We start from the raw sequence: 140,574 nt of genomic DNA on the forward strand, positions 1-140,574 counted from the left end.
AGGCAATCTGCTCTGTGCAGGACAGAAATCTTCTCATATCCGAAGTCCAGAGTACTAGATATGGAGTTATGTTTTCTGGGGAGAAATGCTTCCACGAGCTTTCAAAGTTTGAAATTTGCACTGAAACTGTTTCACGTGAAAATCATGCAAAAAATATTATCATCCGTGTTTATAGGCTAAAGTTTAAATTTTTAATCTTAAATTTAGAGTTAATTTTAGGATTTTTAATCGTAATTTATTTTTCAGCATTGAAGAACACATATATTATTTCTCAATTGTAAATTTACCATTTGACTTTTTCTAAGAAAAAAGGCCAAACCATCACTCCCTAGTCCCTACGCTACGAAGAATAGTACTTTCAAAAATATTGTTCAAATCCTTTTATAAAAAAAAAATCCAAACTGAAGGCCCCGAAGGTCCGTTCGGCAGGAGAGTATTGGCCGAGTTACTTTCATTTTTTACACTATAAATTACTAAATGTTTGCTTTTATAAAACATATGTAAAGATTTATTAAAAAATACGAACAAATATATTTTTTAAGTTTGTAATGACTACCTAATACATAATTAAGCATGTTCCGAGGATTTGTCTCATTTTACGTGCCACTAAAGTAGCTTCGGCCTATCTGTTGTGCCACTAAATAAACTGCTCGTGACTTGTTTACAGGTATAAAGTATCAGTAAAGTAAAATTCGTTTACAGTTTCAACGGTATCGCTCTTATGATACTGTCACAACTACACAATTAAGTTATTTAAAAATTATTGCTAGGAAAAAGCTGGCATGTCAAAGCCAAAAATGATACCTGGTCTTGTTTGAGAGAGCTTATAGATTTTAAAAATAACTGTTTGGTATGGTAGTTAGCTTCTGAGAATTTGGAAAAACTCTGAAACCCAACTTCTCCAGATTCTGGATTCTTAGTTTATTTTTCAAAATCGATAACTACGTGTTCTCAGAAACCGTGGACTGCTTTTTTTCCTCTGTCTTTCCTGAAATCATTCCCCCCCCCCCCCCCCCCCACAATAAACCCTTGGACAAAACCAGTATGATACTCTATCTTGGAATGCTTTTAAACAACCTTTCCAACTGATCCTTGATTGCTACCACGTGTTATAGCAAAGCATGAACCATAAACTTTGCGGGCCACCCATGTCACTTTCTACACAAGAAAATAGTCCACTACATTTTTCATGGCTCATTCCATGTCTGCTTGGCATATGTAGCTTTAGATCAATCCAAAGCTAATTTTAATCTGTAAGAATGAATTTAGGTATAATTTAGCTTGTTTTCATACCAATCACGAAAAAAAGCGGTGTTAAAAGCAATGTAAGACCTTTAAATTGATCCTTAAAACCAAATTCTACGAAATTTTATTTTTTTTGTGACAAAATGTGAGATACCAAAATATCACATAATCTTCCAAGACATAAGAAAGAGACACAAGTAAAATTAGCGGAGGACAGTAGCTGGAAGGGGGCTCCATTTGAGAGATATTTAACCCACCACCTACCAGCCCTACTGTCACTAATAAATCGTTGTTTATTACTTAATCACTCGACATCAACTTCATTGTCTCCTAACAGCAACATCCCAATCCATGCACCACGACGATTATTAACTACTGAAAGATGATGAGCAGAGCAGAGAGAGAAGATTATACTACTAATACAACAGGCACAGACACATCCAAATCCATTCTTTCTCCACCACCAACCTGAATTTCATCATCTTATTACAAAGTTCTCTCTTTTTTTGTGTGAATATCATCTTTTGCTTGAATTTCCCTTCTTCTCCTTTGGCATGATGCTGTAGGTCCCCTACAAAGGTCAAGAGAGGTCACTGGTGCTCCTACAAAAGGTTGTACCACCACCAGCCTCATTGCTCACATTGCATTGTCTCCTCCTGCTCTTTCTCTCTCTCTAGGCTGCTTGCCCCTCTCTCTCTCCCTCTCTACAATGTTCTCTTCTTTTGAGAGAAGAGAAGAATAGCTGCAACACAAAGGAAGGCACTGCACTGTGCACAGCGGCAGCTGCACAAGTTTTCAAAAGAACCCGCCACCTCCTCTCTCTTTCTCTCTCTACTGTCCTGCCAATTCTCTCTCTCTCTATATATATCTCGTATTAAATTTCTTTGCCTTGCTCCCATCCTCCATTTTCTTGGGCACCGTTCCGAGCTGAGCTGCTGCACTGTTTTGCTTCTCTGCTGCTTGGTTGCTTCTTTCTTGCTCCCTCTCTGCTTCAACGGTTGGTCGTCTTCAATGCAAGAAAGCATCGGCTGCAATTGCTCCCGTTGAGTTTTCGTCGTCGTTTGAAAGCGAAGGAAGGAGACAGCGGCGACGAGGAGGAAGGAGGAGGATTAATGTCGTCCATGGCCTCCAAGGAAGGTATTCTTCACTCTGAAATATTCTGGTGTTCAGATACAAGTTTGCTCCTTTTTTTTGCCCCCTTCTCTCTTCTGCTGTTCGTCTTGGACTCTTGGGGAAGAGAGACAAAAAAATTCAGAGGAGCTTCTTGGTGATGACAAAACTGAAGGCGTATTTGCTGCTTGAATCTGCAGAGGCCAGTGAAGATGGGAGACAAGAAGATCTGCTTGTTAAGGAAGGTAAGCTGTGGTGATTTGCTGCTTCCTTCATCTCTGCATGTGTGGCGCAATTAGTGTCAGTCCATATCTTTTCTTTCTTGCTTTAGTCTAAGTGCTCCATTAGTCCTGGAAAATCATCCAGGCATGCCAAGAGAGTAAGAGCATCACAGCTTTGAAATTCTAACATGTCATTTTCAAGAGAGCAACAAGGCAAAAAAAAAAAAAGAGATGTCAGCTACTGGATTCTGGTCTTCTTTGTAACTTTTTAATATACTATTAGGTTGGGCAGGCTTCCATTCCCCTGTCATATAGAAGATAGGTAGATTGTCAAGTTCTTCCAATTTTCCACCAAACGATAATCTGTGAAATCGACATTCATGTTGATTTAAGCGCCCTCTTAATCTTTTTGCAAGCAAGAAATCCCAAAGAGATTCATGAGTTATTTTCAGACTTAGTTGTCATAGGCAGAAAGAAAGCATCAATTTTGGAAGGGTGCAGGGGGTGGTGGTGCGCATGTCAATTCTCTGGGTCTGGGTTCATATCTCTGAAGTATAGAAATTCCTCAGATACTGTCGACGGGCAGCATGTGCTTTTCATGGGAAATGGGACAAGCACAAGCCTCTCCCCCCTTATCATGAACCGTCATGGGATCTGAGTCTGTGTGTGATGATGATGTGTTTCTTGCCTTGACACATCTCCTTTGCTGTCTTGGTGTTGGTAGCAGGTAGTTAATTTATCATTTTGATAGGGTTCAGTTTTTGTAGCATAACATCTCCTTTGCTGTGTTTCAGGGCCAGGGGAGAACCAAGAAAACACCATGAGAGATTCCGACGAAGCGGGAAATGAGAATTGCAGCAAGAGCGGATCTGGAACCGAAGCCGTCTTACCAAGTGAAGAACCCAGTGACAGTTGCAGTACTGAAGAGCCCAGTGACAGTAGTAGTGGTGGTGACAGTAACAGCCAATCTGCCGATTCTGATGGAGGTAGCAAAGAGACGCCTAAAATGGACCCCAAGGGCAGCAACGACGACAGCAGCGAGTGCACCGATCAGAGCTCTCCTCGTGCAGTGCTAGATATCTCAGTGTCTGGTAGTGTGGACTCTGACGAGAGCTCCTCTGTTGAGCAGCCAGCAGAGTCGAATCACAATGTGCAGTGGAGGAACCTGATCAGTGGACTGATACTCAGGAGAAGGAAGTCGATGGGGCGGGCAGTGACATTCCCTCAGAGATCCAAGAGCACAGGGCTTAAAAGGTACCTGGAGAGGATGCGGAGCAGTAAGAACCAGATAGATTGCGGTGCCATTGCTCCTGAGATCCTTCCTGAGATCAGCAAGTGGAGGCCATCATGGAGAAGCTTCGACTACAGTGAGCTTTGTGCTGCAACTGACAAATTCAGTTCAGGTGATATGCACACTTACTTCTATGTTGCTGTAATGCTGTCACTTAATTATTAGGCCATGTTACTATCATTGCAGAACTTGTGGGATGTGGCTTTAGCACTAAGCTAGGAGTTTATAATTGCAGCAGTATAATTTTGCTATGGGAACATAGGGTTTGAGGTTCAAATCATGAACTGTTATTTAGTATAATGATGAGCTGTTATTGATTAGAGGTTGGAAAAGTGGAGTGCTAACTCTAGTATAATATGGAAATCTAAGCTGTTATGCCTCTGCTTGTATGTCATAGCTGCAAGGATCATGTGATACAAAGTACAGTTTTTGGCAAAAATAGATTATCTGTATCTATGTTAAATATTCTCTGAACCTTTTGCTTTATGCTTGATATTACTAGAAAATTTGATTGGGAAGGGCGGACATGCTGAGGTGTACAAAGGACATCTTGCTGATGGACAGTTTGTGGCAGTGAAGAGGCTAACAAAAGGTGGTAACAAAGAGGACAGGATTAGTGATTTCTTATCTGAGCTTGGGATAATAGCCCACGTTAACCATCCAAACGCGGCACAGCTCTTGGGGTTCAGTGTGGAAGGGGGCTTGCATTTGGTACTTCAGTTCTCACCTCATGGAAGCCTGGCTTCTGTTCTCCATGGTATGGTCTCCTCTAAGCACTTCTTAGTTAATGAATTGGATTGTTGTGAGATATGCTGCATTGCTGCTATGTGGTGGCATATATTACAACATTTATATATTTTTTTAGAAAAGTAGGAATTTTATATGTACCTACTATTAGTAATCAACCACAGAACAGAGATCTCTTGACATCCATGCAAGTACAACCTAGTAGTTCAAGTAGTATCTGAACTGTGAAATGTACTTCTCCAATAAGTACATGTGAAATATCATGGATGTTTGTGATTTCCATTTTGGCATGCTACATGCAAATTTCACATTACCTCTTCTTGTAGTAGTCCTCATTTCAATTGCCTCTTAAATGCATATACGGTAGATGCATCACATATATGAACTCAAGCATCACATTTTTTCTTAAAAAAAATCGATATAAGAGAGTACTTAGAATACCCTTAGTCTGGCGATAAAATGGAGTTCAGCTGAACAGGCGCAAAGGGAGCCCTCAAGTGGAAGGTCAGGTTCAATATCGCGCTTGGAATTGCTGAAGGGCTGCTTTATCTACATGAAGGCTGCCATCGACGCATCATTCACAGAGATATCAAAGCATCAAATATCCTTCTAACTGAAGATTACCAACCTCAGGTATGCATTCTGCTGCCAGAATTCTACAGTGTATCTGTTATATGACTCATAGGGTTCTTTTGAGGGCAACAAGTTTTACTCCCTACTTGCACAGATATCAGATTTTGGACTTGCAAAATGGCTTCCTGATAAATGGACTCATCATGTTGTATTCCCCATCGAAGGCACGTTTGGGTGAGTCTGATAAGTTTTCTCATTCCATCATCATGATTTCATATTTCCTAGAAATGAAACAATGACATTGCTGTTTTAACTTCAACTTTACACACTTTGTCAGGTATATGGCTCCAGAGTATTTCATGCATGGGATCATAAATGAGAAGACTGATGTGTTTGCATATGGAGTCTTGCTGCTTGAACTAGTGACAGGACGAAAAGCGGTGGATTCCTCCAGACAAAGCCTAGTGATATGGGTAATAAAATCAAATCTCTCTGATATACTCCTACTTTATACATAAACTCCAATCAGTTCATTTGATCTCATAATTTGACTGTATTAAGAAAGGCAATTGATGATGAAGAGTTAATTCTATAATACTTGAATGGATAACACGAACTGGCATAGTTACATACTTCTAAAAGACTGAAACCCTTGAATTCACGAGCTCCTCTTTGTCATGTGCAAAGGCTAAACCATTGCTCGACTCAAACAACATGAAAGAACTAGTGGATCCTTCTCTTGATGTTGGATATGATCCAGAAGAGATGGCTCACATCCTAGCAGTGGCATCCATGTGCATTCACCACAGCTCAAGCTCGCGGCCTGCCATGAAATCGGTGAGTGTCAATGCATTAGCTTCACGATCATTGTAAAGGCTAAATTCAAACAATGAGTATTGTAAATTGACCTGTTGATTTGATGCCTGTAGGTGGTCCGTTTCTTGAAGGGGGATAGGGAGTCACTCGAAATGATGCAGATGCAAAGACCAAAACTCACGAAACCCCCTATGTTTGACTCCTGTGATTCAGAGGATTATACTCGCTCAAGTTACCTCAACGATCTCGACCGGCACAAGAAGCTCGCATTGGAGCAGTGACATTTGAGATGATTTTGACTGCCATCTTTTGTACATCAGCATCATTATCAACATTGTGATCCTCCTGCTTTCCAAAGATGTATGCAGGCTGTATGGATGGATGTGAGGGTTCAGTTATCAGTTAATCCCTTGTTGCTGATCCAAGGTGTCACTTTGGCTAATGCATGCTGTGAATTTGCGATGCCATTGTTTGACTGGCCATTTCGAACTCTCGCATGTGTCCCATTTCTCCATGAATCTTGTGTACCATTTTGTCCATAATGGCAAAAAGAAAAAACCTGAATCCTGAAATGGTCGAACAAGATCCAACCAACCCATTCCGATGTATGCTCTCATTACCAGTTCTTGCAGCTGAGATTGAGAGCAGCTATGGTTCAGGCCGAGAAGGCTCTTCAGAGTTCAGATTGTCAGTCAAGATGAACACTTGCAGATAACAGGTAACATCAACTCACTAAATGGCTAATCAATCAGCCATGATTATCATGGGCAAAACACCACTTCCACTGAATGATCTGAAAACCCTAAATTTGCGCGGCACTCCCCCATGTTCAGCGCTGCCGTACTACGCAAAGCACGCAGCGCGTCGGGTCCCCCAGCGGACTCCGGCGGCGGTCCTCCGGCCCTTCACCTCTCGCGAGTGGCCACTGATGGACGAGCCACGAGCGCGCGCGCCGGCGCGGCGGAGCTCGCCGGAGCTCCGGCGCCACGTGGAGTCGTGGGTCATGGAGGAGAGACGGGAAGGAGGCTAGAAGAGGATCGAAATAAAAAATTCAATTTAGCCCCTACTTAGGATCGCCAAATTTTGCAATTCGGCCCGCGTTTTGGACCGTTACCGGCCCAATCGGCCCAGTTAAAGCCCATCGTTACATCGCCCAGATGCACTTCCACAATCAAACCCATTTTGATGCAAGGCTTTGGTTACCAGTTCTAGCTACAGAATTATATCTGCCCTTGTTGCCCTGTAATATTGATTGTTCTGTTAATCCCCGTGCCTGAGAAAAGGATTTTTCTTCTTCCAAATATTCATTTTTTGTCACATTTTTTAAGAAACATATTGTATTCGTTCCATATTATAAGACTTTCTGAGATTACCTACATTCATTCATGTATCAATGCATATGTTTTGTATATTTGTCTAGATTCATTAAGACACATGAATCCATGTGAGATCAGAAAGTATTATAACGTGGAACAAAGAAAGTATTATTTCGTAGAAACATTTCAAATATATATGCGTGTAGCCACTGCTAGTGGCAACACGTGAATATTTGGAATTTAACAAAAAAAGGTATATTCATAAAAAATCATGAGAAAAAAGGTATATTTTGAAATTTAATTCCTGAGAAAGCTCTTCAGGCTGTCAGTTAATAACTTAATACTATAACGGTTCCCGATGAACCAGCAATAAAAAAAGCACTATGACTACAGAGGTTGCCCTCATAGGTGACACCAACACCAGTTCAATGGAAGGTTAATCACCTTGGTTTTTAGAATGTTGCAGGGGTCATAAAATGGTAAGAAAGAGCTTTCCAAAGTTGCAGGGGTCATGTTGCCCTTCCATTTATTACCAGGAGAAGTACAACCAAAATTACCAGTTTCGAATACAAAAACAGAGTTCTTCCCTAGGTTGATACATGTGATAAAAGGCAGAAAATCAGACAAGTAGAAACATCAGTTTTGAAAATACAGATATCTTCCGTAGGTACATGTGCTATCTTTTCATATGCTACATGTCTTCAGATTGCATTATCTAAAAACATATCTTCAGGCCTCATTATCTAAAAGCATATGTTCAAACCTCATATCCAGGATTAACCTTCTGTTGGACATCACCATAGCTTTCCAACTCGACCATGTCCTCCATGCTTCCCAGGAACAATGGCAGCCTCTGGTGCAGTTTCACAGGTTGAATTGAGAGGATCCTGCTCTTGCCATCTGAGCCTCTGCCCCCTGCCTGCTCTGCAAGGAAACTCAGAGGATTCGCCTCATAGACCAGCCTAAGGTGATCCCTTGGGTTCATGGCAACTCCACCATATATTAGTGTCCGGTGGAAATCAGCAACCAGGGAGCACACATACCGTGCCGAGTACTTCTTCGGATGCTGTCCCTTGCCTTGTCTGATTGTATCAATGTACTTTCTTAGTCCCTCAGGCCAGTCAAAATATCGCGCATCATTCACTGAGTATATCTGACCTGGAATAGCACAAGATTACAGCTTTTCAGCAAAGAAAAAAGGATCTGCTAAAAGATGCATTTCTAACTCATAGTGATAGTTCAGACTTAAATTTGTGTGTATGGAATGGAGAGCAGTGTAAGTGTTGCAAAAGTATTATGGATTGTGGAGTTCATATTTCAGTGTCCAGGTTATGATAATTTTTTCTACAATATCTTCTCAAATGCAAAAGGCAGCGCTCCTGCTCTGTTTGTCTGAAAAAGAAACCTTATTAAACTAATCATGTTGATAAGATGAATACCCTCGAGCCCAATAAACTCAGATACCAGATTTGAGAAAATTTGCACTCCTTGTAACTTAAGTTATGTAACAAACATTCAATATTTAATTAAGGCTAGAGAAATTATCAGATTAAGTATTGCATTACAGCTAAATCACCTCTAGGGGGTATTTGGATGGAAGGATGGGTTAGAACAAATTCTCCAGTTGAGTGATCCAATGTGAAACCATGGGTACCTGCACCAAAGCTGATACAGAATATGGTGGCAGATGAATACAGGACATACCCTGAAGCAACAAGGTGAGTTCCACTTTGCAATGAATTGAGCTGAGCTCTCTCCTCTTCGGGTAGATGGTCAAGCTCTACCAGCCTATTGTATATCCCAAATATTGTTCCAGTGGGGATGGAGACCTCAATGTTGCGAGAACCATCAAGCGGATCCGTAACAACAACATACGGCCCTTCATTGGAAACCAAAATGGGGAGATCATTTTCTTCAGACGCCATCACTGCAACCTTTCCAGATCTTTGGAGCGAAGACAAGATGATCTCATTCTAAATTGAAGATAGATGGTGTTAGTATCCAAGCTTTTGGAAGCTGCGACACATATCACATGCATCAGACAAACGATAACTATGTATGCAAATAACAAGTGTTGTTTGTTGATGGCACACGACAAATGCAAGTAATATTTTTTACAGTACAAGTGTGCAATGGTGAGCATATGAACATGTGACACTTCAAAGGATTGCTAGGAACTTGAGGAGTAGTGAGAATAATCTTGCAGAAGTGATCTTTACACAAAGAAAAGTCTCAATAAGTGCAAGAACCAGATTACAATGGAAACATGGACGGACCGACAATTCGTCGAGCGGCTTGGGCGCATCGCGGCCGGCCGCCACCGCACCGCCCCCCGCCTTCGCCCGCGACAGCTCCGCGTTCCCGGGCGACGCCACGAGGGCGGCGATGCGCTTGCACGCGCTCTGGATGTGGGCCACGAGGACGACGAGGTCGTCGGCCGTGCCGGCCTGGCCCATGTACTCGAGCAGCGTGGGTGCCGGCGCCGCCATTCCGGTTTCGGCCGCTACGGCACGCGGCCGGGAGCCGGAGGCGCGCTTGGCGCCGCGGCGCTTGGGCGGCGGCGGGAGGAGGATGCGAGAGCGACGCGGCGGCGGTGGTGGCGGGTAATTTGAAGTTGGCGGGAGCGGGAGCGGGAGAGGAGCGCGGCGGAGCGGGAGGAGGGAGAGGGAGGAGGATAACGGCATAGTTAGTTAGCCACTGGTAGCGGTCGTTGCTTGGCTCGTGTGGATATTGTTCCACGTTTCATTGCAGCTTCCAAAAGTACTTTTTTTTATTATCCCAGTTTCACAATATAAAATATTCGATTCTCTGTAAACTCGTATAAATACAAATATATACTACTACCTTCATTTTATATTATAAGTCTTTTTAGGCTTCTCTAAATTCATTTATTGATAAAGGTATATAATTTATATACGTGTTTAAATTTATTAGCATCTATATGAATCTAGACAATGCTAAAAAGACTTACATTACGAAACCGAGGAAGCAGCAAAATACCCATGGTTTGCTATGAAAATATATTATAAAATGTTATAGTATTTTTTCTCAATTATTCTAATATCATTTGAACCAAATATAAAATATTCCATAATATCAGGAATAGTATGGACTAATTTGTAGAAGAAATACAGAAAACAATGAGGTGGCAGATTAAGTGCCACCACCACTAGAGACATTTAAAGCAGTATAGATATAAAACATATTTATTGATATATAAATAAATTGTCAAACATCTTCGAATGGAGAACAACTTTAGATTATTGCCAAAAAAATCTTAATACCAGGATACACATGCATATACTCGTCTTTATATGCTTTATCTCTACGAGCATCTCTAAGAAATCGAATAAGGTTTTTCATGAAAAGCTAAAGTTTTTCAAATGTAACGCGTGCGTGTATATGACTGAGGTGGGCATTCGGTTTGTGACGAAATTCAATTAGTGGAAACTCAAGGCATTTTGGTCTCGGTTATAACCGAATATTGACATCTTCTTATGACAACAAATCACAACAGAATTTTAAAAGCACATACCCACTTTTGGGGAAATTTTAAACAATTTAGTGGCACAATATAATAGCGAAAGTGCATATAGTCGTTTATATTAACTTGGGTAGCACCTCAAGATCGAGTTTGAATATAGGAACGAATTTCAGATTGTTGTTTTTGAAGTTCCCAATTTAAAAATACTGCTTTGGTCCAATTGCAGACATAGAGTCTAAAAAATAATAAAAGATCTTCAATAAGCTGTCAATTAGGGCTTGTATAATTTCCATTTCTTCAATAAACTGATTGTAGTAATCAAATTAAATGAAACTCTTTCGGTTACAAAATTATGGCTAGGCAATGGAAGTGGCCAAGAAAATCCCACAAAATTTAATTTTAAAATCAAATCATGAAATTTAGAATGAGACCGTCTTTTTTTTAAAAAAAATCGATGTCCAAGCGGCTTGAGTTTGAGAACATGCTTAGAATTCAAATTGGAGACAGTACGAATGAAGCAAATATTGAAATAGATTTCTCTCTAATACTCCCATTACTATATTACTGTGTCTATGTTTTTTTATGAAGATAAAAGATTATTTGATTTTTTATAGCTAGTTCATGGAATTAACTAAAAAAATTAAAAATCTACTTTTAAAATATGCTATGATTAATTTCTATAGAAACTTTTTACAGAAAATACATCTTTTAGCATTTCAGAAAATATACGGGTAAAATTAAATGGATAATTGCACGGTTCCGGTTCAAATAAACTCAGCCTATGGCTGCGTTCCATTTGGCAAGTTAAACTAAACTTCTCCTTATTTTCCGTTAGCATGTTTTTCAAACTACTAAATGATATATTTCGTGCAAAAATTTTCTATATAGAAATTGTTCTTAAAAAAATCAAATAATTCCATATTTCAAATTTTTAATAAGTAATATTTAATTAATCATATGCTAATTATATTTATCGTTTTCCTAGCTGTTATTTAGCTTTTGCAGCCCTCCAGTTCAAAAGCAGCCTATCTGTAATCTGTCATTCTTTTCTTTTCTTTTCTTTTTCTCTCTCTTTTTTTTTTGGCCAGAGTTGGTCAGTCTCGATTATGGTCTCTGGACTCTAGCCTGCGGTGCTTCCCCCGGTTGCAGTAATAATAAGAGGAGACCAACGGATCAAGACTGAGCCAACCAACGCCCTTGGATTTTCGCCTTTTCTCATGCTCACGGAATTTTAAATTTTTAACGCTATATTTGGATTTTTTTTTATCAAAGTTCACTCTTTATTATTTGCTCTTAGATTGCTAAAAACATGTATATAAAATTTTTATTCATAAATTATTTTTTGTTTGTAGATACCGATTAAAAAGTCAAAACAATAAAGCCAAAAATTAATAACCAAAACAAAATTTCCTTCCCTTGTAAAAAAGAAAATTTTCATTCTCTCTATTTTTAAGTCTGAAGACATAGAGGGTGATTGTTTAGCTTTTTTTTTGAAAAAAGTTAAACCGCATATTTGTAAAAAAATAATTTATAAGTAAACTTTTATAATTTATACAGTAACCCACGTATGCTAATGACAGATTAATTAGTTTCAAAAAATTCATCTCATGGTTTTTCGGTGAGCTGTTAAATTCATTTTTTTATTCGTATCAAAAATCTTTTTCGACTTTTAGTGAAACATCCGATATGATACCTAAATTTTTTCTTTTTCACAGCTAAACACCTAATGTGTGGAGTCATACATCCATAGTACCACGTCCCGGTGCTACCAAAAATCACATTTTTCATCTGCTATGCTGACAACATCCACACAACTATAATATGTTATTACTATATATGTCCATCCAAAAGGACAGACTATAGGAACTGTTATTATCTTTCTTAGGGGTGTTTGGATATTGCTGGCTTTTTTTAAGTCACTGTCACATCGAATATTTTAACACTAATTAGAAGTATTAAATATAGACTATTAATAAAACTCACCTCATATTCTGAACAATTTCATGAGATGAATCTATTGAACCTAATTAGTCCATGATTAACGAATGTGATGCTACAGTAAACATTTGCTAATCGTGGATTAATTAGGCTTAAAAATTTGTCTAATGAAATAGCCTTTATTTATGCAATTAGTTTTGTTATAAGTCTAAATTTAATACTCCTAATTGACGTCCAAACATACAATGTGACAAGTGACTATAAAAAAATCCCTAGATCTAAACAGTCCCTCAGGGATCTCCTCAAGAAATTGAAAACCTAGAGATGAATTTAGTTGGGCATGACATGTCCATTAAGGTAAGCGATCACCGCATAACCCCACAAACAATAGTTTCAGAACAAGTGCAGTGTTACATCTGAAAATATCATACCAATGGGCATAGATTCCATAAGGAAAAAAAATGAATTGTGAAACATCAGAAATGCAGTATTATTTTGCTTAATTCTTGGTTTTGCTGTGATTACCAGCATTCTTTACTTATGCTTATAAACCAACATTTGAATTTTCAATTTTAAATTTAGAGTTAATTTTAGGCTTTTTATGAAAGTTTATTTTCTGGTCCTGACTTTCGGATCACTAAGAATAGTTATGTAAAAATTTTATTCACATATTATTTTTCTCGTACAGATATGTCGTTTTAAAGAAAACAAACAATCACATCCAGTCCATGGCGTGTAATAGCAGTTATGAAAGATACCAACGACCTCGAGGAACTGTTTAATGTTTTCTTTAGTAAGAGAACAGGTCAGGGTCATGTTGACCTGAAACTTTAAAAGCACTGAAACATAAACGCCAAATATTACCGACTATGAATTTCAAATGAATATCATTTCAACGAGCTCAATTCATCAATATATACTGCACTATTTTTACGAGGCTATTCGCAGTGGTGACCGGTGAGCAGTGAATCTTGCTCGCCACCGTCAACTCCCAACTTCTTATCGCAAAAAAATAAAAATAAAACAATAACAGTATAAGATTAAAGGATCCACGCATAAACCAAATCACCATTTTTTTTCCAAAAAAAAAGGACATCATGAGCCAAAGGACCCATATATCAGTATCATATATACGAAGAGAAAATAAGAGATAATATATGCATCGAGTGATGGCTATAATGAATTATCATAAATTTTAGTTAAAGAGTAAGAGATAATATATGCATAAAGTGATTATTATAATGGATTAATTATATATATTTTTAATTAAAATCCTGTAATAATATATGGGTAATACGCTAGTTTATGAAAAAAATCGTCGCTTTCGCGCTCCTACTCTATATACCTCCTCATCTGCTAGTAGTTGGATGCTTCCTCACACACACACCTTCCTCCTCTCCTCTCCCTGTCATCTTCTCTTCTACGTCACAAAAGTTGACACCTTTGCCCCTAAACTAAACAGATTTCAGTACAACCCAAGCAATCCGGCCTCTTCTCTCGATCGTCACCTCACCTCGTCTCAAAAAAATCACATTTTTTTTCTCCTCCTCCTCTCGGTGTCAGTTGTCGTCCATCTATTTCCCCTTGCACGGTTGATGAGCTCATCTTGCAGTTGTTAGTAGCAACAGCTCGGCGACAAGAACACATTTTTTTCTTTTAGTTTCTGTTTAATTTCTACTTGCGAGAGCCACCTAATCTTGGTGCGCCCACCAAGCGGAGGCCATAAGCATCTTCTTCTTTGAAGCCGTCTTCCCTCCTCTCGTCGCCTCTGGTTCAGAGAGAGAGAGAGAGAGGGAGGAGGGAGAGGTGATCGATTGGTCGTGCAGCAATGGCGAGGAGCGTGCCATGGCTTGCCGGCGTCGGCGTAGTCGTCGTCGTCATGGTGGCGGTGGCCGCCGTGCCGGCGATGGGGAGGTTCGTGGTGGAGAAGAGCAGCGTGAGGGTCCTCGCGCCGGAGCATATCCGGGGGCACCACGACGCCGCCATCGGCAACTTCGGCGTGCCCGACTACGGCGGCACGCTCACCGGCGTCGTCGTCTACCCCGACAAGAAGGCCACCGGCTGCGTCGACTTCGGCACCAAGTTCAAGTCCAAGTCTCGCCGGCCGGTCATCCTCCTGCTTGACCGTGGAGGTAGGCTTCCCTGAATTAATGGTTTCAATTACAACTTAATCTGTAGCTTGTTCTGATCTGCATGAGTAATTTGGAGAAATCTTAAGAAATATATTGGCAGTTTTAGTGATGATTTGGTTTTTGAGAGTTTGGTTTGCTGATGGTTTGGTTCCAATGTCCTAATTCATGGCAATTTTTGTTCTGTTAATGAGTTGTGTCAACCAGCTGTCTTCTCTATTCACCCAACCCAATGGTTGGTTGTGTGCTCTGAAAAAACAAAAAAATGGTTAGCAAGAGAGTATCAAGGTAGGCATGATAGTTAAGTTGTGTAATATTTTAATTCTTTGATGTGGATTGTTGTCCAACTTAGAAGTCTCAAAGATTGCAATCAGGTAATTGTATATACTTTTCATTGTGGTGAGGGAAGGGAATGTATAATTCAGTTCAGAAGGTAGAGTGGAAGGTGGAACAATGGAAGATCAAAAAAATTAACTTGGTTTTCAAATGATTTGAGATCATATCCTTCAAATGAACGAATTTAGTTCGTTCAATTAAAAAAACATTCTAATAATGAAGTACCTACCATAATCTCAATGACTAGAACAGAATCTTAGTTCAGAGCCATTATTGAAGACATGCTAACCTCTTCTTACACATTAGTTGAGAGTCAAACACACCTGGTTAATTCCATTGAGCTCAACTTTAAGCATTTTCTAAAAATATGTATTTTTGACGAGTTTGTTCCTTTCTTTTCGTCAGAGTTTCAGATAACTATGAACCAAAGGAAAGCGAGAATAGATTCAGGTTCTTCATACATGAGCATTTTTTTCATTCTGGATTAGGTATCATAAAGTATCACTATTTTTTACGTAAAATTTGATATTTTCTAGTATCTAAAATACCAAGAGATACCAAATTTTATATAGAAAACAGTGGTACCTCATAGTACCTTCTGGATAATGATAAAATTGCTCTTCATACATAGACCGTACACTTATCCATTTGCAACTCTGAATTCTGATTCTCATACCTAATCTGGCCATTTGATCGAACCATTGGAACACACTTGATCACAAATCCTCCGCTACCAATCAGTAGGTGTCACAATTTCTTTAAGCCAAAGGCAGAACTGAACAACCTGTTCATCCTTCGTTTCCAAGCAACTCTCCATCAGATTCTGAACTCTGAAGCCTGAGCTCTGCACCAATACACTTTCTCGATTACGAAATAGGAATTGCAAAATGCCCCATTTATCCTGTAATAATATCTGAAATTCTCACTCAATTCAGCACATCTTAATTGCAAAAAGAAAAAAACTTTTTTAAAAAAACTCAGAGTTCTCCTGAATTTTTTACTAACACTTCATTAGGAATTGCAGCTTATCCCATTTATCTTGTACTAATATTCTGAAATCTGAAATTCTCACTCAATTCAGGGCAATTCCATTGTAGAAATAGAATCAAAATTTGTACATTTTAAGTGCAGATTTTACCAGTAAATTAAGAATGTGATTACACTTACGTGTGCAGAGTGCTACTTCGCGCTCAAGTCGTGGAACGCGCAGCAGGCGGGGGCGGCGGCGGTGCTGATCGCGGACAACGTGGACGAGCAGCTGCTGACGATGGACACGCCGGAGGAGTCGCCGGAGACGGAGTACATCGACAAGATCAGCATCCCGTCGGCGCTGGTGAACCGCGCGTTCGGCGAGTCGCTGAAGAAGATGGCCGGGAAGGACGGCGGCGGCGGGGAGGAGGTGGTGGTGAAGCTGGACTGGCGCGAGTCGATGCCCCACCCCGACGAGCGCGTGGAGTACGAGTTCTGGACGAACAGCAACGACGAGTGCGGGCCGCGCTGCGACGAGCAGATGGAGTTCGTCCGGAGCTTCCGCGGCCACGCCCAGATCCTCGAGCGCGGCGGCTACGCCCTCTTCACCCCTCACTACATCACCTGGTACTGCCCGGAGGCCTTCAAGCTCACCCAGCAGTGCAAGTCCCAGTGCATCAACCATGGCAGGTGATGGATACATACACGCGTCGTCTCTCTCGTCTCCGGCGAGCCATGGCTGAACTCGATTCGTGCAGGTACTGCGCGCCGGACCCGGAGCAGGACTTCGGGGAGGGGTACGAGGGGAAGGACGTGGTGGTGGAGAACCTGCGGCAGCTGTGCGTGCACCGGGTGGCGAACGAGAGCGGCCGGCCATGGGCGTGGTGGGACTACGTCATGGACTACAAGATCCGGTGCTCCATGAAGGAGAAGAAGTACAGCAAGGGCTGCGCCGAGGACGTCGTCAAAGCCCTAGGTCAGAAATTCTCAACCTGCATGCCCATCAATCAATGTAACTTTCTATTTTAGTTAACTTAGATTAATGTTGAGGATTAGAGTGAAATGTTAGGTAGAGATAAAATGGAAAAAAAATTGAATGAAAAACTATTGATGAAACTGGATTGAAATGCTTATATCTTAATACACGATTTAAACCCTATAAATGCTAAAAAAACATTTTTTTCTCGAAAAGACAAAAGATTTGCACGTAAATATATTAGCTAAAAAAAAATGAACAAAGCTTTTGGTCCTTTATTTTTCTTTTAGTCCGATTAACTACAATCACATGTGCACCCACCACTGCACACATACCTAGCACTTAGCGATTTAAAGCCAAAACTAAAAAATAAACTTTGGTAAAAAAAACAACACAATCAAATTTAAATTTAAGATTAAAAATTTAAATTTTAGCCTATAAATATAAACACAAGATAAGAACGTTATCCACATGCCTAATAGACAGAGATCACCTACAAATTTTTTATCTTACTAGATTCAGGTTGGAGCTACACATGTGTATGTGTAATATTTAAAGGCATTGGGATTTAATCAACATTATAAACTCTAGCTCTTTCCTGATGCAATGTTGTTTAGTTTTCCAGTCATTCAAATGTATGTATTTTCATGCCAGGTCTGTCGCTGGACAAGGTGCTGGAGTGCATGGGCAATCCGGAGGCCGACACCGACAACGCCGTCTTGGCCAAGGAGCAGGAAGATCAGGTATACTCAAACTACTGTTCATCGTGAATTTTTTTTTTCAGCACTGAATGTTCAGGTGTGAGGATGTTGGTGAGTCGCAGTCCTGCAGATCTCTTGGGCATGATGCGAGCCATTTTTTCAAAAACATTTCATCGAATTTTTAGACATTTAAATGAACATTAAATATAGATGAACCAAAAGAAATCGTCCACAGTTAGTCATAAGTGCTACAGTAACAAATATATGCTAATGACGGCATAATTAGGCTGAAAAGATTCGTCTCGTGGTTTCTAGACGAGCTGTGAAATTCGTTTTTTCATTCGTGTCTAAAAACCCCTTTCGACATCCGATCAAACGTTCGACGTGACATTTTTACCAAAAATTTTTATCATCTAAACACCCCCTCTTAACGTCGGTGGTTTTGGTGCTTTTCAGATCGGCCGTGGCTCGCGAGGGGATGTGACCATCTTGCCTACTCTCGTCATCAACAACGTTCAGTACAGAGGTTGGTTGGAGCATCTCTTTCGTCACAATAACAATTAAGAAATGGGGGTGATTGCTTGATTTTACGGAAAAAAAACTAAACGATATAATTTATAAAAAATAGTTTATGTATATAATTTTTATATGTGTATTCTTAGTGATTTAAAAGCTAATGTTGAAAAGTGCACTTTAGTAAAAAAAACCCTTAAAATCAACTCTAAATTTAAGGTTGAAAATTTTAAATTTTGGTTTATAAACATGAATATAAGCGAAAATATGGGGTGCACAAGGTGACCACTCTCTGTTAGGCATCTTTGTAAAGATAATAAGCACTAGAGATCCCTGACACCGAAGAACAAATTTGGGTGTGAAAATGAAGGGAAACTGGAGAGGACGGCCGTGCTGAAAGCTGTCTGCGCCGGCTTCAAGGAGGGCACTGAACCTCGCGTCTGCTTGAGCAACGGTACGTACAAAATCACAGAAAATATGCCTGTTTTCGCGGAGTTCTGATGGGCTCTAAAACTCTGAAACGAAATTCCGATGAACTTTGTTTCGTCATTTCTTCAAATTGTAGATATCGAGACGAACGAGTGCCTGCACAGGAACGGCGGCTGCTGGAGAGACGAGAAAACGAACGTGACGGCTTGCAAGGTAGGTAATCTATCAGGACATAATTAAATGACGTTTCGGACGACCAATAAATTATGGAAGAAAACAAACTGGTGGGGTCGGCAAACGGCATATTTGCGAATAAAAATAATTTATAAATAAATTATATATATATATATATAACGATTTAAAGTTAAAAGACAAAATGGTTAAAATATATTTTAAAATTAACTCTAAATTTATGGTTGAAAATTTAAATTTTGGCTAATAAGTATAAATTGAGGCCCCGAACTTTTGTCTGAAACTACAAATAAAGATTATTTCATGCTACAAGACGCGTTCATGCACATATTTTGCGATCACTCAAAAGATTTTTGGATGCGCAGGACACGTACAGGGGCAGGGTGTGCGAGTGCCCAGTAGTGAATGGGGTACAGTACGAGGGCGATGGCTACATCGGTTGCAAAGGTATGATCGACTGATGGCCGTGAAAATCCTGTAAAATTCGTGCGTTCCACGGCGTCACTTCTGACTGATTTGTTGTTCTCCGTGTCAGCTGTTGGGCCAGGAAGGTGCACGGTGGACAATGGAGGCTGCTGGTCAGAGACCAGGGGTCACCAGACGTTCTCTGCTTGCTCTGTAACTCTCTTAAGCCTTCTTCACTCGCAAAATCTCTCGTCGTTTCATCATCTCTGCTAACCCCTCTCTGCATCATTTCATTTCAAAGGACACTGCATTGACTGGATGTCGATGCCCCCCGGGGTTCCAAGGTGATGGCCACAAATGTGAAGGTAAACAAACCTCTTTCTGAAACTGACACACAGTTTACTACTGACTGATGGGTTTATAGGTGTGAAGTAACAGAGCTGTGTTTTACTGAACAACAAAATTCTGTGCTCAATGTGGTACGGTTTCAGATTTGGATGAATGCAAGGAAAAGCTTGCGTGCACTTGCCCTGACTGCCACTGCAAGAACACCTGGGGCAACTATGAGTGCAAGTGCAAGGGCAACCAGGTCTACATAAGAGGAGAGGACATCTGCATAGGTGAGATACATCACACAGAAAAATTGTACACTTGTGCCAGTTTCATCTGAAGATGATGGCACTGAAACTCTTTGGCTTTTGACATGAAACAAAGCTAAAATTTTGGATTCGTGATGCAGCCAACAGCATGTCAAGGTTTGGCTGGTTCATCACCATCTTGGTCGTGTCGTGCGTAGCCGGTGTGGGGATCGCCGGCTACGTGTTCTACAAGTACAGGCTCAGGGTATGTTTTTCTAACACAGAAAAGAAGAGAGTTAAACTGAAAATGTTGCAAGAATGTGATGCTGAAAGATGCTTGGTATGATTGTGCAGTCATACATGGACTCGGAGATCATGGCCATCATGTCCCAGTACATGCCACTTGACAGTCAGCACAACGAGAACCAGCCCCTTCGACATGATTCAGATGCTTAAGGTAACTTCAGTACTTAACATCCCAGGGGATACAATTACACAAATGTGCCCTAAGTTAATACCAGATGAACTAATAAGTGATCTCTTCAAATATTTGTGTGATCTAGTGACCTTGAGATTTGATGGAGGAGAATTTGGACAGCTATACAAAACAAAAATGGGCTACAGATTCAAGGCATCAGGTAGTTCTGATGATTCCAGACCATAAATTCAGAAGATACTTCAGTGTGCTTCCGATGATTTTAGCTTCATTTTTGTATAGTAAAAGAAATGGTTTGTACCGAGCCACAGTGATTGAGCGATAGAGGAGTAGCTAGGTAGGCATTTCTGCTCTCATGTGGAACAACAGACGATACACAGAATATTTAGAAAAGAAAAATACAGGTGGCAATGTATCATAGATAACCATACCAAGAAAAAAAAAGATAACGATGTATCATATATAACCATAAGGTGTTTTCATGGTTGTGAAGTTATTTGGCATGCTTTCCTGAAAACGCCAGGTGATTTGAGAAACTCAACTATGAGATGTACCCACACAATTATAGGTGCTCTTGTTTTCAGAAATCCATGATAAGACGGTTGATCACTTGCTAGTTTTCTTATGGGCTACAGTGAAGGCAATGAACTGTCCTTGCAAGGCTCCAATACCCACTATAACATTGACTGAGTATATAAATGATACTGGATCACAGCCATGTGGAGTAAAGATCATATAATCTCCTTCCCCAGTGTAATTTATTGGGCAACACAACATTATTATCAGGTTAGGTTTTGTTGGAACCGTATTTCCATTACCTGCTACACTGTAAGGACCACTCCCTGCAGAGAGCTGCACTTGGGCACAAAATTCCGTTTATTTCTAGACTAACTCAAATATACAAATGTGACAGAAATCAGGTCAACTCCATCGTCAATTTAAAATACAACCCATCAGTATAGCACTTAAGAACTTAAAACATGACAACAAAGAGGGTAGGGGAGTTTCCCCCAGCGTTTTCTGGATGGCCCAGGCATTCATGGGCTGGGATCATGACAAATTTCATCCTAGACCACCCATGTCATCTTCCAAAAGAAATGCATGTGTTTATCAGTGATTTTATTTATCTAATTAGCATCCCATAAAAGGAAAACACGTGCATGGACCAAAAATAACCTCACTTTTCTCAAAATAGAAAAATAAACCGCAAAATCTTCTTGGGGGCTAAGTGAGATCTTACAACAGTGTACTGTGTACGAGTCTTTTACTTGTATTGCTCTGAAACTTCACGAACAAACTTGTCCATGAACTGGCATTTCTTGTCAAAACCCCAGCCTGGATTGTTCTGAAAAAGGCACAAGGACAAACAAGAACAAGCTCATATAAATAAGCAGCAGTTTATCTTTCTTAGAAGGAATGTCAGAAGAAAATTATTGCCAAGTAGGCAACATATATAAATACACTAAGAATAAAAAGGGTCTCCAGTCTTTTTTTTTTGGTAATATGAAGACATGCAAAAAGTAGTTAAAGGCTATAAAAGTATTTTAACAAACAAGATGAAGACAACCAGTATGGTAAAATTTGTATATATGATGATAACAGCAGAATCTCCCAAAATGCAGACCTACTTTTTGTCAGGTGTTTGCAACTAGCCAACTTAAAGCATGTTCACTAGGCCAGCTTTGAGAGTATAGGATAAGCAACTATCAAATTTATCATCTGAGACAGCAAATAATGATAAACATAGGCATACTATAGAACTACTAGCTTAGTTAGACCAACCTACAGATTGAATTATGCTTTTCTGGTTGGAATAGCCTCTTAAATTGTAGATATGTTACATTACAAAATTTTAGCTGAAGTTGTCATTTGTGTAGCTAGAATTCAAATTTAATATGCTCTATTTTTTAAAGCAAGCTGGCTAGAAATGATAATGCTAGAACTTCACATAGCTACCAAGTTAGCAAATTAGACAGGAACCATGTTTGTTGTCACCATTGATGGCAGAATTCAAAAATCAACCCATCAAAACTATGAATGCTGCTCCAAAATACACATACTGTTCAGAACATCAACTGTACAAGAAGACAAACCTTAAGAGACAGTAGAGTTTTATCAGTAAACCGCTTTACTGAAGAGGGTATATTCTGTGGGAGAGTGTTGGCCACTCTTTGCAGCTCCTCTTCCTGTTGTTTTGCAGTTACAACATCAGGGCCGCTGTACATATCTATCAGTTCCTTCATATGGGGTGCCCTTGCCATTACATCTTTCACAGCTTCCTATTAGTTAGTGATATGGAACATTATGTCAGTTGTAGACATCCAAAGACCACTCATTTTAGCAGCAAGGTGAATGCATCAACTGCTAGTTCAAGCATCAGAAGGCAATTTAACCTCATCAGAAACCAGAAGCAGACACAATTACTAGGTAATCAACTGGACAACGTAAAAGCAACAAAGAAAATGAATCATCTGTATAAACCTCATATACATTCTATTAGAAATGCATAAATTAGCTTACAAATGACATGCTATGAAGATGAAACAACATGATATCTACTAATATCATTCACTCCAATCTAGGAATATCAGTGCAAAATTAGGCCAATCTGACTGCAAACATATTTACATGCCAAAGCAATACACATCTGTAAACTAATCAGAATTACTATTTATGAAGCTTCGCTCAGGCTGAATTATTGTTCCAAATAAGGAACAGGTCTAATAACATGCACAAGCTCATTGGTTTATTTATGAAGCCTCAATAAACTTGCTAGCCTATTGTCATCATCTATATTATAATCCAATTATAGAGTTGGATTGGTGCACCCATCAAGCATGCTATGAGCCTATTGCTGGAAAAAAGTATCTGTTACACTGTTTATGCAGGTTTACTCCAGCACTAATGCATTCTGTTTACTCAATGTTGTGAGAACTCAAATGTACCAAAATATCTACTTGCAGTCTTGCACAAACAATTCCATGGAGAAAATAATATAGTACAAGGTCCATCAAACAAATCACCTCCCATTCCTCCTGATTCTGGATGCCCTCATACGCAACTACAAACGGCTTCACCTTCTGAAGCATATCCTCCAATGACATTGGTGGCTTCTCTTCAATATCTGGGTTATCGAAACTCACGTTGTACTCCGGCTCAAACTCAATCTGCACACACAAAACCACAGAACGAAAAAAAAAATCAGGGACCTTGCACGAACAGCCGGATCTCACAATTTTGCAAACTCAACCGCATTGCTGCACAGACCATGTTATTGGTGTGACAAGCCTCCAGGTATGCATCCTCCATTGGGCTAGGCAGTGCGTTCTCTGCCGCCTCCTCAAACGCTTGGTTAAAAATCTTCATCCTGTCCTCGCCGAGCCTCTTCTCGAGTCTGTCACCGTCGGCCTTGTCCCCCAAGTAGATCTCGTGCCGGTCGTCCGCACTGCCAGGGCGGCGGCTGTCACGTCTATTGTCGCGCCCCTTATTACGGTCGCCGCGGACACCACGTCGGCCATCGTCCCCGGCGGCCAGGAGCTCCAAAGCGCGCTTCACGGCGTCCTCGGGCGACAGCTTTGGCCGCGCGCTGGGAGCCGGACGCGACGCGGCCTTCTTCTCCTCGCGACGCCGGATGAAGCGGTTCTCCTCGGGGGGCTTATCCACCGGCAGCTGCTGCATCCGTGGCACGCCGCGGCCAGCGCCAGAGGGAGGGAGCGGACGCGGCGGCGGCGGCAGTGCCTCGGACGACGAGGCTTCCGCGGCCGGCGCCTCCGGGCCGGAAGGGGGCGGGGCGTCGAACCGCTTGGCGGGGACCGGTTGCTTGGGGGCAACCTCACCGGACGGGGGCGGCAGCGATCCACGGCCACGGCCGCGGCCGGCGCCGGGGAGCGAGGAGAAGGACGGGACGGTGGGGGCGGCCGCCAGGATCACGGCCTCCCCGCGGCCGCGGCCGAACGGCGCCGGGGAGGAGAATGGATCCGCGCCGCCGTCGTCCGGGACGGGGCTCCCGGGGGCGCGCGGCGTCGCCGACGAGGGCGGCAGGCCGCAGCCGCGTCCGCGCCCGGCGCCGCCGCCGCCGGAGAGGGAGGAGAAGGCGGCGGCGTAGGACGTGGGGAGGTGCGCGTGCCGCCTGGCGGCGGCGGCGGCGGCGCCGATGCCTCGCATGGTGGTGGGTTTAGCGCGGGTTGCAAGGCTAGGGCTGGGCTCGGGTGACTGAGATTTGGTGAAGAAATGGTGGGCGGGTTCCTGGGCTTGTGGGCCGTTGGATCTTGGTGAGTTGGGGGTTGTTTAATCGTATCCGTTCATTTGTCAATCAAATCTCTTTTTATTTTTAGCCCTAGGATTTTGAGGTTTTTTCTTAAGCTACTTGAGCATCTCCGACCGTCTTGCTAAATTTTACTCCATCCGTTTATTTGGATAGCTGACAAAAAGATTTTATTTCTATATTTTCTTCTTGCTCCAATAGTATCTTTATTTATACTCTCCATTATGACCATGCAACCTACATATTAGCGGCTGAGAGAATGGGATGGGTTGACGGGGTCACTCGCAAAGTGAGCGCTCGGCAACATCATATGAGGGGTCGGTTCTATAGAGGAAGAGGTTACAACATCAACCTTAGGAGATTGGTGGCTCAAGAGAGGCGGACGAGCTTGGTGACAACTCCAGGATGGTTGGTTTCGGGGAGGAGTCAACGTCACGATTTGGAGGTAGATGATCTTGTCACCTATAGGGAGCAGGGAGAGAAAGAGAGAGAAAACCGGGGAGTTGGGGGATAACAAGCATCCCAACATGATCAAATTTGACCAATAGGCAGTTTGGTTATCAGATTGCACTTCTTTTGCTACAATGACTAAATTTTGGCTTGAAAAATGAAATAAAGAAACTTGGATATGTTCTTGTCTCCAACAAAATTGCTATTCTTGGCCCACCAAAAATCTATTTGTCTAGCTTGTCAAACAAAAAATGGAGAGTCAAATTTGACTTTAGCTCCAACAACTTTCCTTTTACACCCTCCAAACTAACATATGGGATCAATAGGCCGATCTCAATTTACTTCTCACTCCCTCGCTAAAGATCTCTCTCCTCCCCAGTCTCAACTTTACCATAGCAATCTATATATTATCCTCCTATTTACCTCTAGTTGGTATTAAAACCGCCCTAAAATATAAGGAATTTTGGTTATATAAAATACACAACCGAAAACCGTTTTTTATGAGACATAGGTGGTTCATAATAACGTATAGATGTAGTATTATAACTTTTTTGATGGGAAAATATGAACTAAATAGGAGACGAGCTTGTAGAGCTAACAAACACATAGTGTTTAGATTTCGTAGTGATATATATTCATTTCCTATGAAATGATGATTTGCAAAAAAAAAAACCGAGAAGAAGAATACCAAATTGGCATGTTTATTTTTACACGATAACTTTAAGCTTTAATATTACAATGGCGCATTTAATAAATCTTGTAGCAAAGAGCATGGTATTATCTAGTTTTTCAATTCTTCACCTTCTGCATTGTCGCATATGCGCCACGTGTATGCCACGTATGAGTCGGGTTTTTCGATTCTTCACCTTCTGCATTGTCGCATATGCGCCACGTATATGCCTTGTATGAGTCACGTCGGATGAAAATTGGGTCATTCTAGCCCATACCACATAGACACCAACACCATGTAGGATGAAACTGGTCTAGAAACCGGAAGCAAATTAAGATGGCAAATTAGAGTATCTTTCTAAAATTAGCCCCTAAAATTAAATTTTAAGAATTAAACTGGAAAATATATCTCCAACAGATTACCAATTGATTCCTAATATTTACACATATGTAAAATTAGCTCACTTGTATCCTAAATTTCGGCAAAAATGTGTGTTCCTAATATAAGTCATTCGTTTTTAGATTTTTATTGAAGTAGCGTAGCGCGTGATTTTTATTTTCAATATGTTTTAAGATAAATCCAACACAATTTTTTTAAAAAAATAAAATATTAGCATTCTATTGAATATATGCTCTTTCAATAGTTGGAGGAGCCGCTGTATCTGATTCGTGGTCGAGTCGAGTGACGTGAACCAAACTTGGGTCGAGAACCGAGCGAGTCAAAAATGGACTTGTCCAAACCAAAAAAAGGTCGCCTATTCGTTTGGGCTTGCCAACTGAGCCGAGCCCAATTAAAACGAGACCTGCAAAATTTTGGGGATTCCCGCGGCCCGTAACGCGGTCGCCAACGGCTGGGCCGGCCATCGTCGTAACGCCGGCGGCGTAAAGAGGAGGACCAGTTCCTTCCACGTCCTGCTTGGCCTCGCCGCGTACTGCGTACCGCCGGCCGCTCGCTCCGGCCAAGAGACGTCACAAGACACACCGACGCAATCGACACGACGCTGGTTGAAAGCACACAACCACGCGCGCGGTCTCATGCATGGCTCTAAGGAGGTCAAGAAAGTTATACGATACCGTTAACGTTAAATTTTAGATTTATATTTGACCATTCGTCTTATTTAAAATTTATATCTAAATATGCAAAATTATAAGTCATTTAAAGTCCCTATAGTAATAAATCATATTATGTTAAAATAATTAATTATTATATATTTTTTAATAAGACGAATAGTAAAACATTGACCTAAAAGTCAATAACATCATATAAAAAATAAGAAGGAAGCACATGCATACGAGTGGTACAGTATAATAGAGAGAGAAAGCACAACGAAAAAAAAAAGAAGCCAAAGAAACACACCTCTCAACAAAGAAAAGAAATGGAGCTGTCAGTGTAGATATATGTGTGTATATACAGACGCGTCCAAAGATGATATGATAAGCCTAGCCATATTATCTAGCTAGTATGAAACTCACTTTGTTGCCATGCTGCCCATGCATGCAAACCATAAAAGATAGAGAGAACCCAGCCAAGAGAGGCAAAGGCAAGCCAAGTTTGCTAGTTTCCAAATGTAGTATTTGTATTATCATATAATTAATTAATTAATAACTATAAAAACTTAAAATTTTGATTGATATAAATTTTTAAAGCAACTTATATATAGATTTTTTTTTAAAAAATAAACCATTTAGTAACTTAAGAAGTGGGTGCGTGAAAAATAAGATAATATAGTTGGAGAAGAAGAGGGTAAAAACCTGCAGGCACACGGCGTACGTTCGATCATGCAGTCTTTGCATATTACTGTAGCTTGAGGCAACACATAAAATTCATTGTACCATGCATGCATGCATGCTTAACAGTGTAATTACCACTCTTTATTAATTGTTGCGTGCTTACTAGAGTGAGATCCACATGCATGCTGACAGCCGGCTTTGTAGATAGAAAAAAAAATGCACATACAAGATATTGATCTCGATTAGCTTTGCAAACATTTCACATGTCATGTCTCATGCATGAGACAGCATCTCTTGATGTGCTTGAAACTCAAGCTACCATATCCATGGTGATGGTGATCGATTTTTCTCAGCTTAACGAGAGCTAAAAGTTTAAGGACCAACTTTACAAAGGTAGCTGATAGTTAGTTAAGTACGTATGCGCCTGCTTCCTAGTTACGTTGCTCTCTGGCTGCACGTGGATTATTTTCCCAGCGAATCTCACGCCTAAACTGCTCATTGGGCTGCCAATTATCGACCAGAGCTTCTTAAATCAATCCTCGAGTTACTTGAATATGTCAAAGTAGGTTTCATATATGCATGGGTGGATGCGGGCCGTCGACTCCAGCACAAGTGTTCGTGGGTCCACATTACTATTACTAAATGAACTTAAATTTTACTTTTTAAAATATACATCTCCGTGGTATATTTGCAACGGTAGAGAATATATTGTGATCCACCACCACATTACCGATTAATCCTGTATATATCCTAGCTCCTACCTCTCCCTTATTTTCTTCTCTATTTAAGGGAGAAGCACGGTATCAAAATCAGAATGATCAGGGCGTGTTCCTGTGCATTGTGAATCTATAGCTTAAAGGGGGTGACTGTTTAGTTTTTTTATTAAAAAAAGCTAAACAACATATTTACAAATAAAAAATAATTTATGAATAACATTTTATATATGTATTTTTAGCGATCTAAAAGCCAAAGCTGAAAAATAAACTTTGGTAAAAAAAATCTCAAAAGTAACTCCAAATTTAAGGCTAAATTAAAATTAAATTTTTGTCTTATAAGCATAAGCATTAACGAAAAAAATAGGTGTTAGGGCTATTGGAAATGACTGGTTATTCTCTAGACTATGGTGATATTTGTCTAGATTGAAAATAGTGTAAAATGGATGTCGTTTTTTTTTCCAAAGTTCAATGTGTATACTGACTGACAATAATTTAATAGTTAAAAAGAGTGAATTTTAAATATATATTATGAAATTGAGGAAGTACTCCAAACTGTTGTGTTAGTTAGCTGACCATTTCTAAAAAGCAATATAACTTTTATTTGTTTTATGGCTATCTATTCAGTCCTAACACACACATATTTTTATAAGCACCCCCAAATAAAACCCAAAACGGGTGTGTTACATTGGAAGTTATCTAGGAATCTTTGCTTAATTGTCAAAGAAGAAAGCATATATTCCCTCTCGTGTAAAGAAAACGGCGTGTCCTTCCCTCTCATGTGAGGAGTAGAAAAACAATTGGGCTATTTTAATTGCTTTATAATGTTCTCAATTAATCATCCTCTCCTAAATGGGTCCCTCAAACCACAATTTTGACCTTCCATAATTTTTTTTGTTTGGATTAGTATGTCATAATGGGATGCAAGCTTAGTGACGCGTGCATGCATAGGAGACAATCTTCTATTCTACTAAAGGGAGACTAGTGAGAGTGAGATTGATTATAATTAAACTGTTCACTTTTGACTCTTTGTGGCATCAATATATCTATAGACAATGTGTTCATCACATTTGCTTTGAACAACTCATACTATGAGGTGTCCGAATCAAATCTGTTCATGTAGCAGCAAGCTCCAGTAGACTGCATGAGGAGTCTTAAGTATTCTTGGAAACTTTGGCTGTGAATGTTCACTTCTGGATATAAAGATCTGATTTCAATCCATTATCTAAAAACAATATTAATTGCCAAAAAAACAATATTAGTGTGCTAACACAACTGCAGTTAACCGAGCACTATGTAAGCTAGCAATTCCATCATTATATATATGTAGCATGTAAAGGAAAACTGAAATTGATGGAAATGACTAATTAATTTATCCACCAACCGATTCAACGGGGGTCATCTTTTCACCTTTTAAAAGAAAAAAATCCAATGGCATATTAATTTGCAAACAAAAAAATAATTTATGAATAAAACTTTTATATACGTGCTCATAGCGATCTAAAAGCCAAGCTGAAAAAATAACATCGATGAGAAAAACCTCAAAATCAACTTCAAATTTAAGGTTGAAAATTTAAATTTTGGCTTATAACTTATAAGCATAAACAAAAGCCAAAAAATGGGGTAAACTCATGCATGCACTTAATGAATTATTGATGGCAATGCCTGATGCACCAATATATCTCAATTTATATGCACTAGTTAATCTAGCTAGCTAGTTTTCCAAAAAAAAAAATCAACCTTTCACAAGATGGCAATGGTTGTAGGAAGCAAATGTAAAAAACCAAAGCTGGCTGTGTGGTTGCTTGGTGCCCCATATGCTGCACACTATATATACCTTCAATTGCTCCACTCTAAGGCAAGGTGACTTTAGCTAGGTTCCTTTTTTTTTTTGAGAGTATATATTGTGATGCCTACTTGGCAAACAACAATTCCACGGGGCTCAATGCAAATGCATGTCTTTATAATTCCCTCACAATCTGCAAGTCATCATTTGGATATGATGGTTTTTGGAGTACACTCCTTTTTCCATGGCTAATAATTGATGTCTACATATGCATAAATAGAGAGCTTGACCCACATATAATTATGATTGGATGCACTAATGGTAATACACCAAGTGATTCATCTCCTTGTTTCCACCATTATCCTCTGTTGATGCACACAATTCAGCTTAATTAGGCCAATTTTGGTGCTGATTTGTAGTACTTGAGGAGATATAAGAATTTGTGTGGTATTTGGTACCTTCTCAAATACATAAACATTTGTAAAAATTGGGTGAAGTAAACTAGAACCAAGAAATAAACAATATCTATCTGTCGACCATTCTCCATAAGTTGTACTCCCTACAAACAAAACAAACGATGCTTGATTTTTTTTTCGAGTTAACCAAATGCACTTGTAACCACTGTACAGAGAAAATAATTAAAACCTTCGAGGGTACATATGCACCTCGTTTCCCGCATACAATCTAAATATTACATCTGTTTCGTATTAATTATAAGATAGTTCTAGCCTTTTCTTATAATCAAACTTTTAAGTTTGACCAAATTTATTGAAATCAAACTTTTAAGTTTGACCAAATTTATTGGAATACTACATCTGTTACAAATTAAATAATTTTCATAATGTTTCTTAGATTCATATGGATGCTAATAAATATGAACATATATATTCATATATAAATAAATTCAGGCAGGACCACACGACCAAATTAAAAGTTTTATAATATAAAATGGGTGGAGTATGTAGCAATATTTTCAGCAAAAAAATAGAATAAAATATATTTCATGTTGCTAAATTTATTTTTTTAAAAAAATCGAACATAAAGGGTTTGACTTTAATAGTATGATATATTGTAGTGTCATATCATATATTATATCTTACTAGCACACAAACATTTGAGGTCAAAGTTGATTAATTACAGCTTAAACCACAGGAGCAGTAGCTCTAGCTTAATTAAAAAGGGCTTATGCATGAGAGATGACAAATTCTCAAGGTCTCTCTTTCCCTCTTGCAAAGTGAGGCTTCGAGCTGGTAGTTGGCATGGCACTTGCCGGTGGCGGCTTTCCCCCCGGGATAGAATATCACCTCGTGCGCTTTCTACGACGAGAGGCCCCTAGAGAGAGAAAAAAAAAGTAGAGAGAGAAACAAAGCAACTAAAGCAACACAAAGACTCAAAGAGAGGTGTAGAGAGAGAGAGAGAGAGAGGGAGATGAGATGAGAGCATACCAGGAAAGAAGCTAGTAGAGAGATCAAGTGCTGTGTGTGGTGTGGTCGTCGTCGTCGTCGTCGTAGCAGCAGCAGCAGTACAGCTTGTACCAACGCACCGTCCTCTCCTCGATCCTCGTTCTGCGTGCCGGGGCGAACCCTATTCCTTTGTTCTTGAATCTCTTCCAAATCTGTAGCAGATAGAGAGAGAAGGGGGGAGATCTAGAGAGAGAGAGATTTAAGAGGAGGAGGAAAGGAGAGCTAGGAGAATAGAATGTTCCCTGCAGCTTCGTCCTCCTCCTCCTCCAAGAAGCAGCAACAAGTCAGCGGCGGCGGCGGCGGCGCGGCCGTGGCAGCCAGCTCGAACGACCGGCCTCTGTGCGTGCAGGGCGACTCCGGCCTCGTCCTCACCACCGACCCCAAGCCCCGCCTCCGCTGGACCGTCGAGCTCCATGACCGCTTCGTGGACGCCGTCACCCAGCTCGGCGGCCCGGACAGTACGTAGCTTGCTAGATCACCATCGACATATGCTAGATGTATGCTGAGAATTGTTTTGTTCTAGCTGCTTTGATTTTGATTCAGTTAATTTTCTGCTGCTGGCATGTTCTTGCTTCCTGATGATCAATCTGCAGAGGCAACTCCAAAGACGATCATGAGGGTCATGGGAGTCAAGGGCCTTACACTCTACCATCTCAAGAGCCATCTTCAGGTGCTTTCTAGTTGCACTGGCTAGCTGCCTGTATTATGTTCTTTGCATGGTTAGAATGAACTAGGGTTAGGTTATTTACTCTCTCTCTCTCTCTCTAGATCTCTCTCATGTGTTGTGGATTTTTTTTCTCAGAAATTCAGACTTGGGAAGCAGCACAAGGATTTCAACGACCACTCGGTTAAGGATGGTAAACATACACAAGTTCTACTTGTTAAATGACAAAACACATGAATTGTGTTATTAGCTACTCCATACTAGCTAGCTTGTTAATTTTTCTCTCACATGCATGTTTTTCCTTCCTTTAATTCCTCTTGTTAAAATTTACCGGCATGTCGTGAGTGATTTTCTGGTTCGATTGTAGGCTGCAGCCAGTAAAACAACTTAATTTGCTTACCCTAATTCTCTCAGATCAGTTAATTTCGGCGAGTTATATATGTAGTCTACCTGTCAAGCTTACATATTCATGCATTTCCTACTGCAGCAATGGACATGCAACGGAACGCAGCGTCATCGTCTTCTGGCATAATGGGAAGAAGCATGAACAATGAGTAAGTTGATTTCTTCACAGAGTACCCTATCTAGATTAGCTGCTCATTCAAAATGCTGTTTTTGTTCATACTCAAATTAAACTTCTGTTGCCAAAATATCATATATCTTCAGCCGCAGCGTGCATGTGAATGAGGCACTAAGGATGAAGATGGAAGTTCAGAGAAGATTCCATGAACAAGTAGAGGTGAGAGCACATATATATATCGTCAAGAACTCATTCAGCATACTTTCAAAATTAATCATCTACTGAACTTCGACAAGAACTTTTACTTGGACTTAAGAAATTACTCCGATCCACATGTTGCTTCTGAACTTTTTGCATGCATGCATGAACGTTCTTGGGAAGTTTACATGCTTGTGGACAGCTTATATGCCATTTTTTGTCCTTCACATGTTCTGTGAAAATGAGATGCTTGCACAAGAACATTCTTGGGAAGTTTACCTATAGCACAACTTTTGTTCTACTCATCTGTGTGGCACTCATGATTTTGGCATACATATGCATTTTCCTTGGACACAAAAGATCGATGAAAACTGAACTTTGCCTGCATGCATAACATGCAGGTCCAAAAGCACCTTCAGATGAGGGTTGAGGCCCAGGGAAAATACATGCAGTCCATCATGGAGAAAGCATACCAAGCCCTGGCGTCAGGCGATTGCGCCACGTGGCACGCAGGATACAAATCTCTAGACAACCAAGCTATTCTTGACATCGGCAGCTCTATGAACTTTCCATCTCTGCAGGATCTGCAGCTGTATGGAGGGAGCCATCTCGACCTGCAGCAGCAGATGATGGAGATCAGGCAAATGGATAGCTTCTTGGCGTTCAACGAGATCGGTTGCATTGGGCCAGTGGATCACAGTAAGAGCCCTAGCCATTACAGCTCCGCCGCCGGCAAGAGCCCCATGATGTGGCCCGTCGCCGCCGATGAGCAGGCGAAGATCTCCGGCGATGATGATCAGCTCCAGATGGCGGCGGCGTCGACGATGATGGAGGCGTCCGGCGGCAACAGCGTCATGGACGCCATCACCATGTCAGGAGGAGACTCCATGGGCAGCAGAGGCTTCGAGGGTCAGAGCTCGAAGCTTGATCACATGAGATCATCACCTCCACAGCAATTGCAAACACCTGTAGGAACATCTCGTATGGGTAACTAATAATTGATGGTCAAGATGTGATTAATTAATTAATTAGCTGCATGTTTTGTGGTGAGCCAGCAGGCTGAACTCTTGCATGATCACTGAATAAGCATGTAACTGTGTTGTTGTTATTAGTTGGGGGTATATAGTATTGTGCATTATGCACAGTTCAATTAGGATGCATCCACGCATGCAATTAAGTTCTTGAGATGTGCTATAACACATTAATTGTTGTCAGTTTCGATCTTTTGTGGGTGGTCTAGATAATTAGCTAGATGTGATTACATTCTTAATTTTGGTTTAAATTAAAGTTTGTACATTTTAGATAATTTGCATGATTTGATTGTATCATATGTGAACAGTGCCGGAAGATTTTTTTTATATGTGTATTTTGAGTTGTGTCGTCACAGTACAACTGTCCACATGCATGCGTGATACCATATTTTTACTTAGGGAAAATATTTAAGATCAATATAATTTTAAGTTCAAGTGAACTCTATCGTCTGCTTGCATGACATCCTGAAATTGGGGAAAAGGTGGAATTTTTATCAGTCTACACTATAAAAACATGCATGGATGCATTGATTTACAAGTGGGGAAAAAACTAGCTAGCCACGAAAAATGCAGCAGAAATTTCCCAGCTAGATTTTTAATTCCCTTCCATTGTCTACACATATAGTTAATACTTGCGTTTTTTATTTATTGAGGGAAACATTATGATCTAGATTACAATTTTTCCATAAAATTGCCATATCTATCGTATTACTTGTGGAATACACCCTCTGCATTGCATTTTAATAGATGTCATCATTGACTTTTTAGTACACACTTAATCATTCCTATTATTAAAAATAATTATGTAATTAATTATTAATTATTTTGTTGTTATTAGATTTACTACTAAATTTATTTTAATTAAAATTTATATTTTCGCACATTTACATAGGCAGGGTATAAAAAACACCACCTCTAAAAAATAATGAGAGATATTATATATATATAACCCATTGGTAAAATCGATTTAACAAATTTTACTACATGACATTATGACTTCATGGTATTAGCACAAGACACCACATGAAACAACTTTTGAGACAAGACACTCTGTAAATATAGAAATTAACTTGTGAACACACGTATATTAGAATATTTATTTCTGGTTAAATAGGAGAGAGAATCATCATGAAAGTTCTAAAAACCCTATAGGCCCAAATGTCAGGTATCCCCACTCTCTATCTCTCTCTTTATTCGCACGTAGGGCCAATGCTGATCACTAAGATACTCTTGCCTCCCCATCTCCAATGACATCGGCCTCTCGCTGCTTCCTCACACCAGCAATGTCACAAAACCTCAGAGAGGGTTTGCTATCATCTTTCTCTTCTGCTTCTATGCATGGAGCCATGGTCGTCTTTTCTCCTAGATCCATCCCATCGTTGCCAGCCACATCCGCTCCACATTTGTCAACAAGTTCCAGGAAGACAAAACCCCGTCATCTAGGAATAGGTTTTGACACATTCATCTATTCATGTTTGTCACCAGAGCTTGCCGCCAAATTCTCCGTTCTCTATGATAGTGTCTTTGCCGGTCACATTCTCGTCGCTTTAGTCCTCCTTGTTCCTGGCTGCCACAACCTACGGAAGAGTCACACACCATATGACATGCTCAATTGTCGTCACATTTGTTTTCTCTTTTGACTTTTGACGTCCTCACCCACTTCTCCATTGTATGTTTTGGATCGACTTGAGAAAGAAGAGGAAAAATGTAAAGTGTATTGTTTAGACTGAACTAGTCAAACAATAATCAAACCGTAATAAACTCTAACATGTGGGCCTAGGGGCTCTTCAGATATTGTATTGGGTGTGTTGTCGATGAGCTAACTTCCAATGTTTATAGAGTGCATCCCTTAAAAGTCGCTTTGTTCAGTGTCCTACAACGAAAACCGTGAAGTCACAGTGTCATGTAGCAAGATTTGCTAATTGATTTTATACGTTCGGCTTAAAAATCATGAGAGCCATCTCGAGGTCCAGCACATTGATCGGGAAGGGGACAAACTAGGAACATATTTTATTTGGCAGACGATCGAGTTTGTGATGATTGTGGCCTTTTGTTTTCAGTTTTTTTCCTTCTTGAACCCATGTGGATTTGGTAGAAAATGGTGTATTGATTTTAAGACGGATCTCATAGTGGACCACCCACTTGTGAAAATTGATTTTTGCATCCCCACCACCACCACCACACACACATGTGAAAATTGATTTTTACATGCAAAAATTGAGGACCTTCTTATTATACCCTAGTTAAAAGGGATGGTATTCATGTGCATGTGAAAATGTGTTTTGGTCATCTTAAAAACAATATTTATAGCAGTGTTGTAAGAGTCTGATCGACTAAATAAACCATGTCATGCATTTAAATATATGGAGGTCGGTGATGTTGGTCAGGTATCTATTTACCAGTAATATTTTTATCAACTGCATATATAATACACATAAATAGTTTTAGCTTGCTTCTTTGACCCTGCAGGCACGGTACACATGTCAACCGAGAAGATGATCATATCCTTGATCCAGAAGAAAATTGAAGATTTGAAGGTGTCCAGAGGCTTAATCGATCGATTCCACAACTCATAACTTAATTAGCAGCGTTCTAAACTAATGCTAGCTAGAAGCTTTTTTTCTAACATGTGTGAGTATATGTTTAATTAAGATTTAACTATAATAAACTTAAAAAAATATTTTTTCAAATAACTTCTATATAAAATGTTTTTTACGAAATATACCGTGCAGCAGTTTGAAAAAGAGATCTTAGGAAACCATATATCATTAAGCCGTTTAGAACGGCCTTAATTCATACTCCGTTGCCAGCGTACGTCAATCTGGGCAGTCCGTACGTCCATGTAACGTTGATCCAACGGCGCTTATTGCACGCAAGCTCCATGGCAGATCAAAGATGTGAGTACACATGCAGAGATTTCAGGGAAGCTTCTCTAGCTTGTTCTAGCCCCTTTTGGCTTTTGTTCTTTCTCCTGTTCATCATCTAGTGGCAAAGCTAGCTGGTCGGTCGATCGGGTGAAAATTCTCGAGCAAGATATGCATAAGCACTCTTCTCAATGCACATGGATCTAGTAGCTCCCAGCTATGGTCGAGGCATCCACGCTCAAAGCAATCTTAGGCCTAAAAAGTTTTTCCAAAAACATCACATCGAATTCTTGAACACCTAAATAAATCATTAAATATAGATAAACCAAAAAACTAATTGCACAGTTATGAAAGAAATCTTGAGACGAATCTTTTGAGTCTAATTAGCCCATGATTAGCCATAAGTGCTACAGTAATCAACATGTGCTAGTGACGGATTAATTAGACTCAAAAGATTCATCTCGCGGTTTCTAGGCTAGCCGTGAAATTAGTTTTTTCATTCGTGTCCGAAAACCCCTTCCGACATTCGGTCAAACATTTTACGTGACGCTTCTTCCAAAAATTTTCTCAATCTAAACAGCACCTTAGCTATGGCTCAAATTAATACTTCTATGGAAAGGTGAGATACGTTTTTTTAAGTTCTTTTACCACCCTAAAAATATATATCTTGAGATATCTCAGAATTTTACACTAAATTTTCTGATATCTTAACATATTTGTCAGAGATGGTAAAAGAATCTCTTTTTGGAGATAAAGATGGTAGATGGAAAATTCTTTAATTTTTTATAGCTATATTATTAAATTGATAATCTATTTTAGAATAGAGAGATAATGAACTTGTATATATTGGTAAACCGAAAAGAAAAATGAGGAAAAATATAGGAGAAAGAGAAGATCAATTGTGTGAGCGGAAGCTTCGTTTATTCCGCAGCTGGTATATTTTTCAAACTTCTAAAAAATTCTTATCTGATCTTTGTAAAGTAATTTTTTTTTACTTTTACTAATTAATTCAGTTTCTATACCCCTAAATAACTGTTTAAAAAATCAGATAATTAAAAAATCTAAAATATCCATTACTTTCAAAAGCAGGTAGTGTATCACCTATATGAAGTGAACATCTCAGCTGAAGAAGAAGGGGTAATAAACTATTAACTATATATATTTGAAAGTGCCATATTGACATAATTTATTAATAATATATGGCTGTATCCTTAATTTTGTTGGTGACGTAGATAATTAGTTGTGCTTCCTTCTTTATTTTGGATTAAATCCAGATTTATTGTATCAAAACCAGATAGTGCATACGTACAGATCCTGAATTCCTGAAATATATTTCGTATCCGACATATATGGCTAGCTGCTACGCACATGGCTGCGGTTACAGTTCAGAGATCACGTACGAAAAAGAAAACAAAAAACCAACAAAAGGAAGACAAGATCATTAACACATAATTAATTAATTAATTAATCTGCTCACGAAAAAGTTTCACACCATTTATGACCCGATTACTCAAATACTAGCTAATATCTAATCTATGGACAGATCTAACAACTTAACTACTGAATACCTAATATACTAATTGACAGATCGATTACTGATTAATAGACGGATCCGTCGTTAATGTCCATACGACCCACGTAATTAAGCTCGACGGAGCCGAGCCACAACCTGCGCCCCATCTCCGTCACCTCGCTGAGCGTGTCGCCCCTGGCAGCCGTGAGCTCCTCCACCTCGGTGCCGTCGCCGGTGAGCCGGACGCCGACGAGGTGCTTGGTCAACGAAGCAGGGGTGGTCCCGTCCGACTGCATCTTCTCCCGGTTGAGAGCCACCCAGTAGCCGCCATTGCCGTCGCGCCGGACGTTGTCGAGGTACCCCGGCAGGTCGGCGAAGAGCTCGTACTGGCCGGCCCTGGGCCCGGCCAGCCAGTACCTGAACGCCTGGCACGGCCACGTGTGCGCCACCACGACGTGGCTCCCGTCGGGGCTGACGGCCACGCCGTTGGCGTACGGCAGCCCGGCCCTGAGCACGGTCACCTGCTTCGTCCGCGCGTCGTACTTCAGCAGCCGCGCCGTCGCGTCGGCATTGAGCATAATATCTATGTTATTCCTGCATGGACATACATGAATGAAGAAATTAAGACCGGGTTCGTTATACGCGTTAGGATATTACGATTATGTATTTGCATCCAATTTAATTTTGATTGTTAATTACGACCTCCGTTTCATAATGTAAGACTTTCTAGCGTATCCTAAATTTATATCAATAAATCTAGACATATATATAAACAATATACATTAGTTAATAGATAAATCTAACCATAGCTAAAACGTCTTACATTATAAAACGGAGGGAGTATCATCTATGCGTACCGACGGGTGTAGGTGGTGCTGCTGTCCGTGAAGTAGACATCGCCGGTAGATTGATCCACATCGATGCCATTGACAAAATTAAATGCGACACCATCTGCTTCGGTAGCAAGCACCTCGGCCTCACCGCCGCTTGGCCCAACCCGCATAAGCCCCTTGTATGCATCGGCGATGTAGAGATCACCGGTCTTGCGATGGAACGCTAGGCCCAGCGGCCGTCCACACCTGCTCTCCGTCTCCATAGATGGCGCTGCCGGTGTCTTGCATGCAGGGATACTCCTGCCGTATGTTGCATGCCACGTATATATGTATGTCAATAAATCTATATATATGCATAATTTACCTCACGAATAATAATATGATTAATGGGGTGTATACGTACTGATAGTCTTTGTTGTATGCAAAAGGCATCCAGACAGCGGCGCTCCTATCCCACTTAAGTATGCGACCATCGGAGACGCCGGTGTACGGGCCTTGGTTTTGAGGGTCGAAGGCTAGGCTTTCGGCACCACTTACACCGTTGGGAAGTCGTATCCGGAAAGCCGATTGCGTGTTCGAAGATCTCAGTGGTAGCACGGCACACGGATAAAGGCAAAGCAGGAGCACAAAAACCGTCAAACAACGACGACCGTGATCCATTATGATTTGTGTCAAGAAACCTTGTTACGAAGCATAAAGCATAGGAAGCACCATGTCGCAAAAGATAAAAATTAATTAATTAAACAGATCGTAAAACAAAAATAAACATGTAATAAAGCTAATAGAAGAACTGGCATGCATGCAAGTCCGCATAAATTAAGATCAATCTAGACGAAGGTAACGAAACAGATGGAGTATCCATCCCACTAAATATTCAGATCGAATTAGCTCAGCGATCTCACCTCTATTGATTGATTCTTCTGCAGCTTGCGCAATGTATCCGCCTCGATCAGCTGCGCGTTGGCTTCGACGATTGATCGTGTGTTGAGGTAGCGACGGGACTCGATCGCTGATCTTATATTTATAGGGAGGAGCGGTCTGATTTCTCTCGTGGCTTCGAGGGTTTCTTTAAACTTTTGGATAAAGAAGAAGCTCTGAATCCATCGACGTACGTGTTCATCGACGCGTCGTGCTTAAACGGGACACTCCTGCATGCATCGAAGACGACACGACGGCCCACACGTCGGTAACTGGGGCGTCCTAAGTCCGTGTCCAGCACGAACGACGCCGCCGCCGCCCGGAGTTTCGTGGGAAGTCTAGGCCCCGTTTAGTCTCCAAAATCTTTTTCAAAAATATCATATTAAATTTTTAGATATCTTTATAGAGCGTTAAATATTTATGAAAATACACAGTTATGAAAAAAATCGTGAGACGAATCTTTTTAGCCTAATTAATGTATGATTAGCCATAAGTGCTACAGTAATTAACATGTGCTAATGACATATTATTAGACTCAAAAGATTTGTCTCGCGGTTTTCAGATGTAATCTAAAATTTATTTTTATAATTAAAATATGTTTAATATTTTAAATCTACGACCATACGCGTCGGTACGACTTTCCTCCTAAATTTTTTTGGACTAAATAGAGCCTTCTATCGATGCGACGAGTTAGATCTCAAGCGGCGGCCGGCGTGGAGCTATGTCTCATCCACGGAGGCAGAGCTGCTACCGGCCAGCCGAAACCAGTTAGTACTCTCTATTTGATGCGATTGATCTTTTTATATATATTTAATTTTTTATTTTATTTAAAAATTATATAATTATTGACTATTTTCATATGATTTGGTTTATTACTTATAGTTACTTACTTGAAGTATGATTTATAATTTTATATATTTGGACAAATTTTTAAATAAGCGAATGACGGACGTAAATTTCTAATATCCATTTCCACAATTAAAAAAAAGTAGTATTTGTGTACAAATTGGGCTGGGTAGCAGCACAGAGGGCCCATTTGAGGGTTTGAGCCCATCATTAACGTAGCCCATCAAGATTCCATGACGTTCTCTGCAACGGCAAATCTTTCATATATTGATATCATAATAATATCTGCTATATATGCGTGTGAGCTGCGTACGTAATAAATTATTTATTCCTAATTTCATATTCAAAACCTATACATTCCAATCGATCCATTTGTTGGACCACAATATCTGCGATATGTGCGTGATCTGCGTAATTTATTTAAATTTCACAAATTCCATTTAAAAGCTCACACCCATTCCATTTGTTAAACCGCAATTAATTTCCGCGGGAACAGCGGCAGCGTATCTACGTACTATATGGCTCCTTCCTCTGATTATGCTAATCAATTATCCATAATTAGAAATGATTCAGATTGTTGATAAACATTATACATATATATAATATACACATATTTACATAAATACACACACCGTACTCCAATATATATATATTTACAAGGGCCAATGCCATACCATTGTTTATTATTGTGTGCCATTATTTGTGCATTCGATTCGATCCAAAAGAATTACCATTAATTTCTCACAGCAGCAATGGACAATAATCAGCAGAATGCAGCGCCATCTTCCGGCAACATTGGCAGAGCCATGAACGTGTAAGTTGACTAATTAGCTGTTCGTTCAAAAATGTATATCTTTTGAATTTTCTTAGGTTTCTATTCAAATTGTTGACAATCGTCAGCGGCAACAACGTGCTTGTGAATGGGGTGATGGAAGCCAAGAGCCATGAACAACAAGAGGTGAGATCGATCGAGAGATCAAGAACTAATCACCATGGATGTTTTTTCTAATTCCCCGTCACACATGTATACTCACTTACATGCATATACAAGAAATTACTTGCCCCTGCTCTATTTGTTAATTATAGCATTATCTTTTCGCTTACGGACATTTAAATTCAAAGTTGATTTTAAGGTTTTCTCTTCGTAGTTTATTTTCAATCATTTATTTTTAGACTGTTAAGAATATATATGTTAAGAATATGTATGTAGAAGTGTACCGTAAATCTTTTTTGACAGTTAATAAATGGTTCCACTTATGCTTATAAGTACCAGAAAGAAAAAAAAACAATGAGGCCTCGTTCCTGTGAAGTTTACACGCTTGCATGATCACTCCTTGACATTTTTCTTTTTCCATCCTTAAAAATACCCTATAGCTACAAAATTTTGATACGAAGAATCTAGTGAGTCATATAAACCGAAATTTAGAGGTGATTTGATATGTTTTTGGACCCCGACTCACGGAGTAGCCTGTGAATTGCAACTCTCGGTAGCTATATATAAAAGAAGTTTACCTAGCTGGTGATATGTTTTTGAAATGGGAAGTTTACCTAGCTGGCACATCTCTTTTTTCCCAATCTTCCTACGTTCTCATTTGTGCATTTTCTTTTGACACAAATTAAAAGGAGTGAACCTGTTGTATGCATGCAGGTGGAAAAGAGTCTCCATAGGAGGGTTGGGGCCCAGGAGAAATACATGAAGTCCATCGTGGAGAAAGCCCAGCAAGCCCTCGCGTCTGGCTGTTACAAACCCTCTGCCTCGGATTGAGATCATCGTATCTTTATCATTGACATGAGATCTTAGGGTTCAAGCTTTATTAGGGTCACGTGACGGTGACAAAGTTATATAACTTTAAAGTCTACTATTAAAAAGTTAGAGAATTAGATACTTAGTTAGAATAAATTTTGGTCGCAAGCTTGCAGCCAAGGCTAGAGGAGCATCCCTTTATCATGTTTAATAATATAAATGATGATGAAGAGCTAATTTGAAGGTGCCATAATGGCACAATCCTTACCTATCTGAATGTTTCCGTTCCTAGCCATTTTCCCTGGTTGCAGTCGGTCTCCACCGATTTTTTTTCTTTACGATAACGTGTGGCATGTGGGCCCCACCCAGCATCGCGCATCGCAATTCTGTATGTCGGTCAAACTTTCGACATGACTCTTTTGTCAAAACATTTTGCCAGCTAAGGGGGTGAAATTTTTTGGAAGAAGTATCACGTCAAATGTCAAACCGGATGTCAGAAGAGGTTTTTGGACACGAATAAAAAAATGAATTTTACGACTAACCTAGAAATCTTTGAAGTCTAACAGTCTCGATTTGGTCGCAAGCTTGCAGCCAAGGCTAGAGGAGCATCCCTTTATCATGTCTAATTAATTCGTCATTAGTTACGAAACTCTTTTTGTTACTGTAGCACTTATGGCTAATTATGGATTAATTAGGCTCAAAAGATTCGTCTCAAGATTTCTTTCATAACTGTGTAATTAGTTTTAAAGTTCATCTATATTTAATGCTTTATTTAGATGTTCAAAAATTCGATGTGATGTTTTTGGAAAAAAATTTAGGAACTAATCAAAGCCTAAGCAGCCTGCAAGTCACCGGGAGCCGTTGATGGGTGACCGGGAGACGGCATCGGACGGACAGGATGCAAAAGGGCAACTAATCGCATTGTCTTCCATGTTGATGTCGTTGTTTGGCTTTTACTTTTCATTCGATTTTCAACGAGACCTGGAGCCTAATCGAATGGTGATTATAAAGCCAGTCTCAATGTCCACTTTCATTCCAACTCGACGAAACAGTACAAGAAACAACTACTCACAATATAACATTTCATTATACCATTTCCAAAGTTAATAAAATATTTAATTACTATTAAAAGTTTAATTATATGTGGACAGTGTTCGATTATATGAAACGACTCAAATCCCTCGGTACGAGTTTCGCTGCATTACCAGCAAATATTTTCTTTTATACTCAGTTAATTAATATGTATGACACCTCCGCAAAACCATCGAGACTGACCTAACTAATTAACCGTGACTGATAACTTGTAATTAACTGTAACCATTCATATGGACGTCAATTTTCTGTTGTAGGCACGGAATTGACTGTTCAACATGGATTACATAACGATCAAACTATCAGCAAGTGGATGAAGAAATCAAACTAGAATTTTAGAGGATTAATTAATTAACGACTAACGGTGTCCATCTTCTAGAAAGACTAGAGCTAGCTGGCACATCAAAATACATGCTCATAATTAATTGCTGGTAGTACCATCTTATTACTCGGTGATATATGCAGGAGTGCATGACAAAAGGAGTTTCAAATTAACAGGCTATGATTTGGATCCCCTCCGAATTTATTATGTTCTGTATCTCGAATTTAGTCTAGGTGAACTTTGAGTATCACTCACATTTTTGTTGTGTTAAAAAAACACACATGCAGCTTTATTTCAAATTATACACCGTATTATTATAGTTTTGCATATTTTGTAAACATATTTTTGCTTGGCCAAATGGCTGTGGATTAAGCAGACACATATGTAAATCAGAAGTTATAAAAGCAATATAGTTTCTGTTTCAGAAAAAAATAGTTGCTTGTTTAAAAGAGCTTTTATAAAGATAAATAGACAAACCTCTGGCCACGGAAAAGGGAACAAAATAACTTCCATAGTTCAATTTGTCTATATTATCTATGCAACACTTAGCATCTAGTATTTTTTCTACACCATCTCAATTATGGTATAATCTAACGTGTGTGTATGTAGAGAGTGATTATTTGGGTTTTTTTTTGAAAAGAATAAACAGCACATTTGTAAAATGAAAAATAATTTATGAATAAAATTTTGATATACGTGTTCTCATTAATTTAAAAAATAAATATAAAAAATATAATAAAAATACTAAAATCAACTCTAAATTTAAATTATAAAATTAAATTTTTGTAAGCAGAAGGGAAACAAAGGCTGTCACACTTCGGTCGACTAACGGAGTAACGGTCAATGTATGGGGCGGCCGTTTAATTTGCTCTGTCCTCGCTGTCCGGTCGAAGGGCGCGCGAGTTGGACGACCGCACAGGTCCCTAAAAAAAATGGACGTAGAGATTTACAAAGTATATATAATAGTATATATAATAGTATATATAATAGTTTTAGTTTTTTTAATTAGAAATCAGTCTTAGTAGACTTATATAATAAGTATATATAATAGTTCAGTTCTTCAAGATTTTATTTCACGAGAAAATAAAGGTCTTTCTAAATTTCTTTAAGCGATACGTGTGTTTTTCTAATATAACCATTATATAAGCATTATTAGTTTTTTTTACTCGATATTATGCCTCTATTTAATGCTCTGAACTAGACCTCATATTTCACGGGACGCCGCTGAATCATTCTATCTATCCGTATATATGGACTTATCTTAGCGTGATAATTAGTCCAAGACCAGTACTTCGTATGCATCTCCTACTCTATTTTTTTATGCTGTGATGATTTGTATGTTTTTAATGATGTATTTTTCTATTTTTATCATCGTATTTCACTTAATATATGTCCCAAAATGAGTCTAATATTAAATATATTCAAATATAACCCTTTCAAGTATATTACATAGACATGTAAAAATAAATACATGTGTGAAGTAAAAAATAGAGAAGGCTTACAAGTAAATACACGATTTATTATCTAAGCTAATCCCTATATTTTTGTCTTTGGAAAAATTAACTTATGTCATATAAAAGGGGTTTTCTAGTCTTCTAGAACAAGGACAGTGAAAACAAACCTGTTTGACCATGTGAAATCCCCAAACCTTACCAACCCAACCACCCCCTCCTTTCCTCTCCTCCTCCTCCCCCTTCCCAAGCTTCCTTGCAATCTCAGCAAGCACCAACATCGCAGCAATCAAGCTCCTCCTTCCCCCGCCCCCATTCTCCGGGGCCCCGCCGCTTCTTGCTGGGCCGCCTCGCCCGACGAGGTGAGTTCTCTTGGCGCGTTGTGGGGTGGCCCGGGTGGCCGGGCGGCGGCGCGATGAACAACCACCACTCGGCCGGCAGCACGAGCAACGGCGGATCCGCGGACGGGGATGGCGGCGGCGCGGCCTCGGCCAGGAGGAACACCAGGATGCCCAAGTGTGAGCGAGCAGCATCCCCTAGCTCCCCCCCCCCCCCCCCTCGAAATCTTGCTTTCCTTCCTCGCGCGCCTCGTGTAGGCATGTAGTCGTCCGTCCAGGATCAGGAAAGCGGCGAGACGCGAGAGCTGTTTGCTGCTGCTGCGAGCGGAGGAGGTGTAGTGCTGGTAGTAGCTTGGGTTGTTTCCGCCCCCATCCGAAGGTGGTGATCTGGTTCATTAGCTTGGGGGGATCTCGGCTCTCGAGAAGCTTGCTATCTCATGCTCATGCATGTTTTTTTTTTTCTTTTTGGATTAGTATATGGTGGAGCATAATTTATGGTGGTGTTCTTACCTTTGTTAGGGTAGAAGCTTAATCTAGTGGTGTTTGTACCTAGTTTTCATCGGTGGAAAAACTTCAATCCAGTTGTACGCGGTAATATTATTTGTTTTTTGCTTGTGCATGGACGAAACCAGATCGAAAATGCTGAGGATCGAAAATGCTGAGGAAGTGTTTGAGAAATTGAATAGCCTTGTGGCCTGACTAGTGCCTCGGTCTGGTCTCTTGTGAGCCAATTCTTAACTCGTAAGTTTTTATGCGCAGATTCAAAGTTCACGCAGCAGGAGCTGCCGGCATGTAAGCCGATCCTCACTCCAAAATGGGTAAGTTTTACTTGCTGCAGACTTCCACAGGTTGATAAATTTAGGATGCTGAAGAATGTATATATGTGGGCAGAGCCGTTCACTGATGTTTTCGCTTGTGTTATATAGGTTGTCTCGGTGTTTTTCCTTGTCGGTGTTGTTTTTGTACCCGTTGGCGTTGTTTCGCTGTTAGCGGCACGGGATGTATGTTCTGTATCTGTTACATATTCAGACAGATGTTTTGGAAGTTTCTGTATTTATTTGTTCGGAACTGTTGCAGGTTGTTGAAATAGTTGATCGGTATGATGATGCATGCATACCAGATAACATGACTGATAACAAGCTTGCTTACATCCAGAACTCGAGCATATCCAAAACGTGCACAAGGACTCTGACGGTAATTAGTTTAATTTCTTGGGACTTACCTCATGTTTTGAATGGCTATGGTATAGTTGGAGCAAATATCTCTGACATAATTTGGAGTGTATACCATTTTCTTTAGAATCTGTAATTAGCATGTGGCTGTAAGCAGATATATAGTATCACAATTTGTTGGCTAAATATTAACTGCTTTGTCTTTACCCTCCAGGTTACAGATGATATGAAGCAGCCAATTTTTGTATACTATCAACTTGATAATTTCTACCAGAATCATAGGAGGTATGATACTATTCAAGGTTTTCAGTCAAGAACTTTCATTACTTAGCATTCTTGATCAATTTGGCAACAATGCAAACCATTGACTTGTCTGCCATACGATAAGAATAGCATGCATTTGATACCTAGCATGTATAAAACATTCCAAATTCAGATATGTTAAGAGCCGGAATGATGGACAGCTAAGGGACTCTGCTAAGGCAAACCAGACAACGGCTTGTGAACCTGAGAAAGCCACGGCAGATGGAAAACCAATTGTTCCTTGTGGGCTGATTGCTTGGAGCTTGTTCAATGATACATATAGCTTCACTCGTGGCAATGAGAACTTGACAGTAGACAAGAAGGACATCTCTTGGAAGAGTGATAGGGAGCACAAGTTTGGCAAAAATGTCTATCCAAGCAACTTCCAGAATGGTTCACTCAGGGGTGGAGGAGTGCTGGACCCAACAATCCCAGTATGTGAACTCTTGATTTTTTTTTGCTTCCACACTGTTGCACATGCATGTAGTTGTAGGTGGACAGTTATGCACTTTAGTACACATGCATAACATCTTGGTTTTCTGCCAAGATAAACTATAGTTCGTTTGAGTTCTTGTTCACATAAATAAATGATAATGTTGTCTAGGCATGGAATGATGGAATTTCTATGAGTTACTCATCTCAGTTGGCATTTTGTGTGACAGTTGAGTGAGCAAGAGGACCTTATTGTTTGGATGCGGACTGCGGCACTTCCTACATTCAGAAAGTTGTATGGGAGAATATATGTTGACCTCAAGAAGAATGATAACATAACTGTGACACTGAGTAACAACTACAATACATATAACTTCGGTGGCAAGAAAAAATTGGTCCTTTCTACTGCAACCTGGCTTGGAGGGAAGAACGATTTTCTTGGCTTTGCATATCTTATAGTTGGAGGGGTCTGCATTTTCTTGGCATTTGCTTTCACCTTGCTATACGTCATAAAACCAAGGTTGGTAACTTATGAACTCATGCCTCTGGCAATTCAATGGAAATGAATGTGATATACACTTGTAGACCACGCATGATACATGCAGTTAGCCTTCTGATAGTTTACTGTGTAGATGTATGCTAGGTAATGTGACATTTTCATGACATGTATGTTAATCTAGCAACTGATTTTCTAGATTAAGCCTGTCACATTTGCTGAGGTCATGTCTACTGTCATCTTGACCATGTTTGGTGCACGTCATTTTATCATACAGCCAGTACCTTTAACATTGAAGATGCATTGATATACTGGGCTGTATCACTGTATCAAAGTAAAATAACGAAGTTAAAATGTTCATACTGACGACATCCAACTAACCAGCAGCCACATTAATATCATAAGAATGATCTTGGTATGATTAGGAGTTTACACACAACCTCATGCTGTATAAACAATCACTTCTCTTTTTTCCTGACCTAACTGAGACACTTTCTACTGTATTATTAATCTGTGGTGTTTTGCAGGAAATTGGGTGATCACAACTACTTGTCCTGGAACAGACACCCTTCAGGCCGTTAAGACGTTTTCGAACCCTATTGTGTAAAATGGCTTACCTGGCGACATGTATCATGTACTTAATGATATAGTGAGATTGTCTGGTAGTGTAAGCACGTCTTTGGTTTGACCTAGACCATGTACATCTTAGCATAAGAACCACGCTATTTTGTTTCATTGTTTCTTCTGCTATCTCGGGACTGCATATAGCAGCGATGAATGGAAGTGTTATTGAATCGTTTCATGATATGAGATTCTGAATGGCCAAACGGTTCAGTTGTTCGCCCAAGTGGTTCATTCACCCATCACTTATCTCAGACCAGTCAATGGCGCAATTCATGCTTCAGTAATGAAAAACCTATTTTCTGACAATGGAATTGAGCAAGTTTCAACAGACTTGCTTGTCTAATATGATCAAATGCTGCAAACTTCACACATTTAATTCATCTCAATGCAAACCAAAACAAGTAAAATGCCATTCAACATAACTTCTATAGTTTCTGACATTTGATGAATGCAGCAAAGCATATCTTTTGAGCTGTCATGATTTTTCTGTGTTTCAAACAGGCGAGGAATGCAAAACAGAACTAAACTGGCCCTGTTTCTTTTATTGCTTCAGACAGGTGAAGATGCCAAACAAAACTAACATTCTTCGCTGAAACAAAGTTCATGACTACAATGATGCCTCCCATACTGATTTGCTTGACAAATTCAGCAATCAGCATCAATCCCAGAAGCTGACTCCAAACATCTTACACCTGCCAGCAGCCAACAACCATCACATAACCTATTCCATTAGTACAATACATCAATGGCACATTTCATAATTAGGAAACAAGAGTGGAATTCAGCTCAGTGAAGCAGAACTGAATTTCTCAGGTCAGACATTCTGCTCAGCTGCTACTGGTTCATCCTTGAGGTTCTTGCTGAGCCACTCCTGAGTAGCTACCAGATCAGGGAGCACAGTTGCCCCTGACTTCCTCCAGCTCTCAGCATCAGCGGTCTTGAATCGGTCCAGAAGCAGCGCGTGCATTCCAATGCTCCGTGCAGGGACGTAGTCCTTGCGCATGCTATCGCCTATGTGAAGTGCTTCTTCTGGTGCAACATTCCCTGCCATTCCCAATGCTATCTTGTAAATGCTTGGATCTGGCTTCTCCACACCAACTATTCCAGAGAACACCCCAAAGTCCCACTCGGAGCCCTGGTTAAAAGATCAAGAGATGTGATGGACACAGCATTGACTTGTAAGTACGACAACCGATTAGAGGCGCATGAGCTGTAAAACGTTATGCCAAGAATATCAAACCTGGTTCAGGCCTAAAGCAGGCAAAATGACATCTTTGTAACGGTATTCTGCATTGCTGACAATTCCAACCATGAGCCCCTTCTCACGCAGCCATCTCATGAAGGGCTGCGCATCAGGGAATACCGAGTATGGTGCAGAGGAGCCAAAAGAAGAGTAAATCCGTTTGAAAATTTTCTCAAATGTCTCCTCATCATACTCATATCCAGCCTGCAGTATATATCAAAGAACTGAAGGATCAAGCCTCTGAACATAAGGCACTACTAATTCCTAAATAGTTTCAAATCTACAAAATGATATTACCTTAACAAACGAATCCTTGACACACATCCTCCACCAGTCAATATTTGGCATCTTTGCTGCAAATCCAAAGCATGGGTATTGCTTTGCCATCTCAGTGTATGCAAGCTTGAAGCCTTCATGCATGCGCTGATAGTCTGGGCATGGCTTCCCAGCAGACTTAGCTGCCATACAGTAGTAATCACCAAGCTGTCCTTTGTAAGCAAGCAGAGTACCGGTCACATCCACAGTGATCAAGCGCAACTTTGAAAGGAGCGACATGTCCGATGATGTTCTTCTAAGTTATGGCCTTTGTTATATTATCTAACAGCAAAATCACGCAATGATATTTAGTGCAAAACAACCCTGTTATGCAGAAGAAGCTAAAGAATAAAGACATAAATATGTTATGCATTTGGATATATATAAAACTACATCTGGATATAGCGGAGGCCATACAAACATATATAAGAGGCAACAGCGCTATAAGCTTTTGCACAAGTATTCATTAGCACACCCTTCCTCCCAATCAATAACAATCACAACTAATTCGACACTAGATTGAAAGGAAGAATACAAATATGTGCAGCACTAAGATAAAACAATAGTATGGAATTAGGCAACTGTAATCATAAGAAGCCAATTCATTATAAAGGGAAGTAAAATGAAAAATGGTAAACAATCATATTAGGACAATATAGAGTAATCAGGCATCTACGATCAAATCTGCGCTTATAAAACAAAGAGAAGCTCAATGTAAGTAAAATATTTTCCAGCTTCATTGTTAATGGATAATCCGGCCTTGTACTTTAAAAGAATCCACAGCCAATCTTGATTTAGAATATAAGTGCTAAAACACACTTAGTGAATACAGATCACAGATAACAATAATCTCAGTTACCAGACTACCACTTTCCGCTAAGAAGCCACTAGAACTTATCACCAATTCAAGCAATCCCATCGATTAAACCTAACAGCTCCAGCCATCTCTTAGGATCTCCACCGTATTATTATTAAAAACCCGTTTTACTTCTCTAATAAAAGGAGGCAAGTCATTTCGTATCACAAAGAGCTCCATACAAGCTCGAATCAGACCAAATCTAAAGCAGTATTACAAGCTTAAATCGCACACCATTAATGACCAGAAACAAATTGAGCTGCCATGCCCCCATTACCTCAAGCAAAGGATCACAGATGGCTTCTCCCGGCGCGCGGCCAGGAATGCCTGCAAGAACCAGACCCAAGATCTGTCTAGGAATCAGTGACAGCTCCACCTCGCAAGATCCTACACTAGCAAGAAGAGCACACCACACGGCGAGCACCAAAAGAGAGGGAAGGGAGGAAAGAAGAATCCAGATGCTACGAACCCACTAATCCTCCTCCATGCCCGCAGCTCAGGAGGAGCTTCCGCACAAAAATCGCACCTTTCCTAGGATTAAACCACGGGCGGAAACCCAAAATAAAAACCGCACCTTTCCCGGGGGGCTGTGAAGTGAGGGTCTCAAGAACCGGAAGCTAATGGTGAGTGACAGGGCAGGCAAGGAATCGCGGAGATGGTGGTAGCAGCAGAGCTGGAGATGGATCGAACTGTGATTGGTGATTCTTCCTTTTGGCTTCTGCCGCAGGCTCGACTGGGGAGTCGGGAGAGGCGAGAGTGGAATTGGGAATTGGATACCGCCGGCGGTGTTGGTCCACGGTTTTGGGCTCATCGGATTTCAGGCTTTAATCAACTCACCTTCTGCTGATATTAAGCCAAAAGGGCAAAAGGAAATTAAAAAAAAAAAAAGAAGTTGGCACGAGATGGGACATGGATGAACCACGTCAGCTGCAGAACACCACACTGTGTCAGCTGCTGCAGATTCATGGCATCACGAGACGACGACTCACGCATCAGCCGGCGTTCAGATCCATGAGAAAGAAGCGCGAAACACACGCACGCACGCACGCGATGAGCAGGAGGGGCGCGCTGGTGACCCTACCTTGCGCGGCGGCGCGCGCCCGTCGACGTACGGCTCGACTCCGGCCGGCGGAGCTGGGGCCGGGACGGCGGAGCCTCCCCCACCCTGCAGCAAGCTCGGCGGCGCTCTGACAAGGTGCAGTTGACGTCGCGATGGGTGAGTTTTTGTTGTATATCTGGGCCAGTTTGGCGTCACCGTCGATTGATCAGGGAGAAAAGGTAGGCAGTGCTGTGGATTAAAGCAGAAAAGCTCGCTTCAGGGGCTGTTTGGGAGTTAGCCTATTATCTCATCAAATATTTAAATGCTTATTATAAATATTAAACATAGATTATTAATAAAACCTATCCATAATCTTGTACTAATTTGTGAGACGAATCTATTTAACCTAATTAATTCATGATTAACCTATATGATGCTACAGTAAACATGCTCTAATTATGGATTAATTAGGCTTAAAAAATTCGTCTCGTCGATTACCACTCATTTATGAAGTTAGTTTTTTTATTGGCAAAATTTGCTACAGGGCATCGAAAAAACGTGTAATTAGCCAGTAGACACTGTAAGATTATAAATTTGCTTAGGGCACCAAAAAATGTGGTAATTAGCTAGTAGACACTCCGTCCATTATTTTATTAATTTCGAAGTAAAAATGACGAGATTACCATCGGTGGCCCACCCGTTATGCCGACTAGGTCCGGTCAAACCAGACTCAGTCGGTCTCGGCGCCGCACCACATCCGGACCCTAGCCTACAGGGCGACTGAGCAGACGGCGATAGCAACGACCTAGCTGCGGCGAGGGTGACGACAGACCGATCATCGAGGGCAATCTTGCCATTTTAAAAAATTTTGTCTCCGAAATTAATAAAATAATGGTCGGAGTGTCTACCAGCTAATTACTATATTTTTGTGGTGCCCTACAGCAAAATCGCGATATTCCGGTGTCCACCAGCTAATTACACATTTTTTCGATGCCTATAGCAAATTTTGCCTTTTTATTAGTCTATGTTTAATACTTCAAATTACTATCAAACATCCGATGTGACATAGGATGGGCTAAAAAGTTTAGCCCCATCTAAACAACCCCTCAGAATTCTTGAAGCTTAATTTAAGATTCAGCCAATATTTTTGGAGCTTTGATCATTAACAACACAAATATTTAGTTTTAAAACCAAAATTAACGGCGTGTGCATAAACAATGGTAATATCTTGGTTCCAAAGTATAAAGGCAAATTTATGGTTAGACCCGACAAATAAAAAGTAGACATAATTAAGGTGTCGTTTGTGATATTTGAGATCGAAGAATTATCTTAATTTTTTATAGCTATTTGAGCATATAAACGATTAAATTAAATAGTATAAAGCAAAAGTCTTATAGAGTTTTTATTTCACGAAGTAGATATTTTAGGAACTTGAAAAGTGTCTGCAAAAAATCTTTAGTCCCTCATGGGGGATGAACATGGTCATTAGTAAAAGAAATTGTTATTGGTTGCGATAAAGAACATAGATGAAGTTGTTGTATTTAAAGAAGAATGTGTATAAGATTTTGCAAATTTATTTTAATTACTCTTCATCCCAAAGTGAGTTCATCGTCACTCCATTTCAAAATAACAGCCACCATCTTCTCACTTATATTTATAAGTCAAAATTAAAATTTTTAACTTTAAATTTAGAGTTGATTTTAACCAAGCCAAAATTAAATTTTCTAACTTTACATTTAGAGTTGATTTTAACCGTTTGGTTGGAATTTCTTCGTGTGGAAGATCTGCACGCGATTACTGCTTCCTGTGGTCTGACATACTCTCTCCGATAAAAAAAAATTGTTATTTGGAATAAAATTTTATTAAACATTTAAAATTCTGATCCAAAATTACATTTAATAAGTTTTTAAAATATAATGTGTATGATATTACGATGGTACTTTTGAGAAGAGTCTTATCATTTGTCTTATATTTAGCCTAGACATTTAAAAAATTAAGGACGATGAAAACTTTATAAATTTGATCAAATATTATTTTAAATGATAAATGTTTCTTTTTAGCGAATCGAGTACTATAACACCTGTCCTTTTTACTGCATCTCGTAACCGGATCGACGGTGACACGGTTAGAACAAGTTTAGCACGTCTATATGTGCTTTTTAACAGTGCAATTAGGCTATGAATGTGGACGTGAAAGAGTACACGATACACAGCAGTATGCTTGTGATACTGATACTGTGGACAGTTCCACCGTTCAAAAATGATATATTTACTTCAGTACTTTGTGCTGGAGACCCATGGATTACTTCGACGGCTCAAGAGTCTTGCAAAAAGCAATTTTTTTTGCCTTCACATGTACATGTACCGGCACCCGTCATAACCTACACAAAATAAAAATAACAACACGTTGAAAATGATTAAAAAAAACCATACAAAAACAGCAGTAAAATTCATGCGAGAAAAAGGATAATAATTAAACTCGTAATATCAGGATGGGCTCTTCCTGGGCCTAATGTGTAGAAGAGGCCTTGGGCATCGGCCCAAGGCCCAAGAGAGGTAGCTAGCTGCATGCGGTGCACTTACTGGGATCTTTGGTGATGAGCATGGCGGCGCCGGCGAAGTCGCAGGTGCCGCCGGCGACCTTGGTGCGCTGCCAGTAGCTGTTGAAGGCGTAGGAGGCGTGCGCCATGAGCGTGTCGGGGAGGAAGCACGGCGCCCCCGGCGCAAGCATGTCGCAGTCGGCGCCCGACCCGCACGCGTAGTCCATCGCCGTCTGCGCCACGGCGCTGGCCACCGTCGGGTTCGCCACGCACCACACCCCCGGGTGCGTCGTCGTCCCCGGACCCGGGAACACCACCGGCGAAGGCGGCGGCGGCGGCTCGTTGGTTGCCGTTGGCGGGCTCCCCGGCGGCGCGGTCGAAGGCGGCGCCGGCGCCGCACCGGCCGGCGGCGGGGTTCCCGGCGCGATGGAAGGCAGCGTACCGGCCGGAGGGGTGGCGCCGGGGCCAGAAGTCGTCGGCGGGCTCCCTGGCGTGGTCGAAGGTGTACTGGCCGGAGGGGCGGCGCCGGGGCTCGCCGGCGTCGGTGGCAGCGGGGCCGGCAGGGTCGGCTTGGCGGGAGGAGGGTACACGCAGTACGGCGGCGGCGGCGGCGGAACGCCGTCGGCTACCGGAGCTGATGAGCCCACGACGTCTTTGTACGGCGGCAACGGTGACCTCGAGGTGCCATTTGCCACACCTGCACGACACACATTTCACACAAAGATAACAAGAGGTAATACATTAATTAATCCCAATTTAGACAAGAACTAATCAAGCATATGAGCAATTACAAAATCATATACAGATCAATCAATGTGCATTTTGTGGATTTGAGTGAGCTGTTGATGATCACCATATTGAATGGAGAGAATGAGAGACAGGAGGATGAAATGCTTGATGATGAGCATCATTAGCTTCATAATAAGTGTTTGTGCAGCAGTGGTGATGGTCCTATCTGCCACTTCACCCGGCTACCAACTGATGTTTGCTATTAAGACATGATTGAAGTAGGGAGAGTGACATTGTTATAAAGATATAATACATGGGAGAAGGATTCTAATGCCTTAGTCGAGGGTCTAGTGCCTGCACACTAGCTTTCGTTATAGTAATGTTTTTTTTTTTCGATAAAAGCTCAAACATAGAGGATAGTGGGTTATATATAAATACAAAAATTGAAGTTCTAGATTCGACAAACATGACTCTAAAATTTGCACATATCAAGTACTCCATCCGTTCTATATTGTGCATGCAGATATATTGCAACTTATGTCGATGAACAAACTAACACAATAATTTACATAGAATTATTATGTCGTTAGCAGTTTAAAAGCCAATGTTATCAATAAACGCAATGACACCCCTCCTCCCTCTTTAAAAGTTAACTGCAAAATTAAGTTTTAGAATTTAATTTTGGTAATGAGTCAATAAGTTGATGAGGAAAGCCAATATTATCAGATTGTTTGAATCTTTTTTAGCTATATTTGCACTTTGTGTGTGATATTTGAGGAACAAGCTAGAAGGTTCAAATGAGTTGGCTACCAATGGCAAATAAATCTCAAGTGGGCAGGCAAAAGGGAGGCAGGAAGAATTCTCCAGCTGCATGCTAGATGCTAGCCAGATTTGGCTATGCAGGCTAAAGGTGCATAAGATTACTTACTTAGGCCGCGTTCGGCGGTTCTAGTAAGTTATCTAAACCCTCTCGTTTTTCATACACACGTTTCTCGAACCGTTAAACAGTGTATTTTTTTAAAAAATTTCTATAAAAGTTATTTAAAAAATCATATTAATTTATTTATATTTTTAATATACTAATCTATTACTACGTTTTACACGCCGGATAACTAACCTACTTCCCCCTCCTACCGAAGTGGCCTTAGTCCTTAAGAAAATTTGGTTCTCTGCTGCAAATGCTTATTTCTTTTCACTGTTATTTTCGGCGCATTTGGTTTGGATTCTTCATCTTTTCTCCAGGTGCAGTTTTGGCACCTGTGCTTGCTTGGTCAAAGAGAAATTCAAGAAACAAAGAAATAAAAAGGAAAAGAGGAAAATTGATTAAAGTTGCACGTATGGGCGTGGGTCCTTTTCTGTTGCTTTGGTTCCACTCAAGCAGAGACAACTGGTTGGTACATCATTGGTACCTTGTTTACGCACAGACGATTAATTACTGCTCCCTCATTCCCTGAATATTAAATATTCGACGCATGTAATTTTTTATACACGTTTAACTATTCGTCTTATTTAAAAAATTTACATAATTATTAAATATTTTTATATCATTTCATTTATTGTTAGATATACTTTTATGCATATATATATATATATAGCTTTACATATTTGATAAAAAATTTGAATAAGATAAATAGTCAAACGTTTATAAAAAAGTTAACGGTGTCAAATATTTAGGTGCGGAGGGAGTACTATATATTTGGACATGTCCATTTCATTGTTTAATTTTTAGAGAAAACTATGAAGACATCAGTGTAACTCTTTGTGAATTTACAGAATGTGACTTTGGCTGAGATCCACATGGGAAGTCGGAGCTGCTTAGCCCGTGTTCTTTATTGGGGTTAGTAGGCAGTGCAGAAAACTAAGTAAGGAATTAATATATTATTAATTAATTATTAGCTATAAAATTTGGAAAATAGATTGATATGTTTTTTAAAAAATTCTAGAAAATTTTTGCAAAAAAATATCGTTTAGCAGTTTTGAGAAACGTGTGCAGAAAGAAAGCGGGAGAATCTGGTAGTAACCGACCCAAATGAACATGACCCTAATCGCTTGCGATTAGCCTAATACCAAGTTACCAACGATGCTTTAGCTGCGAAGTCAGAGCTATTGAGTTGTACAATCAATTGTCGACCTAAGAGGGTGGATAGGTGATTTAAATGTAACTCTCCCTTTCAATGAACTAACCTAGGTTAATAAGTTAATTTGATAAGGATCAAACAAAGCTATACTACTAAGTTATGTTTTGCAATTCTATAATAATAGTGGTTCAAGTAGTCTATGAATGTAAATTTAAATACGATAAGTAAATAGGCCAGAGACAGTAATCTTTCACGCAAGGTTTGAGAACTTCACCCCTCAAACCATGCACTGAGCCTATTAATCCTTTGTCAAGGGATAAGCAAGATTAGGAGCCAGCCTTGAAGTAGTCCCCACAAGCTGATCGCTAGAGGTACCTCTTCTTTCACTCCGAAGATGCAGAGCTAAAAAGATTTAGCATCTATATAAATTTAGGCAATGCTAGAAAGATTTACATTTCGAAACGGAGGGAGTATGTTTTGTTCAAAAACTTTCTTATATTTCTGAATGAAGATTTCTAACTTTGTACTAATCTATTCAGTGGTTCATATTTTATATAGTTAAGTCAGTCGTTCGTAACCTTAAATATCCACTAAAAAAATCAGATGCTAATAATACCTATAGCCCCTCCTACCAGCGGTGTCATTGAAGCCTTCTAATAAAATTTTTAGTATTACTAAAAAGAATAATAGCTGAAAGTAAACATCAGCGTTCATAGATCTTTACTCTCTTTATAATAGCTGAAAGTAGACATCAGTGTTCATAGATCTTTACTCTCTTTCGTCTAGTCTCTAGTAATAATTTTTCTAGATCCGCCAGTGGTTATAATCTCAGTTATCCCAAGCACGACCACCTTAATCAATAAATTACGGGAGTTAAGTAGTAAGTACTGTCCATGTCTATCGATCGAATAGAAAGTGGAAAGATAACAATATGCTTGGCCTGTACTAGCCCGCTAGGTGCCGGGGCCTATGGGTGTGTAGCTTGCAGGTGAGGCTGTACTGCTCCATTGATTTCTTGCCCGAAGCCAAAGAAATGATAGGAATCCCAGCTGCATCGTTGCAGCCACAGCCATGAGAGCAGAGCATTCTGTGGCCATGGCCGGCCGATCCGGTCAAGATCAGTGGTGTACCACTGCTTACCTGCATTGCATATATATATACCCCTGCCCTGCCCTGCCCCGCACCTGTGCTGTTCATCCTGCAGCCCTGCTACAGTACTTAACTCATGTGCATTCCTCATAAGAGATTCCTCCATTCTACTGTACATTGCCAAATATAGTTCTACTGTAGTGCATGAACCACACAACTTTTCATCTCATTCTCTATTTGAGCGAGCTCGTATCGATCACATTTTATTCGCATTTGCAGTTAACAATATTTTGTCATCAGTGCATGCAGCGGTGTCTCCTGAAAATATGGGGCTCAGTTCAGAGTGCTAAGCAAAGAATACTAAAAAAACTAATGACGCTTATGCAATAGTTATATTGAAAAAACACTTATATCGTTTCAATAAATTTAGAATTTAGACTAGACCTTTATTTTCTTGTGGAATAAAATCTTGAAGAACTAAATTGTTATATATATTTATTATACAAGACAACTTAGACTGATTCTAATTAAAAAAAACTCAAAACTATTACATATACTTAGTATACTTTGTAAATCTTGGGACCCATGATTTTTGGGGCCTATGCGGTCGTCCACCTCCTACGAGCTCCAGAACGCCCCTGAGTGTATGATATTGTAGTATGTCTGGCTAGTTGAGAATCAGCTCTCCTCGGCTACGTTCCATTATTTATGTAACACTTTCAAAAGTTCGATTTCTTGGTTTTATCATAAAAAACTAAACGATATATTTGTAAATAAAAAATAATTTATAAATTATATATATATATATATATATATATATTCTTAGCGATCTAAAAGAATGCTAGAAAATAAACTTCAGCGAAAAAAAACCCAAAACCAAGTTTAAATTTAAGGTTGAAAATTTAAGTTTTACCTTATAAGCATAAACAGAAAAAAAAAAGATGGGGGTGGGAATTTCTGCATCGACGTTGCTTTGGAAACTGACCGTAAGATATTTGCTGTGTTTTATAACATTGAATTATCATCTGTATAAGCAATTGTCTATAAGGCTAGATAAAGCGTGCTTGATTGTCAGAAAATTTATTCATTGAGTATCCCTATTATCTGCAGATATGTACTGTAGCACATCTCTGTTCATACTTCCTCATCCCACATCATGAAAAAACCATCGCTTCACATAAACCAGAAAAAACAAGTGCTTTGTAAGAAAACCATTTCTTTTCGTACATCATCAGTTGTATAAATCATTTTATGATCTATAGGTCTGTGCTGTTTATTATCAGTTGTATGAACATGTTACATTACTAGTCTAAAGAAAAGGAGAGAAGCTGAAGGCATTGCTGTTTCATGTATGCTGCTACTGGACTGTAAGATGCTGAAATACAAATTGATAATCAGTGCAGTATATAAAAAGCCAAGCCATTTTTTGCCAAGAGAATACAGAAGACAGTTTCATGGCTCTCAAGGATGCACACACACGTACACACGCACACATATATATATGCTATTTTCTTCATATATAATCAGTTGAAATACTTAGTTAATTACTTTTCATGATCACTTCTAGGAGAAGTTAGAAACAATAAATATCAAAAACCAATTTCATTAGCTTCCACTTATATGCATGAATATTGTAATAATATCATCAGTACTTACATTTATTTCACATTATCTCCACCTACCCTCCTATCTCTATTGAATCGCCAAAGTATTTTTAATCTCTGCTAAAGAATATAGTAGTCCTATAAATACTTATATTTTAGAATAGATTTGCTATGTGTTTCAGGATTTTTGCAAATCAGTCTGATTGTTAGAAAATATATAATAGTATATTGCTTGGGTATTATCTTTTATTAAATACAGATGATTTGAGTATGATGTGTGTGAAGTTCACTGAATCAACATATTACGGAAACTATATAGGTTTACAGATATAGCTCGTGTCCACTGTTAGATAAAAATGCTAGAGTAAACTTACAACTAACCATGTCAATAGGCACAAAAATGGCAGGTCATAAGATTTGATCGACCAAGGCGCTAGATAAAACTAAGTTTGAGCATCTCACTTTTCCAGAGTATCTAGCTTTATTTAATTGGTTGTACTGATTTCACTAAGATCAGTGTTAATAATGTTTTGTGGGGTGTCATACATATTAAATATGGTGTCAAATTAAAAATTGCTAACTTGACAGGGTAATTAAATGAGAGAGTTTCATGATATGAGAGAGAAGTTTCATCCTCATAAAACTTATCTGGATCGGTTACCTAGTTTACAGTTTTGGTAACTATGCCATAAAACTATGCATTGAGACTAACCTAAGAGCAAATTCAATAGTATAGCCAACTACTAGCTCCAATTCATCTATAGTCAATCTAATAGCCAACTAATACAATAGTTAACTACAAAACATTAATACATAGTCTCACATGTTACACACACGACGTCTTGGAGCCCGCGCTATAGCTAGCTACAAATTAGTAGCAAATTGCTCTTCTCTCTTCTCTCATATCTCTTTAAAATATGCTTATAGCTAGCTTATAGTCTACTCTAACAATAAAGATGCAACTATCTATATACTCCTATGTGTGAAAAACTGAGCAAATATTTTAAAAATATGCACCTCCAAAATAGGAGGCTATATTTGAGGTGGATTCAACGTATAAAAAAAACCACGCTGGCCAGAAAATCATCCCAAATGATCACAAACGGTTGTACGCTTCATGTGATCATGAGAAACCATCTAAATCAAAACTCTCCAGTCGAACATATATAACACAATCAGATCGATCAAATGCATTAATATTCTTCAACAGATCGACCAATAGAAGAAAACAAAAATGTAGAAGTTTCCGGAATTAATTATTAGTGTTTTCTGAACTGAGAGAAACCACTTCAAACCAGTCAATTTAACATGCATACTATGAACTCAGATGACAAATACCTAATTTAAGATAGCTAGTACATAACTTGCACATACTTGCATCAACTAATTCTGAAACCTAAGATATCATATACCACACTTGCTCATAAGAAATTACCATAAATCCATGCATGCATGACACACCCTAGATCTACTGAAACTCAAATTAACATACCACAAGTTCACAACTAGCTTAGCTAGCTCATGTATGCATGCACTGTGGTCATAATTAATTATTTAATTACTCCATGTAGCATGCACAAAAACCACATGTGCAGGCAGATCGAGGCCCCTAACCATGCATGCCATGCAAGGCGACGGGCGCCGTGGCGTCGAGGAGGCCAATGGCCGGCGTCGCCAGGCGGGGCTCGTAGGCGAACACCCGGAAGCCCGCGCCGGCAGCGGCAGCGGCGCCGACGACGACGCCGCCGTGCGCTAGCGCGACGACGTACGGGCACGGCGGCGCCCACCGCCACTCGTCGCGGCGAGAGTCGAACACGAGCGCGCTCGCGGGCGCCTGGGCCACCGGGCCGCGCGGCGCGAGCACGACGTAGTCGCCGTGCGCCGCGCACTCGAACCCGCGCCCTCCTTCCGCCACGGCGAACTGCGCGTGCACCTCCGGCGGCATCCGCGCCACCTCTGTCCACGCGCCTCCGCCGCCGCCGCCGGCTGCTCCTCCTCCGTTGCCGACGCGGCGCAGCGTCCACAGACGAACGCTGCGCGGAACGCTGAGCCGGCTCTTCTCGACGGCCGAAACCAGTGCAACCCTCGCCGCTCCCTCCCTCCCGCCGCCGAGCTCCACCAGCGCCGGCGACCTCAGGAAACGCCTCATCGGCGGCTGCACCTTGCTCCAGACATTGGCCGCCACGTCGAACACGAGAACCGCAAACGGAGATGAGCTCATGCAGTAGAACCTAGAAGAGACAATTAACCTCAAAATCTTGCATGACACAATAAATTTGTGCAATAATATAAATGTACCGTGCGTGCTTGAGCGGCTTACCTGCCGGAGGCGAAGGCCATGCCGGCGCGGGGGTCGAGGGACGACAGGCGGGGGAGGAGGGAGCTGGGGGCCCAGAAGCCGGAGGGCGGGACGGAGGCGGCGTCGGCGACGAAGGTGTCGGCAGATATGTTCTTGACAGCAAAAGGGGACACGAGGTCGTCTCCAGCCACGACGGCGATGATGGAGGTGGGGCCGGCGGCGAGGCCGACTGTGGGGGAGAGGCGCGCGGTCGGGGAGATCGGCAGCGCGGCGAGGAGGCGTGTGATGGGGTTGGCGAGGAGCAGCGTCTTGTGGCCAGACGCGTCGGACAAGAACGCGAGCAGGCCGGCCGACGCGGCCGCCGGGGAGAACGCCGCGGGCCCCCCGGCGACGGGCGGGAGCGGCAGCGGGAGGCGGGACCAGGAGGGCACCTGGCCGGTGGGATCGAGCAGGAGCAGGTGCCCCGCGGAGGGCACGACGAAGGCGAAGAAGGGGAGGTGCGGGGAGAGGAGGAGGTGGGAGTGGAGGAACGGGGACGAGAAGAGGAGGTGGTAGAAGCGGCGGCAGGCGGCGCGGAGGCGGAGGAACGTCGGCGTCGGCAGGCATGCCAGGACGCGGTCCACGAGCGGCTGCGGCAGCCGGCGCCACACACGCGGGTCCATCTCGTCCACCGCCGCCGCAGCCGCCGCCTCCACGGACAACGACGGCAGAGGCGGCAGCCGGCGAGGGTTCATCATGCTGGGTGAGGTGAAGCTTTCGAGTGTGAAGCTGCAGCTGCTGCTGCTGCTGCCAGGGAGAATCAAAGAGGGTGAAATGATACTAGCTGCTGCTGCTGCTGCTGCTGCTGGTGGTGCTCGAGATGCCGAGGGATTTCATGTGAGGCAGCTAGAGCTCGATCTGTGGCCGGTGGAAAAGCTAGTAACGGTTTGGGATGGAAGCGTGCATGCACTGATACATATCTGTGATTATTGTGAATTCGCAAGCAACGATTAATTATAAATGGACGATAGATCAAGTGATCATGGACGATGGATCAAATGGTCGATCGATTGTGTTGCGGCATATATATATTCAACAGTGGATCTAGCCAACGATATTATAAGGGTCTGGACAAAGTAAATAGAGTTTTAACCCTTCTTTTTATTTATCTTTGCTATAAATTTTAGGGGGGTCTTTCGTAAGGAATCTAATGGCTTTAACGGGGGTAGCGGGGGTCGAGCCCCCACCGCCCCCATACCAAATCCGCCCCTATATATTCACCTAAATTTGATTTGACAAGGAAAAATTGACAACATTATATCTGTACCAAAATTTTACTCTGTTCTAAAATGTAATCATTTGTTTCTAAAATATAAGTATTTTTAAAGTTGGGCATAAAAAGCTTAGCAGGAATGATTGAAAAAAGTTTACGATCGGATAAGAAAAGAAGGCATGAGAAGGAATTAAAATGAAGAATGACTCTCGTTGGTTTAGATGAGTGGGTAGGTTGAGAAATAGATTTATTTTGGAATAAATGTGGATAGGAAGGTATAAGGCACGTAAAAATATATCTATTAGCTAACTCTCTTAATTATCACCGGTAACATGCTGGAAAGGGAGTGAAGAGATAGAAAAGTTGTTGTTATATATGACAACGAATTAGAGTTGACTTTTAACATTTATTAATTTTTTTTATTCTATAAGGTTAGATAAAAAAAATTAGTGTAATAACAAATTATTTTGGCATATTAATGAAGTAATCATGCACAACTCAACTTTTGCATGTATCATCATAAAATATGTTCTTACTACTTACATGATCAGATAATAGTCTGTAATCGGCTCTACCTTTAAACATACCCTAACCTTATTTTGGACTGGGTGGACTAGTCTTTCTATTGCTGGGCAGAAAGGATATGGAAATGATTATGTAGAAATTATGATTAGTTCAAAAGATAATGTTGGTTAAGAGATTAAATGAAGGATAATTAATTGCGATTGGCTAAGGTGAAAGGTATGAAGAGAAATAGCTTTATTTGGGGATAAAGTTTGAATGTTAAAAATTGATTTATTTGAGAATGTTTTCGGACGAACGGAGAGGACCCATAAATTGGTTTCTTTTCCTGATATGGAAGCAGTAGACAATAACTGCCATCCCTCATGTGTTATTCTATGCATGCATTTTTGTTCAATTGATTCGTATTACAAGGCACTCTAGTTTCTATAAGTCAAATATTTTAAAGTTTAAAAAGATCACATACAATATTCTTGATATAGAATAAATACAATTTAGGAATATATTTAATATGATACATTTAATTAAATTAATTTGGTGTTGTAGATGTTACTATATTTTTATATAAATTTGATCAATTTAAAGGTATTTGAGTTAGAACAGATTTAAACTTATACTTGAGATACGAACTTGTGATACAAAACTGAGAAGTTTGCAGCATGCATGATTAAATGGAGGGCAACATTGGAAGATTGCCATGGAATTATTGTGTCGAAATGCATGTGGGGTACTCAAACAGCAGTAGTAATTAATTTCTACTGCCAGTATTGCTGTGATCTTATACATGCATGGTAGTATATTGTATAGTCATATTTGTCATTCAGTCTGTCTAATCCGTTTTTTTTGTTAGAACTTGTAATCCACAGTATAATCTTATACAAAATGATAATGCAAATGAAACTACTTTCTGTTTTTATTTGATGTGCACCTCTGGCTTGTTTGGATTTCTCATCCGTTGCTGATAAAACCAAATTCCTACTCGTTCTCTCCATTTAAGAGCGAGTTCAATAGTATATAGCCAGCTACTAGCTTTAAAGCTTTAAATTACTTGTAGCCAATCTAATAGCCAATTTATACAATAGTTACCTACAAAATATATACTACACTATTAATATCTGGTCCAACTTATCATGTACATATTGTGTCTTGAAGTCCGTGCTGCAGCTAGCTATAAATCTATAGGTCGCTGCTTTCTCTCTCATCTCTTAATATGTTTATAGTTGGTTTTATATATTAGTGTACCTGCTCTAAATAACCAACTCCTAACTACAAATCTAAAAATGAGTTGATTATTCTATATATAGTTGTATGTCTCGTCAGTGTACTTGAACAATTTTTAGTTTGGATATGCAAATAATAAAATGGGGTCATCAAACTGGTGGGTCCTTACACAGCCAAACATTGGGTCAAAACTCAGAAAAAGTGATAGGCATCTTACCAAAATGTTAGGTATCAAACTGAAATTTGGAGTTTAATTATTCGATCATGAAAAGGCCAAAGGCTATATTTATGAACGAAAAATATTTCTAAATAAAAAATATATGCATTCTTAGCGATCTAAAGTCAATATATATACTAGAAAATAAAGTCCGATGAAAAAACTTACTTCTAAATTTAAGATTCTTTAAAAAAATCAAATTTTGACTTATAAACAGAAATAGAAGCGAAAAGATGGTAGTGCATGATGTACACAATAGTACTATAGTACTCTCTCCATAACACAATATTTTTAGCTTACCTTACTCGTATCCATGAGACATTTGTCTTCAGTCTACCAAAATTCAATACAATGATTATTTTAAAAATAAAGTATTTATGGGATTAAAAAAAAACCCAAATTACACTCTTTTTAGGACAGAGGGAGTATTTATTTAGGGACAACATATATTTATCTTCTAAAACTACGAAAAAGTTTCATATATTTGGACATGAAGCGTATACTCCTAGTACCACATCTTAACGGTGCATCATAATAATAAGTCTTAAGTACGGAACCATACACAAAAACAAAATCCATAATATGTTCATATAAAAAAGCAGATTCATACTGGATTCGGAATTTTTTTTCTGTGTCAAAAACGAAATAACGAGAATACCAAGTAGATCACCAAATGCCTTAGAATAGTGTTATATATACATGTACCCACACAACCAATTGTGTCGAATTAACATACTCTTGGAAGATGAGTTGAAAACAAAATGGATCCAATGTCAATATACCATAAAAGAACGTGCAAGAAAGCTCCAATAAATATATTAGCCCATTTTTTTAACCGTCATGTATCAACATCCAACACGTAGCACACATGCCATATCCAAATATCTTAAGCTCTATCATCCAAAAACCGTTACGATATACCACAGTGAGATATATAAGGGTGATTGTTTAAGTTTTTAAATGGAAAAAAAAAGCAAAAGAGACATAATTGGCCGATTCCTTCCCGTAAAATATTTTATTCATAATTTTTTTTCGTTTATTAATAAATCGTTTAGTTCTCTAATTAAAAAAAACAAACATCGTAGTAGTACTATAAACAGTCCGTGACAACTTTACCATTAGCGGTTCTCAACAACGCTCTGTTAATGGATGTAGGTGACCATCTTGCTACCACATGTGCTTGTGATAGCTGTTTATCGAGCCATGCATTTCCTCTGTAAAAAAAAATCAATTCTTCGGTTTCCGTGTCCAACGTTTGACCATCCGTTTTATTTAAAAAAATTTTAGAAAATTAGAAAAAAATTAGTCACACGTAAAATTTATTATCTAATAAAAATAAAAAATATCAATCACAAAATTTTTTTTAAATAAGACAAAGAATTAAAAATTATAGATAAAAAGTAAAAAATTAATTTATTTAGGGACGGAGGGAATAAATTCGTAGCTGGACTTGTTTTATACTGTGGGATGTGTTGTTTTCTGCGTAGTAGTACAACATTATTCTGCACGGAGCAACATCTCTACTAGTTGTTTGTCGCTTTGATTCGAAAAAATTTTGTTGCGTACATGGAGGACAACCACAGTAGCTAGGGCACTTGGTAGCCAGTAGCTACACGAATTGACTTGAAGTCGCCAACTCGTAAACCTATCAGCCTCTCTCTTCCACGAAAAGCTGTCTCACTCTCACACACACATATATATACACACACACACAAAAGAGACAGAGAGTTGTGTTGTGTGTGTTGCTGCAGCTTGGAGTGAAAGCATGCATCATCCAGTTTGTCTCTTGCCACTTCCACTCTCGTGTCCCTGTCCCTAGCTGGCGCTACAGCACGCAGATCGTAGTAGCAGCTGCTGCATTTTCGCGTTTGATCCACTTCCATTTTTGCACAGTGATCGATCGGTGACGGGATGATCGATCAATCTGTTTCTCTCCGTCCGCCTGATGAGGGACACGATAGCGGCCAAATCTTGCTGTCGACGGACGGACGGACGGATGGATGGATGGTTACTGTACATATTTCATGGGTGTCAGGTGAGAAATATTCAAGGCTCAGGTCAGTTCCAATTGCATCCTCAAGCAACCGCCCGGCCGGCGCGCTGTATCTTGATCGAGCAGCCCAAGTACTGTCGGCTTCCACACCCACCCAACCAACCACGGGTCTTTTCGTATCTATTTATATTTATAAGTTAAATTTAAAATTATCTTTAAAATTTTTTTTATTACGACAAGTTCAATAGTATAGCCAACTATCGGCTACGAGTTGTCTAGCCAAACTATTGGCTAGCTAATTCATACAATAGTCATATAATTAGTCATAACTGCTACAGTAACAAATATATGCTAATGACGGTATAATTAGGCTCAAAAGATTCGTCTCGCGGTTTCTAGGTGAGTTGTGAAGTTCGTTTTTTCATTCGTATCCGAAAACCCCTTTCAACATCCGATCATATTAGATGTGACATCTCTAGAAAAAAATTTTGCTATTGCAACTGCATTTTTTTTCTCCTTTCAAATCGCGTCCAGAACCTTTCACCTTTATTAATTAGTACTTAGTCTATACGTACAAGCATACATGCAGGATGTCAATCTATCGATCCATCATGAATGACTGCATATATACATGCAGCTCTACGTACAGTTCTACTACTCTATACGTAGCCAGCTCGCGTATATACGTACGATCGATCGAGCTAGGCTGCATGCAGCAATACGCGCGCATAGAATTTTAACACAAGGAAATTAATGAGCTCGCGGTACGTACTATTGCCTACTGGCTATAGCTATACAGCTACGTACTTAGATATATATACACGTATGTTTTGTAATGTACTGCACTGTACGTATATATATACGAGTATCCTCGATGATCTCCAGCCAGGTCATGCATGCTAGCTACGGATGCAGCACGTACGTACAGTACAGTGTATCTTTTGCTTTGCTTCGTTGCCCAGGCAAAGGAAATTTGGCTCTGCTACGTTGATCGATCGTTGTTCACACGGGGCCTGCTGCAGGCACACGTACGGGCACACCGAGAAAAGCCAATAGTATATGATTAATTAAGTTTTAGCTATTAAAAACTTGAAAAATGAATTAATATGATTTTTAAAATAACTTTCGTATAAACTCTTTTAGCAAAAAGTACACCGTTTAGCAGTTCGGGAAACGTGCGCGTGAAAAAAGAGAGAAAAATTATACTCAACAGTGTCTCAAGAGCGAGCCGGTACGCCCGTACTTGCTCGGTTTTTTTTATTTAACGTTATTAGTGTTTTTATCCGTATTTAATTGTTTATCTTATTTAAATTATTTTATAAATTTAAAAAAAGTCAAGTTTAAAGTGCCTCGAGTAATAAATCAAATCAAATAAACTAACTAATAATTATATATTTTAATAAGATAACGGTCAAATATACGCCTTAAAAAACGGCACTAAATAAAAAATATTTGTAAAGAGTACGTACTCGTACACAGGCAGGATAGGGAGAGAAGCTTTATTTGGTTATCACAAAAGAAGGGGAATCTTTTTTCGGGTCACACGGCTCTATGATTTGGACCTGTGCATATTTGTTTCTAGTCCTCCATGCCATCCTTCTTGCATTGACTATACCTTGATGTCCCAGCTGGCCTCTTCTGTTCTAGGGATGCAAGCAGAACCTTCAATTCCTGCTTACAGTCATATGCTTCCTCCGTTGAAAAAATATGGCTAATGTTTGATTCAGAGCCTCTTCAACAAAGTTTCTATATACCTCTCCAAACTAAAATTTAGTATCTTTTTAAAATTTGAGCTCCAACAAATTTGTTAACCGGATGAACAAACCATCCAACTGGCCAAATTTGGCCATCCAAAAATACCTTGTCAATCATAACCCTACACATGAGCTCTACACATATTGTTTAGTCATTAGTGTTTAGAGAGTTATAAATAAAGATGATATTAGAGTGTGTAGCAAATATAGAGAGAAATATTTTTAGCTAGTTCGCCAAATAGATAAATTGAGAGCTAAAAATAGAGATGTTGTTGAAGATGCTCTTAGGCAACATAATTATCATAAAGACCTAATTTACCCATTTAACTATAATGTCAGATATTTTACACCCATCATATTTTTCAATTTTTCAAACGAAAGAAAATACCTCCTTGAGCTAGGTACAAGCTGGTTTGCTCCTCTAAGCGATGATGATGATGATGATGATGATAATAATAGGGCCCACATCATCAGCTACCTTCTTCATCTCTCTCCGCTTCTCTGTATCTCTTTGATGCCATGTTATTTACTCCCTTCTTCGTCCCCTTCTTTATAGGACTTACCGTTCAACCTACCTATCTTCTCAAGTTTTTATTTAGCCCACTCATCTCTCCACAGGGTATTTAACTTTTTTATCACTCTTACGAATATTCATAACAAATTTATTACTGGACCCACGTATTATAGACTCATGAGGATCCATATGTCATAGACAGTGAGTGACAAATCTGTTTTGACCACTCGTAAAGATTGGCAAAAAGTTAAATTTCCCTCCCTCCACCGCCATCTCGGGCACATGGTCATGTATATGGAGGTGGTGTGCTAAGTCTCCACACTGTGGCATGGGTGATGGCAGACAGAAGCAAATCTGAAGGCGGCAGTGCTGAGAGGAAGCAAGCTTCGAGCCACGATCGGAAGAAGTGAGCTCAGGACGGAAGGCGGCAGATCGATGACGCCTCCATCCCTTGTCGCTGCTACGATCGAGCTCCTCCCCAATCCTCACCGCTGATGTTGAGAGGGCGGCACATCTCTATCGTCAGACTGACATAATTTGAAAAAAATTATGGATGTCAAGGACCTCAGTGAGCGAGCTTAGGTGCATCGTGTATTGCGGCTACTCGTAATATTTCGATTCCTGGGGTGAAGAGATATGGGCTCCGACCGTTTCTAATTTGAAAAAAAGAATCTAAAACAACTTATTTGCAAAAAAAAAAAGTTATGGATATAACCTTTCTATATATGTCCAGCAATTAAAGAAAATATTATAAAATAAACTACAATAAAAAACCACGTGACCAACTGAAAATTTAGTTAAAAATTTTAAATTTAAACATATAAACAACCCCACGAGCGAACCGATGGGAGCGATGGCTGATGCATGCATGGTGCAGAGGACTACAGGGAGGGCCGGCGATGACAAATCCGGCAGAAGCAGAGAGGCAAATGGCGCCCGCGCCGCGCACCATCCAAACCGGTCGCCGCGGACGGTGGTCACGTCCGGCGTCGTCACCGTTACCGGCAGCTCAACCGCGTCCTCCTGACCGTCGTCGCATCTCGCACGTCGGTCCGCCGTAGAAACTCTTCCTCGGCGCCGCCAACCTCGCCGCCGGCCGCCGGCCGGCCCGACGCGCTCGCTGTCGAAGCGGCCCATTTAGACTGGGCCGAAACGGGATCCCGGAGAATGGCAGGCCCACCACATGAGTTGATTGGGCCGGAACGGTGTTGTGAGCCCCGTACGGCCCATGTCAGTCAGGCCGGAGCTGGAATTTGAGTTCCGTACGGTACATATTTATTGGGCCGGAACGGGGTCGGGAGAATATAGCGGGCTATGTTAATTGGGCCAACTCGTGTCATTCCGCTGTTTTTTTTAAGAAAAGCATATACACAAAATTATAGTAATTTCCTCCGGTTCGATACCGTTGGCTTTTAGTCTGACCTTTTATTCTATTTATTTATTAAAAATTATGGAAAAAATGTTTTCATATTAAAGTTTTCTTAATAATTTTTAATGGGTGGCTAAATATTTGTTTAAAAGTAATGATAATAAATTAAAAAACTGTAGAGAGTACCACAAACAGAAATTTTGAAAAATAAATACTCTTCGGATTTTTATCATATAGTTGACAATTCATTTTATTCAAAATTTATGAAAGTATATAAAAAATTAAGTTATAAAATATATTTCCTACTAAATCCAATCCCAACAAAATAAATAATAATTACATCAGATTAAAAAAATAAAACAAATAGTTAAACAAATACCAAAAAGTTGATGGTATCGTATACCAAAAAGTTAACGGCGGCGTCTTCTTAAAATAGGGAAAATATATACAGGAGCAGGCCGAAACGTCTCAACGAAGAGAACTGTTTTTTCGATTTATTTCTTGAAAAGTGTAACAAGAAGTTGATATATATACAATTTGTAGGCTAAGGTACAAACCTACCAAAGAATCATGGCCGTCGTCGTTACGATTCCGCCGAAGCAACCACGTTCTGGCCAATGAAGTTGACCAGGGCGAGGCCGGCGGCCCAGACGTCGTCGTCCAGCACGGACTCCTCCGGCGAGTGGCTGACGCCGCCGCGGCACCGGACGAACAGCATCCCGACCTTGGTCAGCCTGGCCATCGCCATCGCGTCGTGCCCCGCGCCGCTCATCAGCACCGGCGTCTCGCCGCCCGTGTGGCGGCCCGGCGGCGCCGCCTTCATCGACGACAGCGCCGACCGCGCGGCGCGCTCCAGCTGGGACGTCAGCTCCGCGTCGCAGGGCGTCGCCGCGGCCGCGTGCTGCAAAACAAACACCAACCATGACAACTCTGCATATATATGCATCGCAACAACGTCGCGAAACCACGGCGAGACGCTTCGGCTCCGGGCACCTTTTGCTCGACGGCGCAGTCGACCAATCTGTCGTCGCATCTCTGAAGAACGAGCCTCGAGAAGCTCGCGACGATCGTCTCCCTCACCTTGTCGTCCATGGCGCGTATGTCCACCGTAAAGTTCACCTGCAGGATAGGATAGGATGATCAGACTACCAATGAAGCTCTTCATCAGCTAGCTTAAGCTGAAACCACCATGGCGAGCCACAAGAACGCAAGCTTAGCTACCTGGCCTGGTATGACGTTGCTCGCGCTAGGCCATGTCAGCAGCTCGCCGACGGTGCAGACAAGGCCGGCGAGGGACTCCTCCGTGAAGCAGCCGCATTCCTCGTCGTAGTTGAGGAACCTGTTGGGTTGTTTGCAGAGTGTCTCCAGGGTCAGGACGAGTTCTGCAGCTGCAACCATCGGATCACGGCGCAATTTCATTGGAACCGTGCCAGCATGCCCTTGTGAACCACTTACTATTACCTAAAGAAACCAGAAAGTTGCTAAGCAATGGCAGATTGGCAGTTGAGAGCAAGCCTGCTTGTTGAGCGATTATATTTTGGCCAATCAGCTACCACTTTTACTGTGAGAATCACATAGCAAGTAAAAGATTTGGATACTTCAGAACAATATCAAACAGCTACTTTGGTGACGGCCACACTCTTAATTATCTCCTGAACAGTTACCCAGATAGGTTGGTTACTACAGTTCTGTTAAAGAAAGCTCGTGCCATAACATTGTACTTGATTGATATTTTAGTAAGAAAGAACTCTAAGCTGGTACAGTCTTTCAAAATAGTTTGTTAAACGAGAAGCTTATAAACTACTAATAAAGGTCTTCAGTTGTACACTGATTACGCATAATAAAGTTCTTCAGTTGTCCACTGATGACCCGACCTTAGTTTTCACTTTGAGTACTGACACTCTTTGCTAAAGAATGACCAGCAGTCTAGTTGCTTACTTGATTGTTTACTTGCTCCTGGTCTTTTTAAAGAGCATGCCAATTGTTTGGAAAAGTTGGTCTAAATTTAGTACACAATGCTACCTGGCCATGTTTTAATTTTCTTTTCAAAAACGAGTCATATTTTTACCTTGTAGTTCTTTAAGTGTCACTGTTTTACTTCTGACAAAAATTTGTATAAACTAGAAAGTGATCACACCTTCAATCGTGTTTGTCCTGCAATTCCCTTTACAACACCAAGTGGATAACGGAGCGCTTCCAGGACAGGCCCTTGTTCAATGTGAACCTAACCAAAAAAAAAAAGATGTAAATGCTGCATTTCCTATATCTGTTATATGAAAATAATACGCAGTATTTTGTACCTCAACATAACTCCCCACAGACTCCGGGCTGTACTTTATTTCACCAAGAGTAGCAGCGGTTGCCTCAAAAGAATTCAGCTTTAGAGCATCTTCAACTGTTGTGCCACTGAAGATGTTGAATCCAACATATAGGATTAATCAGCAAACAATTTCAAACGGCAGTTCGATTGGTTTATGCAAAAAAAAAAGACAACCTCTTGTCAGATACTTGTAAAATTGATTCAGGTAGTGTACCAGCTACAGCGGCGCTTCCCAGAAAAGTTGTTTGGAATCTAACACCCTCCTCATCGCTGAATGCAATCACCTGGGGTTTACCAGGTAACAATGATTACTGTGCATTGCCATGGTGATATTTCAAATGTAAAAAAATGCTAACTAGATTGTACTCTTCCGTGGTTCAGCATACTCCTTGAGCCATATTAGGTCAAAATCGTTGAAGTCAACCAATGGCAGATGAATTGACTCTGTAATGAACACCGAAACGTACATGCTAGTCTTACTCTAAAGATAATACTATAGCATGAGTTAACATAAGAGATCTGACAGCTTTGTGAATTATGAATACCAAGAACAGGTATATATTCTTCTCTACATAAGCAAGCGAACAGCCAACTGAGTAAGCATTGTACATTGGATTCATTCAGGATTAAATAGGTATATATTTGTAGTCTTTTGGATAATCTATTGTGCTAGCAGACGAATAGACCACACATGTACTTTGCAACCTACTACACTAATTTAAGCGAGAACAGATTGATGACTTAGACAACACATAATAAATTAAGTATTAACTATTGCAAGCGAGAAGTGTCAGTTTGAGAGTGAATAAAGAGGACGAAGTAAAAAAATCACACAAAACGAGATATCTCATTAGTAAATGATAAATAGTATTAGCTATTGCACACTTAAAAATGTATTAATATGATTTTTAAAGCAACTTTTAGATATACTTTTTGCCAAAAAAAAGGACACATCTTTAACCGTTTAGGAAACGTGCTCACAGAAAACGAGTAAAATTTTGTTTCTTTTCCTTTCTTTCATGTGCAAACGAACAGAGCCTAAGATAGTAAAATACACAACACAGGAACAAGTAGTGCGCAGATAAGCGTCTTATTTGTAGGACACATGTGACTCATCATGCAACTAGCAAGGAAAAGGATAGCGACTAGTGCAAACCACACATAAATTCTTGCAATAGAAACAAATTATGCCAATAAAGTAGTAACATCATTAACACACTGAAAACACTAGAAAATTTCTCTAACCTCTACTGGTCTGGTAATTCTCTGAAGTTTCCCAGTAACTTTGAAAACCTTCAAAGCAGAGATTGCAGAAATAATACCCAGAGATCCATCATACATGCCGGCATCAATAACAGTGTCCTGTTTCCCTCCAAAAAAAAACTTTATCAGTGATTCTATTTAACTATCAGTTGTGTGGCAGCATGAAAAAAATATATTTATTTCTCACCATGTGAGATCCAATCAATAAGGCCTCACTGGTTGAGTTGGCCGGTTCAAATCGACCGTGAATGTTGCCCATTTGATCAACCCACCTTCATATAGGTACGGATTGGTCAGCTATGGTCAATGTTTGAGAAAATGACTGCAGTATAAACAAGAGAAGAAAATCTACGTTGTAAGTCCGGCGTCTTTCATCCAGCTGATAATGACAGCAGAGGCTCTGATAGAAGCAGGACTCAAGAAGGTCCTCTCAAGATATCCTTCACCATCAGATATCTGGTTGACATAAAACAACGCCGTGTTAGGACTGCATATACAAATTGTTAGGAAATAGAGTAAAAATAAGATGCAGCGCGGATCTTTGAAACCAGGATTTGCTCGGTTTAGATACTTAATATGCCAGCGCTGCAGAACGTGAAAACTGAGCAACCTTCATAGCGTAAGGCCATCTAAGCCGGCCGAAAAAAAAGGTATGGATATGATTCAGTCGAATGTCCAACAAACACAACACGAAAAAAGACCAAAAGCTGCTAAAGTTTGATGTTTTAGCACCCAACGAAAATGTAATTTGCCCCACCAAACAACAGAGAATCTAGTATATATCTGCAATCTTTTTTGCATAGATTGGAATTGCCAGCTTTCTTGTCATGGTCTCTACTGCTAAGATATCTTCAAAATGATAAGCTCGTGTTCTCTCCAAGGAGGTAGTGCAATTACTGTACCTATGATTAAAAGGGGATATTTACCGCTGTTCATCTACTGCACGACATCAAAATGGGAAGATTTTATCTGTTTACAGCTGTGGTTATTTGGGTATCAAAACTTGTCCAGCTAGCACCTAGAACTAACTCGATTTCGAACTACGATGGCATCTAATTTAAGCAGTCCAAACAATCGCTATACCCGGACGAGATTCCCGTATCCCGGGCTTAAAAGGCGGATCAAGAACTGAGTATTCCAGCGACCACAGAACCAACCGGAGAAGAATCTGACCATGCCGAGTTCTTTGAGCCTGAGCACTGTCTCATCCCTCAGGATCTCCCTGTAGAGGCCGTCTCCTCCCAGCTCCAATCCATCTAAACAACCAGATGCACCACAACACAAAAACCATGTATGTATCTCAGAAACTCTTCCAACACACAAAAACACAAAAAAAGAACAGTTCTTTCTTTTGCATATATAGATGGCAATGAACGGCAACAAACTGTAATCATCCATCGATCCAATCCAAGACCCACCCAAGACTGGAAGAACCGATGCGGCGAGGAAGAGGATGAGGAGGTGGAGGGATGGGTGGCACCTGGGGAAGGAGAGGAGGAGGAGGAGAGCCATGGCCGCTTTTGCTTCCGCGTGTGTGTGGCCCGTGGGCTCCGATGGCTCTCCTCCCTCTCTGTCCCTCGGAGGGGTGTGGCTGTGGCGCAAGGCGGCTGCTTTTATAGGAGGCTTTCGTCTCCCACTTCCCACTTGGGATCCACCTCCACCTCCACTGCCAGGATTAGTGTGAATCTCTCCTGGTAGAGCGATTAGCACGCGAGCCCGTGAGCGAGGCTCGCTGGGCTGTTGCTGTGGGCATGGCGGAATGGCGTCAGTACTTGTCAGCCACATTTTATCACACGGCCGATGGCTTGCCTTTTCTTCCGAAAAACAAATGATATATTTATAAATAAAAAATAATTCATGAATAAAATTTTCATTCATGTGTTTTTATGATCTAGAGCAATGCTAAAAAATAAACTATAAGCGATAACATCAAATTCAATTCTAAATTTAAGACTAAAATTTTAAATTTTTGGTTTACAAGTACGACTAAAAGAAAAGGGCAATGATGTGAGTTTATTTGTTTGGTAATAAACTGTGCAGATTTTTTTTTATCTTTCGCGTACCCTTTCCATATTACAACTGTTTGTATTTAAAGAGTTTTTATATAAAAGTTCATTATTTCACCTATTTAAGTAGTTTTTTACTATGAGATTAATTTTATCATTTATACTAAATCTTATAATGTTTTATTTCTCTTATTTTATGATAAAAAGAACACAGCTGATTAAGTTAATACACATAGAGTACCAGTTAACAAATTTCCAGTAAAAGAAAAATCCTAAGGACACCTTTGATTCAAAGTAAATTTATGGGAATTTTAGAGGATCTCATTTTTATTTTTCCTATAAAGCTCTTTGAATCAAAGAAATGAATCCTATGAAATTCCTATGGAATATCTCTTCCCATACAAGTTTCGGAGAAAATTTAACAAGAGGCAGAACCTCATGAAAAAAATATTTTGAGTATTTCTCTATCATCAAATTGCTGTATTTTTTCTGTGATCTAATCAAACGGTTGTTCTTATTTTTTTTTATTTCTCTGTTTTTTTTCATTTCTGAGATTTAAATGGGCTTAAAAAATGGGGAGAGCCAGAGAAGGGAAAGAAAGGTGAAAAAAAAGGGAATGAAAGGAGCGAACGGAACGGATTCCGTTTCGCAACGGGAGTCCCTCGCATCACGTGTCCCTGATCGAACCGAGGACCTTTCTGGATACAACACTTCCCACCGTCGATCAGGACACGTGTACGGCGAATGGGGCACGGCCATGCATGCACACGCACGTCGCACTGACGCTGACGCACGCGAGAGAAGAGAGGCATTCCAGCGGCCTATCTAAATTCGGTCACATATATTTTTGTTTAGACAATAATCTAAAATAATTTTATTATTTATATCTCTTCGTAATCTAGCAGATCATCCATATATGTCATTTTTTTCTATATCTCTAGAGAATAGAGAAAACATTTAAATATGATTTTTGTTCATGCTAAAATAGATGACATCAAAAGATAAAAGATAAGATGAATGATCTGTTGAAACTCATCTTTTACTCTCTCTCTGTTTTTAGAATAAAGGATGACATAACTAATCTGCTAAGGATGCTTTTTGAAGACAAATTTTAAATTGAGTTTAAAGATAAAAATATTTATGTCCACTACCCTCTCCATGAGAAAAGAAAGAAACAGCTCCTCACGAGACAACGAAATAATTTGTATAGAAAATTTTATAATAAATAAGCTATTTATTCCGTTGCCGTTGCGACAGGGAGCCGGACAAGTAGCGTAGGCAGCGGTGGTGGTGGTGAAAGATTCGAGTAGTAGCGCGCAGAGAATCTGGTGGTCCACGTCGCTATCCCAATCCCAATCCCACCCGAGCCAGCGGAATCTGGAATCCAGCCGGGTCTCCAACAAACAACCAGCAGCCTCCACTGACGGGTGGGCCCACGGGGAACGGTGGGGCCCTAGGCAGTGGTGCTGATGCATGCATGCAAGTAGGTAGGTGGTCGAGAGATGGACGTGTTGGGGTTGGATTCCGCCACTAGCTGATCATGATGTGAGATTGACAAACATAGCACTGCTCCCATTTATATATATCAACATTTTCTGTCTATATCTACATTTATTTACATTTATATATTAATACATACGATGATTTTTATTTATCTATATTTATTAGCATATCGTTATTAAAAAACCGGGTTCCTTTGCTGTACTACTCATAGCGTCATAAGGCACATACAAGAGAAAATATGGTTAGAGGATGCGAGACAACAAGTAATCCGATGATCAACAACAGTTAAATTAAATTACATGATAGTATAAAATAAATTATAATAAAATACTCACTAATTATAGAAATTTCTGAATAAAACGGATGATGAAAAACTCATGCTGAAAAATTAATATAAAAAGTGAGAGGCAGTACTAGTTTATGCACAGCATGAAGCGTGCGGGTTGGACGTATGTGGCGGCACCTGACACCTCACTAGTGTGGGACCTGTGGGTGATGGATTAAGCATTAGATCAAGGCTAATAATATAGCCAACAAGCCGACTGTAAGACTCTTTATAGTCTTTTTATAGCCCACTCATATAATGGTTAGCTCTTCATCTTTAATATAGGACTCACATGTCTCTCTCACATGGTGTCTTGGTTCTTATGCATGAGCTGGCTATAAGCTTATAGCCAGCTTTTCCTCTCTCTCATCCCTTCTCTCTTCCACATCAGCATTTAGCTGACTTATAGCCAGCTATTATACTTGCTCTTAAAGCCAGGGGCAGAGGTTAGTTCTGCTGATCTGCAGCTTGCATCTGCAAAATCTGAATATTATATATTCAGATCAGGTTCTTTACATTATATATTCTCTTCATTGATTATCTGTTCGAGTGTTTATAAAAGATTATCTGCATGACATTACTAAAATAGAAGACCGCAAGGATACCATTATAATCTTACGAAATCGTACATATGTTATTCTGGCTCACGTATCATTGATTTAAGTGAACTCCACATGTCATCAAGATACAGTAAGATATCTCTAACTTTACAATATCATAATGATACGGTTATAAATTTTCCTTACTAAAATGTGTGAGCATGTCGATGGAAGTAGGTTAGATGAATCTATACATACATATAAAACACATATATTGATCTACTGTTAAATCTAAATATGATAAAAAAAAATTTATATTGGAATATATGGTGTGATCAGTAAAAGATAAAAATCACGATACGTTTGTATAAAATCTTGACTTATTGGATTATTAACAAGAAAAAGGTGAGATTGATATGCCTCCACGCAAGGATAGCACTGCACTCGTCCGTCATGGATCAAAATTCCCAACTCCACTATCGCACCCAGTTCTAATTAAGTTCTAACCATACTCTCGTTATATTATGCATGATGGCCAACGGTTAAGAATGAACCGTAGTGATCTATGACTCGTCTTCTCATGTCTGCATTAGCTGAACCAAGTGTTATACTCCTTTCATGTTTTTTTATTTGATACCATTGACTTTTAAATCTATACTTTGACTGTTCGTTTATTTAAAAAATTTATATAATTATTAATTATTTTATTGTGATTTTATTTATCACTAAAGAAAGTTTAAGTATTACTTCTAATTTTATATATTTATATAAAAACTTAAATAAGATAAATGATTAAATATATACCTAAAATTTAACGGCGTTAAACAAAAAAAGGAGAGGAGTATATTGAATGCTCTTGTTTGTCTTTTCAAGCACCGAGTGGCCCAAAACCTATTAGTGCTTTCTGTCTTTTGGCAAAACACTATTCTGCTTTTTGTCATGATACTATTATCGAATCATAACTAAACTAATAAGCACCTAGAACCAACTTTCTTCCCTGTATATGTCGTCTACAGTCCGATTATTGTCTCTTCTCCACCACGATAGGCAAATTTATTTATGTGGGTCCGAATCTCATTATGTTTTATGGATTTTTAATTTACACGTTTTTCAAGCTTCTAAATAATATATTTTATCAAAAAAATCGGAATCATATGAATTAGATAATTCTTTAGTCATTCAATCATAGCTAACTTAAACAGGACCTTAGTAGCAAAATAAATTAATCCTCAAATGGAACCCATTATGACAAGTGGCCAGTGTGTAAAATATTGAATACGTAAAAATCATATGATCTGTTATATATTTCACTGACCTCCGCAGGTGACCTCCGCGGGTGTATTTATAACATATGTACGGGATAGAAACTTAGAGTACAAGATAAATATTCTATCGTATCTCTCTAAAATATTATCTTTATCTCTAGAGTTTCTATTAGACTAGCTTTATTATCTCTAATCGTATATGTATATATATACATATCTCATTCCCCCACAATCGTAACGGGAGCGGAGTGAACGATTGCAACTGGATTTAAATCTTGTGTTTTCATTGTCTTCTCTTCTTTGTTCCACCATCATCAATTGCATATCCGATGGAGGGTCCTCCACCTTGGTGACTTCGTCTCTTTTTGTATGGCTGTGTCACTGTATGCCGTCCCTTGTCTCTGCTGGCATGTCATGAACGATAGCGATGATCACGATAATAGAGATGCTTTTGACTAGAATTATCGAGGATAATTTGCTACAATATCCGTTCGCACAAGAGTTTTCTATATAAAGTTCGCTAATTACATTTATATTATAAAGTAAGTTCATTTAATCATTTATACCCTTAAATCAGATTGTACACGGTGCAAGCAAAACCCATCAAAACCATGAAACCAAACTGGACCGGCTCTGAAATACGGTTCGCACTCGGGTTCTTTTGTTGCTGGGTCTAGATTGTTTGAAGTGCATCTGGTTTGGGTACAGAACGGGTTAAAACCGACGAATCATTTCAACCCATCCTCTTCCTTATTTTTATCGCTTTTGTTTATACTTATAACTTAAAATTTAAATTTTTAATCTTATATTTAGAGTTGATTTAGAGGTTTTTTCACCGAATTTACTTTTTAGCATTGTCTTTTAGATTAATAAGAAAGCATATATAAAATTTTTATTTATAAATTAATTCATTTGGAAATATATCGTTTGGGTTTCTTCGTAAAAAACCAAACAATCATTGTAGCTAATTCATAAATAAACTTTTATATATGTGCTCTCAATGATCTAAAGGTTAAGCCCGAAAAATAAACTACGATGAAATCATCAAATCAACTCTAGGTTTAAACTTAAAAGTTTAAATTTTAGTTTACAAGACGAGGCTGCTTACACCGTGCGGACGAGGCATGTGCTGTCTCTCAGACAATCACCGCATCGATCCATTTGCAAACCTATTTTCTAACTGAAGATTATATTGCAGCGGTAAAAAAAAAAGAAGCAAAAACACGAATTGCATACCCGATTACTGACAACTGGTAATTCACCAGGCGAGTGAGAGAGACGAAGGCTGCGTTCGGGAGTGGGGTGGTGAGGGTAAGTTATCCAGCGCATGAAAAACGTAATAATAGATTAGTACATAATTAATTAATTATTAATTACTGAAAAAATATAAAATAGATTAATATGATTTTTTAAAACAACTTTTCTATAGAAATTGTTTATAAAAAATACATCATTTAGTAATTCAGGAAGTGTGCGCGCGAAAAACGAGGATGGTTAGATAACTTACATCCTAGCCGAACGCGGCCAAAGAACCAAGAGAACCCGACCGAAAATCGAAAGGCTGTAAAAGCAACAGCGCCCACATATAGACCCAAAGTAGAGAAGGCGCCATCGGCCTTTTCTCATCTCATTTCTGCGACGAAACGGGCGAAGGAAGGGGAACCTATGTACGTATACACATACAGTAGTAGTATGTCAGAGTCACTCTACGGTTATCTGCAGCACGGTCGTCAGCCTTGGTTTTCTGTATCTTCTCAGAAGCAGCGAGGAGCAGACCACGCTCACGGACGAGAAGGCCATGCAGGCGCCGGCGAGCCACGGCGGCATCTGGAGCCGGGTGAACGGGAACAGCGCGCCGGCGGCGACCGGGATGGCCACCACGTTGTACGCCATGGCGAAGAAGTAGTTCCACCGGATCCGGCTGAAGGTCTTCCGGGAGAGGTCGATCGCCGTGATCACGTCCTCCAGGTTGTTCCTCACCAGCACGTAGTCCGCGGCCTCGATGGCGATGTCGGTGCCGCCTCCTATGGCCATCCCGACGTCGGCGGCCGCCAGCGCGGGGGAGTCGTTGATGCCGTCCCCGACCATGGCGACGATGCTCCCGTCCTTTTGGAGGGAGCGAACGACGTCGGCCTTTCCTGCGGGCATGACTTCAGCTCTCACGTCCTCGATGCCTACCTGCCATGAACACAAAATCGAGACATACGAGGAGGTGTTCAGGTAGGTAAATGATGAACATTATGGATCAAGGAAGGTAATGGAGACTAACCTCCTTTGCGACGGCTTTTGCTGTTCTCCAGTTGTCACCTGTGAGCATCACGGGATGAACACCCATCTTTTTTAGTCCTTCCACAACTACACCAGCCTCTCTTTTCAGGGGATCGGTTATCCCCATTAAACCCACAAAACTATCATCGTACGACACAAGAATGCCTGTTTTTGCATTCATTTCCAGGTCTACCAGGAAATTTTCAGCTTCTGGAGGAACGTTCACGCCATTTTCAGTAATCAAAGTACGATTACCAACCTGCCAAACAGTTATGTCTAGATAATCAGTGGCTTAATTTAAAAGGAGGTCCAGCATTAGATGGTTTGCACTTGTACACTGTTTTCAGCTCTGTTGCAAGGAAGGCAGGGAAGAATAATGGCAGCATATGACTCACCAGAACTTTCTTCCCACTAATCATGCATTGAACCCCTTTGCCTGGCAAGGCAGAGAAATCTTCAACTTGAAGGAGCCACTTAGATAATATCTCTTCTTTTCTTTGCTCAATTCCATTTTTAGATGTAGGGAGCTTGCCAAAGAAATGGAAATGAAATGCATACTCCACAATAGCTTTTGCCAGAGGATGCTCGCTGCTTGCCTGGGTACAAAACAAAATATTTTTTTTTTACATTTAACAAGATAATATGGACAAGGGTGGCTAAAACCCTGAGGAGCAAAACATAGTGGTTTATCATACTGCTATGAGGCACACAATTAACCAGACCAAGACACACTATTTTTTGCTACAGCTTGATACGAACTACACAAGTAACTTGAGACCAAATTTTGCTTTACCTCTGCAGATGCTACTAGCGTGAGGAAATCCCCAAGGTCCATTCCTGAGAAAACCTTCGCTGTTGTTACAACTGCCTTTCCTTGTGTCAGCGTCCCTGTTTTATCAAAAATCACATAATTTACATTTTGAGCCCTCTCCAGGGCATCTCCACCCTTTACAAGTACTCCATGATTAGCTCCAACTCCAGTTGCCACCATCACAGCTGTAGGTGTTGCCAGACCAAGGGCACAAGGACAAGCAATCACAACTACAGCTATTGCAAACATGAGAGAGAAAACAAAGCAGTTGCTAGTTCCAGAAATCCATGAATTTGGATATGCTCCCACCCATCCACACAAAAACCTACAAAGCAGCCAATGTACATGTAAAAAAGTTGATGTAAAAAAGTTGAAGTTTAAGACTATCACTCAGAAACTATGTTAGTGGCACTTGAACTTACCATACAAGGAACGTTATTATAGACAAGGTGATGACAATCGGAACGAAAATGCTAGCCACCTGAAATCACAATGCAGGTGGTTTCAGCATTAACCAAAACAGGCATTAACCTATAATCATTACCGTGCTTTTAGGAAACACATGCTTTTCACAGCAAAACTAGTCTATTCTTCCCAGAATTCTATTGAAATTTTCAGAATATGCAAAAGGCTCGAGTATCTTTTGTATTAAGAAAGCGTTGAAGGTCAATAATAGGTTACAACTCATAACACCAGAAGGTCCAGAACTAGAAGCAACATAAGAACGATATTGTTAAAAGGGCACGTGTGAATAATCAAATTCTTATATAAACAAACAACATTCGCTTGCAACATTTTCAAGTATGGAAAATAGTAATCAGATCACAAAAAATGCTGACCCTTTTAATGTTAACAGATAAAGTACTACTAGTAAATAATATCTACTGACTAAGTAAATCAAGGACATCACTAAAAAAATGGAAGTGTACTCACATAATCAGCAAATTTCTGTATAGGGGCTTTGGACATCTGAGCAGTTTCAACCAGAGATATAATCTGACTCAGAACTGTCTCAGATCCTACTTTGTTTGCTTGTATATGAAGGACGCCATGCAAGTTCATTGTCCCTCCAATTACTGCACTGGATACTTCTTTGGCAATGGGTGCAGATTCACCAGTTATCATACTTTCATTGACATGGCTTGCTCCCCACACGACAACACCATCAGCAGGAACTTTTGAACCAGGAAGCACTTTTAAGATGTCTCCAGGTTGAACTAATAGTGCATCAATCTCTCTCTCCTCGACGTATTTTCCTTCTGTATTTGCAAAGAACAATGTGAGATTGTGAATATTGATAGTATAAAAAATACACACAAGTTGGCTAAAACAAATCCAAAATAGTCTCCCGAATTGATGGATGGGTGTGCCTTAATTGTATATATTTCAAAGGACAAAAATTTTACCATATACCTTTGTCTTTCAGAAGCAAAAGAGCAGTAGCAGGGACCAATTCTACAAGCTTCTTGATAGCATCTGAAGTCTTTCCTTTTGCAAGAACCTCAAGATATTTTCCGAACAACACAAATGTAATGATCATTGCACTTGTCTCAAAATATATGGGAGGCCGAAATCCAGTGAATGCTCCGTATATGAGTGCACAAACAGAGTACACATATGATGCAGTGGTGCCGAGAACAACTAACACATCCATATTTGTAGAGCCGTGTCTCAGGGCCCTATAAGCCGCAACATAGAACCGTTTGCCAACAACAAACTGTACAATGCTTACCAATATCCACTTCAGCAAATCTCCCATACGAAATGGTCCACAATGCATTAGTAGTATTGCACTAATGAAAGGTATACGAGGGCAGACCATGCGTATAAAAAATACAGGAATCTGGTGCAAGGACACAATTGAATAGAGTTAGTAAGAAAGTGGCCTTGCAACGCAGGTTCAAAAGTGTTCTGGAATAGCAAGAAGAAAAATAATGATGTAGCTAGGGAAAATACTTTAACACCACTATCATTCAGTGCTGCCAAATTTGCTGCAAATATCAAGTAAATGTGAACATGTTTTCCTATGGCATCTCAACTTGGTGGGTTTCACATGTAAGATAAAGAAAGCATTTAACATTTGCCAATTACTTCAGATGACACAGGGGCCAATGGTCACTATTTAAGACAGGAATATCTAAGGTTCTGTTTTTCCATATAAGTGCCACAGAGGTCTGTGAGATCAATCCTCCAGGTGGCAATCATGTCAAGGATATCCTTAGAAACATTCATCCAACTATATAACCTTTGGGCAAGGATGCATCACTATGTCTGTGGAGAAAAGGAAGTGCAAAGGTTAAAACTTACACTTAAGAATAAACTTGAGCGGAGAAGATGAAGCATTTTGGAGGCCTCCTGTGCATCATTTGAAGCCCCTCGTGCATATGGATTCTGCACATGAGCTTTCAATCTTCCATTGCTTCCTGTCTCAATTGCGTCCACAATTGATCTCAGACCAACTGCTTCCGGATCAAATACAACTTCTACTTCTGAGACAGTAGCGTTTACATCAAACTGTCGCAAACCAACCATCTTCTTAAGGATATCATGTAATATATTAGCATCCCTCTCTGTGTGCAATCCAGTCAGACCTAGCAAAATCTTATCTTGCTCACTGCTCTGTAAGAATGCAGCTTCAAAACCAGCATCCTCAATAGCCTGGACAATTTCATCCTTGTTAATGGCTGTAGGATCATACTCAACTTCCCCTAGTGATGTTGCCAAAGCAACAACAGCTCCTTTTACACCAGGTAGCTTTTTCAAAATCCCCTCAACTGAGTTCACACAATTAGCACATGTCATTCCTCCTATCCTAAATTGTGCTGACAAAGTCTTTTGTGCCTTAGGCTGAGAGATCGCAGAATCTGGGAGAATTTCTGCATCGAATCCAGCATCTTCTATAGCTTCTATTATATCCTCAACCTACATAAACAAGTTCCCAAGTAAGAATTGCAGGTAGATAAATGCCCCATATAAGCTAAAAATGTATGTCTGCAATGAATAGTGGGTGTCCATTAAATCTAATTGTATCTGTATGCCTATTATGCAGAGGAGGTAACAAATAGAACTTGCTGCTAAATGTGCACTTAATAATCAAGAAGACCATCCTTAATAGGTCCAATAAAAACAAAACGATGAAGCACATCAGCAATTTTCTAGCACAACTTAACTAATGTTCACATTAATAGTCGTTACAACAATCATTTGGAGTTCCAGTCAAAAATGAAGTGCGGAACGCACATGAACGTACTTTGCAACATAATAACCAAAGCCATTCATAACTTTTAAAACTGTGAATTTACACTAGTACTATGATAAGAGTAAATCTTATCACTGCTAAAAGTTTATACACTTACATGTTAATTACTGGCCACAAAATCAGTCCGCAACATTGTTTTGCATTTATTTTTGCTCAAAGGAATGCTTCATGATGACTATTTAGCAACCACATAACTCGGGACTCTAAATTTAGCACCCTTTTGACATTCCCCCCCGGAAAACATGACTCGGCTGCTCCCTAGCTCAGCAGCCAACAAAACGCTGTTCTAGTACAGCAGTTACCCCATTTCTGCCGGTACAAACAACCAATTGCAGCAAAATGCCAGCCCCAAATCCCACAACTCAGAGTCCACCCACAATCACGAGCTTGTAAGTTGCAACAAGGTTACAGCACATTCAACCGCCAAAGCAAAAAAGAGCACCAAGCTCTGGACACAGGGCTAACTAACCACATTTCACGAATCAAATTATGAAACATTATCACCGCAAGGTTAATTCAGCAAAAAAAAATCGTCTCGGCCTAAAACCAAAATTTGCAAAATCATACAAGGTTGACTCAGTCACACGTAGTAAATTCAAACTACTATTGTTTAAAAAAAATGTAAAATGAAATGCACCGAGTTCTAAGTTCTACTTGGTAGCGAAAATCACGACCGAGCAGCGTGATCCAGCCTCCTAAAATCCTTCTCTACCGCACCAACCATCACCCATGCAGCAATTCGAGCCGAAAAAACACTTGAAACAAATTACCACCAGGTAAACGTCAACAAGCTCACGAATCCCCGGACGCGCAAAACTCGGTCTCCACCTCCACGGGCACAAACACGCAAGGATCATCACATCACATCACACCACACCACACCACATCACGGCGGCGGCATCACCTTGACGAGCGCCGGGTCGAACACGACGCGGGCGCGGTTCTGGAGCAGGGACACGGCGACGCGCCGCACGCCGCGGCGGGCCGAGACGGCGCCCTCGACGGCGCTCGTGCACGCCGAGCACGTCATTCCGGTGACCCGCACGTGCGCCTCCTCCTCCTCCTCCTCCGCCCCCGCCGGCCCAGCGCCCCCCATCTCCTCGTCGTACGAGTCCAGCAGCCGGACGTCCTCCATCTCGTCGCCGCCCCCACCCGCCGCCGCCGGCCGGCCGCCGCCGGCGACCGCCGAGAGCTGCAGGTGGGCCATACTTGTCAGAGGCGAGTATTTGGTGGGAGAGAATACACAAGAGAAGAGGAGACGAAAGCGAGGAGAAGAGGCGAGGCGGATTTATATAAACGGAGCAAAAAATTAATTAAGTGCAGGGAGCTAACTGCGATGATTTACGTAGTTGAGGGGGTTATTTGGAAAAAAATTCGTATATTTAAATATACTTGAAAATTATTGTCTTTGCTTTTAGCTGGGAGAGGCAAATTTGGCCATATGATCTTTCCCGTTTTTGACTTTTTGTCAGATGCTTCGAACGAGGCTTGTATCTTTGACCCGGTTTTGAATTTTGACCTGCGTCCTGAACACATTTGGTTGGTAGTAGTAGATGACATCACCGTGTTGGGGAAGTCAATGCTACGGTGTAGTATTGTTGCATAACTATGCATGTAATGGTGGAGAGTTACTGCTTGGTTTTATTTAAGATTTTGTTGTGAATAATTAACTACGTTGGCATTTTTGGTTAAAATACATATTTTTTATGCATGTTTTCTTATTTAATTGCCATCAAGGCAGAGTTTCCTAAACCCGTAGAATAAATACAGTAATAACATCACAAGTTAACTATAAATCTACATGGGTGAGAGAAAAATGAAAAATAAAGGGTGTTAGCTCTCAATTTTACATATGCTCTAAAATATATCTATGAATATATAAGTGAGGCAAAAAGAATTAGCGAAAAATATTGGAGCAAATCTTACAGCTAATATATCATTCATGTCAGCTATAATATGATTTTGGTCCGATATAAATTTATAGCTATTAGTTAGCTATCTACTATTAAACTTGTTTTTACGAAACGTTCGATTTAATTAGCATTAGAGTGGTGGTTATGCTGTGTTGAGGGAGAAGTTGAGCTAAACCAACATGCCTTCCAAAGTCCAGACACTAGGTTAGCGACATTTTTGTTTTGCTCTGACAGCGAAAACTTTGGTCTCACGCTGCTGTCGTTGTGTTGCAACGCCGGTAGGGTACTCAATCCACTGCTAGTAGCGCTAAACCAACACACCCTGCACTGTATGAATTCGCCTCGAACACACCCAAACCATGACAAAACGAGATCAAAATTCAAATGAATTCAGAGAGAGATCGAGCTCGAGCTCTCCGGTGTCCAGGTCGTCTCTGGGCCTCGCCGCCGTGGGCGACCGGCCGCACAGGAGAAGATTTGGAGAAGAAGACGAGCGGTTTCCCTTCGCCGGGAGATCGAATCCGCGTGCGGATGGGGATCGGGTGAGCCATCGCGCACGTGTTCCGCGCGGCTCGTCATTGTCATCGCCAATTAGCATATGATCTACTACGACTTGATTGGGTGATCAGTGCACTGCTAATCACCATACAATAGTACAGTCAATTTAATTGCTGGCTCTAATATAATAGTTCGCACCGTATAATAGCCAGCTATAGGCGTATAGTTCTCTTTTTTTTCCATATTATAAAACATTTTTTGCACTTTCGATATTTATGTATGGATATATATCATATATCTAAATTTATTAGTATCCACGTAAATCTAGGAGGAGTTATATTATTTTATAATATAAAATGGAGGTACTCTCAATCCCAAATTAAACAACCCTAGTACAGATTAGATATTAACTTGTTCTACATCCGTCCCAAAATATAAATATTTTTATGTTGTTTAGTTTCTCTAGAGAAGAGTATTTTTACCTAGCCTCTGTATCCAACTGGATATACATACAATCCTCTTTTTAATTGGGAACTTGGTTGTTTAGCATAAATTGAGGTTAATTAGGAATAAAAGAATATAATGTTTCTTAATAAATGAAAAACAAATGAGGCTGAGAGGTTAGCTGAGATAAGATGGGAATAGTTTGGATGAGAAATGATTGATGAAAAAAAAGACTATAAATAGTGATAAGAATATTTATATTTTGGTATAAGATATAAATGTATTTTAAAATAAATGGAGTAGAACTAACCTACACATATTCCCTCTGTCGAAGAAAAGTTCCTTTTTAGGTTTAAATCTAGACATAGCTTGTGTCTAAATTCAAAACCAGAAGTCGGTTTTTTTAGTACTATATTTGTTTATTTTGGTACAAACAAGTATATAGGTTCTCTTTCTTTTCTTGTCGAAGTTTATGCTGGATACAAATGTGTAGCTTGTTTTTCTACTTTCTTTACGCACATATAAATATGATGCAGTGACATTTAGAATTTTAGCTATGGGTTTGTCACCCCTAAAAATTATCATATACAATTTGGTAAATCCATTTTAGCAAATCAATAATAATTATAAAGTTGACAACATGATTCAATATATATACACTAAGTAACACACATTTGTATTCAATGAACTTTTTTAGAAATACTATATATACTAGGCATGGAGTGCAAGATATGCCAGGACATACATAGGCCATAGGCCATGTTCCCAAGACCCAACAAGTTATCATCTAAACTCTCTTCTTGTTTGTCAACCGTACGTTTCCCGAACCACTAAACAGTGAATATTTTTTTTAAAAAAATTATAGAAAAATTATTTTAAAAAATCATATTAATCTATTATATATTTTTAATAATTAATAATTAATTAATCATGTAATAACCTATTACTACGTTTTTACATCGGATAACTAATCCACTTCACCCCTCCAAACTAAGCGGCCATGGTATATCCTATAGCTCCGCTCCTTATATGATGTGAAAATTGTTATTGCCTGTCTACAGTAGGTCACGTAGAAATTAAGGAATTCCAGTTTCCTTAGGCCATTCCTAACCCTTTATGTTATCTAGTTTTCATAGCATTAAATATATTGCTACATAAAAAAAAATTTATATGGCAAGGGAGTTAATGAGGAGAGAGGAAAAAAGATAAAAATATTTTTCATGCAAGAAACTATCTCTACACAAGAACTAAAACAAGATGATAGGTAGATAAGAATAGAGAAGAGAGATGATTGGATGTGAATTTAATTTGAAGACATCGTTCATTAAATACCTAGTTTATATATATATATTATCTATATGACATGATAAATATGAAAACTATTTGATATTTTCTGGGTTAGGAATAGCCTTATGGCCATGGGCCCACGTGCTAATCTGATAGTGGTCGCTGCGAAAGTGGGCCCAGGGTGGGTAGGTGTAGGTAGGTTTGGCTGGCGTCTTGGTCGTGGGACCCAGCCGACGTGGCGTGGTGTGTAAGCCAAGACGACACGGCAGCAGCTAATCACGCAATGCAGATTTCCGATTCGTCGAGGTTGACTGCTGCCTCTCTACGTTTCATACATCCTTTCCTTCTCTCGTGATGATCACTTTCGAGCATTCGATGTCATGGTAGCTGAAGGCAGCAATAGCAGGAGTGGGGGATAGTTTGTTTTTTCCATGTAAAAAATAAAATAGTATATTTATAAATAAAATTAATTTATAAATAATTTTTTTATATATGTATTATTAGTGAACTAAAAATTATGGCTGAAAAATAAACTATAGCGAGAAAATCCTAAAATCAATCCTAGATTTAGGGTTAAAAATTTAAATTTAACTTATAAACATACGTATAAGCGAAAAGATGTGGGTGGAAAAGATTCACACAGGCAGGAACAAGAGACAAAATTTGCATCGGCTGAATTAATTAATTTAGCTGGCACTACTACTAGTTCAGTTTCGAGTTGCAACTATCGGTGAAGTAATTGGGCGATCGATCCATCTCCTTCGTCATCATCATCAAAAAGGTTAGGCAATCCTGTTTGCAACGACAACGATATTTGTCTCTGCAGACCTGCAGTGGCCAAAGAAACAAGAGCAGCTTTTGGGTGTTTGGTTTGGAGGATGAGCTCTTTCTTTCCCGGCCTCATGCAGTGCCGTCCGCGCTGCACCTCACTCGTCCGTCGCTCATCAGCTTTGGCCGCGCCCATGGATGCATGCTGCCTCAGCAAGCACGCACGCCCATGTCCCCAGTGATTCCTGACTCAGAACCATTATTCACCACCTTCTTAGAAAAAACAGTGAGCCGACACTAATTGTTTCTATTTATGTTTATAAGTCAAAAATTTAAATTTTTAATATTAAATTTAGAGTTGATTTTAGGAGGTTTTTTTATCGAAGTTTATTTTTCAGTCTTGACTTTTAAATCGATAAGAATACATATATAAAATTTTGTTATTCATAAATTATTTTTTCGTTTGTAAATATTCGTTTGGCTTTTTACCTAATTTTTTTTATTTAACTGCTTGATTGGCTCTTCTTCCCTAGGAATACATGCAGTGATTACTCGGAATGCTGTGGTGCTCAAATGTTCGGTCAGAAATTGAGAATCCTGAAACTATTACCCGCCCTTTTCAGCATTTTGTCGGACTATTGCTGTGGATTATTTGCTCCACGTTTCTAGAAATACGATTTAAAAAAAAAAGAAAACTACACTGTAATGTTTAGACTTTAGACCATTTGTTTAAAGCTTTTAGAAAAAAATATTTATTTTGTACCATAAGTAAGTACATATTCATCGATAATAATAATACGTTTTCAACGTTGTGTAAATGCTGCTGATTTAAACAAAGATCCCTTCCCCGCCAGAGAGAACCCAGGGGCCAGATGAATCCTGTGTGCTGAACCGGCTCGCAAGCCCAAAGTCCTGGTGATCCGATCGACCACATCACGAGTACGACCAGCACTCTATGATGCTTCATTAATTAATAATCCAATAGCTCACGCTGTCTCTTTTCGATTTCAATTGACAATGCCTTAATGAAGTGCATACGCTCGTCAGGTCAGGTGATGATGATGATGATGATATTCTCCTCTACAGCCCACCTCTATGATGATTTATATACTCCATGTTGCAGCTTAAGCATGTTCTTGGACCATGGCGACTGAATTAACTAGGTTGCTGCAGACAGAAAAGACTGGACATGTCCTACCTGATAGGCCATAAGGGCACTTGCATTATGCAATGGCCTACTTGATCCAGCTTGGTTATGTAAATTGGTAGCATTAGTCGTAGTACCTAAGACACTGAGATGGTTTATACTAAGATCTGGAGTGTCTTTAGTGGTTTGGAGATCCTGAAAAGTGTCCGACTATTGTGGAAGAACAGCTGCAATGTGCAAAGTGCTGAACCCACCAAAAGTTTCGTTTTCCAGTGATGGAGGACTGATGGTATTGGTATGCCTGTCCACCTAATCAAAAGGTTGTTGGACCTTCCATTCCAACTTCTCTGAAGCAAAGCTATCTTTAGTCTGCTAAACTGTTCAGGGAAGAAGAGGCAATTAAAATTGACAAGGTATCCAACATCTGAAAGCTTGGGATTTTGCTAGTTGCTGGTAGTACATTGGCAGAACTTGTACTGCCATGATATGGGAAGCAATGGTCACCAGCTTACAACATGTACTGCAATTCATGGCGTTGTATGCTTGGTAGTACAGCTATGGCGGCCTGGTCATCGTCTGAATTTTTTCTGGATCTTTAACTGAGGTTCCGGGCAGACAAGGGCATTGCCTTTGGCGTTCCGGTGATGGAAAAAGGGGCTTGGATTGGAAGCGTTCTCGATGACCATTATGTCTGTCTTGAAGATTTACAACAGTCGGTGTCCTGATGTCAAAAGATTGTTTCTTTTTTGCCTCTGAAGGCTTTCATGGGTCAACTTGGAAGTTAGATCCCTTCTGAATTTCTGATAAACAAAAGGTTAGGATACGATCGTTTCACTGATTCTGTGTCAATTATACTCGTTGTTCAGGTACTATTGAAATATGTTCAGGTTTGATTTTTCATCAGAGGATATCATTTGTATGTTCACACATATAGGCCAACTACGCAGCCTATGGTAGATCATCTTTTCTTGGTTTGCTGAATCTGTCGGATTTTAGGTGCATGGGTGCAAGTCAGTGTGCATTAGTACTTTTGAATTTCTTGCTACAAAAGCTATGTTGATGATCAACTCATGGCCATTACTGAAGCAAGGTGATGAAATTGACTGAACAACAACAGCAAGTGCTGTCGAATGGTGAGGGCACTCTCAAAAGGTGAAATTTTGTGTTAGCAGCACAACTGATTTTTTTGCGAAAGGTAGTACAAAAGAAAAGCTCTACTACACCAATCCTACAGTTTATACTTATGTGATGTTCAAACACATAACAATTGACAAAATGGAGTGCCAATCAGCAGCAGCAGCAAGGTTTTCTAACCACTTGAAAATGATAACCTGAATCTCTAGAAGGTAGAGTACAACGCACATGGACAGAGTAACCAAACCTTTTATTCCCCTCTCCTGTTCAGACTGTCAAGTCATACTAGAGTAGTACAAGTACTTCTTTTAGAACTTTTATTTCTTGAGAACTTAGGGGGTATTTGTTTCTAGTTACTTATTTTTAGTCACTAGTCACATCGGATGTTTGGACACTAATTTAAAGTACTAAATATAGACTAATAAAAAACTAATTTCATAAATGAGAGCTAATCCGCGAGACGAATTTTTTAAACATAATTAATTCATAATTAGCAAATGTTTACTGTAGTATCAAATAGGCTAATCATGGATTAATTAGGCTCATTAGAATTAGTCCAAGATTATAGATGGGTTTTATTAATAGTCTATGTTTAATACTTTAAATTAATGTCCAAACATCCGATGTGACATGGGGCTTAAAAAAATTAGCCTCATCTAAACAACCCATTACTAGAGCTAGAGTAGTACTAATTACTAATCTATTTGTTAGGGACAAGAGTGCCACCTAGTTGACCATGGCTCACATGCACACACACACACACAAACTGTCTGTTAGACTTGGTTTCAGTTTCAACCTCCATTTTCATTTCCATCTCTAACTTTGGAGGAGACTTTAAGGACAAAGGTGGATGGATTGGTAGGTCCTGGTCTTTCCTTGCAACCCAATTTTACATGGTGGATCAGGTTCTTTCTCCCTTATTTTTTTTAATCCTGTTTTGTTAGGTCATGACTCATGAGGCCAACTAGTGAATGTTAATTAGTACTGCTCGAAGAGTATTATAACCAGGCCTTATGATGGATTTGCAATCACCTATCATCCACGATAGTGCTCCACTACCCCCATTTTTTTAGAGAGATGATTCGAGTCTAAAGATGAAGATAAATTATTAATAGTAGACTAAAATTTAGAGAACACCAGAGTTGTGTGTTCGAAGTTACTAAAAATCATACGTGTTATGATTTGTACCACATAACCCCCAATATATGTTATGGCTCCAAGGTTTTGTAAAACCCCACTTCTATACAAATTGAGCATGTATCTACTTACAGTTTTCATTCATAAAGTGTATATGAAATTTCTAACTACTGACTTCTTAATATGTAGTACAAACGGTTGGTTTAATTATACCATGATGCTAAATTTACTAGAGAATTCAATAATATAAGGTTCCATGAAACTCTTAGACCATAAAACATGAGGATATATGCCATAAGTTAAAACACCCACTGGTTTTTGATACCTTGACCATAAAACTTAGGGTTTTCATAAATTTACTCACAATAACAATAAGATCTAAAATAAAGCTTTGCATACATGCAACTCTCATTCAGCTGGTATCCTATTTTATTTCACAATAAAAATTAAGTGGTTTATTAGAGTATTTTTCTCATCCTTAAATAGGTATCATGAGGTACATGCAAGCGAGCGTTGTTTGGTTGCCTGGATCGACGCCGTGTCCTGGATCCGCTCATGCAAATCGAGCCCCCAAGCCAGGCCCGTCGGAAACGCAAGATTTGACCTTCGCTCCTGATCCAGGCTGAGCTCGTGCAGACGTGGGGACGAGCGGGTGCAGCCGCGGGACGCGCTAGTGCAGCCGTGCAGGAGGCTCGATGCGATTCGTCGCCCTCGACGCCAAGCCGACGCCGCTCGATGTCGGGTCGCCGCCGCCGCTCGACGCCGCGCCAAATCCGCTGCCACTCGACGCCGCACAGGTCCGCCGCCGCCGCTCGACGGCGCACCAGATCCGCCACATTCTCTCGACTATTAATTCGTCTCCGCCACCGCCGTAGCTGCTCGACGATTCGTCTCCGCCGCCGCCGTAGCTGCTCGACACTGCACCGCGCTAGATCCACCTCCGCTGCGCCTAGATCCGCCTTCGCCGTCGCTTGATGCCGGTGGACGCGCAGGTCGAGCTCCCCCACGCGCGCGCGACCGTCGTTGCCGTCGCCGAGCTTCGCCGACTCCGAGCTCAACTCATGGCTCGTCTCCGACGCAGCTGTTGCTGTTGCGCTTCAACAACGCTTTTTCTCTTTTTTTTAGCGTCAGTTTGTTGTCTAAAAATATTATGTTGTACGTATATAGTACACTGTGAACAATGCTATATCGATTTTTCTAGTTAATTTTACCATTTGAATTTGACCATGTAAATGATAAAAAAAATACATGGATTTAATTAAATGATACATCCATTAATGTCATTTTCATATATGTACTTTTGTCCAAGATAGAAAATTTTCTTCATAAATTGATCATCTTAACCAATAGTTCCACATGCAAATGGTAGACACAACCAACCAAACCAACCTCTCTATTTGACCGTATATCCAATACAAGTAACCAAACACAATCCTGTGTCAGCTAGACTATACTGATACAGACAACCAAATAACTACATATGTATCCTCCTAGTCAGGCTACACTCAACCTGCATAAGAGAGATGAGCCAGGCTAAGACGATGCGAGTAACCAAATACACCCTTAGATACTAGAAGATACCAAATTAGATATAAAAACCTGTGGTTTTCTCAGGGATGGGAAAAATGCTCGGTTACTAACTCTACCAACGAATGGGCCGAAACATTTTGGGCCGGAAGCCCATGCCTCTGCCTTGGGAATTTCCGGCCCATACGGTTTCGTGGCGGGCTTGGCGTCTCCGAGCCTTTCACTCAGAAAGGCCGAAAAAAAAAAAACTTTTGCCACAACGCGGCGCAGAAATGGCTCTGGCTCGCCGACTCTGCCGTCTTCCTCCTCGCCTCCTCCCCCTCCCCCTCGCCGCCGCCGCCGCCTCCAAGCCCCACCTCCCCGGAAACCCTAGCCCCGCGCCTCCCCTCCCCTCCTTCACCTCCCCCCCGCCGCGGCCGGCGCCGCCGTCGTTCCCCTCTCTCCCCCGCCTCTTCTCCACCTCCTCCTCAGGTACTCAGCACTCCTCCCCCCGATCTCCCCTCGCGTTCGCGTGGTTGATGCTCGAACTGATCTGGGCTGTTGTCGCAGGCGATTCCAGCATGGTGGTCGTCGGATCGGCGGAGTCCTTCACCAGCATCCTCTCGAAGGTGGAAGGTAACGGCGCCAATTCCTCCGTCTCCCACCTTCTTCTCTTGCTGCTGTTAGTGTTTCTGTTTCGTTCCCAGTGACCCGTGATGGGTGTTGCCTTTGCAGCGGAGAAGCTCCCGGCCGTGTTCTACTACACCGCGGTATGGTGCGGGCCTTGTAAGTGCCGAATCCTCGTGCCGGAGATTGGATTTTAGATGGGTTGAGGTGTTTTTGTTATGGGGATGGTTGCTTGGCATTGTAGGTAGGGCGATGGCGCCTGTGATTGCGAAACTGAGCAACCGGTACCCCAAGATACCTATTTACAAAGTTGACATTGACCTAGTAAGTGGGTTAATCCAAGTTTTGCTGCTATTGTGGTGTGCTGAGTTGTGCTGCTTGCTGAAATATGTGTTGTTTGGATTAGAATTGCAAATTTATCAGTTTGTCATGTTTTAGTCGAAGCTTGTTCCCCATGTATAATTGCATTACCACGGATACCACCCATGTGCTCACTGAAGATTTTTTTTTTAATCCTCCATCCTTTCTTTCAAAGTTTAGGTTTGTATTATGCTCTCTAGTAAACTACAATGCTTAAAACTCATGTTCTAGACTTCTAGTTATTTTCAAACAATTAAAAATAGTTTTTCAACAAGACTTAATTTTGCTATTTTGAATAACCTGTTGCAACACACAGACATTTAGCTAGTACTGACTCATTTGTAGAAGGCAAAGTTTATGAGATGGGAAATTTTCATTCAAAATATCTTAAGCAGTTCCATGAATGACTGTTAGTCAAACTGGTGTCCAGTACAGAGTTTCCCACCTTCGTATGATGCTACACATGGTTAGTTCACTAGATAATTGGATTGCTCTACTGAGAACACTCCTATACAGTTTTTGCTACGTTTATTTATAGGCAAAATGTGTTTCAGTAGGTTCCCATTTTGATTATGGCTGGAATAATTATCTGAACTTTATGCCCATGCTTGGACTCATTTGTGTGATAGGCACTTTAGTGACCTGTGTTTCTTTTGTAGGATGGTGTTGGAAGCAAACTGACTGATCTAAAAATATACTCTGTGGTAAGTCGCAAACCTGCAGTTGTATAACTATGGTTCATGACAGCACTTATCATTTTTTTCACCTAATTTGCTGCTTGACTTCCTCCAGTTACCTGTATATAGGTGTTTCTTTTGTCCTCTATTGCAATTCATGTTTTATTTTCTCTTGTAGCCAACATTCCATTTCTACTACGAAGGTCGGAAGACAGATGAGGTGGTTGGTGCTGATAGGACCAAACTTGAAGCTACCATGGAAAATCTTCACAAGTAAGAAGTTCAATTTTGTTCTTCCCTTGTTGGCTCTGCTGTTAAATAGACGGACATAAGGCAAACCTGACCAATTAAATTTAATCCTGTCATTACAAAACAAGCAAAACGTTAGTTGTGATGATAAGATATGCATATGAGTCCATCATAAACTTGTGTCCAGCACTTACTGAAGCATTATGCTTTTGTTGCACAGGCAGCTATAGTTCTGTGGAAGAATATGACCATGCGATGGCCAAATGTTCCCATATGTGTTGCATCGAGGAGGCCGTGCTACTATTGAGACCTATCAACGTGTGTTTGACATTGATATTTGTGAACCTTCTGGTTGCTGCCCTATTCAGATATTTTTATCATGCTCAGTACATTGATATCTTTACTTAGCACAACTTTGTATAGCATGTGTCTAATTTCCCGGATCAACGTAAAATTTCTGTTGGGGTATTATTACCCACTAATTTCTGTATTTTGTTGGGACAGACGTGAAGGAATTATGTGCTTGTGTCGATACTTCATCCGTTGCAATGTATTTGGGCCTTCGGTGTTTCTGGGCTCCTACTCTACCGAATTTCATTGTGTCTTGAGGCCTTAGGCAATACTCCCTCCGTTTCAGTTTATAACATGTTTTGCTATGTATATTCATTAGTGTTGTGGTGTGTGTATATATATATATATATATGAATTTAGGGAAAGACAACATATATTTTTAAGATGCGCACTGCTACGGTTAAAATTTAATTCTTTATCATATATTTTTAAGTATATATTAAAAAAATTATTTGAAACTTTGATAAGATATATTTAGAAATTCATCTATTTTAATATAAAATATTATATACAAATTTATTGTAATGTTACATATTTTAGTTTAAATTTTACTCCTATAAAATTTCTACTGCACAACTACCAACGTAATATAAGAAAACCAAATCCGTTATATCCAAGGTAACAGATGACTCATAATTATAATTATAGAAGGGTACCTTAAAAAAAGGAAATCCTTTAAGATAGGGGTATAGACTTGTTAAGAATAATAGATCCATAACAACTACTACCTCCGTCTCATAATAACTTTATTTTTTGATTCCTGTATCTAAAGTTTGATCATTCGTCTTATTTAAAAAATTTGCGCAAAAACTTAAAAATTTAGTCACGCATAAAGTATTATTCATGTTTTATCATCTAGTAACAATAAAAATATTAATCGCAAAAAATTCAAATAAGACGAAGAGTCAAAACATTATATCTAAAAACTGAAAAATGATCTTATTTCGAGACGGAGGTAGTAATAATATATTAATGATTGTTTTTTAAATTAAATATGTATTCATTTTATGCTGAAATCAAAAAAAAAGAACCCACCTTTACAATGTTCTTAGAAAATGATAGATTTTATGGTCCTTGAAAAAAATACCTAGATGCAATAAATTTTTAATGTAAAATTTTAATACATCTATGTACATAGTTTTACTCTAAAAATTATGATACCTCAAAATACAAAAAAAACTCTTAGATAATATAGTAAATAAAAAATTAATATGCTTCGTTCCAAACTAAATATAAATTGATTTTATGCTTAAAGCTACAAATAAAGGAAGCAAATTTAAAATATCCTTAGAAAATAGATCCAAAGTCAGAAGATCTGGCTTCTAGTTGAAAGGCAGATATAGAAGTTTTGAGTTAGGATTCCATCTTTTCCATCTAGATCAGTAACTAAACGTAGCGCAGAGACCCGGCAAATCGCACTTCTACAATTAATTAAACATAAGACTGTTAACAGATATTATGTATGGACAGCGTGGTTTCTCCGCTAGCCTGTGTTCCTTTCTCGTAGCTATTACACAAACATTTCAACTACATATTTGTTTTTGCTGTTCCGTAACATGAATTTAGATAAATATACATCGATCAAATTCCTCAAACATCAAGTGTTGGATAGTAAAGTATCATGTATTCATGTGTCCATATAAAATTAACCTGTCTCCTTTTGTAAACACTGCTCGTTCTCGCACAGCGTGATCGCTTCTCATCTGATGGATTGCAGGTGGCCCCCGTTACTAACATCAGTAGTTGGAGTTGTGGTCACCTACGTGGGACGCAACTCCTCTTAGGGACGTGAGTGGCTGACGCGTAGCCCCATCGCTCATGATCCATATATCAGTTATTCTGACTGTAGCCCCATCGCTCATGATCCATATATCAGTTATTCTGACTTGAGTCAGAGGAGCTCGTTCCTTCCTACGTGACGCAACGGCCACACTACTTGAATTGTTTTTGTGTTAAGCTGTAATTTTGACCCAAATTATGATATATGTGCCTAATATGCATGCTATGAAGCGAATTTTTTGCCAGAAATTTTGGATACAGTCAGTGACAGATCTAGGATACGAAGATTGAAGGGGTTGATTACCTTCTTCCACCTTCTACCCACTCTTCTTCTTCCTCCCATCTTCTTCTCCCTTCCCTCCCCTCTATTTTTCACAAGGAATACAGCATGTAGGGTCTAGAGCCCCGCTAGCCTCCCTGTAAATCAGCCCCAGCTCCTGCTACTCACTACCTCCCCTTCATTTGTCAGCTCTCATCTCATCAGTCGCCGAGTTCTGTCAGTGTGGCCATGGCCGGATGGGCTCACCCTGTGGATACGCAAACACCTTGGGTTTGATCGTATTTATAAATAAAAAAAATATGGATAGAATTTTGTTATACGTGTTTTTAGCGATCTAAAACTTAAGGTTGGATAGTAAAATATGATGAACAAAAATCTAAAATCTATTCTAAATTTAGGTTAAAAAAATTAAATGTTAACTTAATAAACATAATCAGAAGCGAAAAGATCTGTAAAGGAAATAAATTCAAATTTATTCAAACAAGTTTGATATCGAGGACGTAGATGTATGTGTTTACTGACGCAGCATGTAAGGTGTCACATGACAGTCCCATGCTACGGGCATGCTTACCTGACAAGGGTTCACCGTATCAATCCGACAAAATCCCAAATCAAAAACTGCTCACGAGTGATATCTTCGAATTTCACGAAAAAAAACATGATAAACCAATAAATTCTCGATAGCTTTAATTAGAAAAATTAAAATTCACTTTATTTTTTTAACTTGACCAGAAACCAAGTTATTTACGTTTTTGAGCTAGTCTAGGAAGTCCAGGTCTTTTGGCATGAAGTAGAGCTGTGGAGCAATAAAAATCCAACTCCACCCCTATAGTTTATTTTTAATAGCAGCTTTGCTAAAAAAAATAGAATCTATATCATTTGACACAACTTCTATACCAAATAAGTTAGAGGTGGAAGTTAGAACTATACCAAACATGGCCTGCATGTGGTGCTTGAGAACCAACTCAAGCACCGATTTCACGACCTAAAAGACCAAAAAGCCTCCCAAACTAAGGAAAATCTGGGCTGTGATTGTACGGTTATTTAATAAAAAAAATTAAAAGCCATATTTGTAAGTGAAAAGTAATTTATAAATAAAAATTTTAGATACATATTCTTATCGATACAAGAGACAAGACTAAAAAATAAACTTCGGTGAAAAATACCCGAATCAACTCTAAGTTTTAGGTTGAAAATTTAAATTTTAGTTTATAACTATAAGCATAAGTAAAAAGATGAGGTGTATTTGGCTTATTGTTCATGTTATGTCGAGGCCTGGCTTTTTATATCAGGATTGCATAAGGGTGCTGAATTTTTACCTTGGGCTTTTTTTACCATTAATATTCTTATCTTACTGGCAATAAAAAAGGCAAGTGCTCATACAGTTATTTATCTAGGGGCAAAATGGTTATTTACAAGACTTAAAGAATATCCACGCATGGAAATCTGATGGTAGTAGCAAAAAGCTAAGAACAAAACATTTGTACATAATTTGCAGAATCATGTTCACCCACGATAATTTATACTTCTTCTGTTCCGTATTACTACAAGATTTTCTATATTTGTTTAGATTTATACATGTATCAATATATTTATTTTATATATACATCTAGATTTATTATTTATACATATGAATGTCGGAAGGTGTTATAACATGGAACCTTGGTAAGATATCCGTTTGTTCGTCAGTGAAAAAAACGTCAAATACTCTTAATATCAATGATTCTTATTTAAGGGCTACAAAAACTTAGCGCGTCCGTATCTATATTTTTTGAAATCCGAAACTGTTTAGAATGCCTGGAATTTGAGTTGCTGTAAGCTCGAATCAAATTTGAAATTTGCGTTTTGCAATCACTCCACCTAGCAATCGTGTGAGACTCCCGGTACTGAGGCCGCATTCGCCTCCAGCCATAAGAGCAGCAAGTTCAATAGTATAGCTAAATACTAGCTCCAATTCATCTATACTAAATCTAATAGTCAATTCATACGATAGTTCCTATGGAACATTAGTACATGGTCTCACATGTCATACACAAATTATATCTTAGAATTCGTATACAGCTGGCTATAAATTATTAGCTCATCTTTCTTCTCTCTCCACTCTTATCTCTTTAAAATATATTTATAGCCGGTTTATAGACTGCTATTGTACCTGTTCTAAGTTAACTTAACCCTCTCGTTTTCCGCGCGCACGTTTTTTCGAACTGTTAAACGGTGTATTTTTTGAAATGAGTTTCTATAAGTTTTAAAAAACTATATTAATCTATTTTATATTTTTTTAATAATTATTAATTAATTAATTATGCACTAATATATTATTATTTTTTTGTGCCGAGTAGTTAACTTATCACGCCAAACCCAACGCGGCCTTAACGAGTCAACAAATTACAAATTTGACTGGATCGAACTCATCTCACTGACAGCTACTCAGCTGATGGTGGCTGTCCGGCCCCACTTGGCAGTGTCCACTTCAGCCCATGGTGGGCCCACCCGTACGGACGATAGTGGGCACGCGTCACATCCTGGATCGTCGCAGCGCCTGCAGCTCACATGGTCGCCGCTGCCGCCACATGGGATTGTTTGTTCGTCATTCTTGACACCACACCGATGAGAGACTTTTAGACAAGTCCTAGATGTATACCGTACATGGCATAGTTATTACAACTATAAAAATATAATTAGTTGAGCCACATTAGTTTTATGAGAATAAAAGTTTATTTTTATATCATGAAACTCTCTCATTTAATGACTCTGATGAGTCAGCGATTTTGCTGATGTAATGTGGCACCCTATTTAATGTGCATGACATCCTCATAAAACATGCATTGAGACGGGTCTTTGAGCAGATTTTTCACATATATTTTCTTGACTTTTGCGCTCATATTTTTCGATCAAATAAATAATATTTTTTAATGTTTTTATGGAGAAGCTTATCGTTATATTTGTAAAGTATATTTTTTTAACTTATTTGATTATTTCCATATGATTCGTTTAATTATTAATTTTTTTGATGTGATTTATTTTATTAAAAATTAAGCATGATTTATAATTTTATATATTTGCATAAAAATCTTAAATAAGGCAAATGTTTAGGCGTATATAAAAATTAATAACATCAAATAAAATATTAAAGAGAGTAAAAGGCTTGGAACCGAGCTTTTTGGTTTTGATTAGTTTAGTTGTTTTTTTTCTTTTGGAAGACTGTTTAGTTGCCATGACCGGTATACATGATAGTTTCTGGGTACCAAAAAAAATTACACTAGTTGCAAGAAATCTTGGCACTTTGTGTTCATTTATATAGATCCCCCAATTATTCATGGGATGGGATTTTGTGTGCACGCTTCCTGAACGGCTAAATAGTGTGTTTCTTTTTGCAAAGAAAAGTTTCTATATATAAGTTCATTATCTCACCGTTCTAAAGTTTAACTTCATATTAGTTAATTTCATTGTTTATATCATTAAAAGCTATAAGAAATTAGATATTTTTTTATCTTTGTCTGTAAAAAGAATGCAATATGAAACAAGATGATATCAAACAATATGAAATGCACGAATTCACCAAGACAGCGCCAATCGTCGCACTAGGAACCTCCCACTTGACATCAAATTACCAAAGATTGAGATAGCTACTTGGGCTTTTTCCTAATTTGGTTAATTCATTCATTTTGGGTAACCTGAGGGTGCTGACTAAAATCAACCGTGTCAAATTTTGTTAGCGAAAATACCTTTCCGAAAATTTCAGCCCCATTCATTTCAGTCTCCTGTTACTCTGTTAGCCTCTGTCCTGAATCCTGGTAGACAGACATTAATCAAGGGGGAAATTAGCCATATTACCAAGAAATTAGTGCATGCCAAAAGTTTCAGGCTTTCTGGACGCTTATCACTTGTCATATGCATCTAATCATACCTAGGTGCAGTGATCCTACAGGTCCCGGCAGCAACTGTTCTTCACTTTTCTGCATGCTGAAAGTGTTCATGCCTACCAGCATGAACAGCAGATGATTGGCATATACATTGGGCCGTTCTTGGCGTAATCTCCAGATTAAGAAGGCCCTGTGCATGTGGGCTTCACACACTGGACAAATGTGTCCTTAATTTTGCTGCAAGTTTGGGCTTGAGCAACATTTAGGGAAATGAAAATTTTTGGGTGTCACATCAGACATTTGATTGAACGTTGGAAGGAGTTTTTGAACATGAATGAAAAAACGAATTTCACGGCTCGCCTAGAAACCACGAGACAAATCTTTTGAGCCTAATTAATTCATCATTAGCGCATGTGGGTTACTGTAGCACTTATGGCTAATCATGGACTAATTAAGCTCAAGATTCGTCTCACTGATTTCTCACATAACTGTGTAATTATTTTTTTCATTTTATCTATATTTAATGCTCCATTTAGATGTCCAAAGATTCGATGTGATGTTTTGGGAGAAAATTTTTACTAAGAACTAAACAGGGCCTTTTGCTGTGTAGGACAGAGATCCTTGAGGTTATGATATGGTAACAGTTTCAGTCAAATCTAACTCAAGGAATTGGTCGTGTGAGGTAGCCATGGATATGCTTGTCTGTAGGCGTGTGTATTGGCAACAGTAACCCTAATTGCACTTTGGGGGCCCCTTCTATCCTCATCGAAAACCAGCTAGAACACGACAGAGGCAGCATGCAATGCATGTTCTTTAGGTGCATTTTTTCTTCTTAAATTCAACACATGCACACATGGTGTAGCTCACCCACCTGTAGTACTATGTATCCTGATTTGACAAGAACATAGTAATTGCTCTTGGACCTCTGTTCATGCAATTCAGATAAACTTCACCAGGTCTGAGTATTTCAAAAATACAAAAAGAAAAACATAAGCATATATAGAAATAAAATTTCAGATCACACTCGGTGGTGCTTGGGAAGTTGGTACGACAGTGTCGAATTTGCAATGACCATGTAAGATATCATAAAAATTGGCATCAAACCAAACCACAAACAAAGAAAAACAAATAGATATGGTCATCTTTTGTTTATTTTTCCTCGAAAATACCGAACAACATATTTGTAAACAGAAAATAATTTATAAATAAACTTTTATATAAGTGTTCATAGAGTTCTAAAAGTTTGGTCGGAAGAATAAAATACGATAAAACAAAATCAACTCCAAATTTAATATTGAAAGTTCATATATTGGTATATAAGCATAAGCAAAAAAAAAAGAAAACGTGGATTTAGTGATCATTCCATCCATTCAACTACCATCCTATAATATATATGCAAGCTAGGCATGGTTTGTTCAGGTGGGAGGAAGCTAGCAAGCTCAGGAACCCCTCACATGGCCCAGGTGGTTGCATATGCATATGCAAACGCAAAATGCAAAATGCAATGCACCAGCAGCACCACCCATGGACAAGATAAATCGAAATGGCAGCAGCACAGTCAAATGCAGCAGGGGCCCCAGCCCAGGAGGACACTGTGATCGATGATTTCTCTCTTGACATTGTCTTCACCGTCGTCGCCGTCGTCGTCGCCGCCGTCGTTGGCCTGAATCGATCACGACCAGAGAGAGAGATCGCGTTAATGGCGGCCACATGCGAGGCCTGAAAATGGACACCCCTAGGGCTCGTGTAGGCGTGCCGGAAACGGGCTCGGCGACAAGGCCATCGCCATGACGCCCTCCCTCCCTCCTGCACTTATTGCCTACTTGATCCATCCATCCACCCATCGATTCCATTATATATATCACATGTAGCAAGTACAGCGCCTCAGCGTGGCAGCTGCAGTGCGTGCCACTAGTGGTAGTAGCTATCCATTGCTTGCCATGTGCTGCAAATTGCAATGCTATCCATCGATTTTTTTGTTCTTGTTTTTGTTTTGATCAGATGATGACACATTTGGTCGAGATGAGATTTTGGTAGCCTGCCTACTCTTTGCGCTGGTCGAGCGTCTGCTTGTGTGGATGTTTCTATGCAACAGGTGATTTGTTGCGTAGGATCGTTGATTACTCGATCGTACGTGGTTTGCATGCATAAGCATATACAATTTGCAGAGAGGACGCACATGCGGAACATGTAAGAGTATTTTTTCCATCCTTGAGTAGGCATGGTGTATCAAATTTTACATAGTAAACAGTGATATCTCATAATATCATCTTAAGAATGGTAAAATTGTTTAATATGTAATGCTACGTGTGATCACTGTGTCTCTCATCATAGATAGCTTGCGCGTGCTGGAATTTGGTGAGGCTAAGGATGGATTGTTTGTAGACACACGGAGAAAGTATTTTCATTGCTCGGTTTGATATTCAGTCATTTCCTATCAGTCATCTAAATGCTCATTAAAAACTTAAAAAATAATTAGATTGATTAATAAATTAATACTCACTCATTTGTTTTTTACGACCTATAAAAGTTGAATTTGAATTTACATATTTTTGACGTGATATGTCATGTATTAATTTATTTTGTTAATTCCTTTTTAATTTTTTTGAAGATATATTCCTTTTTAATTTTTTAGTTATTTAGATAATATGAAGTGGATATCCAACGGAGAGATGAAAATCCATCTCCAAATACATGGGCATACGCAGGAGATGCGTCCGAGAGGGCATAATAAAAATTAACAAATTAATTTGTTAGGTTGATATGTTTGAGTCGTTCATATATATCCACACCCAGTTCAGACTTGAGCGAGATGTGCTAGATCATCGTGCATGTCATGTGCACCAAAAACACGTGTTACATAAACTGGAAATTAAACTACTCATTCGATAAGAATGAACACCTATCCAGATTCATGATTAAAATCAAAGCCTTTTTAAGTACCAGGGGTATTCCCTTTGTCTCAAAATAAAGCTATATGTACTACCCACCTTTCCACCATTTGTTTTAAAATGAAACTATTTTTCTGCCTATCTTATCATTTCAAACAATCACAATATTTATCCATTTAATTTTCCAAAACAAGCACATATTCTCACATTTGTAACTGGTCATTTATAAGAATCTAAAGACATTAGTTACAAGCAACTATATCTATAACATGCATATTTGTTAACCGTCACAGATAGAGACATAGGCCAATTGCAATCACTGGTGAGCATAAATTTGTAATGGCTCATAATGAAGACTCATTACATATATATATACATCTGTAACAACTACTCATTACAAGCCATCACAGATGACTGAACGAACATCTATAGCGATTTCTAAGGACGAGCCTTTATTGACAATTATGTCATTGTACTATAAAATCGTTTCATACTCCTACCATCTCCTCTCATCAGTTTGCAAATTTCTTTCGGCTGCTCAACTCCTCCTATTCCACCAATACACTCTCTTCCAAGACAGCCACTCCTCCACTCCCACTAGTGGCACTCCTTTCCTGGTGGCGCAACCCTCCTCCATGTTGTAACTCCTTTGGCCCCTCCTCTTCATACCACAACTTCTCCAGTGAGGCCCATAAATGACGTAGCTAGCATCACTACGGCTAAAGAGATATGCATCCACTCCTTCTTTAGTGGCGGCAACCCTCCTCTCCGCCGCAACACTCATCTCCTCCTCTTATTGTAGCTCCTTCGATGGGGCTCAGGAGTCGGGAATGTGGATCTACCGTCAGTGGAGTCTAGGAGCGTGAATCTAGTGCCAACAACAGCGGGAATCAGGGTTGGGTCGACTTTTTCTCCGTTTTTTTCTTTCTTTTTTATTTGTGATGGCTCTTCCATTCGAGCCATTATTATAAATGTCTCACATCTATAGTCCTTACAGAGGATTACGAAATTAGACACATCAGTGACCAATTCTCACTAACAGCTTACCGAGCCATTACAAATAACATGATTTGTGCTAGTGTCACCTATATTCTCTTCTCAACCAATTACAATCTGCCAATCTTACATACTTTCTTAATCTCCGTGTCCAGCTCCAAAGATGGTTGCAGTTTGGAATGCATGGAGCACAGGAGCAGTAACTTCTACGTAACATTAAAAATACATTTTGAGCACAAACTGTGGATAGTGTTCGCAATAAATTCTCTCTGTAACAAACAAGTGTTAGGTTATCAATATTGTCCAAAAAAGTTTGACAACAATTAACCCAAACGCTAGAATCAACGAACACAAATACATAAACCAATTAGTAGTAGCTCGTACTACTAACAACCAAATTTGCACTCTAACTCTGGCTTCCATGCCTCTACTTTGGGTCAAAGAGAAGTTCATAGCAAGCATAGACCAGGAAATACGAAATAGACACAGCTGTAAAATTTGCAGCAAACGTACGTAGTAGACGGTACAGACTAATACAGAGAGAGTACTGCACTACTGCACCCTTGAGATGAAAAAAGCTTGAAGCATCGCTACCGGACAAGAAACTGGGAGTTTTTTTTTTTTTGTAAAAGTTGCTTTGAAATTGGTGCGTGACAAAAAAAATTAAAGAGAGAGAGAGAGAGAGAGAAAATTGGGCCACATAAAACAAGAAACAAAAGGCAGCAGTACCACTGTTGTACTGGGTTAACCGGAAAGGCAGAGACGCTGTATGAGCAGCGACGAACACCAGCAGCTCCAATTTCTTCTTTCGTTAGGAAAATTGTACATTTGTACTGCTCTTACTACTACTGCTACTAGGCTCTGGTTGAGATTGTGAGGAGGCAGGGAAGAATAATGGCACAAGATATTTTTGGTTAATGGGATTAAAAGGCTTGACAAAGGATATATGGTAGAAGTTTTGCTGACCTGAATTCAGCAGTTCAGAGTGTTTGATCTGGCATGTACCCTGGCCTCGTTAATTTTGGATTGTGGATTTTCGTTGGTATATTTTTCAAGCTCTTAAACTATATATTTCGTGCAAAGGTTATCCATGTAAAAGTTTCTTATCTGATTTTTTAAGTAAATTTTTAGCGTTTGATAGTTAACTTAGAGCAGGCACAATAACCGGCTATAAGCCAGCTACAAACATATTTTAAAAAGATAAGAGAGAAAAGAGAAGAGCAGTGGACCACAGATTTATAATCAGCTGTAGCATGGACTCCAAGACATATGTGTATAATATATGAGGCATGTTATTAATTGTGTAGTACTATATGATTATTGTATGAATTAAGTTAAGTATAAATAATTTAAAGCCAGCAGTTAGCTATACTATTAAACTTGCTCAAAGTTGTTTAACCCATTAAGAACATGTGCTCAAGAACACATATACTCTAGCATGTTTTGTTCAGCTTAAGAGTTCCAATTAAGATCATCAGGAGTGAGTGTGCGTATAAAGATGAGGACCATGCTATGGTAGGTCATGAAAAAGATTGCAAGCTGCATAAGAAGATCCCGTGTGCACTCAGGCATTAGTCGTTAGTCGTCACACTTTCAGTCTTGAGTGTAGCCGTGCGACTGTGGGCACAGGCATGCCTGCCTGCCTGCTCCTGTTTTCTGTGGTTCAGAGGCCTGGAAGAAAACATGTATCAAACGACAGTTATTGGATAAGCTGGATATGGCACGGATGTCCATCAAGACACTATCTTTAGTGTCCTATCTTTTTTTTATTCTGAAAAACACAATACAAACACAAATGATAATATATAAATACGTTCGGTAGAGAAAGAAATGGAAAACTTTTCTTTAACTTTATATGCAATCGTTTTTTCAAACTACTAACTGGTACGTGTACTTTAAAAATTTATTTAATTTTAGAAAATCGATTAATATACCTATATAATGTAAAATAATTAATATTTAATTAGCTATGCAATTGTTAACAATGACTGATTTTCAACCTTTAGAAGCTCCGCAGCAAAAGTTTTTTTAAAAAAAAGCAATTCCAATGCAGAAAACACCCTAAAAAAGTCTGTTATTACCCGAATTTACACGAAGCGGTGGCATGAAAAAACCCCAAAAAAGCCCCTGAAAATGATGGATATTGCGCGAAAGGTCCCCGACACTTGGACCGTGACGCCCCAATTGGTCCTTTGACTGCCGAACCTATGGTGTCCTCCCTTTGACGCCATTGCCGCAAGAATGCGCTTCTCCTTCCTCCTTCCTCCTTCCTTCTCCTGCTCTATATATACACGCACGCACTCCCCCTGCCATGGCCGCCTCCACTGCTAATCCCTCCCAATTCACCCGCCCACAAAGCAGCCATCTTTGGCTGCTCGATCTTCTCGTACACGCACACACATACGGTGAACTCTGGGAGATCAGCGGGTGAGCGAGCTGAGAGAGAGAGAGAGAGAATTGAGGGAGGAAGAGGAAGGGGCGGCCGGCGGCGATGGGGATGAGACCGGGGTGGGTGGGCGGGCTGGTGGAGGAGAGCTTCTTCGTGGGGTGCCCCGCGCACGAGAGCCGCAAGAAGAACGAGAAGAACATCTTCTGCCTCGGCTGCTGCGCCAGCATCTGCCCTCACTGCGCCCCCTCTCACCGCCACCACCCTCTCCTCCAGGTAACCCCCCTCCTCCTCCGCCTCCGCCGCCGCCGGCGATCCAATTCCCGGCCGTCCTGTATACATATAATCAACATGCATGGTCTTGTTAATTATCTATCTGTCCGTGCTAATTATGTAGTTACATGCAAAGTTGCCTGCTTGGAATTCGCTGGGCAGTGCTGCTGCAGTGTGCCTGTGCATGCATGTGGTTGAATTCAGTGGATTTGTGGGGTTGTGAGCTAGGAAATCTTTTGCATATAGTAGGAGCTAGTAGCAGCTTACCACTTGAGAAAAGGCACTAGCTTTGGCCTAATTCATTAGCCTTTCTGTCTTGGCTTGTTCCAGAACGGCTTCTAAATACTTCTACCAGTATATTAGATGTGGGGAGCTAGCTAGTTTGTGTATCTTGTTAATTAACTCCTCCATGCCATGCCATGCCATGCCATGCTAATTGTGTCATTTTTCTCAGAGGAAAGATCGCCTAATTATGTCATTAGGGACCATGCTTAATTATAGGAGGGGGGGGTCCAGTGTGTAGTACTACATGCAGCATCATGCTCATGGTGATTATTATCCCATCTCGCTTGATTTGGTTAGATTTTGGTTGGGCTTAACTGCGGCGGTGTTCGTCGCATGGGGTGTCTCACTTAACCACTTGCAGCGTCGCAGCGATAGCTCTCCGCCCTTTTAGAACCCTGTGCCCATCTCTCTCGTCTTCCCCTTCTTGTCGTTTTCCATGCTTCGCCTTGTGCTCCGTGCATGATGACCCCTCGGCTAATCTGATTTATTAATCACCCATTAACACTTTCACACTCCCAAAACATCTTGCTAGGGTGCTTAGATGGGTCTAAATTTTTTTAGCCCGTATCATTACAGATATTAAATATAGACTAATTGTAAAACTAATTACAAGTTAATTCGCGTGATAAATTTTTTAAGTCTAATTAATCCATAATTAATGCAAGTAGCATTACATAGGCTAATTATGGATTAATTAGGTTTAATAGATTCGTCTTACGAATTATTCTAAGATTAATTCTAAGATTATCCATGTGTTTTATAATTAGTTTACTATTAATATTTATAATAATAAGTGTCAGATATTTGATGTGACATAAGGGTGAAATTTGGCATGTCCACCTTAATTTCCTCTCTGCGTGTGTTTTACTGCTGTTTGGTATGTCCCGAACTACTTTCTTTTTTTTTATCTCCAGAGAGTGGAAATGTGGAGAGGTGAAAATTGGGAAGGGTGAAAAGGGTGTTACTGCGAGCCTCGGCCATACGCCCGAATAAGCATAGTCTTATAATTAAGCTGAGTCCCATCTGCTTGAGCTTACCACACGCTGCATCGAGTGGTCATGACAATGCATCTTCCCCCATTCCGGTGTTGCATGCTTCGCTCTCTGTCTCTCTCTCTTCTGTTCACCTCACCATGCATACCTGCAAAAGTTACATCGCAGCAGCAGCAGCAGCCGCAGCACAGTCACCTCTGATGAAAAAGCTATTATGATCACCTCTTTCTTTTTTCCAGCTTTCTTTTTTTCCTTCACCCTTCTGGTTCTTTTCTTCCATGCCCAACTGGACGTACGAGAACTAATTTCTTCTGATTACCCACATAAAATGAAGAAGTAGCAGTAGCAGTATCATCAAATTTCTCTGAAAACTTCAGAAAGTACTGAGCCTTAAAGCCTCTGGGGAGTGCAACATCACAGCTGCAGCAGTAACAAAAACAAGTTTGATCTACAAAAATGGGTTGGGTTATCCGGATTGTTTTGCCATGAATAGCAAAGCAAAACCTCCCTGATCTCTCTCTCTCTTCTCTCTTGCTGCAAAGATAGACGGCGCCGGTTGGTTGATAAATGGATGGGCAATTCCTGTGTGTACATCTCTCTATCTATCTATCTACCCAGCGTCGTCTCGGCCTCTCAGCCAGAGCTGTTAAGATCGCAGCTGCAGTCAGTCACAGTGACAGTGCAGAACTACAGACACCACAGACCACACAGGGCTCAGGCCATTGGCATGGTAAAAATAAAAAAAATAAAACAAGATCTTTTCTTTCTTTATTTTTTTTACCATATGTGTGCTTGGTAAAAGACCCTGACCTCTTGCCAAACAAGGCCTCAATACTGTTGCTCCGGCTCTCTGTACCTGTGTTCTTTTTTTTTTCTTTTCTGTAGTGTAGTGTGGTGTGTATAATCCTGCGTCGTGCTTGCATGCTTTGCTACCGTCCAAGCTCGCCATGGCGGCACTGTTCATCCATTCAGGCCACAGTGAATCTGTAGTCTTCTCTCTCTATCTTTTTTTTTACAGTGTCCTGGCCTCCTGGGGTTAATTGAGATGAGAGTTTATTTACCTTTCTGCCCTCGGGTTGTGTTACCGAGACAGTGGAAGGCGTAGGGGCGGCATGGTAATTAGGGTTTCGCATGGCGCGAGGTTTCTTGGGATGTGGATGACGACGAGCCGCCGGTCAAAGGCTCGCAATTATTACCGGGAGCCTATCCTTTCCGCTGCCTCAGCCGTCCGGATGGAATAATGCTCCTCCTTTTTTTTAAAAAAAAATCTTTTTTACCTCATCATGCAGGTGTATACGATTAATTAACTTCTAGAATACTCTTCTACTAGCAGTAGAATTGTACGTATATGCTTTGTCGGTATGTAGTGAGCTTGAGTATACTTTGTGGATGGTGTATAGGTACGGAGGTACGTGTATAATGACGTGGTTCGCCTAGACGATCTCGACAAGCTCATCGACTGCTCCTTTGTTCAGGTGAAGTATAAAGCATGTGTTTTTCGAATTTTTAACGGTCTATTATTTAAAAAAGTTTCAATTTATGTTAGCTAATTTTATTGTTTATATAATTAATTAACTATCAAAAACTTATATATTTTTTCATCCAAGAGGTAATTAATAGTGTGGTGGGAATTATCGTTTGGTGTGCAGCCATACACGATCAACAGTGCAAAGGTGATCTTTCTGAAGCCGAGGCCTCAGTCCAGGCCGTTCAAGGGATCCGGCAACATCTGCTTGACATGTGACAGGATCCTGCAGGAGCCCTTCCATTTCTGCTGTCTCTCTTGCAAGGTATTACCTCGTTCTATAATAATCTATTTTTTTCCATATCCAACATTTTATCATTCGTCTTATTTGAAAAATTTATAAAAAACTTAAAAAATTAGTCACGTATAAAGTATTATTTATATTTTATATCATCTAGTAACAATAAAAATATTAATCGTAAAATATTAAATAAAACGAATAGTGAAACATTAGATACAGAAAAACAAAAAATAAGGTTATTATGAGACGGACACGGACGAAGTAGAACCATGATCGATCCGATCGAGTGGCAGCTAGAGTAGCTAGCTACTGCTCCCAGGATCTTCGGGACAGATTTTTTTGCTGCCATGGTCGATGGATCGTGTCGTTAATTTGCATGGATGGATGATGCATGCAGGTGGATCACGTGATGACGCAGGGCGGCGACCTGTCCAACATCCTCTACATGTCCGGCGAGCCGGACCTCGCCTGCTTCCCGCGCTTCGAGAACCTCCGCGTCGACGGCCTCCCCGACGACGACGACGATGACGGCCGCGTCATGACACCCAACTCCATCCTCGAGGACCCACTGTACCACCACCACCACCACTACTACGGCGGCAGCGGCTCCAGCAACAGCGGCGGCGCCCGTAGCAACAACACCGCCCGTCGCGAGGCGGCGGCGGCGGCAGCGCAGGCGGCGGCCTCCGACGTCGTCCCGAGGAAGAAGAAAGGCGGCGGCGGGTCGTTCTTCCCGCAGATCGTGCTGTCGCTGAGCAACCGGAGGAAGGGCGCGCCGCACAGGTCGCCTCTCGCGTGATCGCCACCATCACCTCAGCTCAGCTGACGCTGCATGCAACAGCGTTGGCTAGTACAGATAATCTCGGACCAAACCCCCCTTATATATGTGTGTGCCACTATTAGGTGCTATATTAGTTGCTCGTTACCTACCTACCTTAATTGTAATCCTCCTATGGTTAGCACTGTAGAGGGAGAGATTGTGGTTGCGGTGATGGATGATGATGGTCTTTGGCTAGGGTCACCATCTTTAGGGCAAGCAGTGTTTTGATGAGACTTGAGAGGAGAGAGAGGAGAAGCAACAGCTGAGCTTGCAAACTGCCCTGTTACAAGACTAGGTAGCACTGACCTGTGGGGCCCCTGGTGCAGGGACCCAAAAGGTGGTGGCTACCAATTTTGTACTTGTTGTAACTGAGGTTAATTAGGTTTGCTCGCATTCCATTCCATGTGTACACTTTCTAAACTATATATATCAAATTATCATTATAGAAGCTTTAAAGTGTCTTATCGTATACTATTCCTTCAGTTTTATATTATAATATCTTTTTATCTTACATATCTATATATATATGTGCTAATTAATACAGACATATATAAAATATATATATAATATACGACCATGATAATAGTAAGTCAATTTTTTGGCGACCATGATAATAGTAAGATACAACAAATTAATAATTTGATTTTTTTATAAAAAAATATCCTAAAAGTTCTTCATGAGTGTCTAGCTAGTACTCCATGATTGAAAATTTTGTAGCAATGCTGGGGATGAAATTCCAAATGGCCATGGTACTTGCATGCATGCTGGTGTCGGTTCCGGGCCATGCATCCAGCAATGGCCGTGTGCTGTGTGCGTCGTTTGACCGGCATGGACAGCCGACGAGCTCGCCAGGTTGTGCCGCGTTGGAGAAAATGTTGCCCCTCCTTGGCAGCGGCGGCCGTGCTTTGCTAGCTTTTGCATGCATGCTGCCAGCCATGGATGGGCCACCGTACCTCAGCTCGTGCCGCCATGACCGATCGATCTCGAGCTTGCTTACCTGTTCAAACCTTTTGTTTTTCTGGGGAAGAAGAGGTCCTCTTCTTCGTACTGAGCACTGCTCATTCCCTTGTGAAAGCATGTCGGTTTGGACATCGACCGTCTTTTGAATAGGACTTCTCTCGAAGCATGGTTCATTGTCACTCCAGGAGCTTTGTGTTTGAAAATTCCTATATGTTTGTTTCTTGCTCTTGCAGCGATTATGGTAGCAAATTAACCACCAAACTATATTTTGCAAGTAGCTCTGCAAGCAAGCATCTCAACTACAAATAAATCCTAAACTACTCAGTACCAGTAGCTTCGTCCTAAAATATAAATATTTCTCAGTCTTTTTAGCAGAGATTAAAGTTGAGAAAAAAATTATGACGTTGCTTAATTAACGAGGGAGAAAAATCACATGGAAAGTGGTTAATGTGACCGGTAGTATTAGATTAGTATCAGAAGTACATATATTTTTATGTAAGATTTAAATGTTATAAATATTTATATTTTGGTACAGTATTTAAATATAAAAATACTTATATTTTGGAACCGAATAAAGTGTTGCCGCCATTCCAAAATATATAATTTCTAGTTTGTTAGCATAGACTAAAGAGATGTCAAAGATTTACTCGTAGTCACTTTAATGGTTAATTTTTAAATTTCTAATTAATTAGGTTTCCTTAAAGCATTTGATTGGCTCTGAAATCATTGAAAAACTAAAATCATGGTAATCATTAGAATGATTATGCTACGAAATTTGAATTCTAATATATTTATATTTTGCTTATGAGTACGAGTTTGTCAACGCAAAAGTCTGAATTAGCTTGAGTGAGTGGGCGAAAGGTGTTATTTTCTGGGGACTAGGGTAGTGTCTGCTTCTACAGGCTAATCAGATCGATCCATTCTGGGATGGAGTCAAATGGTATATTTATAAATAAAAAATAATTATTAAATTAATATATATATATATATATATATATATATATATATATACTCTTAGCGATAGATTTAAAAGTTAATGTTAGAAAATAAACTTTAGTAAAAAATCTTCGATAACCTCTAAATTTAATATTAAGATTTTAAATTTTGGTTCAAATTTAATATTAAAATTTTAAATTTTGGTTCATAGGCATATGTCGATTTTTGTTTAACAATCCTGATGGATCGATCATATCGAAGCTCGATCTCCCACCTCGGTTTGCCCTTTCGGTCAACTTCTCCCGTACGTTTAGCCATACGAACCATCGAGTAACATATATATTATAAGGCACATTTTTCTTTAGCAAACATAGCCCTCGTAAAACGTGTACATTCATCTATATTAACCCCCATACCCGTATATTATCTACGAGTACCTTCAAAAATTAGATCGATATATCTTCAAATTGAGACTAAGTTGCTATGAACATCAAGGTATACATGGATGATACAATGTCTGCCATTAAAAGATTTTAAAAGATCTCGTGATCTTAACAAAAGCAAAAAAAAGGTGGATGCTGATTAATCGGTTTTAAAAAACTTGTAAACAACGTTTTTTATAGAAATTTTTAAGAAAAAACTTACATTTTACCGGTCTAAGATTCGTAGCCACGGATAATGAGAGAATACGTGCTGCGAAGAGAGGCTAAAGAATACGGGCTAAGTGGGTTTCATGATAAAAAAAAGGTCTAAATAACTGCCCACTCCGGCTAAAAATTTTAATATTTTGAGAGGTTGGCCCGGTTATTGACAAAAATATAGGTGGGAACCATTAGATAAATGTCATGTCACGCTTAAACTGGCCTTAATTTGGTTCCATGCTGTCTCTCTTTAGAACTCTATGTTAGCACATGGCCTATTCTCAATTTCTTATTTCTCAATTAAGTTTGGCTATGCATGAACATGGAAAAGTACCCATAAAGTAGAAAACCATGCTGTGTAAACAGTGGCGTAATGAACATCTTATCAACAGGACAGTTAGTTCCCATGATTAGAGAAGGGGACCAAAACGTGATCTCGTTCGTTAAGAAGGATGCATGGGACCAAAAGGGACACAAGTTCCCGTTTTGTGGCACAGGAATTTGTAGACCTATATAAAAAGAAGACCATTTTCAATAATTGTTGGTCGACTCCACATTAGTACTTTACTATGTGAAATGGAACTATTTTAGGCTAGTTTGTTTAATTCTGAGCAAGTACTCCCTCGTTCTAAAAAGATTAACTATTTTTGATCTTTCAGCTTGACTTTATTTTTTCTTCGTACGGAAATAGAGTGTCGGCCGTCTCGAAAAGACTTTATCTTTGATTTTTTATTTGCCACTCAAAAATTATTTTTTAGCAATCATCACATTGAGATTTGGTGTGACGAGGAACAACTGACTTTGAATTCGAAAACAAGAATTTGTGTTGTAGTTTAAAAAAGTGAAGAACATGTGGTGTTTGTAGTTTTCTATTGTTATATGTCATGTAAGCTAAAAATAGAATCTTTCTAAGAAAGAGGTAGTATCTACCCTCACCTCTAATTGGTGAAGATAAGAGTATATATGGCCAAACTTTTGAAATCTCGATTATTAATAACTTTTAAAATATGTATTTTGATATTACAAGGATAACACGTACAGATGACTCATAAATGTACACTTAATAAAAATAAATATTTATTTATTTATCAAATATATTTTAATAGAAAAGCATGATAAAAATAGATTTAGAAGACCATGGCATTGTCTAAAATTACAAGAATTATTAGATTGGATTGAGTACTACATGAGTTGTTTTGCTCCAAATTATTGGCACCCTCGCCCTGAATGTTGTGTACCCTCGCCCTCAATATATATAATTATATATATATATGTCTAGATTCATTAGCATCCATATGAAACTAGACAAGACTAGAAAGAGTTGTGAAACGGAGGAAATAGTATAGTAGTCTTCTACTATGATGCTATGTTTTGTGAGATGGATAGTGTTTTGGAATTTGGACTCTGGTGGATTTTTTCTTTAAACTCATAAATGTTACATCCTTTGTCTCACAATAAATGCATTTTTCACTGTTAATATTCGATGTTTGATTATCTATCTTACATAAAATGGTTAGATGTTTAGTATTTTATTAGTATTAGATAATAAAACATGAATAATAGTTTATGTGTGACTATATTTTTTAATTTTTCTCATAAATTTTCAAATAACACAAACGGTCAAATATTGGACACGAAAATTTTCGAATGCAGTTATATTAGAACGGAGGTATTATATGTTTCATGTAAAAAGATTTTATATAAAGTTTGTCATGCGATTTTCTCGAGCAATAATTACTAATTCTATGGTTAATATATAGCCTCAAACATCTGCTACTATAATACTGGAAAATTATTATGTGTACGATTCAACCATTCGACTTACGTATGACTCGACTATCCCAATAGTAGTTGCAGTACCACTCACTTGACCCCATTTGTTTAAGTATAATTCATAATTATAGTATTTCAGTCTAAGTACAATTGAATCTTGCATATAACGCCCCCCCCCCTCCCCCAAAAAAAAAACATCTAGATAAACGAGAGAGCTTCTACAACCGTACCGTCTAATTTAATGTGTGCCGTACACTATAGCTGCCATTGTTCTTGGTGTTCGCTTGGAACCCATGTGCCATTTGCAGCTACTCCTCCGAGGATTTGAGGGGGGGAAAAAAGAAGAGAAAAGGCACACTGCCCCTGCTGGTAGAAAGCTAGCAAGATCGATCAATGCATGGCCTGTTGAATCTGGCAACCAAATGCAACAACAGTTCGCTCTGAATCGCTTTGGAATCCACATGCATGTCCTGAAACTGCCAACAAAAACATACTGCTACACAGCGCAGCATGTGCTTCCTCAGTTCCTCGGCTGTTTGCCAGAAGAAAACCTGATCGATCGATCTGCACAGATTAGGATTAGGGGGTGTTTAGATGGGGCTAAATTTTTTAGCACCATGTCACATTGAATGTTTGGATATTTATTATAAATATTAAACGTATACTAATTATAAAACTAATCACAGAAATGCGAGCTAATTCGTGTGATAAATTTTTTAAGCCTAATTAATATATAATTAGCACATGTTTACTATAGCATCACATAGGCTAATGAAGGATTAATTAGGTTCAATAGATTCGTCTCGCGAATTAATCAAGATTATAGATAGATTTTATTAATAATCTATGTTTATTATTTATAATAAATATTTAAACATCTGATAGGACAACTGGAGTTTAGACGGTCGCGTCAGATGCTTTCAGCTTCGTGAAATCGCTTTGCTTTAGGGTGATCGACAACAAGAAAGGCTCTTGCAGTTCCATCGCAGGGCCGGGCAAGGTAGCGGCAGGCAGGGAGGAGTGGCACAAACCTGAACCTGGCTGGCGTCGCGTCCAGAGACTGTTGCTACGGCTCTATCCCCATCCCCATGCCCGATCGACAAGAAGAGTACTGCAGCGGCCACAACTCTTAACGAATCGAACTGACCGGCTAGCTGATGATCGTGACGATCTAGCTGCGCACAGTAGAGCGGCCGGCCGGCTAGCGTGGCATGCTGCAGAGCTGACATGAAACGACGCCCTGTTACTGCTGCTACAGAGCCCTTTCCCTGACGACGATCAGATCAGTGATGGAAGAACCGAACCCGATCGATCGATCGGAAAAAGAGGGGCATCATATGTGCACAGTTGCAATGAGGTAGGAGTATGCTAGTCGTATAGGATGAGTATACTTTTTCGCTGTTATGTTTGTCCGGGAGAGAAGAAAGAAGCCAGGCTAGGGCACAGGCTGCATGGAACTGCATGCATACGCCAAAACGGGGTTATGGGGATAACTGAACAGGGCCCTCCATATGCTCTTTGTCATGCTGCTCTGTCCGAGGAAAGCTGCACCATGCATGCGATGCTCCTCCTCCTGTAGGCGAAAAAAAAAATACTAGTGCTATTATTAATTGTGTTTTTGTAGTTGTCGTTTTGGATTTTTATAGGGTCTCTCTAATAATGTTACCTTTTCGTCTCTAATCTGATCACATGTTGTTAAGAAACATGAATGCAATATATATATATATATATATATATATATATATATATATATATATATATATATATATATATATATATATATATATGGACTATCATACTGTACAAACTACTACATAATCTGTTCTTCATCTGCCTTTCGGCTTATAAACCAAAATTTGAGTTTTAAAAATTGAATATGAATTTTTCTTTATTGTATTTTATTTTTATATTGATTTTTAAAATTAATTTCAGTCATTTTCAGTGACAGGGTGAAGCGTGAACCTAAGGACAGTGGCACATAGTCCAGTCTCAATGCACGTTTCATGGGGTGTCATACACATTAAATAAGGTGCCATATTAGTAAAATTTGCTGACATGGTAAGATTATTAAATGAGAGAGTTTCATGAGATGAAAGAGGAGTTCCATCCCCACGAAACCCATATGGCTTGGTTAACTAATTTACAGTTATGGTAACTATGCTATGAAACTATGCATTGAGACTGGCATTAGGGCATGAGTTGAGTTTGGGAGGGAAGTTTTCTTTGAACTTAGAGAGCATCCCAATAAATCATCTATCCCATCCTTTATTTTGAAAATATAGGACGAAGAGTAAAAGTTGAGCTCCGGTAAAGCATCCATCTCACCTTCTATTTTAGAATGTCATCATATTAGGGAACAGAAAAGTCTTATTTATATTTTTCTCTCTTCATCCTCCAAAGGATATGAAGAATGTTACGTATGAATGATCTGCTGGAGTACAAAGAGATATGAAAGATAAAATCATTTTAGATGGTTATCCAAATGAAGATATAGATGACTAAATTTAGATGAGTTGTTAGGATGCTCTTAGGACTTATTTAAAACACATCATTCTCAAAACACATGAATAGAAAAAATGGATGATTGAAGTGCTCCAACAATCTAAATCCTATAGATTAGAAAAACCCTAAAATAACAGGTAGGAATAGCCGTTAAGATAAAGCACTACTACCTTCGTCTCGAAATAAGATCATTTTTTAATTTTTTTGGATACAATGTTTTGATTCTTCGTCTTATTTAAATTTTTTTTTTGCGATTAATATATTTGTTTTTACTAGATGATAAAACATGAATAGTATTTTACGCGTGACTAATTTTTTTAAGTTTTTTACAAATTTTTCAAATAAGACGAATTGCCAAACGTTAGACACGAAAAAACGAAAAATGAAGCTATTATGGGACGGAGGTAGTAGGAATTTTTATACTTTATAAATATAAAATGAAAGATATATTTGGAAATAAAAGATATATTTGGAAATAAAAATTTTGTGTTATAAAATGTGACGCTAGTTTAACAATGATTCTACTACAGAACTTATATATGGAAGCCCCTTAATTAATTCAGTTTAGGTTGTAATGGAGCCGATTCATTATATGGATATCGGTGAAGTCGAAAACTTGACGATACAAACAGGACAAGAGATATGAACTGCAAACGGAGTGACGGATTGACGAGACAGATGCAGGGAGAACTTACGATCTTTGCCCAGTTTAGTTACCAAAAATTTTCATCCAAAAACATTAAAACTTTAGACACCTACGTAGAGTATTAAACATAGATAAAACGAAAAACTAATTACACAGTCATGTGAGAAATCGTGAGACGAATCTTTTGAGCCTAATTAGTACATAATTAGCCATAAGTGATACAGTAACCTATATGTGCTAATGATGGATTAATTAGGCTTAAAAGATTCGTCTCGCAGTTTTCATGCCAGCTGGGAAATTTGTTTTTTCATTCTTGTTCGAATATCCCTTCCAATATCCAGTCAAACGTCTGATGTGACACAAAAATTTTCATTTCACCAACTAAACACCCCTTTCACCAACACAACTTATGTCATCCATGTGTTCGTCCATGGTAGCCCATCAACCGATGTTGTTGCTGTCACCCCGCGCATGGTGACGACGTACGGTCTCTAAGATTTTAGGCAAAAGAAAAGAGCAACTCTTACGAAAGCTTGGATAAAGGAGTAGGCGGGAACGTAGGATGAAAACCATGTCAAAACCGGTTAAGGCCCGGTTTGTTTTCAAGGAAAAATAGAAGAATCCAACTCTTATGTTCTGGATTTGGATTTCTTTTATAGTCATTCGATTTGTAGTAGTAAAGTATAGAAAAATTAAAAAAAAATCTTTTGCTACAACCTGTAGAGAGGAACATGAAAAAAAATTTATATCCACTTAAACTTCTTTAAAAAATTCGTATGGATTGAAATTCCCCCTCTCTTACTATTCCTATGGGTTGAAATTATTCCTAACCTAATAAGCCCTAAAACCGACCTACCAAAAAGGTTTTCTAATCTTGTATCCCATCATTTTGCTTCTATTTATGGTTATAGGACAAATTTTAAAATTTCTAACATTAAAACTCAAGTTGATTTCAAGAGGTTTTCACTGAAGTTATTTTCTAGACTTAACTTTTACTAGATTGCAAAAAATACATATATAAAAATTTACTTACAAATTATTTTTGGTTTGTGAATATGTTGTGTTTTGTTACATAGAAAACCAAACAATCGCCGCTTTTAATGGATTCCCGACAAAGAAAAAAGAAAATATATGAATCGAGATATAAGTACATGGAATGAACTATATGACCACTAAATATTAAGTCCAAAATTAACATTTTCCCCTACAAAATAAAGCATCAATATTATTCTATCTCTTACTATTGTTCCCTCTGTCTTAAAATATAAGTATTCACATAACCTTTTAGCTAAAATTAAGGTCAAGAAGAAGATAATTGGATGTTTCTAATAAATAACGAACGAATGTGGATGGAAGAATTAGTGGGAATAAAATATAAAGATTTTTGAATAAACATGATTGATGCAGTAAATAGTCTTTTAAATAGTGCTTAAATGAAACATAAAATTTATTAACCATCCATTGTAAAATATAGTTATTTCTTACCCCTTCGTTGAATAAGGAGTGCATTTTTCCACAGGTTGTGTTTCAGATATCGCTATTCATCTTATTTAAAAGAAGTTTTATAATTAGTATTTTTCTGGTTGTTAGATGATAAAGAATGAATAAAATTGAATATGTGACTGGTTTTTTATATATACAACAAACACCAAAATTTATAAATATAGTTAAATTTAAATTAGGCCGGAGACGGTAGTTCCATAATAACTTTATTTTTCGTTTTTCCGTATCTAACGTTTGACTATTCGTTTTATTTAAAAAATTTATATAAAAACTTTAAAAAAATTAGTCACGCATAAAATATTATTCATGTTTTATCATCTAGTAATAATAAAAATACTAATAGTAAAAGAATTTCAAATAAAATAAAATAAAGAGTCAATACGAGAAAACCGAAAAAGAGGTAGTATTCCGGTTTATTACAGTGCAGAGTGTCAAATCGTAGCCACGTTATGGAAAGAACGGTAGCACATGGCAAGGCAAACAGTATCCACGGAGATGGCCTTGGGCTGCATGCCAAGTCTTGTCATCACACCTCTCCACTCCTTTGGGGGACCCACCGGTTAGTTATTGGCGTGCATGTCCGGCTGCCACCATGCCCGCCTACGCCAGTCAGCCGGCCTAGCTACTCCTCCATGGGAATGCATGAGATCGATCGACGCTGATCGATCGAGATGCGACGAGTATTTTTTTTTTCATTTTTTTATGTGTATGTAGCTGCAGCTATATATACTACACGCTGGATCCTACTACTCGTCGATGTGCATTGGCAGGGGCACACCACGGCGGCCGTTTTTGGTTAGTTCTCGGAATGATTTACTTAAAAATATCATATCGAATCTTTATACATATAAATAAAACATTAAATATAGATGAAATAAAAAAACTAATTATATAGTTATGGGAGAAATTGTAAGACGTATCTTTTAAGCATAATTAGATTATGATTAGCCATAAGAGCTATAGTCCAACATGTGTTAATGATAGATTAATTAGGCTCAATCGTCTTACAGTTTTTTGGCGGAATCTGTATTTTGTTTTTTTATTTGTGTCCGAAACCCTTTCTGACATCTGGTCAAACATCTGACGTTACATTTGTTTCAAAAAATTTTAAAATTTAAATGCATAGCAATGATTTTTGTCACTTCATAAGTATGTAGGTGTACGTCTGCGTAGGTCGATCCATATTATTATGGCTATGTCTTTCGTCCCATCTTGGTTCATTGGCTGTATTTTTTTTCCCATAATCCGAATAGGATTTCTCTGGTATTTTTTTTTACTTTGTATGTTTAGCACCAATCTCCACTATTAAAATTGTGCTCTCACGCGGTCCACTGGCCGGTTCAAAACTTTCTTATTTTTCTTTAATTCTTTTTCTTTAATTAAAGTGGTAATTTCTAGTTTTCAGAGTAAATATAGTCCTTTCTTTCATAATGTCACCATTAACAGGTAAAATTGTAACTTGAACCATTAATACGGGATACCTGGATACTGGGTATCCCGTGTACTGTATATACATGTACAGAAGATAAGGTTTTGAATTATAAAGAAATTTATAAAGATAAATACCAAGCTATAACTACTTAGGTATATGACAAAGAGTAGTATTCTATATCAGGTTTAAATAACTAGTTGAATATGAGTAGGTTTAGGCTCAGTCGTATCAGATAATGACTCTATCTCTTTTAACCCATTCCCTCGATAAATAAGGGAAGGCAGGGGTCTCTCAGTGGACTCGGCCTAACAAGTCATTAATAAGCCTGGTCAATTTATGTATAAGCAGGAGTATGATATTATATCAATTTGCGCTAACCTAAGTAACTCTTTATCTCCTACGCACCATACCATTGTACTTTCGGTCTCACGTGACACCACATATAATTATTGCCGATACAAAATATCGATAGTCTTTTAGAGACAGAGATATTACTTTGCTAAACTTTAATGCAATAACTACTCAAAATAAAATCTTTTGGAACCAATAAAATTAGTTAATTAAAAATAAAGTCTTTCGGAGATGGAGTTATTACTTTATCTATAACATGTTTTTATGATATAACATCCATCTAAACATTTAGATAAGTTTTAAGAAAAGACAAGTAATCAAAATTTTAAGTTCATGTATCTATTCTGTTTGGAGAAATTTTAACACGTAGGAATAGAAATAGAAATACATGTCTACTTCAATCCAAACGTCTTATATTTCTTCTATGCTCCACACCTCCAAACCGAAAAGCTTTTACAGTAATCCAATCCACGGTTCTTCGTCCACAACGAATAGTTCCATGAATATGTTCATCGCTATTACTCGTACGTTGGATTTAGCCCGATCGATCGGGGCCGGCTGAACACGGGGCACCACAATAATTGGTGCAACTGCACGCGCAGCCAAAACCCAACCGAGCCGGAGCGCCCTGTCGGTTTCCGTCCCAACCCGAATCGATCCCGCCCACCAATCTGCATCGATTTCTCGCCACCCACCCCGACCCGTCGACGACGTCCGCACCGCCCGCTGCTCAAACTCAAACCCGCCGATCACCCAGACCCCGCACAACGCGACGGACGGACGCGCGGCAACTGCGTGCGCTCGGTGTCGCGGGCAAATTTCTGGGTTTTCCCTTGCAGCATCTACGTACGATACGACGGGTCCCGCATAGCGCTGCGCGCTAGCTGTCGCTGTCCGTGGCGTGTGCACTAGCCCGTTGTGTACTCGTTAGTTCGTATACGATGTCGTGATACGCATAGCCTCCCCTTTTCGTTGGGCTTGTGGGGGAGGATGCGTACGTGCGGTTTGTGACGGATCCAGAGGTACGTGCGGTGGACCACGGACGGATGGTGGCTACGACCGTGCGTGCAAGGCCACCGATGGATGTACTATGTATCATGGTCCCGGAAAACGGCAGGCAGCTAGCCTCTCCTTCCCCGACCGCCCATGCCGTCAACTCGTCAATTTGCTAGGTTGACAGCCACACTGACCGCGCAACAAAGGTGGACCACACAGTCGCACGCACGCTCTCTCACCTTTATCCTTTTCGGTCATGTTTATAAGTCAAAATCTTTCGTTCTAATCTTCACTTCACTTTATAGTTAATTTTAAATTTTTTTATCATAATTTACCTTTCAGCATTATTATTTAAATCGCTAATAGCACGCACATTACGGCTTTGTTGATAGATTATTTTTCGTTATTAAATATATCTTTTGGTTTTCCAGTAGTTGCATGGTTGGCCACATCCCTGTTGCTCAGCGGACGCAGACCGACCGGTTGGCAGCTGATACCCCAACCATCGCTTGCCCGTCCGTAGATTAACTACGTATCAACACTGTACGTACGTTTCTTGCATATGATGCGTGAACAGTGTGTGACCAAGTGTTGTTCTGGTCTTTAAGCCAGAGTTTCGGTTAATTTGGGAGCTGCCTAGCCTGCTGAAGCCGGGTCTATCTATCGCTCTGCGTGCATCTGGCCCAGCGAGATCTGCGATCTGCTGGCCATTTTGCGGTTTGGGGACGCAGCCAGAGCCCACAGTCACCTACGACCAACATTGCCCACACGTTTTACTCTATTCTCTAGTCGACGGATGCTACATTTTTCACGGCTTTTTACCGACCCCAACCAGTGCATGCCCGCCAAGGTTGTTGTTGCATTTGTATGGACGCACATAGAAATTATTGCTGGGGTTCGTTCACTGTCACACGTGTGACAACCTACAGTGTGTTTACGTCATGAACGTGGCTGTCAGATACGTGTTTTAATTTCCAAGGGAAAAATTACAGAACCACAATTATGGTCCAATGTATTGGGTGCAATTACTGCTCCAGTGTTTATCTGTTAAGGACACGTATAAATGTATTTATTAACCGACTTTTTTAATCATTACGTAAGCAAATTTAATGACGTGAAGAAAAAAAGAAAAGAGATAGAAAACCTATTGTTATACATGATAATGATTTAGAGTCGACTTATAGCATTGATCACTATTCAGACAAAGGCGTACGATCGTAACACAAGATTAGACCTACCAAATAGGAATGAACGGTAGGAATACAGAAACCAAATCCTCCTTTTAAGATCGCGTTTGTTTCAACTAAAGATTATTATAATCTAGATTATTGGGCACTTTTATGGTATCCTATATTAACGATGTTAGTAGTGTAGTAGTCATTAAATCTAACCATTGATTTCATAGGGGTATTTTAGACATTTACTGATGCTTGATCTCTATTGATACGGGTAGTTTTTGTTTTGAAATCACCCGAGACATACTGGAGCGGGGAGGCCGCTTCACCATCGCTCGATTGATGGCAAGCCTGGCATCTGGATGGAAGATTACCAATTACCACATATGAATTCTGTAACCAATAGCAAAATCTTATCCTTAATCGCAGCGATGCTATGAACTGCCCTAGTAGTCAATAGATCAACGTGTCGATCACTGATGGCTGGTTAAGAGGAAAGTGATGCTTTCAAGTATCAATCTCAGATTGCTAAGAGATACTAAAAGTGGAGATTTAGACAAAATCACATAACTTTAGTCAGGCCAGTGAGACTTCAAGAGGAATGGAAAGAGCGTTTATATTATTTCCAGCTGCTGCCTGAATCTACGACATGGTCACCAAATACGACCATCAACAAGAAGAACACTAGCGCAGGCTGCAGCGGAACATGCGTGGCACCACCGCCCTCCATGAGCAATCTCCTTGGCGCATACCAATCCGAAAATTTGTTTTTCCTTGCAAATTTAGGTTCTACATATCCAATGCAAGAACTTACCATCCCAGCTGCTGAAGAAAGAAGAAAAAGCCGAAATTACTAATATATGCAAGAGGTCACTTCCAATCTTACCCTCACCGTATTTCTACTGCCCACTACTATCACAAGAAGTATAAATAATCTTGTCCGTTGGATGAGAAGGATTGGGTGGCTAATATTAAACCGGAGGTACAGTAAAAATATCGGATTATTGAGTCATATTACTGTAAACTAGATTATTATAAGCTAAAGTAGAAACGAATGATAAATGTGGATAGTTATTTTAAAGTATGCTAGGACAGTGGCTTTAAAGCTACCCAATAATCTGAAAAAAAAGCACGTTTGGATGAGTTTATCTCTGATTATAGTAATCTAGGCTATAGATCATAATAATTTATTATAATAATTTATCTGTTTGTTTCGGCTTACTTCTAATAAACCAGATTATAATAAGTCTAAGCTGAATCAAACAAGGCCTAAATAAAAGAGACTGCAAGTCTGACCGTCAGGCATACCGGTTTGACTGGGATTGTTCATACTTCATCCGATCAGCTAGAGGTACTATTCACTATACTCATAAAATCATAAATTCAATTCTAATAGACCTGCCAATTGTTCATCCCATAAAAGTAAATAAACTAAACGATTTTACCATACAGGTGGGACGGATTGCACAGGCTTGCACCGCGCGGATGATCACCAGGAGGGTAAACTTCTGACAGAGTAAGAGCTCTTTGTTGACCACGTTCAAGACGAACGGTGTCCTGCCCCGTAAACATTCGATTAAAAAACAAGTCTCTAAATTTTATATTATATGTCACTTTGAATTTATTTGGAATGATATATTTATAAATTTGATTAAATTTATAGATAACATCTACAGCACACAGCTAGTTCCGTTAAATCCACCCTCGAGGCAAGTGAAGTATTTGATTTAAAACCAAATCAAATTGACTTATAATATAAAACGATAGGGTATTATTTAAGTAAGAGCTCTTTTGTGTTCATGTTCCACTATATTATGGGTTTGTTTATTGTCGAGAGTTATAGCGGTAGTATTTACATGTAAGAAAAATCTATGTCAGGTTAGCTATCCGTATGAACGCAGACAAAACACCATAGATATCTAAACATAATAGCAATAAATAATATATTAATCATATCGTAGGTTTCGATACTGCCAAAAGATCAATAATTCGACATTCCGAATTTAGCGGTGGTATTTCTGTGTAATCCAAACCTCTCGAGGTTTTCCTAGCGGTTTTTTGCCACTCTTGGAGGGGCAGCTGTAACGAGCAATGGCAGCAGCAACAAGCCACTACCACCACTGTGCTCGGATCACTAGCTAAAGCGTAGCACCGTTGGTTTCTCCAATGATTGATGTGTTGCAAACAAAACTCGCAATGTCCTGAAACCTGCGGAATCTATCACAAACAGCACCCGTCTCTGCGGCCTGATCTGACGGTCTCGCGACCCCGCTTTCCCCCCTGCATCCATGTCAGCTTTACCACATGCAACCTTAACCATGCATTCAACCAACGAGCTAGCTAGTCACCGCATGGCCATCCCCCACCATTTTGTTGCTACTGTCCATCCTGCTCCGTCCCATAATAATTTTATTTTTTATTTTTTTCATGTTTAAAGTTAGACCATTCGTTTTATTTGAAAAATTTATGCAAAAAACTAAAAAAAATTAGTCACGTATAAAGTATTATCTATATTTTATCATCTAGTAATAATAAAAATATTAATCGCAAAAAAATTTCGAATAAGACGAATGGTCGAACGTTGGACACGGAAAAACGAAAAATGAAGTTATTATGGGACGGAGGTAGTATATTTTTAATTTTGTTTATACTTATATATTAAATTTTAAACTATAAAATTTTAAATTTAGAGTTGTTTTTGAGTTTTTTTGCTAAAGTTTTTTTAGTTTTGACTTTTAAATTATTAAAATACACGTATAAATAAAGTTTAATTTATAAATTATTTTTTTCGTACATATATCTTTTGGTCTTTTACGTAAAAAAGGAAAACGAAACAATTGTCCAATGTCGATCCATTGGAATGGTAGCAGCCAATACGTAGGCAGGGGAGGTAATGAGTCCAATCATTTTACCTATAAAATTTAAGAGTCGGGTTCAAAATAATTTAAAAATAAAATTGTATAGAGTTTTAAACTAAATTTTTTAAAAAATTAAATAGGGTTGGAAAAGAACCTATAGGCCTTGACCCATTTTCACCCGTATGCGTAGCTAGGTTGACAATTCTCCATTTCTGCTGGCAGTAACAGTGGCATAGATGATTAAGGTTAGCAGCAGTTCATGACTAGTAGTGGTAGGACACATGGCGCTAGCTGTATCGTTTGTTTGGCTGCAAGAGGCGATGCATCGACGGATGGTCATGGTATGGTATAGAGGTGAGCCGAGCAGGCGCGCGAACGGCTAGCTTTTTTCCCCCGTCATCGATCCATCGGCCGGCGACGGATGGATGGGTGGTCGATCGAGAGGACCACGGCGGCTGCACGGCGGAGCAAGACGAGAGGAGATCAATAATTGCAGCCGCGCGGGAGACTGCCGCAGCATCACGGTTTGATTAGTTTGCCGGACCGACGTGCCATGGTGGTGGTGGGTTTCCGGGGCGCTGGCGGCCATTGCATGTGTCTCCTCTGCTGGGGACGGAGCTGTATCGAGACAGTAAGGTTTGTAACTTGCTTATCTTTTAGTAATGTTTTAAATCGAGCGTAGATCTCTGTGGCTGTCTGAATTTAAATTAAGAGACGTCTATTATATATGACGAAAATAGATAAAGTATAGCTAAAAAGCTTCCGATCTGAGATTATATGAACCCCATCGCACAACGCAGCTCTGCCCCTGACCCTGACCCTGACCCTGCCAAGCACACGCAGCACCCGACCCCAGCTCAGCCTCAAGCTCTGTACGTCCGTGCGCTTGACCGCGCATCACCTACACCTAACCTTTGCACGCTGCAGAATCCAGCCAGATTACTACATACGGCTTCTTCTTGTACCACGTTACAGCTTCTGCGTGGATAAGAATAATGTAGTACTGCTAGCACGTATCGTGCCGGTGTTGATGGGAGGAGAGGAGAGGGCGAGCGAGGGGGCAATAATGGAGAAGGCATGCAGAGAGGTGGGTGGTCCAACGGCGCAGCAGGTGCAGCAGCAGCATGCTGCGCCCCCACGGGTTGCTGCCTGCGGCCGGCCTGGTCTTTGGTTGCAGGGGAAAGGGAGGCAAGCGCCCCAGCTGTGCCACTACACAACACACGCTCCCGATAGCTAGTCCGATCGATCCTCTCCCATCGCTGTCCACTCCTTTTTGACCGTTGGTCCCTCCCCTCCCCTCCCGCCCCAATTTGACCACAGCGCCAGCTCCCGTTTCCGTTTTCGTTTTCTCCCGATTGGGTCTCGCTCGCGTACGTGCACTGCACTGCACGCACGAGTGCTCGTGCCTGCGCGGTAGCAGCAGCACGTCGATGCATGCCATGATGCTGCCGCCTGCGCTGTGCCCTGCCCCTGCCTCATCGTTTGTGTGTGTGTTTTTTGCGTGCCAAAACCGGCTGAGAAAACCTCCCGGATTTTCGTGCGGTTGTTTGTTAGTGGTAGGGAGGGAGGGAAGGAAGGAAGGAAGAAATTTGGGCCGTTTTTTTTGTTGTACCTGGCCTGCTAAACCCAAAGCGAAGTGAGTAGCAGCAGTCCAAGCCTTTTCCATTCCAATGTTGCTACCCATCTAGCTCCACCACATGCGGCCCACCGGCGTCTGCCTCGTCGTGTGGCCTAGTTGCTGGGTGCAGCTTGTGCTTGTGCATGCATGCATCCATGGCCCATGTAGTTTCCATTTAGTAAGAAACATGGGAGACCGAGACGCATATGCGTGCCTGGAAAGGAGAGGGGTTTGTGAGGCACGTTACGTGTTACGTTATAATCCTCTAAAATCTCTACTTTTTCCTTTGGGTCAAAAGTGACCTAAATTAGTTATATTTTGTGAAAGGTGAAGACTTAGTTAACTGAAAGCAGAAGTTTTTATACGTACCACACTTTCACCTTAATCTTTTTGCTTCTACTTATACTTATGAGCTAGCAAAATTTAAATTTTCAACCTTCAATTTTAAGTTTATTTTTCAGTCTTTACTTGTATATCACTATGAAAACTTATCTAAAATTTTTATTTATAAATTATTTTTTATTTATAAATATGCCCCCAGACAATCACCTATTCATTTTAGAAACTCTACATTGCTGTAATGCTGTCGATCGCCCACTTGCCATGAACAGGTGCACATTGGCCGACGATGGTAATGGCAAGTCGTAGTACTAGTGACGTCTGACGATAGTGATTGCCGGCTGCCAAGAGAAGATGTCTTAATCTGACTGTTAGTGCATTTTTAGTCCGTAGTTTGTTTCTTTTGGATCTGTCTACCTATCACCCCCTTTAAAAAAAAACCAGATCTATTTGCTTTAAATATCTAGCTAGCTCTACATATGCTACAGTCGTCAACATCAATTCGTCCACAGTAATTGGACATCATCGTAGTATATCATATCATCTGAATACTGAATTATTGATGCTGTCATGGAGAAGCTTGAGGTTAAGCCCAGATCGAGTGGGTAGTTGGGCTGCTTGACCGATTCATAGCTTCCTCTCGAATCCCCACAACTGAAGAATTCAGACTTCAGAGGTTCATCAATGGCTTCCCTTCATCAATCTTATCCTAAGCTTCTGAATATATTTTATGTCTTGCTAACCCAAAGCAGTGGTAGCAATTGCATGCATGCGGGTGTAAATTGGTTTCCTTGAGAGTTAGTAAGAAAGGCTAAAATACACCGGCCAGGGTGACTAAATGTGTCGGTTTCACACAGACACCAGGATAGGTTGCTACCCCATATATATGTTCCAAATTAAAACTATCTTGACCGCTTCAACTTTATCCAAAAATATACCCATTACTCCTACATCTCAAAAGACTTTTAAAGTACTTTATATATACCTAGACAAAGACTACAATATTCTTCACCTGTAATTTTAAATCTTAATACATTTGTTCTGTACATTTTCAAATTGTGATGCATTTACCATACATTATCAAACTTTAATATAATGATGGTTCACAATAAATTTATGTGGGATAAGTAAGATAAGTTAAAAGTGAATTTTTTTGGGACGAAGGTATTAGGCTATTTCTACATGTACTATGATATCAACTAATTATAACAACTCATCATTTAATTTATCTATCTATATTCTCTTATCAACCAATCGTAACATTTATCCAATCATTTCTACCTACTTTGTTAATACATATATCCAATTCAAGAAATATTTATATTCTAGGACGGATGCAGTAGCTAGCTAGTCACTGTACTTTGTTAAGGAGGTTAATGTATTATATATAAGGAACACCGTTCTGACTTGCCGCAGCGATGTTCATATTGAGGCATGTTTGGAAAGCTTATGACACCTACATCTTTTCTCATAGAATCTTTAGCTCTTCGATCAATCTTGATTCTCAACTCGAAAATCTGTAATTACAGAATCTAGATAATCGAGTAGAAATTAGAAGCCAGAAAACTTAGCTTCTTCAGACTCTCGGAAGACGGTTTGTCACGTACTGCATCTTAAAAAAATACTAACCTCCGCCAAACAACACTTTTTTTTTACAAGAGCCAAACAATACCTTACCTGGTTAGTACCGGAGTACTCTCCGATGTTAGGGGGTGTTTAGATTGAGAAAACTTTTGGTAGAAGTGTCACGTTAAATGTTTGACCGAATATCGGAAGGGGTTTTTGGACATGAATAAAAAAACAAATTTCACGGCTAGCCTGAAAACCGCGAGACGAATCTTTTGAGCATAATTAATCCATCATTAGCACATGTTAGTTACTGTAGCACTTATGGCTAATCATGGACTAATTTGGCTCAAAAGATTCGTCTCAACATTTCTTCCATAACTGTGCAATTAGTTTTTTGATTCATCTATGTTTAATGCTTTATTTAGGTGTCCAAAAATTTAATGTAATGTTTTTGGAAAAAAAATTTGGGAACTAACCCAGGCATTAGTCTTCTGATCTTATACGGTTACAGCAGTTAATTGTTCAATAGCTCTGATGACACAGTTCTAGGTACAGCACAGGAAACTGCCGTACGAAAAAAAAATAACGAAAGTATTTATCAAAACTACAGACCTCATTTGATGATGAAGTTTTCTTTGTCAATTTTTCAAATCAAAGGTTAATTATCCGGAGCATAAAGCAGGCAGTACGCACAATCTTCAGTTAACAGCAACAATAACATGAAAAGAGAGGGGAGGACGGGATAAAAATCAGAAAGAGTCAATGGCTTGACCCCGATCGTGTTTAGCGTCATGCCACACATCACGGGCTCGTCTGCTTCTAGACGTGGGCCCCACAGAAGGATCGCCAGCTACAAAAGGTGGACGAATCGGCAGGGTGCTTCAAATTCGCAAGAAACACCATGTGTCAAAATACAGGGAACCCAACGAAGGAATCAGCCAGTGGCTACTACTAGTAGGAGACTACTACTGTGCTGAATTAATACCGTGCATACTTCATCGGAAACAGATTAACACAGTTGATAACGAAAAACTCTTTTAAGCTTTAGAGGATCTTGTATGACTAATTTTTAACTCTTCAGTTTTGGCAACTCAAAATTTGATGTACACTCCAATAAACTCCTTATCCCCACTCTCTAAATTAACTCCTTATCCCCACTCTCCAAATTTAGAAGGAGGACGATGACTCGTGAATCCCACCACAACTAATAGTAACTTACTAGTGAGAGAATAACTTGTCAAATTTGATAATTAATAAGTCATGTTTAACATCCAAATTGTATAGCAAGTCAAATAGGTATTCTCCTAGAGGATATTTTTTTTACATAATTGCCGAAATTTAGTATGATAAGTAAGATAAGTAGTCTCTTGGAGATGCTCTTAAGGGTTATTATCTCGTTTTAATCATCTTAACTTATATTATAACACTGCATAAGCATGCGTGATTAAATTTGAATTTTATCAGTTGCAGGAAAAATGATTCTAAATATGTTCATATTAATTAGAGTTTAATATGTTTCTTGTGTTAGAACTTATAATATCGAATTTCAGTATGCATGTTTGTAGAGTGGCATATCACGTATTAATTTATTTATCAATTTTTTCACAACCATTTAGATAAATAAAAAACAAGAGAATCTTCTCTCCAAGGATTAAATCTATTTCCGCAGACAACGGTATATGATCCACGAGGTTTCCATCACTGTTTAACCGCATGGTATTATTATCCGAAGTTATCATGGTTGTCATAATAACAGTATATGATTGATGTATATTTTACTCGCCACCCACCGCCAGCACCCGCGTCCTTGTCTACCGGTGCCCCATCCACTTCCTCCACCGGCATTGCGCGTTCTCCCTCCAACAACTTCCTCCCTCCGGGCTCGAGGACGACATGGATCTGGACTGTGGTGGCGCGGAGCTCGATGGCCCAACTGGTGATGCGCTCCGCCGGCGTTGCGAATCCGGCATTGCAAGCCACTTGTCGAAATCGCAAACTCCACGGCGTGTCTCACCCATGTCCTCTGTGTGCTCGGAGTTGAGGCTCTTGTTCCCTCTGCAGGCCACGAGTATCTCTGCAGAGGCATGGCAGGGGATGAGCTAGCTCCATGGCTTCTACGTGGTGAATGGCCTAATAAATATCTTTGAGTCTTCTAGGTCGGAGGAGACCGTGCGGAATATCAGGATGGTATGCAATTTTCGCTCATCTATTCTATATTACAGCATATCCGACAGACTCTCTGTTAGCCTCTCTAAGCCAAATTTTAGCCATTTAAAGCAAAAAAAGAGCTCCGACAGAATGACCAACCGGATGTCCAAGTCAGGGCCAAACGTGCTCCATCGCTGGCCAAATTTGGCCGACCTTTGCCCAGCCCTGAAGACATGCCAAACAATGGATCCCACGTACTACTGTTGTTGCTGCTGTTCTACTACTACTCATGTACTACTACAACTACACACGTCGACCACCATCGCTGTCAGCCATGGCCACCGTCCGCACCGTCGCCTTCCGCGCGACCGTCTACCACCGCCGCATGCAGGCGCGCCCGCGGCCGCTGTCCACGCTGTCGCCACGATTGCCGCCGCCGTCCGCGTCGTTCACCCCGTAGCCGCGACTGTCGTGGCCACCGTCCGAATCGTTCGCCACCATGGTGAAGGCTACGGTGGGTTTGACGGATGTCGATGCCATCTGTTGCACCACCCTCCTTGCAGTCAGGCACGTCGCCACTCCGCCGCCTTCCGCCTCCCCGCACGCCGCTGTGCCGCACCGACGTCCTCTGGCACCGCCCCGATACCTCCCAATCCCGCGCCGCCGCCTTGCTCCTCGGTTGACAAGGAGAGAAAAGAAAGAGAGAGAAAGAAAAAGAAAAGGAATGAGGGAGACAGAGAAAGAGAAAGAGAGAAGGAGAGAAAAGGAGAGGCTGACATATGGGATCCAAATATCATTGACTCAAAAAAGAGAGGATGCATGCAGATACTGTTGGAGTAAAAAAACGAATTTGACTTGTTAAATGAAATGGAGAATGGCTAAATAGAGATTTGGAGAGTCCAATTTAATCTTGTTGTTGGAGATGCTCTTATTCCATATTCTACACTAGGCAAAAAAATAAAATTGGAAATTCTAACGTGGTCTGGACACTTTGATTAAGTGAGAAACCATGTGCATGATATGTGAAGTTGTGAACGTTGGGCATTTCCTCGAAGTCTGGAAACATTTTAAGTAATCGAACGAGCTAACCTAACTAACTGTGCTATTATTCCATTTGGGAAACGACTGAAACGTAGATTAATTGATAAGTGGCTTGCAGTACAAGTTTAGATAATTCAGCTTGCTACAGTGTGGGTGAGTCACTCCACGATTTTTATTTAGGAAATTAACTAGTGGATCGGGACACTTGATTAAGATGAGTTATATACATCACGATGTGGTCACCACTAATTGAATCAGGTCTATTGGTGTTTGACTTGTAGTTGGTCATTCATTCTGGGAGAGACGTGCTCGTCCAAGCAATCACACAACGAAGGTGTAAAATAATGCAACCTTTACAGGGTTGTGCTTGGCATATCTAGCTTGTTAACGCCATGGGAAGAAAATTAGCTTAAATGCTAAGCTAATTTTGAAGCTTGTTAATTAACGCCATGTAAAGAAAACCAAGCAATGGAACTGGGAAAAACATTAAGTTTTAATTGCCCAGATGAAAATGTAATTTTTCCTTTTTTTTCCTTTTTATTTATCTAGATTTAAACTAATCAATTAGGACCACATCCTCTGCAGTACTGCCCCTATAGTACTGCAGACTGACACGTGGGCCCTATAGGGCATAGGGCCCACCTGTCAGTCTGCAGTACTGCAGACGATCTCAATTCATCAATTAAAGATTTATAGACAAAATATACACGTCTTGATAACGCAACCATGCCTAACATGATCAACCAACATGACCGTATACTTGCTAAGAGAAGTGGTATCGTTAAAAATACAAATTTATAATATTAACCTCACTGATATTATTAAGGAATTTTTTTTGCCATCCTTGAAAAGTACTACTATAATATACCAAAAGTTTTACTATAAAATTATGGTACCTCAGTGTACTAAATTTTTAGAGTGAAGTACACCAGCGGTCTTTAAACTTATGTATATGTGTCATCTAGGTCCTGAACTCTTAAAATACATTTTTGGGTCCCCGAACTTGTCCGGGGTTGTCATATAGGTCCAAACAAGCTCAGTTCCTTTCCATCCGCTGACGTGGTATGTCACGGTGGCGTCTACGAGAAGGGAGAGAAAAGAATAAGGAGGAGCGAGATATACTGACATGTGGAACCCACATGGCCCCACCAATACGTAGGCGTCATCGTGGCATGCCACGTCAGCCGATAGAGTGAGTCGGAGCCGGTTTGGACCTATATGACACTCCCGGACAAGTTTAAGGACCTAAAAATACATTTTGAGAGTTTAGGGACCTAAATGACACATACACATAAGTTTAGAGACCGCTGGTACACCTCCCTCAAATTTTTATATAGAAAATTGTGGTACCTTAATGTATTTTTTAGCGCGTTAAAAAGCTCAATTATTAAACAATATGTGAACTCATTCACGTTGCACAATCCAATAGCGGTGGAATATATGCTGGATACATATAACCAACGGGATCCCAGAACCGTGATGCGAGGGGTGAAACTTTTGCATTGCATGTGGCCGGAAATGTAAACGCGATCCTCGAGGTGGATACTGACAGTGATTCAAGACTACTGCACGTGCCGCGACGACGCCCTATCCACACACGAGCGCGAGCATTACTGCGTGCCTCCCCCTCCCCTCGCCGGCGGCGTCGTCGTCGGTCGATCCGTCGCGATCGCCATCGGCCGCATGCTGCGTACATGCAGCTTCGCCGGAAGCTTCCTTCCTCCCTACCTCCCGGCCGCCTCTCTCCGGCGGGCCAGCGCCGCAGCGCGCTAGGTGGCCGCCGCCGCCGCCTTCACATGGTGCGCGATGGCGACGGCCGGGGCTCAAACAGCTTAGTCACAAGCGCGCGCCTTCACATGGTACGTTCGGCTTGCGCCATGAAGTCGACGGCGAGCGCCCGATATTTCGCCGCGAAATTAAGATCGCTCGCCGTGCGCGCCGTGACCAAACGCCCCGCCGCCGCCCGCCGTACCGGAGCTGTGGTGGCTAGCCCACGTGGCGCACTCGGGCCCACCCGCTGGTGGGTGGGGCCCACCTCCCACCTCGGGCGACGCTTCGAGGAAGGCGGGGTGGGGCGGCCGCTCTCACGGGTCAGACGTATTCGAGACGGCGACGGCGTCAACGATATTGGGCCGTCGGTTCGTGATCCGACGGCTCAGATCGTGCCTCGGTTCGGTTTGTTCGTTTGACCGGTCGCTATAAATACCCTTCCTGCCCGCGCGACACGAAGCTCTCTTCCTCCCTCCGGTAGTATTCGCAAGCAAAGCGAGGCGATCCATCTCGCCATGGCGATGAGTGACACTGGCTCGAGCTTAGCGCAGTGGGCGGGGCTGTACAACGACGACGAGCCTAGCCTGGGCGCCGCGGCGGCGGCGGCGGCTGTTCACGGAGACGGGGCGGATGGCGGTGGCGTGATGGCGAACGGCGCGGCGGCGGCGAGCCCGACGTCGGGCGGGTCCGGCGGGAGCCCGACGCGCGCGGCGCCGGGGGTGGAGGGGCCCCGCGTCGGGAAGCCGGCGAGGCGGCGGTCCAGGGCGTCGCGGCGGGCGCCCGTGACGCTGCTCAACACGGACACCACCAACTTCCGCGCCATGGTGCAGCAGTTTACCGGCATCCCCGCCCC

General features: G+C 40.0%; 15 protein-coding genes across 22 annotated transcripts in view; 7 read left to right on the forward strand and 8 right to left on the reverse strand.

Annotated features, from left to right (window-relative positions):
• Positions 1-1,907: 1,907 nt before the first annotated feature.
• Positions 1,908-6,445, forward strand: LOC102702293 (receptor-like cytosolic serine/threonine-protein kinase RBK1). Of its 2 annotated transcripts, none has more exons than XM_006656277.3 (9): positions 1,908-2,382; positions 2,556-2,600; positions 3,371-3,979; positions 4,370-4,624; positions 5,093-5,247; positions 5,342-5,421; positions 5,525-5,660; positions 5,875-6,024; positions 6,117-6,445. In XM_006656277.3, exons 1-9 carry the CDS (start codon positions 2,358-2,360, stop codon positions 6,282-6,284), a joined length of 1,623 nt encoding a protein of 540 aa, XP_006656340.1. In that variant the 5' UTR covers positions 1,908-2,357; the 3' UTR covers positions 6,285-6,445. The 2 variants fall into 2 exon arrangements, with proteins under 2 accessions (XP_006656340.1, XP_040380985.1); XM_040525051.1 differs by having other exon boundaries at positions 2,209-2,378.
• A 1,365-nt stretch (positions 6,446-7,810) lies between these two features.
• On the reverse strand, positions 7,811-10,024 carry LOC102702203 (fructose-1,6-bisphosphatase, chloroplastic). 2 transcript variants are annotated; one of them, XM_040525127.1, is made up of 4 exons: positions 9,596-10,024; positions 8,896-9,292; positions 8,363-8,477; positions 7,811-8,243 (listed from the first exon to the last, which is right to left on the reverse strand). In XM_040525127.1, the coding sequence occupies exons 1-4, from the start codon at positions 10,001-10,003 to the stop codon at positions 8,114-8,116; spliced, it is 1,050 nt and encodes a 349-aa protein (XP_040381061.1). In that variant the 5' UTR covers positions 10,004-10,024; the 3' UTR covers positions 7,811-8,113. The 2 variants fall into 2 exon arrangements, with proteins under 2 accessions (XP_040381061.1, XP_015693669.2); XM_015838183.2 differs by having other exon boundaries at positions 7,811-8,477.
• Positions 10,025-14,260: 4,236 nt separating this feature from the next.
• On the forward strand, positions 14,261-20,901 carry LOC102702764 (vacuolar-sorting receptor 6). The gene is made up of 14 exons (XM_006656279.3): positions 14,261-14,873; positions 16,382-16,865; positions 16,934-17,151; positions 17,806-17,894; positions 18,309-18,378; positions 18,736-18,819; positions 18,931-19,007; positions 19,352-19,433; positions 19,522-19,604; positions 19,693-19,756; positions 19,883-20,011; positions 20,131-20,234; positions 20,324-20,426; positions 20,533-20,901. Exons 1-13 carry the CDS (start codon positions 14,570-14,572, stop codon positions 20,423-20,425), a joined length of 1,890 nt encoding a protein of 629 aa, XP_006656342.2. The 5' UTR covers positions 14,261-14,569; the 3' UTR covers position 20,426; positions 20,533-20,901.
• A 256-nt stretch (positions 20,902-21,157) lies between these two features.
• Positions 21,158-24,585, reverse strand: LOC102703042. The gene is made up of 4 exons (XM_006656280.3): positions 23,673-24,585; positions 23,429-23,572; positions 22,499-22,684; positions 21,158-21,750 (listed from the first exon to the last, which is right to left on the reverse strand). Exons 1-4 carry the CDS (start codon positions 24,567-24,569, stop codon positions 21,670-21,672), a joined length of 1,308 nt encoding a protein of 435 aa, XP_006656343.2. The 5' UTR covers positions 24,570-24,585; the 3' UTR covers positions 21,158-21,669.
• Positions 24,586-31,388: 6,803 nt separating this feature from the next.
• LOC102703315 (myb family transcription factor IPN2-like) lies at positions 31,389-34,201 on the forward strand. The gene is made up of 6 exons (XM_040525340.1): positions 31,389-31,939; positions 32,075-32,151; positions 32,284-32,338; positions 32,633-32,699; positions 32,812-32,884; positions 33,265-34,201. The coding sequence occupies exons 1-6, from the start codon at positions 31,717-31,719 to the stop codon at positions 33,856-33,858; spliced, it is 1,089 nt and encodes a 362-aa protein (XP_040381274.1). The 5' UTR covers positions 31,389-31,716; the 3' UTR covers positions 33,859-34,201.
• A 3,986-nt stretch (positions 34,202-38,187) lies between these two features.
• LOC102702481 (protein STRICTOSIDINE SYNTHASE-LIKE 10-like) lies at positions 38,188-40,081 on the reverse strand. Its single transcript, XM_006657163.2, has 4 exons — positions 40,007-40,081; positions 39,508-39,784; positions 39,129-39,404; positions 38,188-38,865 (listed from the first exon to the last, which is right to left on the reverse strand). Exons 2-4 carry the CDS (start codon positions 39,762-39,764, stop codon positions 38,358-38,360), a joined length of 1,041 nt encoding a protein of 346 aa, XP_006657226.1. The 5' UTR covers positions 39,765-39,784; positions 40,007-40,081; the 3' UTR covers positions 38,188-38,357.
• A 5,615-nt stretch (positions 40,082-45,696) lies between these two features.
• On the forward strand, positions 45,697-49,062 carry LOC102703589 (ALA-interacting subunit 1-like). Its single transcript, XM_006656282.3, has 8 exons — positions 45,697-45,995; positions 46,575-46,633; positions 46,742-46,816; positions 46,893-47,009; positions 47,202-47,272; positions 47,424-47,724; positions 47,953-48,242; positions 48,746-49,062. The coding sequence occupies exons 1-8, from the start codon at positions 45,893-45,895 to the stop codon at positions 48,798-48,800; spliced, it is 1,071 nt and encodes a 356-aa protein (XP_006656345.1). The 5' UTR covers positions 45,697-45,892; the 3' UTR covers positions 48,801-49,062.
• Positions 49,063-49,364: 302 nt separating this feature from the next.
• LOC102703874 (haloacid dehalogenase-like hydrolase domain-containing protein 3) lies at positions 49,365-52,506 on the reverse strand. Of its 3 annotated transcripts, none has more exons than XM_006656284.2 (4): positions 52,338-52,506; positions 50,383-50,682; positions 50,083-50,289; positions 49,365-49,977 (listed from the first exon to the last, which is right to left on the reverse strand). In XM_006656284.2, exons 2-4 carry the CDS (start codon positions 50,638-50,640, stop codon positions 49,657-49,659), a joined length of 786 nt encoding a protein of 261 aa, XP_006656347.1. In that variant the 5' UTR covers positions 50,641-50,682; positions 52,338-52,506; the 3' UTR covers positions 49,365-49,656. The 3 variants fall into 3 exon arrangements, with proteins under 3 accessions (XP_006656347.1, XP_006656346.1, XP_040380741.1); XM_006656283.3 differs by lacking the exon at positions 52,338-52,506 and adding an exon at positions 51,831-52,098; XM_040524807.1 differs by lacking the exon at positions 52,338-52,506 and adding an exon at positions 51,534-51,770.
• A 1,971-nt stretch (positions 52,507-54,477) lies between these two features.
• LOC121054808 (vegetative cell wall protein gp1-like) lies at positions 54,478-55,780 on the reverse strand. The gene is made up of 3 exons (XM_040525590.1): positions 55,688-55,780; positions 54,878-55,531; positions 54,478-54,675 (listed from the first exon to the last, which is right to left on the reverse strand). The coding sequence occupies exons 1-3, from the start codon at positions 55,752-55,754 to the stop codon at positions 54,644-54,646; spliced, it is 753 nt and encodes a 250-aa protein (XP_040381524.1). The 5' UTR covers positions 55,755-55,780; the 3' UTR covers positions 54,478-54,643.
• A 6,163-nt stretch (positions 55,781-61,943) lies between these two features.
• Positions 61,944-63,370, reverse strand: LOC107304369 (protein ABERRANT PANICLE ORGANIZATION 1). The gene is made up of 2 exons (XM_015838184.2): positions 62,655-63,370; positions 61,944-62,565 (listed from the first exon to the last, which is right to left on the reverse strand). Exons 1-2 carry the CDS (start codon positions 63,368-63,370, stop codon positions 61,944-61,946), a joined length of 1,338 nt encoding a protein of 445 aa, XP_015693670.2.
• Positions 63,371-71,948: 8,578 nt separating this feature from the next.
• Positions 71,949-76,658, reverse strand: LOC102702768 (probable allantoate deiminase). 4 transcript variants are annotated; one of them, XM_040525224.1, is made up of 11 exons: positions 76,444-76,658; positions 76,232-76,314; positions 75,411-75,514; positions 75,246-75,330; positions 75,041-75,157; positions 73,970-74,079; positions 73,776-73,881; positions 73,613-73,699; positions 72,697-72,936; positions 72,469-72,594; positions 71,949-72,376 (listed from the first exon to the last, which is right to left on the reverse strand). In XM_040525224.1, the coding sequence occupies exons 1-11, from the start codon at positions 76,568-76,570 to the stop codon at positions 72,059-72,061; spliced, it is 1,503 nt and encodes a 500-aa protein (XP_040381158.1). In that variant the 5' UTR covers positions 76,571-76,658; the 3' UTR covers positions 71,949-72,058. The 4 variants fall into 4 exon arrangements, with proteins under 4 accessions (XP_040381158.1, XP_040381159.1, XP_040381160.1 ...); XM_040525225.1 differs by having other exon boundaries at positions 76,477-76,657; XM_040525226.1 differs by having other exon boundaries at positions 76,216-76,314; positions 76,477-76,566.
• Positions 76,659-82,294: 5,636 nt separating this feature from the next.
• LOC102703046 (cation-transporting ATPase HMA5) lies at positions 82,295-88,274 on the reverse strand. Its single transcript, XM_015838185.2, has 9 exons — positions 87,939-88,274; positions 86,083-86,697; positions 85,189-85,618; positions 84,709-85,034; positions 84,198-84,256; positions 83,758-84,100; positions 83,360-83,560; positions 82,966-83,223; positions 82,295-82,874 (listed from the first exon to the last, which is right to left on the reverse strand). The coding sequence occupies exons 1-9, from the start codon at positions 88,239-88,241 to the stop codon at positions 82,398-82,400; spliced, it is 3,012 nt and encodes a 1,003-aa protein (XP_015693671.2). The 5' UTR covers positions 88,242-88,274; the 3' UTR covers positions 82,295-82,397.
• Positions 88,275-97,154: 8,880 nt separating this feature from the next.
• Positions 97,155-99,396, forward strand: LOC102703319 (thioredoxin O, mitochondrial). The gene is made up of 7 exons (XM_006657165.3): positions 97,155-97,360; positions 97,439-97,504; positions 97,604-97,654; positions 97,740-97,819; positions 98,515-98,559; positions 98,711-98,805; positions 99,002-99,396. Exons 1-7 carry the CDS (start codon positions 97,162-97,164, stop codon positions 99,009-99,011), a joined length of 546 nt encoding a protein of 181 aa, XP_006657228.3. The 5' UTR covers positions 97,155-97,161; the 3' UTR covers positions 99,012-99,396.
• An 11,777-nt stretch (positions 99,397-111,173) lies between these two features.
• LOC102704529 (protein RGF1 INDUCIBLE TRANSCRIPTION FACTOR 1) lies at positions 111,174-115,903 on the forward strand. The gene is made up of 4 exons (XM_040525325.1): positions 111,174-111,603; positions 114,278-114,352; positions 114,527-114,667; positions 115,041-115,903. Exons 1-4 carry the CDS (start codon positions 111,433-111,435, stop codon positions 115,440-115,442), a joined length of 789 nt encoding a protein of 262 aa, XP_040381259.1. The 5' UTR covers positions 111,174-111,432; the 3' UTR covers positions 115,443-115,903.
• Positions 115,904-140,198: 24,295 nt separating this feature from the next.
• Positions 140,199-140,574, forward strand: part of LOC102703594 (VQ motif-containing protein 22-like) — a 955-nt gene continuing 579 nt past the window's right edge. The window contains exon 1 of the mRNA XM_006657166.2: positions 140,199-140,574. This exon is cut by the window's right edge and continues 579 nt beyond it. Within this exon, the coding sequence (XP_006657229.2) occupies positions 140,237-140,574 (338 nt within the window). The 5' untranslated portion in view covers positions 140,199-140,236.

The sequence above is a fragment of the Oryza brachyantha genome, chromosome 6, assembly GCF_000231095.2.
Source record: "Oryza brachyantha chromosome 6, ObraRS2, whole genome shotgun sequence".
In the NCBI taxonomy this organism is placed as follows: Eukaryota; Viridiplantae; Streptophyta; class Magnoliopsida; order Poales; family Poaceae; genus Oryza; species Oryza brachyantha.

Coding starts and splice junctions, on each gene's coding strand:
- LOC102703046 (XM_015838185.2), bottom strand. CDS start 88,241: ATGGCCCACCTGCAGCTCTCGGCGGTCGCCGGCGGCGGCCGGCCGGCG. Junction 84,257..84,708: donor TACAGAAATTTGCTGATTAT/GTGAGTACACTT, acceptor TTGTGATTTCAG/GTGGCTAGCATTTTCGTTCC. Junction 82,875..82,965: donor CAAAAGCCGTCGCAAAGGAG/GTTAGTCTCCAT, acceptor TGTTCATGGCAG/GTAGGCATCGAGGACGTGAG.
- LOC102702764 (XM_006656279.3), top strand. CDS start 14,570: ATGGCGAGGAGCGTGCCATGGCTTGCCGGCGTCGGCGTAGTCGTCGTC. Junction 14,874..16,381: donor CCTCCTGCTTGACCGTGGAG/GTAGGCTTCCCT, acceptor TTACGTGTGCAG/AGTGCTACTTCGCGCTCAAG. Junction 19,434..19,521: donor TGGCTACATCGGTTGCAAAG/GTATGATCGACT, acceptor TCTCCGTGTCAG/CTGTTGGGCCAGGAAGGTGC.
- LOC102703874 (XM_006656284.2), bottom strand. CDS start 50,640: ATGTCGCTCCTTTCAAAGTTGCGCTTGATCACTGTGGATGTGACCGGT. Junction 50,290..50,382: donor TCAAGGATTCGTTTGTTAAG/GTAATATCATTT, acceptor TATATACTGCAG/GCTGGATATGAGTATGATGA. Junction 49,978..50,082: donor CTGCTTTAGGCCTGAACCAG/GTTTGATATTCT, acceptor TCTTTTAACCAG/GGCTCCGAGTGGGACTTTGG.
- LOC102703315 (XM_040525340.1), top strand. CDS start 31,717: ATGTTCCCTGCAGCTTCGTCCTCCTCCTCCTCCAAGAAGCAGCAACAA. Junction 32,339..32,632: donor CGACCACTCGGTTAAGGATG/GTAAACATACAC, acceptor TTCCTACTGCAG/CAATGGACATGCAACGGAAC. Junction 32,700..32,811: donor GGAAGAAGCATGAACAATGA/GTAAGTTGATTT, acceptor ATATATCTTCAG/CCGCAGCGTGCATGTGAATG.
- LOC107304369 (XM_015838184.2), bottom strand. CDS start 63,370: ATGATGAACCCTCGCCGGCTGCCGCCTCTGCCGTCGTTGTCCGTGGAG. Junction 62,566..62,654: donor ATGGCCTTCGCCTCCGGCAG/GTAAGCCGCTCA, acceptor TGTCTCTTCTAG/GTTCTACTGCATGAGCTCAT.
- LOC121054808 (XM_040525590.1), bottom strand. CDS start 55,754: ATGAAGCTAATGATGCTCATCATCAAGCATTTCATCCTCCTGTCTCTC. Junction 55,532..55,687: donor CATTCTCTCCATTCAATATG/GTGATCATCAAC, acceptor TGTGTCGTGCAG/GTGTGGCAAATGGCACCTCG. Junction 54,676..54,877: donor GCTCATCACCAAAGATCCCA/GTAAGTGCACCG, acceptor TATTTTGTGTAG/GTTATGACGGGTGCCGGTAC.
- LOC102704529 (XM_040525325.1), top strand. CDS start 111,433: ATGGGGATGAGACCGGGGTGGGTGGGCGGGCTGGTGGAGGAGAGCTTC. Junction 111,604..114,277: donor GCCACCACCCTCTCCTCCAG/GTAACCCCCCTC, acceptor GATGGTGTATAG/GTACGGAGGTACGTGTATAA. Junction 114,668..115,040: donor TCTGCTGTCTCTCTTGCAAG/GTATTACCTCGT, acceptor TGATGCATGCAG/GTGGATCACGTGATGACGCA.
- LOC102703589 (XM_006656282.3), top strand. CDS start 45,893: ATGAACAACCACCACTCGGCCGGCAGCACGAGCAACGGCGGATCCGCG. Junction 47,273..47,423: donor TTCTACCAGAATCATAGGAG/GTATGATACTAT, acceptor TTCCAAATTCAG/ATATGTTAAGAGCCGGAATG. Junction 47,725..47,952: donor TGCTGGACCCAACAATCCCA/GTATGTGAACTC, acceptor TTTGTGTGACAG/TTGAGTGAGCAAGAGGACCT.
- LOC102702481 (XM_006657163.2), bottom strand. CDS start 39,764: ATGGATCACGGTCGTCGTTGTTTGACGGTTTTTGTGCTCCTGCTTTGC. Junction 39,405..39,507: donor GCATACAACAAAGACTATCA/GTACGTATACAC, acceptor AACATACGGCAG/GAGTATCCCTGCATGCAAGA. Junction 38,866..39,128: donor AGCACCACCTACACCCGTCG/GTACGCATAGAT, acceptor ATGTCCATGCAG/GAATAACATAGATATTATGC.
- LOC102702203 (XM_015838183.2), bottom strand. CDS start 10,003: ATGCCGTTATCCTCCTCCCTCTCCCTCCTCCCGCTCCGCCGCGCTCCT. Junction 9,293..9,595: donor AGCCGCTCGACGAATTGTCG/GTCCGTCCATGT, acceptor TCTTCAATTTAG/AATGAGATCATCTTGTCTTC. Junction 8,478..8,895: donor CATCCAAATACCCCCTAGAG/GTGATTTAGCTG, acceptor GTGCTATTCCAG/GTCAGATATACTCAGTGAAT.
- LOC102702768 (XM_040525224.1), bottom strand. CDS start 76,570: ATGGCTCTCCTCCTCCTCCTCTCCTTCCCCAGGTGCCACCCATCCCTC. Junction 73,882..73,969: donor TTACAAGTATCTGACAAGAG/GTTGTCTTTTTT, acceptor CAACATCTTCAG/TGGCACAACAGTTGAAGATG. Junction 72,595..72,696: donor GCAACGTCATACCAGGCCAG/GTAGCTAAGCTT, acceptor CCTATCCTGCAG/GTGAACTTTACGGTGGACAT.
- LOC102703042 (XM_006656280.3), bottom strand. CDS start 24,569: ATGCGAGGCATCGGCGCCGCCGCCGCCGCCGCCAGGCGGCACGCGCAC. Junction 23,573..23,672: donor CTTGTCACACCAATAACATG/GTCTGTGCAGCA, acceptor TTGTGTGTGCAG/ATTGAGTTTGAGCCGGAGTA. Junction 22,685..23,428: donor AGAATCAGGAGGAATGGGAG/GTGATTTGTTTG, acceptor ACTAACTAATAG/GAAGCTGTGAAAGATGTAAT.
- LOC102702293 (XM_006656277.3), top strand. CDS start 2,358: ATGTCGTCCATGGCCTCCAAGGAAG. Junction 4,625..5,092: donor CCTGGCTTCTGTTCTCCATG/GTATGGTCTCCT, acceptor TCAGCTGAACAG/GCGCAAAGGGAGCCCTCAAG. Junction 5,661..5,874: donor GACAAAGCCTAGTGATATGG/GTAATAAAATCA, acceptor TCATGTGCAAAG/GCTAAACCATTGCTCGACTC.
- LOC102703319 (XM_006657165.3), top strand. CDS start 97,162: ATGGCTCTGGCTCGCCGACTCTGCCGTCTTCCTCCTCGCCTCCTCCCC. Junction 97,361..97,438: donor CTTCTCCACCTCCTCCTCAG/GTACTCAGCACT, acceptor CTGTTGTCGCAG/GCGATTCCAGCATGGTGGTC. Junction 97,505..97,603: donor CATCCTCTCGAAGGTGGAAG/GTAACGGCGCCA, acceptor TTGCCTTTGCAG/CGGAGAAGCTCCCGGCCGTG.